General features: G+C 34.1%; 1 protein-coding gene across 3 annotated transcripts; it reads right to left on the reverse strand.

Moving 5' to 3' along the window:
• Nucleotides 1-2,463: 2,463 nt before the first annotated feature.
• Nucleotides 2,464-119,491, reverse strand: MDFIC (MyoD family inhibitor domain containing). Of its 3 annotated transcripts, none has more exons than XM_074193865.1 (5): nucleotides 119,390-119,491; nucleotides 118,809-118,967; nucleotides 96,522-96,644; nucleotides 53,619-53,894; nucleotides 2,464-7,581 (listed from the first exon to the last, which is right to left on the reverse strand). In XM_074193865.1, the coding sequence occupies exons 2-5, from the start codon at nucleotides 118,900-118,902 to the stop codon at nucleotides 7,334-7,336; spliced, it is 741 nt and encodes a 246-aa protein (XP_074049966.1). In that variant the 5' UTR covers nucleotides 118,903-118,967; nucleotides 119,390-119,491; the 3' UTR covers nucleotides 2,464-7,333. The 3 variants fall into 3 exon arrangements, with proteins under 3 accessions (XP_074049966.1, XP_074049967.1, XP_074049968.1); XM_074193866.1 differs by lacking the exon at nucleotides 119,390-119,491 and adding an exon at nucleotides 119,164-119,253; XM_074193867.1 differs by lacking the exon at nucleotides 119,390-119,491 and adding an exon at nucleotides 119,073-119,143.
• Nucleotides 119,492-144,179: the final 24,688 nt, after the last annotated feature.

A 144,179-nucleotide genomic window follows, 5' to 3' on the forward strand; every position in this document is an offset into this window, starting at 1 on the left:
GTTCTTTCTGCATAATAAGGACTTACTGCTTTTTTCATTCATTTATTTATATTTAGGATATACTTTCCCCATATTCTACACATCACCTTTTAAAGTTATTACTTTTGCTATCATGATCCCATGGTCTGAGCTCTTCAAGAAGAATTAAGATAGGAGTGGTGGTATACAATAGTGGATGGAAAGCAAGAAGCAAAGTCAGGAAGAGCTAATTTCCAATCTTGCCTCTGACACCAAATGTGCGATCAAAATACTATTTCTCTGACCCTCAGTTTCTTCAACTCTAAAATGGGGATAATGATTGCTATAGGTACCTACACCTCACGGGGCTGTCTCAAAGATCAAATGATGCAATGTGTGTGAAGTACTTTATAAACATTAAAATGCTATATAAATGTCAGTTATTAATAATATAATATAATAATAATAATAATAATAATAATAATAATAATAATAACAATCATACCTCTGGCTCTGATTCCTGAATGAGACACTTGGCTTTTCCACTTGGGCCTCTGTATTTACACAGCACTCACAAAGAACTATAAAAGTGCTCCAGATACAACTCCATAGTATTATTAGTTGAATTAGTGTATGGACAACAATGCAGGTGGTACTTTTAAAGTATTCATTATTCAGATCTCCAGATAAACGCCAAAGAGCACAAGAAAAGGATACTTGTCCTTGAATGATGAAAACATTCACTGAAAATGTACCCACAAGTGAAGGGTGGTTTGAAAAGACATGAAAGATTTATAAAAATGTTTTGATAAACAACATAACTTACAAAAGGCTTATTCTAACCAGCCTTACTTATACACACGAAACCATTTTAAAATCATTTGGATGTATTCTGAGTCACTTGTAAAGAAAAATTAAGCAAGGACAGTCTGATTTTTAGTAAATATTTATAGAGCAAAACAATATGAAGCATATATAATAATCAGAATTCTAGTGAAAATGTGTGCAAGTAGGTTTATTTTGAAAGGAAAATTCCTACTCCCAGTGTCATACCCAATTAAATTCTCCAGGTAATGACCCCATTTGCATAGCGAGCTGAACCCACAAGTGGGAATTTTAATGGGCACACCACCTGAGTACGTTAATTGAGAGTGACACTACTTGAACTAGTTTTGTGCTTACCCCACTGAAAATTCTACTCATATTATTTTTAATGTCAAGCTACAAGTCAAATTTCAAGATGATGGATTTGTTCTTTTTTAAGCACTGAGTTTGAATAAAAGAAATGCTTTAATTCTGTTATGCATTGCATATCTTTGCTTTAACTAATCTATAGTCCTGATTCTTACCCTTGCCTCATTTTTCCAGTGATTGGAATTTAATTTTCTTCATTAATTTGTGAATAATTAGATAAAAAGTCTTCAGCAGTTAAATTGCTTTTGGATTGCTGTTTAATGTAATATTACAAGAATATTATAGTTAAGCTGGCCTAATAGTTTACTAAAATGTAATTGTGTAAATATGCCCAATTATTCTTTTTGAGGATCTAATAAGATTTAACATAATATGCATCCATAGATATCTTTCTTCTCTGTAAATCCACTGCCAATAAAGTCAATTGCTGCAGAGGGGATAACAGATGCAGCATCATCTGAGTTTGCTACTTTTAGAGGTTATTTTTCTCATCTCTGAGGTACTCTTAGGGACCTTGAAAGTATTTTGCATTATAATTTAGGGATTCTCCTTTGAGGTCCACATTAAATGATGCCACAATGTAGTCTTTACAACTTGGAAAATCAGGCACATGGTGAACAATGATTTCTAGGCTTCTAAATAGAACATTTAACTCTTCTTTTGTTTCACCACTACACAGCTGGTTACATTAACTATTTGTAGGTCTTTGAAACCACACTTCAACATCTGTAATTGGTACAGGATCAAGCTGATTGGCTCCATCTTTACACTGCTACCTACCAAGTTAAGAAATGGATTGGTTCAATATAAAACAGCAGGCCTGTTTTTAGAAATAGTTACTAGTGCCCAGTCTTCAGTATGGTTTGGCTTCCTCCTATAATGAGATCTTTTCGTTCCTTGCTCAACAGGACTTTATTCTTTCTGCAAAAGGCTATGAACTGTGTCAAATGGATCAGGAGCTTTTATGCACCCTCTTTCTTGGTCTTGGAGCTTAATTCCTTTGCCTCTAACCCCTTTATACAGCAGCACTTAGGGATCTTTTCAATTTTTAAAGCAAAACTTAGAAAGCATTTGTTCAAATTTGCTTTTCTGTTCCCAATTTTGTTAATAATTCTACCCTAATGTGCCTCATGCGGCACTTTGGTTTGTATGACTATATATTTGTAATGGGTTTTGTTTTTCTAACCTTTTCAATAGGTTGGGAAGAAAAAAGAAAAAAGAAAATTGAGAACTAAAAATAACTTAAAATTGAGTTATTTAGGAAAATAATTTTAAGCATTGTCATACAAATTAAAATTTTATAATTATATCCTTGTTTGAAAATGATGCAGGAAGTATTTATCAGTAATTTAGAGAATTACATTAGGTTTTTCAATATTGGAATTCTCACTGAGAATAAGGTATTAAGGAGAGATATCAAAATTACTCCCAAATTATATTTACAATTCATAATTTTTCACATGAATGGAAAGTAATAGTAGTATAAAAATGATGTTTAAAGTTTGCTTCTAAGACAAAAGAGGGATGGGGAGAGCAGGATGCACAATCTAGTTAAATGTTGAACTAAATCTACTGGTGCTGGTTTTTTGGCTATAATTGACAGATATTGCTATGTGTTTTCAAGCTAAGGCCCCAATGAAGAGAAATCAGAAAGTAACTCCTGCCTTTCTTTGTAGAAGAGAGGGCCAACGGTGTAGAATACTGCATGTCATACAGTTATTTTATAAGTTGGTTAATTTTTCTGAACTGATTTGTTAAATAATATTTGTTATAAAGGATGATGGTGGTGTAAGTTCTAAAATGGCTTAGAAAAAAATAGTTTCTTCAGGAATGAGCTGACTCATTTTATGATTTGGTAGCAACCATTTATTTAGAATTTAAGAAGAAAACCATACAATTTCTAGACTTCTACATAAATTTTTTGATTGTTAATCATTTGATTTATACAAAATTAAAACTTAATAATAGCTAGCTAGTATTTAGCTTTAAGGTTTGCAATTTTAAATTTTAAGAGAAGTGAATATTTTTATTAATAACCAATTATTGAATTAAATCAATCCCCATAGGTTATCCAGTCAACCTTTGAAGGGAAGACTGATGATAAGATGAAATATTAGGTAAAATGCACCTACTGGTGAAACTGAGAAAATTCAGATATGATCTGAAATTCTAGTCTAGGGGAATTGATGAGTTCCAGTCCATTGTGTTTTAGTCAGATAGATCTGAGGGAAAGTGGATTCCCCCTTTTGCCTCTAGGCCTCTAGTCTGCCTCTAGACCAAGTTGAATGGGTATAGATAAATGTTTTTGACCAACACTGCAAGATCAGTCGCATCTCTCAGGCTCATTAGAATAAGCCCACCTCTCATTATAATATTCATTATATCATTACTTGTTAATCAATCAGCTTCATTAGTTTCTTTGATGGTCATATCACACCATTGATTTATACTGACTTGAAAGTCCCTTAAAACTAATCCTATGTTTTTGAACTACTAACTAGCCAGGTCTCCCCATCTTGTATTTATGAGTTGTCTGAACTCAAGTTTTAAAAAGGAATCAAAATATCAAAAAAAGGAAGCATAGAATTTGGAATGAGAGGGCCTAGTTTCAAATTCTAAATCTGCCACTTAATTCCCAAGTGACTTTAAGCAAGTTATTTCATTTCCTTCTGCCTCAGCTTCCTTCTCTTTTTTTTAAAAAAAGAAAAGAGCAGCACTATATTAGATGACCTATAACCTCTAATAAATTATCATAATCAATTATTTGTGCTTATTAAATTCCATTTCAATAGCTTCATCCTTAAGTTTTAGCATATTAGTGGGGTTTTTTGCATCATGACTGTCATCAAATATGTTAACTATTTCTCCTAACTTTGTTTCACCTCCTAATTTGATAAGCATTTCATTTCTGGTTTCATGCAAGCCCCTTAGTAAAAATGTTAAATAGTAGGGGACCAAGCATAGATTCCCCAGGGGCACTCCATGAAAAATCTCCTGAAAATTTGGAATCATTCAATTAGCTGCCAACATCTAGTCTGGAGGAAAGTACTAAGGTGAAGCAAAAGCCTACTGCAGGTTAATAGTTAGTTTATCCATAATAATATAACAAACATCAAAATTATTATGCTCCAAGATATAGTCAAGGGTTTCCTAAATTAGTGAGCTTGATCATTTGCTTAATCAAACACCAACTATCCTAATATATTAAGTTAAATATTACTTATGCAATGTGAAGGAGAATTCTTTAGAATAATTTGAACATTTCTGATGATTTTCATTCTCATGAGATCTATTAAATCTAAAACTCCTGGTGTACTACTTGTGAATGATCAGTATGTTTAATCATACAGTAAAAGTTAGCTTTTTAATAAGTTAAAGGTGAACATTTTAAAGTTGATCATGGGAGAATTTGCCAACTCAAATTCAATTTATATAAATTTATGAACAATTTTTAATAAAGCAAAACTCTGATGTCAGAGTATATTATGACTATTTGTCATTTATGTCCATGTATCACATTTGAATGATACAACTAGCAAAGTCAGTCTTCAGGAAAAAAAAGTAACAGTCTTAAAACATAGAAAAAAGCATTGAAAGAGGAAAAAAATCAATGAAAGAGCTTGACATAAAAATATACCAATGATTCGACATTAAGTTACTATTTCTTTAATTTCAAAATAGTTCTTTAAGATAATACAAGATCCAGTTAATATAAAATTCAAAGATTGAATAACCAATTTTTTTAAAAGGGGGTTAGAAATCTGCCCCCCCCCAATTTTAACTGTAAACTATAGAACTTATCACAATTTCCATGATATTTTGTACATAGAAATTCTGAAACAGGTGCTCCAAAGTACAAGTTCACATTTATCTATTTTATTTCTGCTTTGGTTTTATTAAGCAAGGTGCTTACAAAATGATTGTCTGAAGTAGGCAAAAAAGAATTTTGAGAATATAAAAATCAAATCCCATTATCTAACTAAGGTTCTCTGCTACAGAGACATATATTACAAAAGTGCTGATATTTCTATAGAAAATAGCAGAATACATTTAAATATCAGACATCACTCAGTAAAAAATTATTTTCAGGAAAAAAAATGAAACAATCTATTAATTCCAGGTCATTAGGAGACTGTATACGTCTATACAGATGATACTCATAATCTGTAATGTTTCAAATATCTAGTGAGTATATGAATATTAGGCTTGGGTACATATAAATATTGAGATTCTGGTTATGCTAAAATACAATACAGCTCTTATATTTGGTTTAACAAATAGAAGGCATTCTTTAGGAAGAAGGGGAAAAGATGTTCATTAGCACTCTATTTTAAATTCAATAGCTCAAAAGTCCTCAGTTTATAAAATGCACCACAAACAGGAGTAAAGAAAATTTGTTGTTGCTGTTTTACTTTTTATGTTCTGCAATACATGAAATAAAGGAGTTGGTGGCTCAGTGGACAGAGCGCCGGACTTTGAGAACTCAGAAAGACCTGAGTTCAAATTCACCTTCAGACACTAGCTGTGTGACTCTAGGCAAATCACTTAACCTCTGTTTAGCTTAATTCATTGAAAAAAGAAATGGCAAACCACCCCAGAATCTTTGCCTAGACAAACTCATGGACAGTATAGTCCATTGGGTCAGCAAGTACTGGATAGCATTGAACAACATAGGGAATAACTATTAACTTATGTTTCATGAAAGGGATATGGTAACAGATGGCACTTCTGTCCTTGGAGTCTGTGGTTATGCATTTCCAAGACCAATGTAGCAATGCCTTTTTAAAAGGCTATCTAAGCTAAAAGGTGGTTGGAAAGAGTCTAGTTAATTAATTTGATCAGCCACAGTGGGATACACTGTACATTGACCCCGACATTGTTAAGTCATTTTGGTCCTCTTCAATTGCAACAGACAACAATGGTTAATAGGAATGGGGCAAGCAATAAATTACATAGATACTTAAGAAATATCAATCCAAAAATGTGCTTCTGTAACATCTCTACAATAAACCAAGTTTAACAATCTGGAAAAATCAAGACACAGTAGGAGACACAAAGTAGGAAAACATACTCCTAATTCTAACAGAACTTTAACAAATGTTGCAAGACTCAAATTCGCTTTAACTTTCCTTGTTTTTTTTCCTACTTTCCTAATGCATAAGGTGAATACGTGTTATGTCTAATTGATGACTTGTTCATTTCAGGACTGGAAATCTTGAAATCTAGTCAAGTCATAATTATGGAAATCAGATTTTCATCATATTATTAAGGAATGGTAGGTAATCTGTTGTTTTAAGACTGGTTAAAATCTAAAAGAAACCCAAACAACTCCAAAAATTCAAACACCCACAAAAATAGCAGTTTCAAATTAAACTGCAAATTTACCAATGCTGCTCCTCATGTTGGCACTGGCATTTCTCCATTCTGAATACACTATATCCGGTTCTTAAGTCTTTACCTTTATCAACATAAAACCTCATAATGAAACCAAAAATACAATAATCAGTTAAAAACAATACACATTTTTGTTTTAGTTGACATGTTTTCCCCCCCTCTAAATAGGGTATTTCTTACTGCTTTAAAATTTCTATGTATACTTAATTATTACTGATTAAGAATACAGAGTTTTCATCTTGACCTTTAAAGTTTGGTATGAAACTAAATTCTTCAAGTAACAAATATGGGAAATCTCTGAGACCTGAGTTCCCACAATTTTGTTTTTAAGACAGCTTTGAGTTTGTTCTCTCTAATTTAAACTACAAAAAAAACAGTTCATTTTAAACATCAATAGACAAATAACAAAAATAAAGTTTCTTTTTTAAATACTCATTTAGAAATAAATGTGTTTGGAGCAAGGAAGCTTCCAGGAATGGTTTTCACAAATCTAGCTAAGAAGTAGGAGACAAATAACTATCTTGTGTTTTTCCCCCCCAAAATCTCCCATTTTAGTTAAAGCAACCTATTAAAGAAAAAAAGTAGTTATAATTTCACACATAAAACCATAGACATTTGGTTATGTTATGGAGTTTTCAAAGATTCTTTAAAAAGAGGGAGGCAACAGTGCAAGTAACTGGGTTGTTTCATGAGAATCTTGGGATGCTTTTTTTTCCCAAAATGGGAAAATTTTTTTACAAAACCCCAAAACTCCAGTTTTTAACAAAATAAAATAAGGGATAAATATTTATGATGGGAAACAAATTCCACAGCATTCCATACAGATTTCTAAACAGTCTGATGATTCACAACAGGCATCCATTATTCCACAATCCATGTCACAAGGGCAGTTACAGTCATCTCCTACTTCATCACCACAGCAACAGCAGCAGGCCTCCGATGTACAGATGCCACATGATGCTTGTCCTAATACGATATTGCAGAGGGTCAGGAACTCACAGAACAAGCAGGCCAGGATACAGTGAACACAGCAATCTTCATAATGTTCATTCAATTGTCAAGCATACCACAGAGAGAAAGAAAAAGAGAAAAATAATAATACATGTCAATAGAGTAATAATGACAACAGATTTAAAAAAAATTAATAGCTATCCATGTGCCATTCAAAGGTCCCTTTTTCATATCAAATGCTAAAAAGATCATCCTTATTAATCAAATGGCTCCTGAATGTTATAATTAGAAAATCGAATGAATAGAGGATATAAGGGAAACGATTTATTTAAAAAATAATTTAAGCAATCTAAAAGTGAAATAAGCTATACTTTAATCACCTAGAGACCTAAGTTTCTGATTGAGAAGTCTTTCCCAATTTCTAGCCTAACCCAATCCCTCTCACTACAGTCATTTTGCCATTATTTCATCATATTTGCATACCTTCTCACATCCCTCACCTACATCTACCTGCATTTACTAAGCTTTCTACCACCTGAGAGCAGTGGAAGCAACACTACAATTGCTTAGAAAGGACATATCAAAACACTCTAAAGTAACTCAGAATTTGTTCTCTGAACAAAATACTTAAACATGCTCTTTGAACTTGAATTAGTCCTTTCCCTCAATGAGTTTACATTTTAATAATGAAAACAGCCCATCTAAGAGAGTGGAGGTTAAGAGATTATCTTACTTTTTCTACTTTTTTATTTGGATAGGAAGGAAATCTTCAGGGCTTAGCTGGAAATTCTAAGTGTTTATAAATGCTTTTTTACTCATTCATTTATTCATACTGGGTAGTAGTAGTGAATTTTCTTTTTAGTGAGGGCCTTAAAAAAGGGACCTCATGATTCAGATGGTTAACAGTATATTCAGGTATATGACTAGATGATTTTGGGGGGGATTCCTTCCAACTCTGACATTTTGTGATTACAAACTATGTTTCCAAAACTTATCAGAATTATAATGGGGCAGTGATGGAGTTGGCAGGCATATTTTCAGTTATCACATTTATAACTTATAATTTTTCAGTTATAAATATTATATTATTGTTTTCTTTATGTTACTATATGCTCTAGGTTTAATTTCAAAGTGAGTCTTTTGCTGAATGAACAGATTATTTTACTCTTTAATGAATGCTATGAATATGTAGCATTTTGGGGGGTAACAAACTGTGCTGATATTCAGTTGTTTTCAATTTGTTTGACTATGACCCCATCTCCAGATGAGAAATTGAGGAAAACAAAGTTGAGTGATTTGTCCATGGTCTCACAAGTAGTAAGTGTCTGAGGCTAGATTTGAACTCAGGAAGCTGAGTCTTCCTGACTCCAGGCCTGTACCATCTAGCTGTCCCTTGTAATAAATGAGTAATATTAAATAGACAATAGTTCTTTAGGCAAAAAACCAATACATCAAATATGTAGCATATATTCTGCTCCTTTCAGTGAAACCCTTAGTAATACTTTCCCCAGTATATTTTTCACTATCTTCCTCTGGGTTTACCTTTGCATTAAAATTATAAAATACTGATATACTATTCATTTCCAATTCCATTTGGAACAACTTACATTTCAAGATTTATAGAGGCAGTTCACAAAAAGTCACCTGGAGATGAAGAAACAACTCAACTTTCAAAAAACCCTCAAGAAAACCTAGAGACATTGCTGAGTGTTTGGTAGTTGTTTATTATTGTCATTACTTAACACTCATTGAAAATCCATATGACATTTTTTTAAAGCAACACCTCAGTTGTGGCAGGCTGTTTCTAAAGCTGGGTTTTGCAACAAGCCTATGAGAATGCTGGCTGAATCCCACAGGCACTAAGAGTGGGTGCCAATGCCTTATGTACAGACACTGGTAATATAAAAGTTAATAGAATAGTGAGTTCTTATTCTAACTTGACAGTTCCCAGGCTGGTTTCTAATTAAGCAAGAAATTTTACATGATGTTATGCACTCAGATAAGAATCTGGTTCAACCAGAAAAATCTGATGTGATTTAGTTGTGGAGGGATGAGTAAATATATATTCCCATGTAAATAAAGAACATTAAAACACTACCACAACATGTCAACATTTAAAAGGTCAATTTAGATATACAGTGAAATAGTCCTTGAAATATGTGAAGTGATGGCATAGTTAGTATCTTGTTCTCAGAGAACTTATATGTTAATAATAAGACTAAAATCTATATATAGAAAACTAGCACAAAAATGAAGTCCAAACAATGACTTGGTACCATGAAGTAAAGGAGAGCTCTCTTAGGAAATGGGAAAATCTATGGGTCAAATCAAATTCCATAAAAGCATAACCAATGTGTTAAAAGTTTAAAGTGATATTCAACAGCATAATGATTTACTGACTTGCATTGGTATAAACAAGTTCTGTATGGGGAGTTCTATGTATCAATGAACTCATAAATATGGATTAAAAAGAAAAAATAAAGCTAAGTTAGCAATCTTAAAATATTCACATGCTCTGACACTATTTATTCATCTATAAATTAAGAGGGTTGAATTAGATAACTTTTAAGGTCCTTTTCAGCTTCCAAAAATTCTATGTCTCTACTTATTTGAGTAAGTTACAAATAGTTTAGAGGAGAGAGAAGATTGATTTGAGCATGAAAGTTCTTGTCAAAAAATCTGGAACTTGAATAAGATCCTAAAGGATAAATAGAAAAGGGTCTAGAAATAAAAGTTTAGATTTGATGTTACTTTAAGGATTTTTCTGAAGAGGAGATGGGGCAGATATTGATGAAAGCGTTTAAAGATGATGGGTGTGGAAATCAGTTCGGTTATATATATATATATATATCAGAGGTGTTGAAAAAACTCTCAGAATTCAGTAACCATTTCTGTTTAAAGAGATATTAAAATGCATAGGAATAAATGAATCTTTATTATACAGGTCCGTTCAATAAGATTTTAGTAAAACAAGGATGACAATGTCACCACTACTATAGATATAGTGCTGCTTAGAGAAGAAAACAAGGAAAAGAAAATAATAGAATAAGCATGGATAAAGATACAAAAACTATTACTTTGTATAGGTGATATGATAGTTTTTTTAAAAACCTCAGAGAATCAACTAAAAATTAAGTGAAACAATTTAAAACCTCAGCAAAGTAATGAAGATGAAATTCAACTAAATTATTTGAATTTCTATATATTTCCAATAAGACTTAGTAGAGTTAGAAAAAGAAATTCCATTGAAAATAATTACAGCTTGGTCTATAGAGCACCAACCCTGGAGTCAGGGAGACCTGAGTTCAAATCCCGCTCAGATACTTAATAATTACCTAGCTGTGTGATCTTGGGTAATTCACAAACCTTGCAAAAACCAAAAGAATAAAATAAAAATAATTACAGAATGTGTTTAAAAAACTGAGAATTTACCTACAAAGACACATACAAGTGAAAAACTACAAAACACTATAGAAATTGACAGACTGACTAAATAGAAAAAGCTGAGTCAACAAAATAAAGATGGCAATATTACTTCTATTTATTTATTCAATGTTGTTCCAATCAAACAACCAAAATATTATTTTATAGAATGAGGAGAGGGGAATCTTCTAAAAAAAAAGGTAAAGAATTTCAAAGGAAATAATGGGAGAAAAGGGGGAAAGGAAGATGGTTTAGCAGTACAAGATTTCAAACCATACTACAAAGCAGTAATCATCAAAATGATTTGATGCTGAAATATATTAGGTGCATAGCATCTAAAAGCATATGTATGCAGTAGAATGGTGTTTGGTAAATCTAAAGACCTTAACTACTGGGAGTAAGAATTCAGTAATTGCTGGGAAAGCTGCAAAGCAATCTGGCAGAAATTCAGGTTTGGAGCAACACCATATACTTAATCAAATGACTACATGACTCAGACATAAAAGTTCACATTAGAAACAAACAAGCGAAAAAGTACCTTTTAGAGCTACATATACAGTACATGTTCAAAAAAGGTATAGGGAGAATCATAGAAAATAAACTGGACAGTTTTGATTATATGAAATTAAAAAAGGTTATTTCACAAAAAAAAGCAAAGTGGTTCAAAATAGAAGAGAAACTACTCATTGGGAACAGCTTTATATTAGGTTTCTTTGAAAAGATCTCATTTCCAAAACATGTAAGGAACAGATTCAAATCAGTATGAACAAGAGTAATTCCCCAGAAGATAAAAGGTCAAAGGATATGTTCAGAGGAAGAAAACCAATATTTTTTAAAAATGCTTCAAATCACTAATAATAAGAGAAATTCAAATTAAAGTAACTGATATTCTACCTCATATTCATCAGACTGGCAAAAGATCACAAAAAAGGGAAAATAAAAATTGTTGGAGGAGCTGCAAGAAAATAACCAAACTAAATGTACTTCATTAGTGAAACTGGTTCCACAGGTAGAATTGGTTCAGTTATCTTGTAAAACAATTTGGAACTATACCCCAAAACATCAGTAGTATACTCTGCATGCTCAAAGACCCCACTACTAGGTCTACACCTCAAAGAAAGAGGAATGTTTCTAACTGTGCCTTTGGATATGTATATGTACATTATACATCTGTAGCAAAGAATTGGCAACTGAGGAGGTATATTATTTCACATTAACAAATGACAAAATGGTAGGTTTCAAAGAGGCATGGGAAGACTTTATGAAATGATGCTGAAGGAAGTGGAAAAAATTGCAAGAAAAATTTAAACACCTACTTTAAAAAGAAAGACAATCTTGGGCGGCTAGGCGGCGCAGTGGATAGAGCACCGGCCCTGGAGTCAGGAGTACCTGAGTTCAAATCCGGTCTCAGACACTTTTTTTTTTTTTAGTGTTATCAGTCTCCCAAAATTCATGGTCAAAAAACCATGTTTGTTGTCTTTCTATCTTGTTCCAGATATACTACTCCATCAAGTAAACATACCAATTCTTTTTCTTAAAAATCTATTCCATTCATAGCTTGATTGTAATTTATAATTCCACTTTCTTTATTCAAGTTTTCAGTACTTAAGGACCCAAAACACTTCTTCCATGAAGCCTTCATTCATCCCATCACCTTCATTAAAAGCAATATTAAAGCCTGGAAAAGAAAGAGTAGTCTAATAATGCTTCATATTGGAAAACTAGGATATATAAAGATGGAATTATTTTCCAAGGGTTACACAGCTAATTAATGAAAAATTATGGATTAGAACTTGGGTCTCTCAAGTTTAAATTTAAACTCTTTCCCTATATGAACCTGTAGCTCTTGGCACATTTCTTTTATATTTACCATACTAAGCTTAAATATTCAGAATTTGTGATTTCCATAGGGTGAATATCTCTATCAATGCATGCTGCAACCCATCTTTGACTTAGTAGATGGTTTCAAAAATAGCCATGATCAAAAAAGTTCAGGCTAGTGATGAGTCTTTCTGAAATTTATTAGGCTGGTACTTAGAAGATCAACATTTGCTATCAATAGGTCTTATTTGAAGCCTTTTCAGACAGGCAGGATGTTCTATTTTCCTAAGCTAGTTAATATTTCTTTTATATTTCTACAAGATTCAAAGATGCAAGGGACTTCAGAAATTATCTAGTCCAACTAACTCATTTTTATACCTGTAAAAACAAGATCCTTTAGAGATGAAAATTACAAGGCTAGTTACTAGAAGGGCCAGGATTAGAACTAGTTCTCCTGCTTCTTAGTCCAGTGTCCTTAGAGGAAAATGGAGAACATATCCCTAGAACTGAGAAGTAAGAGTGTCCCACTAAAAACTTTTAGAGACATTCTAATTATAATTCAGAAATGGAATAAGCAAGTGTTTATTTTAAACAGGAAAGGGAGTCTAGCTTCAGCGTAGTGGAAATAATTATTTGTTGTTTTGAAAATGAGGACTTTTTTTTTCATTCTAGGAGCAGGGCCTATTTTCGTCATTCTTTCCATTTGCAGGAGTAAGGTTAAAGCTGTTTCTAGAAATTGGATGATGCATTATAAATGGTGTCCGGGGAGGGAGACTGGATATAAATATAAAAAATTCCTGCTAGTTGACTTGTTGCCCATCTATCTTTTTTAGCCTTTGCTCACTGTCTAAAACTTCAGACCTTGTCCTTTCCCCTTCCAAAGATTTTTCTAAAATTTAATTTTTAGGAAGAGAATTGAGAGCAACTATTAACTCTCAACAAGTAAGTAAAAGTTTAAACAAATGATTTAATACTGTGAGGTGACATCACTCATAAATTTAGATATTAATCTATTTGAAAAATCAAAAACTTTTAATTAAGAAGATATACCGATCTGAAAAAGACAAATGACAATAATGAGAAACCACAGTATTCTTGGCACTACGGGATCTCAACTTTGAACTAACCAGATGGGAACTCTAGGTCCAATGGAGAATTTCAAAAGACTGAGTTCTTGGTAAAGTCTTCATAAAACTTTCTTTGAACAATCACTCTGTTACTGGAAAAAGCAATGCAGGCCCTTTTCTAGAAACAAGAGTTCTATGAATAGATACCGGAAAGAAGTCAGAAACCAGAAGGAACAGATTTTTAAAGATCGAAGTGATAAAGGATTAAAAAAAGTAGATCAAAATTTTACTATAAATAGTTTCATTTTCTCTACTTTACAAGCATAAAGCTTTTAGAAACATGCAGCATGAGCTTTGGTTCTAACTGAAGTGATTTAATCATCTGGGGGGCTTTTTTGGTCTGTCTTTTTCCTAGTAAATAACACCTTCCCTCCATCATTTTTCTGTGATTTGGAACTGTTCTACTGCATAAGTGCATTTGTGACCTCAGGCAAAGAGAAGACTACAAGTAAATATGAGGAAGTAATTGTTTGTAGCTTATTTTTTGCTGTAAGGTAAACAAACAATAGTAGTCATACTATGAGAATTAGTAGATCGGAATTTTGTGGAAATCAGTAAAAAAAATGACAAAGGTACTTCTAGTGCACACTTCTTTCCTAGGAAAGCATTTTAGTAAAATAATGGAGGGGGGGACAAAAACAGATACAAGTAGAAAATACAGACAGAAATACAAATGTTCTCAATTATTGGTTTCTCATAGAAGAGATACTTATCCTTTAAAATGTAGCCATGTGTCTCTTTGTAAGCAAGAAATGTCCTTTTATTTTGCTATAATAATAGAAATACATTCTATGGCTTTATGAAGTGATGGGCATAATCTACCCCCAAAATGTTTGACTTTTAATGAACAGACTGGTTTTCAAGAAAAGATGGTTCTGAGGTCATATAAGCACTTCATAATTCATTATACTAAAAAGCTCAGCAAGAACAAAACTAAAGCCTCCTAATAATTATGATAAACTAAAGAACATATGAATAGCAAAATCGCAAAAAGTATATAATAGGAAATCTTTAGACACATACTAGAAAAGGAAAAAATTGAAAAAATAAAGAAAAGAATTGCAGTGAACAAAAACACAGTTCTTCCTAGTCAACTAAAAAGTATTTGGTTAAGAATGCTGAGTTATTTCTAAAACAAGTAAAAGTAAAAAAGTGCAACTTTTTTAAAAAGAACCCCAACTGTCTATGACAACACTTACAAGTTCTACAAAAGAGAGTTAGGCTTTGCTCTAGATACTTAAAAACAACAACTGATTTATATATATTTTTTTAAATGGCTATTTTAAATGTTCCCAAATTCTCAAAACTGAGGGTCTCAATCAAAACACTTTTGGAAATCTGTGATTATAACACAAGGTAGTGAGGAATGAAAGTTAAGAAACATTCACTCTGTGTAACTCTTTTATCTTTCTTTGGTTTCCTTTTTATAAAAAACTATTTCACAGGATGCCCTGAATATCTGTGAAACTGACAGCAAAATTCGGAGAATAGCTACATTGGGTTAATAAAGATCAGAGTATGAACTTCTTATCTATATATACTAATCTCAACAAAGCTTCTTTTGGTCAAAAATAACTAAAAACTTCCAACTATCCTAGCTCCCTAATTTAAATGTACATTTAACTCATACTACTAAAGAAATTATATTCAATTTTAACAACTATTACACTCAATAAAGTATAATATTATATGTGATACAACACTGTGGCAATGCAATAATTATGTACCACTAATATAAGTTGTAGAAATATGTACACATTATGTATACAACTAAAACATCATATATATATGTGTGTTTGTGTGTGTGTATGTCTGTGTGTATTCATATAATTGTAATGGATTAACAATAGTAACCAAACATTTGTTAATATTTAAGGTTTAAACTATAAATACAAATTACAAAACAAACATAAATAATCCAATCCCTATGGCACTCAATATTCATGTTTTAGTTATTGGTGATTGGTAATTTACGATAGGATTAAACCAGTTAAACCAGTTTTTTCAAGCAAAATCACTAATAATTAATCCAAATTCTTCAGCTCTCTAAAGGTTGCTCTCTAAACAATGAGGATACAACTCTCTGTTAAATAGTATTTACTTTAAAAACTAGCCATAGAAATTGGATCTTAGGTAACAAGACTGAATATGAAAGTTTGCAATTTCTTCATACAAAATTAAAAAGTAGACCAGAAGATTCAGTCATCCTGGATTGTAGCAGACATTGCTAAGTCATTTATCTAGCTTCTGTGAATCCAGCTGTGGGGAATGAGGCCCAGACATCTCTAGGGAACTGTGCTCCTCAAGTGTGTAGGGGTGGGGAAATATTTACTAATAGAGCACAGTAGCTCAGTTTCAAGTGGCTCAGTGTCTCCAAGCCAGAGGTCTTGAAGTGTTTCTGGCCTAGAGCCCTAGACTGACCTACAGCCTGAATAAATTAGCCTGGTGTGCATATATTACAAAGACCCCTGTCCCAAATGACCACATATCATTTTAGTTAGAATACTGCCAAAAAAGAGGAACATTTTCCTACGATAGAGAAGAAAATGTGATAGGTCAAGGAGATTTTCTTTAAAGTGTCAGAAAGACTTTATTAAGGAAAATTATAAGCAAGGAAGGCGGGTGTTCAAGTTCTGTCATGCTATCTGTTCCCTCAGGAACTTAAGAATAGTCTGAAAACATCTTATTAAGCAATACATTGCTCCTTTGAGGCAAGACTCAGGTGGTAACTATTGCTGCTCTCATTTTCTGGAAAAAAGTTAAAAAGAAGTAAACTACCTATTACAGTAAAGAACACTTTATATGCTATCTAATTCTTGTTAGCTCACTAACATGTAGATAATTCAGGTCCATTGCTTTTACCATGCTGCCTTACCTTGGGAGATTGTATTACTGATTATCAGTTCTACCATAAGAATGTTATAAACAGAGGAGCCTTAAAGGTCATCTGGTCCAAGTCAGTGGGATGAGAGAGAAGAAAGACGTGGACAGGAAGAGATGATAAAACCAAAATCTATCATTGGCTAAAATAAACAACACTAAAAATAAACTGGACTGTGCAATATCTGTGGATTTCAGTTAACAAACTTATCATCATCAAGAGTGAACTGTGGCTCTGTTTTAAAGAGATTTGACATTTAGTACTGAGTACTGTTCATCTGAAAATTTCTCAAGTCCATCAGTATTTTATTAAATAACCTACTATTTGCAAATACTGAGCTAATTGCTAAGGCTATAAAGAAATACAAGAATAATCCCTATCATCAAGTAACAATGACACGAAAAACGACAAAGTAGAAAGAAGATACATGCAGGACAAACCGGAAATAATCTCAGAGGCAAAGCTCTAATCTTAAGGAGAAATGGGGAAAATTTCCTTACAAAAATGAGATTTCAGCTGAGATTTGTAGGATGTCTGAGGAGTCAGGAGATGGGGGGGGGGGGGGTGAGGAGAAATGTAGGCATGAGAGACAGCCAGATTTTTATCTGCATCAAGATGGGTGTTGATATTGAAATAGAAGAGGACAGTCAGAGGATTTTTTTTTATATTGAGGGAAGAAAGGCAGAAAATTACTATAAATTTACTACTTTGAAATATATCACATAAATATAACAGTTCTAAGAGTTCTATCTAAAGAAACTTCTAAATGTATCCTTTTATTGTCCAAATCTTTAAAAGGAGGAGATAAAACGGATACAAATGGAGCTTGTGGAAAACTCAACAAGAAACAAATGGGTTTACATTTAAAATAGCAGAGTTTGTGGTTTGAGAGGAAAAAAAAATTTCATAACTGAACCATGGCAGAATTGCCTACCATGTTAAGCTACAGTATATTCATCCTAAGAAATTCTTTAATAAGTCAACCATCTGTCCTGAGAAATTTAGTTATTTATCTGGAGTGGAACTACTTGACTTGTAGCTCTACTGCTATATTTCAAGGATTAGTTATTCATTTTCATGAGAAACTAAAATGTACAAAATAAAAGGAAAATTCTACTTTAGTATAAAAATTTACAATATTACCTATATTAGATGAGTTTTTTGAAAACATGCTCAATAGGAAAGAGTATAGTTAATAATGAAATAACATATACATTAGGGATTTTTAAAAGATTCTCTTAGAATTTTTTTTAATTTGAAATTAAAAACTTTTGGCTTAACAAAATTGAATCTTTTAGATAGTCTTTACAGTCATACATTCATTTTAAGATTTACAGGCTGATTTCACCTTTCCCCATCCATACTTTTAAATTTTCCTTATAGGCAGTGGTGGAGTCAAGATGGTAGAGTAGAGAAAGCACTGGGTTGGGCTCTTCTAATATTCCTCTCAAATATTTTTTTGAATTTTTTTTAAAAAATGCTTAAATTCAAATTCTTGAATAGTGGACTCAACAAAAGGTCAGAGTAAGAACCTTTTTCAATTCATGACACTTTTGCAGGTAAGACAGTCTATAGCACAAGGGAGGAAGTTAACCAGATCATATGACCAAAAACTAATGTTGGTACTAGGTGGTGGAAAAAGAAACAGCTGCAGTTTTGGGAGCTCTATAGCCAGAAATGGTAGGGGGACCTGGCAACTGGTCAGAAAGAGAATGAAGGGTATCTCTGTGCTAGCACTAGAAAAAAGAACCAAATGCTCTTTGGCAGCTCCACTGCCTGTATCCATTTCTGGGTCAAGGCCAGGGAGAAGCACTTTTGGTCAAGAGGCAGTGGAAACCCTGAGGAACAGTGAAGTTTCTGGTCCTCATAGAATAATGGGCCCCAATGAGCAATATTAACTGCAAGGTCTAATGTGAATTAGACACAAGCCTGACAACAATTCCTGGAAGAGCTAAAACATGATTTTGAATATCAAGTAAAACCCTCATTTTTTTTTTTTTTTTAGTTTTTGCAAGGCAAATGGGGTTAAGTGGCTTGCCCAAGGCCACACAGCTAGGTAATTATTAAGTGTCTGAAGCCGAATTTGAACTCAGGTACTCCTGACTCCAGGGCTGGTGCTCTATCTACTGCACCACCTAGCCACCCCAAAACTCTCATTCTTTGCAGATGATATGAGGATATTCTTGGAAAATCCTAGAAAATCATCTAAAAAATCTACTTGAAAAATTAGCAACTTTAGCAAAGTTGCAGGATAAAAAATAAACTCACATAAATCATCAGAATTTCTACATATTATAACAAGACACAGGAGCAAAAGATAGAAAGAGAAATTCCATTTAAAGAAATTGTAGACAACACAAAATACTGGGAGACTACCTACCAAGGCAAACTCAGAAACTATATGAAAACAACTATAAAACACACAAATAAAATCAGTTCTAAATAACTGAAGAAATGTCAATTGTTCATAGATAGGCTGAGCTAATATAGTATGTATGTACATATATATATATATATATATAAAATCTATAATAAAAATAATTTAAAACTAATTTAGAAAATCAAATTACTTATTCAGTGCCTTACTAAAGTTCCAAAAAAATTACTTTATTGAGCTAGAAAAAATAGTACCTAAATTCATATGTAGGAACAAAAGGTCAAGAATATGTAGGGAATTAATGAAAAAAAATGAAAAGGAGAATGGCCTAACCACACCAGAACCAAAATTATATTATAAAGCATCAGTCATCAAAACTGGTACTGGCTAATAAATAAATGCTGGATCAATAGAAAAGATTAGGTGAAAAAATAGTTGTAAATGACTATACAGTATCTACAGTTTGAAAAACCCAAAGATTGCAGCTTCTGGGATAAGAACTCAATCTTTGATTAAAAAAAACTGTTGAGAAAACTAGAAGATAGTATGGCAGAAACCAGACATAGACCAACATCTCACACCCTATTAAGATAAGGTTGAAAAGGATTTAGACATTAAAGGTGATATTATAAACCCATTAGAACAAGAAACAGTTTACCTATCAGATCTATGGAAAGGGTTTATGACAGGTTTATGACCAAAGAAGAGACAGAGTTTAAGAGTTAAGTTTATGACCAAAGAAGAGACAGAGAATATTATAAAATACACAATATAATTTTGATTACATTAAATTGAAAAGTTTTTGTACAAAAAGATTAAAAGGAAGGCAGTAAGTTGGAAAACAATTTTTACAACTGGTGCTTCTGACAAAGGATTAATTTCTAAAATATATAAGAACTGAGTCAAATTTATAAGAATACAAGTAATTCTCCAATTGATAAATGGTCAAAGGATATTAAAAGATAATTCTCAAATGAAGAAATCAGAGCATCTGTAGTCAAATGAGAAAATGCTCTAAATCACTGATTAGAGAAATGCAAATTAAAACAACTCTTGAGATACCACCTCACCCCAATATGACTTAAAAGGAAAATAATCAGTTTTGGAGAAGATTTGGAAAAACTGGGACACTAATGCATTGTTGGTGGAGTTAAGAATTGGTCCAATCTCTCTAGAGAGCAATTTGGAATTATGCCCAAAAGGAAATAAAACTGTGCATACCCTTTGATCCAGCAATACCACTATTAGATCCCAAAGAGAGCACAAAAAAGGGTAAAAAACTCACATGTACAAAAATATTTATAGCAGTTCTTTTCATAGTGGCAAAGAATTGGAAATTGAAGGGATGCCCATCAACTAGGGAGTGGCTGAAGAAATTGTGGTATATGAATAAGATGGAATACTATTATTCTATAAGAAATCATCAAGAATGGGACTTCAGAATAACCTGGAAAGACTTGCATAAATTAATACTGAATGAAGGGAACAGAACCAGAAGATTCTAATACACTAATAACAGCATTGGATGGTGATCATTATGAGGGACTTACTCATTTGAGCAGTACAATAATCAAAATACCATCTATATCCAGAGAAGGAACTGTTCATTTTAAATACAGACCAAAGCTTACTATCTTCAATTTTTAAAAGTTGTCACATGTTATTTTTCTCTCTAATGTTTTTCCCATTTTAATTTGATTCTTCTTTTACAGCATTATTACTATGGATATGTTTAATATAGTTATACATGTACAGATTACGTTAGATTGCTTTCTGGTAAAGGTAGGGAGAAAAAGATAAAACTGTGAAACTCAAAACTTAACAAAAAAGGATTGTTTGAAACTACTGTTGCATGTAGTTGGAAAAATAAAGAAAATCTCAAAGAAAAAAAGAAAAGAAAATCAAATAAGTGTAGTAGAGGAAAAATAGGCAAATAAAAGCAAAAGAAGAAATTATGAAGACAACAAACAAACACACACACTCCAACACTCCAGTTCATTTAACAGTTGAGGAACTGACTGAGAAAAACAAAGTTGAGTAACTTGCCAAGAGTCTTCCTGGTTCCAAGTCCAGTATTTTATCCATTGTGCCTAAAAAAGTTTTGCACAAATAAAAAGAAATGCAACCAAAATTTGAAAACTGTGGGTAAAATTTTCCTGCAAGTTCCTCTGATGAAGGTCTCAATTCTCAATTATATAGTTAACTGAGTCAAATTCATTAGAATAGGAGCTATTCCCCCAATTGATATATGATCAAAGCATATGAAATAAGCAATTTTCAGAAGAAGTTAATAAAACTATCAATAGTCATATGAAACAATTCTCTAAATCACTAATAATTCGAGAAATGCAAATTAAAACTCAAGAAATCACATTATACCTACCAAATTGATTAAAATGACAAAAAAGAAAAATGACAAATGTTGGAAAAATTAGGATCCTAAAGTACTGTTAGTAGAACTGTAAAGTTATTCAACCATTCTGGAGAACAATTTGGAACTATGCCCAAAGGGCTATAAAGCTGTGCAAACCCTGTGATTCAGCAATACCACTACTAGGTCAGTATGTCAAAAAGATTAAAGAAAAGAGAAAAGGATCTATCGGTACAAAAATATATATAGCAGCTCATTTTGTGGCAGCAGTGACAGCAAAAGAACTGGAAATTGAGGAGATGCCCAACAATTGGGGATAGACTGAACAAGCTATGGCATAAGATTATGATGAAATACTATTGTACTGTAAGAAATGATGAGCAGAAACCTAGTAAAACTTATAGGAATGCATGTGAAATGAAGTGAGCAGAACTAACAGAACATTGTACATAGTAACAGCAATATTGTGAGGATGATCAACTGTGAAAGATAGCTTTCCTCAGCATTATAATGATCCAGGGCAATTCCAAAGGATTCATGTTAAATAATGCTATCTACCTCCAGAAAGAAAACTGAAAAACTCTAAATGGAGGTTGAGTCAGAGTCTTTTTTTATTGTTTTATTTTGTTTGTGTTTTTCAACACCATTAATATGGAAATGTTTTGCATGATGTCACTGATATCAGATTGTCTACCTTATCAAAAAGGGGAAAGGGTAGGTGGGAGGGAGAGAATTTTAAACTCAAAATTTTTTTAAATGATTCTTTACAAATTTTATACATAATTGAGAATTAATGAAATAAATAAAAATTATTTTAAAAGTAAAGAAATAAATTATTCTGATAGGTTATATTTAAAAAATATTTCTTATAAGACCTATCACCTCTATGAAAATAAGCCTGGAAAAGATGAAGTGGGGCTTTTGTCAGCTTTTAGTCATTGACATTAGCCTACAATTAATCCACTGGGCTAGTAAGGTCTCCTCCCTATGATAGGAGGTCCTGATGGTATTGTAGCAATAAATAAGGAGGCTCATAAAATGATGACCCTGGTCAGTATTTAGGCTAACTATATTCACAAGCTTCACTTAGTTGCCTCACAGTAAGAATCAGAAAGGGCAAAATCACAATCCAAGTGGTGGCCAAGGTCCCCAGTGGGAGGGGGTGTTCCTTTAGGTCCACAGTGCGGCAGGAACAGCAGTCACAGCAGGTGTTACAGGCTTCATGCAGGCAAAAGGAACTAGGGCCTTGAGAAGGACAGCCATGAACTCCAGAACACTGACAGAAGAGACAGGCCATCACCAAGGAAGCACAGCAGTCTAATACAAATTCAAGGCAAGATGAAGAGGACCAAGCAGAGTCAAAAGTTTAAAAAGAAGCTGGGATACTAAAGCATATTTTCAAAGCAGAAAGTAAATCCTGTTATTTATGGAATTAATTTCCGAATCAATGCTGCCCTTATTATTCTTTCCACACTCCTCCCCTTCCATTCATCCAGGATATCTATTAATAGCAGTGCCCCCAAAATTTTATTTGCTGGATGTTAAGGTTTTTTGCTGTGGTAGTGATAGTTATTTTTTTTTTAATTTTTAAATGCCATTGCAATGTGGCTTCAGCCAAGCAGGACAGCATGATGTGGAATTTTCAAATGCATAAATAGCTCCACTTTAATTTAGTTGTTTTGTTTTGACAGGAAAGAAATTCCAGAGCCCAGGAAATCCATAAAAATGTTCAGAGTGCTCTAAAGTTGATAAAAAGAGATATGCCTAGATTTACCATATAATTAAATAAACAATAGCAGCAAAACACTACTCTACAAATTACTTAAAATAGCAAGCAAAAACCAGGAATAAAATATAACCTTTTACAGCTACTAAAAACCTGTCAACATAATAATAAAGAATATGAGTTGCTCTAAAACTAGGAAATTAACACAACAATGTAAGAACTGGCAGTTAACAATCTTTCTACCTTTTGGTATTAACTTACCATATTGGTTCCTGGGCTGTCTATGCAAACACAAACAATTCATTATTTTTTTTTTCTATGTTGGTCTGTCTAGGAAGACGATGTCAGGGCTCTATAGAGAAAGGTCTCAAAATTTGGAAGGGATTACCGTGCAAAGTGGTAGGTAATCTGTCTAATGTTCATGAAATGAAGAACAAGCAGTTTGAACACCAATGAATAAAAACTTGCATGTGGAATCAGGAAGACCTAAGTTCAAATTTGATTTTAGACACTTACTTGTTTGTCTCAGTTTCCTCATATGCAACATGACCCAGAAAAGCAAATGTTAAACCACTCCAATATCTTTACCAAAAACACCAGATGGGATCAAAAAGAATTATATATGTCTGAAATGACTCAACAACAACAATGTTAGATGGAAAAAATACATGATTCCTCAGCTTAAAAAAAGTTTATAACATCAAATTTATAAACAGATTTCAGAATGCTTAGTTAACTTAAAAAATTAACATTAACTTTTTAAAAAAGTACAACAGATTATGGTACAAAACCATAAAATGTTCCTGTAGAGTGCAAATAATAATGAGGAAGATAACACAGTGAAGAATTCCAGAAGACAATGAATTTAAAGAAAAAGAAAGGGACCAAGAGCATTACAAGAATATACAATACACAATTAACCACAATAATCACAGCCCTAGCTGCATTCCATATTAATGGAGTTATTCTGGGTCAGATTAGGAAAGAAAGAAAGACCCATGGCAATCAATTATTACTCTTAACATTTAGTTCCTTCATCACCTATCCACTTTTTAAATAGAGCTCAGGACCCACAAAATTCATAATTATTTCTGGGTAAAATTAATTTTCAAACCCCAAATCTACAATTCATACCCCCAAAAGGGGGGGGGGGAGTATAGAAGAAGGAATGAAAGAAAAAGGGTCATGGTTTGGACAGAAAATCCCTTATTACATCAGATACACAGTTGGTGTTTAATAAAATACCTGTTATGATTTAAACTTCTTTTTTTTTTTTTGCAGCTTGGAGTAGGGATGATTTTCAGTTTTACTTTAGCAACTCCTGTCAAACACTCCATAGTTGTTGGAAATTTCTTTCTAAAATAACTCCTTTTCTGTCACTCCAAAATGCAATTTCTGTGTCCTTCTCTGAGCATAATTATTAGAAAAAAAATAAACTTCAACTTGCAGTGTCAACTTTAAATTATGTTACGTTATAGGGATATTATTCCCCAAGAGGTCCAGTACCTCCAGTTTGATTTCCCTGGAGAAGTCAGAGTAGAAATTTAGGCAGGTTTAATATGTCTTTGGAAAACTAGTATATTAATCCATTTTGCTCTTTTCTTTCAATTATCTTCACATTCTTCCCTGATCCCTGGATTTTCCGAACTTCTAAAGGACAGCTACCATTTGTTTGTATGTGTTTTTTCCCCTCTAGAAGTGAGGGAGATGGCTAACCTCCCTGGGCTCTGTTTTCTAAGTATTATATTCTATTCTTCTAATTGCCTCCTACATCTACTTTCACAGAACATATACTATCTTCTATTTTTCCTTCCAGAATAAGATTTTTTTTCTTTCTCATTCATTTTGACTTTTTTATGCTTTTTCTAGTCAGCCTCTATTGCTTTCTCAATTTCTAACTAATGCGACCTATGTTCTACTGAGGTTATTGATATCCTAATGGGCAGCACTTTAGAGAAAATGAAGTTAGTGTGTTTCCCCACCCCCCCCACATTCTTCTAAACCTTCTCCTAAACCTTATTAAACCACTGTAAGTTGATTTTAGTCATATTTTAACACAAAAATAAAACCAATTGTTACTTAAATTGTTACTTACTTATTGTTAATTAAAAGGGACTATTTTTATATTTTAAGGTTTATATGTTGATTTTTTCCAACTTTTACCATTTTACTTAATATTTACTGATGAGCTATTTCAGTAAAATGCCTGGGCTCTTCTTGAACAAATTCAATATACCAAAATTATGAATTTACAAAACAGATAAGTTAAGGGATATTAGGTATATAAATACTTGTATGTATGAATGTGTGCACACATGCGTGCATATATTGCCAAGAAAAACCCAGAAGTCATGAAGTGAGATGTGAGTGAACAACAATAAATATATATATATTACCAAAAAATGATTTTAGAATATTTTACCTAGTATTTATTATAATCCAATGTAAAATAAATTTGGTTTACATAGCCTTTTAGAATCACATTTATTCATGTGAATCATAGCTATTCCACTTAATCTTTCTGGACCATATTAGGAATCAAAGGAAGACCCATGGCAATCAATTATTACTCTTAACATTTCCTCATAACTTATCTACTTTTTAAATAGAGCTCAGGACTCACAAAATCCATAATTATATCTTGGAAAAAATTAATATTCAAACCCCAAATCTACAACTCATACCCCCTAAAGGGTGAAGAGTATAGAAGAAGGGATGAAAGGAAGAGGATCATTGTTTGTGCAAGTTATCTAAAAGTTTGACAAAATATTCACAAAATTTAAAAAATCTATCAGCAGTTTTTTAAAGTTAATGATGCTAAAATTCCTGTCATATCCTTTAAGATAATTTCTCTTATTTTAATTATGTACTAGATGCCTTTGATAATTAAATGGACTATTTAGAAGTCAATAAAAACAAATTGGTTAAACATAAATAGCTAGGATTACTCAGGTATGAACTCAATTCAAATATTATTAGATCAAATTAGAAGCCCTAATCATTGCTGAGAGATCATGAAATTTAAAGAGACTCTATTGTTTATTTCATATTATATAACATTGAATTCAGTATTCATTGAAATTAAAAAAAGAAAATAATGTTTATTTTCCAAATTTTATCACATAATCTCTATTTTACTACTATATTAGGAAGAATAGTAGCTTGAAATTGAAGTTCAAATGCTATTTGTGTCACTTTCTGACCTCTAGTAAAACACATCCTTTATGAACATTTTTCATATCTGTAAAATGGGGATAAAAGATCCCATTGCAAAATGGATAGAAAACTGGCTTTTGAGTAAGAAAGATCTGAATTAAATTCTCATCTTTGTCATGTGTTATATGATGCTAGAAAATTGTTTAACCTTTCAATATACCAAACAGGATTCTAAGACTTTAAATTACAACAGATCAAGAGCTAATCTATAATGTCCTCATCAAGAATTTATAGGGGCAGCTAGGTGGTGCAGTAGATAGAACACTGACCCTGGAATCAGAAGGACCTGAGTTCAAATCTATCCTCAGACACTTAATAATTATCTAGCTGTGTGACCTTGGACAAGTTCACTTAACCCCATTGCTTTGAGCCCCCCAAAAAAATTCCATAAACAAATGAAAAGATAATTCCAAATTCTTCCCAAAATGAAGGTAGTTCCACTACTTCTCTGACCTACCATACAGAATTATTGAGAGTGAAAATATTTTGTAAACTGAAAAGAGCTATACAAATATAAAGTGATATTATTTAATTTCAAACTCTTTGTAAACTATAATGAGTCAGACAAATATAAAGTGGTTCTATCATTCAATTCAATAAGCATTTATTTAGTATCTATTGTGTGCCAGAGGTTGAAGTTACAAAGACAAAAACTTAAAAAGTCCTTGCCTTCAAGGAGCTTACATTCTATTAGAATGACATGCCATTTACACAGATAAAAAAGGTAAGAAAAATGAAAATTATTTTGGTTCATTTTAATGTCCAATTTGAGATTATGGAAATTCAAGTGGAGATATGTAGCAGATACACACCCACATATAGGATGGGTCATGAAAGATAATCTGGTAAGGGAAAGCTGAGAAGGCAGTCAGATGGGTAGGAAGAGAATGGCTTGAACAGGACAGCATTACAAGAACCCAAAGAGGAGAGAATATACAGGCCAATGATGATGATAATAGTGATATTTGTCCTTTGTTCTTGAAGAAGACATCAGGGAGGTGATGCCATAACAACAATTGAATTAAATTTGAATGGGGGTACTGTCCTAAGTTACTAGCCCAACTTTCTCCTCTGCAGCCCTCTAAGGAACTGGATGTTAGTCAATCAGGGTTGACTTTCCCAAGTTCATACAGCTAGTAAGTGTCAAGTATCTGGGCTAGATTTGAACTCAGACCCTCCCGACTTCAGGGTTGGTGCTCTATCACTGAACCATCAAATGATACATTAAAATAAAAAAGGAAAGGGCAAAGGATTACTACTACTATTACTATCACAACACCACCACTACTACTACTACTACTATTACCACTAACTACTACTATTACCACTAAATACTACTACTACTACTACTTACTGCATACCACATGTACTACTACATACTGCTACTAATACTACTACCATTATTACTACTACTACTACTACACTACAATTAATATTACTACTAATACTATACTACTATACTACTGTATACTACTACTAATCCCATTACTATGACTTAAATATACTACTACATATTACTATTACACTACTATCACTTATATACTACTATACTATTACTACTAATATTACTACTACATACTACTACCAATATTACTCCTAATATTATTGCTACTACTACTACTACTACACTACTAGTACTACTACTACTACTACCACTACTAGTCCTTCCGGAGAGAAGAGGACCACATTTACCAACCAAGTGATTGGTAGCATATAACGTGAACAATTATACTTATCAAAGTTAGGGGTATTGCTGTGTAAGACATCCTTCTCACTTGCCTTTACCAGAATTGTTCCACCCCATGGCCTGATTGATAAGAAACAGGACTATTGGTGATGATCTGGCTATTGTGAGAGTCTCTTGGCCATGATTTGGTTTTCTTTCCTCCCGTATCAGTGAGGTACTACAGCTTGCCATTAGCACAGAACAAGCACTAAGGTGTGACATCGGGCCACCTTGGAGTATGGAATTAAAACCACTAAGAAAAGGCATTAAGCAATAATGGACTGAAGACTTTAAGGAAACCAATTTCAGTGGAATGTTAAGGACTGAATCCAGAGGACCAAAAAGTTGAAAAGTAAGTAGGAAGTTTTCTAGGAATTTGGCTTTGAAATAGAGGGCTGATATAGAACAACTACTTGAGAGAATATGATTGTTTTTCTTTTCTTATTTGTATCCTCAGTACTTAGGATTTGGCACTTAATATTAAATTGAATTGAAAACTAAGATGAGAAGAGAGATAATCTAAGTGGCAACTTCTCAGAAATATAGGAAGGAATAGGATATATCTATTTGGTTCCCATAGTAGAGAAGATGGATTAATAGCTAGGTGATCTAATGATCAGAACTCTGGCGGGGTTTTTTGTGATAAAGATAAAAACTTCTACCAACCAGTAGGCACAGTTTCACCCACACAGACCCTGTTCCCCACACTACCTCCTCAAGCCCATCTCCCCCTGTTCCACTTATCAAATGTGAATCTCTACTAAGCTGTTATCTGTTTTACTATTTAGTTGTCACACCAAAGTAAACAAAGAAGTGTTTAGGAGAAACTAAATTTGGCACCTAAATATATCAGACCATGACTGAATGAGGTTTCTTAGTCCAGAGCATAATCTATTTTAACTATTAAAAAAAGGACAAGTCAGGAAAACTGAAATATTTTATTATATTATTTTTCCTGTTTCCAACTTGCTTTAACTTTTGTCATTAAGTAAGATGAATTCAACAGTACAACACATTGACATAAAAGGGATAACAAAAAATAAATACACATGAACAACATCTACAAAAGATCTTTAAAGCATTCACAAGAGTTGGGAGGGACATTTTTTTAAAAGTATTCAGAAAAACAGTTAAATTCATCACAGAAATGTTTCAGACCAAACAAACAAAATCAGCTGCCATCTGGATTACCTAAGGTTAAGATTTTCTCCATGTACTGATGGTTCTCTTGATCAGAAGACCAGTAGGAAGGTCAGATGGCATTTGGGCTCTACTATTTAAAAATCTGTAGTCCATTGGCTGTTTTAAACCCATTCATCCCCTAAAATGAAATGGCATAAACCTATCAAAGCCATTCTAATACTTAATGTGCTGAAATTGGAATTAGAATGAATTATAAGTATTATTAAAATAAATGTTTTCATTTATTTTGAGAAATTCAGGTTTATACCATAGTAACCTCAAATCTTTATAAATATTAAATAAGTGTCTACTCTTCATAACTTCCAGAGATTTGAATCATTAACCAATTTCTGTCATAGAATTTATTCTGTATTCTGTGCTTTTCCTTAAAAACCTGGAATCCTATGTATCAAAGCATTAGACAATTTCTAGTGTTAATCCTATGATTATAAAGTTGTTTGTGGAAGAATAAAATTAAGGGGGACATTAAAGGGAATGTTGGAAAGATATAAAATCTTTCCTAATGATAAGCTTCTGATATTTGTAGACTTCAAAATGGTGGCTATTTGTCACATCACAAATTCTTCATTTAGCAATTATTTCCTAAATATCAATTATGTGCAAGTCCCTGTACTATGTACTATAGTGGCTATAAAGAAATATTATTCCTTCATAAGCCAACAAGTAGTAAGTACTTCAGAAGTGGTACAAAGAACTTTAATAGTATGGGGGAAAGGGGGATTATAGAGAAGGTGTCTGGGCCTTTAATGACAGATAGAGATGATAGGCAGAAACAAAAAGGTTCTACATTCTTTTAATAAGCTACACAAAAATTATAATTATAACCATTGTGTTAAAAGGAAGAGGAAGAGGAATGACATGTCCATCTTGAGGATTTTCTAAGTAGACATCATCAGCTTTTAGAAGCACAACTTTTTCAAAACAAAATAGTTTTAGTGATGGACATATAAGAAAATCCAGTGCTAAAAGCCCTATTCTAGGGGACTGTTTTCCTCTCAGACACTCACACACACCATACTTTGAAGTCATGTTCTGAATGTACTCCAGCAAGAGGAAAAGCAGGGATTTATCCATTACTGTAGTGTCTCCCAATGACATTATCAACATCTTTCTCCTGATTGAAGTACAGAGGCATATGCTCATTCTTTTCCATTTTTTTTTCTTCTTTTCCATATCTCCTCTGGGTCAAGTGAGCAAAGTTATTCAAATGATCTCTGGACTGCCTCAAGAAATAGTTCCAAAAGTAAATGAAGATAAAAAGATATATTTTCCATAATACACAATATCTTGGAGGAAAGTATAACATTACTACATTAGTTTCCTAAGGGAAAGAACAAATATCTACCAGTGTTTTCCCTAAATATGGGTCAGTTCCATGCCTCTTTCTTCCCTTCTAGGACAGGGATTAATTTTCCCTAAAAAGAAACACAGTTGTGGAACCAGATTGGCCTCTGCTTCCTGCTGACCCAAGGGCATAAAAAGTCCCATCTCAGTAGAGTCTGGTCTTCTCAGACTTGGTGGGTGCTTGAGAAAGAGAGGGTGAACTCTGTCTGCCAAAAAAAAAAAAAACCCACTAAATCTCCTTGCTGCATATCCTTTCTGTGTTAAGGCACAGTAAAACTCCTTTTAACTCTTCAGTGACTTGTGAATGCTCCATTTCACCCCAAAATCAAACATGAATTTAGAGTGCTGTATTAGGTCTCCTTATCTATAAAACAGAGTGAAAACAATGTTTCCTTACAGAGTTGCTGTGAACATCAAATGGTATAAAATACTCCACATAAATGTTGTTGTTTTTATTATTGTTTCATTTTTTAGTTAACTTTGCTCAGTTGAAGGTAAAATGAAAATAATAACCAAGAAGAAAAAAGTGGACATCTCAAATGGAAAACATTTTGAGGAAGCAGTCCTCTCAGCTTCCAGCATTCTAAATAGCATTGGATCAACCAGTCTACTATGTAGACTGGAAACCAGTAACATGACAGCTTTGGTTAGATCCATGAATACTACAAAGAAGAAACTATTCTGTTCAGTTCATAGACTCCCTGAATTTTTGAAACAAAAGCCTGGAGACCTTCAGAGGTCAAATAATTCATCTGACTATGTTCAAGAATCCAACAAATTTAATTCAACAAATATTTACACAGGACCTACTCTCCACCTGAACTAAAGGGAGAAGGAGGGGGAAATACAAAAATGAGTAAGATATCATCCTAGTCCTCTAAGAGCAATATTCACGATTACCTCTAGAGAAGATTCACAACTCTTAAAAAAAAAAAAAAAAAACTAACCTGTTGTTTTTTAAAAATAGTGATAATTCCATAGCTCCATAAATATATATATCTGTGTATACATCTATATGAGGGTGTGGGTGTATGCATATGTGTCCAAATACACCCATGTATGATAATTCTTACCTGATGTGACAAGACTATGGGTGGGAAAGGCCAAGTTTGTTTTTAAATCAATCTGCCTTATGTTCTTTTAACTATATTAAACCAATTAAATCATTTTGACATTTCTTCTTCAGTTGCTTCAACTATAAATAGGGGCAATGCTATAACATCACCTAAGACAAGGTGATGTTATATAATTAATTAAAGAGGAAGTTCCTCTCAGACCTGGCTGCACTACTTTGGGACTTCTCTTTTTCACCAACTCAATCCTATTTGGAAAAAACTGTTCCTGAAAGATCTCCTTAACTTGGGGTAGCTAGGTGGTGTAGTGGATAGAGCATTGGCCCTAGAGTCAGGAGGGCCTGAGCTCAAATCTGACCACAGATAATTAATACTTATTTAGCTGTGTAACCTTGGGCGAGTCACTTAAATCCACTGCCTTGCAAAAAAAAAAAAGTGATCCCCCTTACAACTTAATATTTTATTTTATTACCACACTGTTTCTCTGTTTGGGGCGGGGGGAGGAAGGATGACTTGAGTTCAAATCTAACCTCAGATACTTTCTAGCTGGGTGATTTAAAACCCCGTTTGTCTCAGTTTCCTCATCTATAAAATGAACTGAAGAAGGAAATGGAAAACTACTTGTATCTTTGCCAAGAAAAGCCCAAATGGGATTAACAAGGAATTGGTCATGACTGAATAACAAAGTGCTACTTCACTGATAGAAGGAATTCCAGGACAATTTATTAGCTGTATGTATCATTTAACCTATTTGTCTCAGTTTCCTCTACTGTTAATTGTGGATAATAATCCCCTACCAGGTTATTGTGAGTATCGGATGAGATAATACTTGTAAAACCATTAAGTAGAAGTTATACCATAAAATAGGAGCAATATAAATGCTTATTGCCCCTCCTTTTTTCTGGATGACAAAACTATCTAAAACTAAAGTCCTCAGCTGTCTGAGGAGTGTGTTGATTTGTCTAGTGTTACATAGTATCTAATAGATGAGAGATAGGACCAGGACCTTTTGAGACCAAGACTGATCATTTTGTAATACTGCCAAAGGAGGACAAAACTGAACACAGTATTCATTTGAGGGCTTTATTCCTCAAACATTAACCAATGGGTTGGGGTGGAGTTCTCAAAGTCCAATTGTTAAATAAATTTGGTGTCTGGAGAGCAGAATGTCTCCTCCAATCTTTAAACTGAAACAAACAAATAATCTTGTCCAGTCCTGGTAATCCTTCACTCCCGATTTCCTCCTTCTTCCACTCCTTCATTGGAGGTTGGAGGAGGGAAAGGAGTATCCTCCAGAAAAAGTCACCTAATTGACTTGTTTTCTTTGAGGCAATAAATGGGCTTAGTTGGTTGGCGGGGTGGGGTGGAGGGGGAAAGGGCAGGGTGAGAATAGGGACAGGAAGGATGAGGGAGGGGAGTAGGAGGAGTGAGAGGATCCAGAGAAGGTGGGGACAGGAAACTATGTTCCTCACTCACTGCAGGGATACCTCTAACAAGTGGGTGACAAACTACAGCCTTCCAGCAGCTGCAGTCTCTGTCTGTCTGTCTGTCTGTCTGTCTGTCTGTCTGTCTGTCTGTCTGTCTCTCTCTCTCTCTGTCTCTCTGTCTCTCTCCGTCTCTCTCTCTCTCTGTCTCTCTCTCTCTCTCTCTGTCTCTGTCTGTCTCTCTCTGTCTCTGTCTGTCTGTCTCTCTCTGTCTCTCTCCGTCTCTCTCTCTGTCTCTCTCCGTCTCTCTCTGTCTGTCTGTCTGTCTCTCTGTCTCTGTCTGTCTGTCTGTCTCTCTCTCTCTGTCTCTCTGTCTCTGTCTATCTGTCTGTCTCTCTCTCCTTAAGAAACTTTGTTGGTATCCACAGATATTTAAAAACAGGATGGCTGTAACTTACAGAGTAGCTGTAGAGTGATTGGGAGAGTTGCCTTGGGAATTTCTAAAAAAGTATGCATTATTTTGAGTTGTTTATAATAACAATCTGCAGTCAGTGGTCCCTGTGATCTAATAAGCAATAACAACAATAACAGTGCGTGTAACGTAGCAATAGAATCATTCTTTCATTCGTGAAGTTGAAAAACAATTTTCTACCAGCCTAATAAGCTAGCCGAAGTTAGAATGATAGGTTATCATAGGATTCTAACTTTCAAGTTGGAAAAAAACATCTTTCAGTCACATCTAATCCTTTGTGACCCCATTTGGTGTTTTCTTGGCAATGATACCAGAGTGGTTTGCCATTTCCGTTCCCAACTTATTTTACAAGTCAGGAAACTGAGGCAAATAGGGATATGTGACTTACCTAGGGTCACACAATAAGTGTCTGAGACCAAATTTGAACTCTGTCTTCTTGACTTCAGTCAAGTATTCTATCCACTAAGCCACGGAGCTGCCCAAAAGGGTCCTTAGAGGCCAACTACTCCAAGCCCTTCATTTTACAAAGCAAGACCCAGGGAGTGTGTCACTTGGCTAACTATCAGAAGTGGATTTGAATCTAGTGATTTCAGTACTTTTCCCAGTTGTACTCAGACCCTTAAAAGATGTCAGAAAATTTAAAAATTAGAGAAAAAGTAAAAAAGAAGAGAAAACATGTTTCACCAGGAATATTTAATAATGTTCAAATGTGCTCCAGTGTAAACATTCATCAGGGGCAAAGGAATATGTTCACACTGCTCAGATACCAAGTTGGCTTGTAGCTCCTGAATCTTACAGGATATGACATAGTATACTTCTGACCTCATTCTCACATGAATCAGAGAGTTTTACATGACAACAATGGCAAATGATTCATGAAAGTTCACCCCAAAGCTCTTGGGGAAAGTAGTAAGAAACAGATGATTTTTTTCCCTGTTATCCTCAATCAAAGCACAAGGTGGGAATAGTGGCTATTACTACCCAAACCACATAACCAATGTCTCTTCATTCTTGTCCCTGGTATCATTACTTATACCTCTGCTAAATTTGCTGCATACATAAAAAGAAGCATAGGTGAAAGAACTACTCCAATAAAAATTAGTTTTTTGTTTGTTTGCTTTTCCCCCTACAAAGAAAATATACTTCAAATCATTTGGAGGAAAAATTAAATGGAACCTTGACTATATTATTGCTGATGAGTTGTTTCAATCGTTTTTGACTTTCTATGTGATTCTTCATGGGTTTTCCTGGCAAAGATACAGGAGTAGTTTGCTATTTCCTTCTTCAGATCATTTTACAGATGAAGAAATGAGACAAATAGGGTTAAAGGACTTGCCCAGGATCACATAGCAAGTAACTGAAGCCAGACTTGAATTTAGGTACTCCTGACTTTAGGGCCAATACTCTCTTCAGTAACTATCCCTTTGATTATGTTACTTCCCTTCTTCCCTACTTAATAAATGCCAGGAGGTCCATAATTGCCTCAATAAACTCTTCTTTTTGTCTTTTAAAGTCCTTCACAACCCACCCCAACCTCCCTTTTCAGCTTTTCTTTTCCCACACATATCAGACCAGGAAAATTATCTTTCTTGATGTTACTCATATATAAAACTACAAATCTTATCTCTATGCATTTTTGCTGTCCAACCATCATGGTTGGAATGCATTATTGACTCCCTTCTTTTTCTCAAGAAGCTTCCTTCTTCAAGACTTAATTTAAAGCTACCTTTTATACCAAGGGGGTTGCGGGGGGGGGGGGGGGGGGGGGTCCTGCCCTCAGATCATATACAGTTTGAAAAATCATTTGCTCTGGCACTGCCACAGCAATAGCAGGCAAAATTCAAAATTCAATAAATAAGGGAGCTTTTTAAGGGCGAATTAATTAAATGTTTAATCAAATGTAGCAAGCTAATTTCTAAGTTCATAATTTTGTATGGCCTCTGAATGATGTTATAAATATTCAAATACCTTTTGGCATAAAAAAGGTTCCCCATCCCTGTTCTATACCATGCTGTTCTCTAGTTGCTAGAGCCTTTCCCCTTCCCATCACCCTACATCTTTTTTGCACAAAACTCTATTTGTAGCTATCTCCTTTGTCTAAACTGTAAAACTCATATAACAGGGACTGTTTCATTTATATCTTTGTGTCCTTGGCACCACACAAGATACCTTGCATGCAGCAGGGCTCTTAATAAATGGTTGTTGAATGACATAATGAAATCAGTTCTATTTGTTTTGATTATTTGACTATTTTATATGAAAAATTCAGAGAGATCTTATGTTTTCTGTAGCAGCTGGTAGGTTTAAAAGGTGATTTCATCAAAACAACTCTTATTAGGTAGGCAGTATGGGTATTATTTAGGAAGCTAGGTGGGACAGTGGAAGGAATGCTGGGTCTGGAGCATCTTCCTCAGCTCAAATTTGACCTCAGACAGATACTAGCTTTGTGACCCTGGGCAGGTCACTTAACCCTCTTTGTCTCAGTTTCCTCATCTATAAAATAAACTGGTGAAGCAAACACTCTAGTATCTTTGCCAAGAAAATCCCAAAGATGGTCACAAAGAGTTGGACATAACTGAAAGTTATGAAAACATTATATCTATTTTACAGCTGTGTCCATTCACCAGATTAGTGAAGGGGGTGAAGGTCATAGGGTTTGTTAGCACTAGTTTGTATACCCAGGTCTCTGGACTCCAAGTCCTATGATTTTAGCATTGTATTCCATTATACTATTTAGTAAGAGTGTCTTTTATATATTGGTAAACCTTACGAGATATTTCTTGATGAGACCAAACTGGATGTTGTTTTTATTTAAGGCTCTCCAGAACTGAATTAGTCTCACTAAAAAATTTTCCATGATGTGAGACACTAGTTACTCCCTCACCACCCTGGAAAAATACAAAACCAAAAAGCTATTATACACTAGATAATAATAACTACTAGTTAAGTAAGTACTAGTCCAACACTAGAATGTCCTTGGAAACAGTCCCAGTGAATATTAATGTAACTTTAAAAGAGGTAATATTTTTATGTTAGAAAACAACACTTTTAATGAAATTTTAAAATAAAATGGTTAGTCTCATTGACAATATGAATTCCATTCCATAAAAGCAGAGTTTTATAAGAAACAAACCACATCATATCAATATGAATCAAATATATCCACCACTTATTGGGAAGCATATGTTTATACTTAAATTAATCATAGTACAACACGTGTAAGTATTTCTTTTAAAAAAGGACAGTAGCCACTCATAATTCCAATCCCACTAGGAATCACCTAAGAAGATTTGTTTCCAAACCAAATTGGTTTGAGACCTCTTTAGGCAACTTTATGGTCTCTTTCTTCAACAGGTGCTAGCTAAGAACTCCTGATCTAAAACAGTCCACCATAATTAGCCTCCCAGATGTCAGGGATTAAAGGTATACATCATGCCTGGTCTAGATGCAATTTTTTTAAAAAATCCTCTATTTTTCCTATTATGTTGCATTCTATTCTTATCAAAGGGCAATTAAATGGCATAGTGTACAGAGCACTGGACCTGGGGTCATTTAAATCTGTTTGCCTTGGTTTCCTCATCTATAAACTGAGATGGAGAAGGAAATGGCAAAATACTCCAGTATAATACTTGACAAGGATATCCCAAATGGGATCACAAAGAGTTAACCACAACTGAAATGACTGAACAACAAATTCTTAATGTATTCTTGCCTTTTTAAAATTGTAGATGACAGACACTGAACTTTATACCAATTATAACTCTAAAGGGATCAAACATTTAGATACCTCATTTGAGTCCCATACAAGCATTTCTGTGAAAAATAATGAAGTCAAAAATTAAAGGGTTTTTTTTTTCCTTCTTTGGATAACTTAAATGGATTTTTTTTTAAAGAACTGACCTCAAGGAAGTAATAACTTCATTTCTACGGCAGTTGTTTTTCCTTCTCTGTAAACTCATTCCCCAGAATTTATAAAGGTCATGATGGATAGAAAAGGAGAAATATGTTGACATAAGTATCAGAAATAATAGAAGAAGCAAGCACAGGGATTTCAAATGTTTTCTAGGCATACCATTAAAATAATTGGAAGCCTATGTAAAACAATATTATTTAAAAATAAAGGAGAGGAGGAAAATTATAATGAGACATGATAGAAAGGAATACAAAAGATGAAACAAAATTTAATTATTTAAAATTTAAAAACCTTTAAACAAATAAAATCAATGCAGCAAAAACAAGAATGAAAGGTATAGATGGGTGGGGTTATATGATCATAAATTTAAAGTTAGAAGGAAACATAGAACATATAATTCTCAATCACCTCATTTTACAGATGAAGAAACTAAAGAAGACCAAAAAGACTAAATGATTTGTACAAGATCACACAAGTCTTAAATAGCAAATGATAAGGTTTAAACTATTCTCTGCTGACTTGAAATAAAGTACTCTTTCCATTGAACCACACTCACCTTTTCTCTGCTGACATCCAAAATCTCTAGGGACTTGACATTTAAATAAGGATTACCTTATTTAACCCACATGCAAAAGTTTCATATATATATATATATATATATATATATATATATATATATATATACCCATACAATATCATATATAAGAACCATTGATCTCTAGAGGGGTGATCCCTAGAGAGGGTAGAAGCAATTTTCAAAAGAATAAATCATAACTAATAACTGTCCAAAAATGTTCAAAACCACAAATAATGAGAGAATATGCAAATTAAAACTCTGAATTACCATCTCACACTCACACTTAGAGGGGGCTATGGGAAGAAAGGCACATTAATTCACAGCTAGTAGAGCTGCAAATTGCTTCAATGGCTCAAAAGTTTTTAGTATTATGAGTGGTAATATCAATAACAATGATTTATTTTACATGTATATAACCTTTAGGCTTACAAGGTACTTATAATACAAGACTGTTATAAATTATAATATAACAGCTGTGTATAAAAATATAACATATACATATATAAACATAGATTAATACATATTTTTATACCTGTTAAACAAGCAGAGATCTATGGAGTATTTACATATCCCATATTTACGATCACTTGAATATTTCTTTTTTTCCTAAGTGTCTGGAATGGGCTAACTTGCATGAACTGAACTTTTAGAAAGTAGACCAGAACATGAGTCACAACTGGCTCTGCCACTTATTTGTCTTGTGATTTTGGATTAACCTTCTTCTTTTTAAATCTGCTTCTTCATCTTAAAAACTACAATAATTATACTTGTACTATCTACTTCAATATATTATAAGAAAGAAAGCACTTTACAAATTGCAAAATATAATATACTATTATTAGTAGATAGTTTTAGTAGTAGTAATAGTAGATTACTAATAGATAATAGATATTATTAGTAGATTAGTAGTAATGTATAAATGGAAAAAATGCATTTATTCAACATTTATCATCTACCAAAAAAGATACTAAGTACTGGAGAAACAAATGCAAAACAAAGACCACCTTTTCCCTTATGAAGCTTACAATCTCCTCTTGTGCCATAACAAATGATAAAGGGGATACTTTCAGAGAAACCTAGGAAGACTTTTATGAACAAATATATAATGTAGTGAACTGAACCAAGAAAGTATTTTCCACAATGACAACAAGATTGTAAAGACAAACAACTCTGAAAGAGTTAAGAACTATTGGCATAATGGTCAACCTTGATTCCAGAGAATTCAGTAAAATATCTGCTACCATACTTCCTGACAGAGAGGATGAACTTAAGAAACCACAGAAAGACATATGCTTCTTGGATGTGATCAATGCAGAAAACTGTTTTGCTTAACTACATGTGTTTGTAATATGAATTATATTTTTCTTTTTGTATTTCTTTCTCATTTGGTGAAGGGGAAAGTCAGTGGGAGAGAGAGAGAGAGAAGGTAGATTTTTACTGATTAAAAAAAGTTATAGTGGTGATAATAGAGGATTGACCTGATATTACCTTTCCAAAAGGAATGACAGAGCTGATTTAATCATGGTTCCTGAAATGTAAAGTATATGAAAGAAGTGGAGGTGTGGAGAGGGAGAAGGACTATTTTCTGTTTTGTCATCATTATGATGAGGAGGATGAATCAGATGAACTCTCAAGCTAGGGAGCACTGTGGATAGAACACTGACCCTGGAGTCAAGAAGACCTGATTTCAAATCATGATTCCTACCTGTAACCCTAGTAACCTATATGCCTCAGGTTTTAATCTGTAAAATGAGTTGGAGAAGGAAATGGTAAACCATTTCAATATTTTTGCCAAGGAAACCCCAAATGGGGTCACAGAGAGACCTGACTGAAAGAATTTACCATCCATAACAGGTTCCTTGCATCTCTGCAAATTTATAAATCATTGTTCCTTCCTCCACAGACTCCTTCCCAACAACCTCTTAATTTGGTCCTATTTATCTAGCTTCTTTCTACATTAGAGCCTATCAAGATGTTTTTTTATCTCCCTGGGGAAATCCTTCCCTCTCTTTCAGGATCAGCCCCACAGTCCTACTATTGTTCTGTTTCCTCCACACCCATGAGATTTTTAATCTAGTTAGAGCTTTCATTTACAAAATGTGCCTCCATAAGATAGAGTTCACCCATAGACCACTCCCTCAAATGTACAACTGTTGGTTGATTTGAGAGGGTAAGGGATTGTGGTGCAAAAGAAAGAGTAACCATTATCTACCACAATCTCAAAAAATGAATTGAAAAGGATGGAAAACTTTCTAGGATTTGGCACTCTTCTAATTTCCAGTGGTTTTACAATAAAATCTCTGTGGAGAATTTATTTCAAATCACATATAAAAGTTTAAGTCATGGACATAAAAAAAATTAAGTAAACTAAAATTATAATATCATATCTAGCATTAGCAAACATTAGAAAAACAAAATTCTTTTGTACTTCATTTAACACACTATTTCAAAATTATAGAGCAATAGATGGCAAGAATTAAGTAATTAAATTAAGTAAATTAAGTAATTAAAGGCTCTATAGTTGGTTGTACTTTTATTTACACTCCATCAAAGTCTATTTAAAGTCTTTTCTCTGTAAATTTATAACTTTTACTTTAATGGGTTTATGCTACTGTAGAAAATGTAATTATCACAAAGTAGTTGAAAATTCTCATTTTTAAAATGAATACTTTCCCTTTCTATCTAATGTGGATAAGTTCTTGATATTCTGTACTCTTTAGAAATAATTTCCAGGCAGTAAAATGTTTCTGTTCCATTTAGTGTGTTGGCAGTAGAATGAAATTTATTAAAATACTGTTTTCCAAAGATCTGACATATATTACTTCAGAAAGCAATATTACAAGATCTTTCTCCCATATCAGTTTAGTGACACAGAATGAAAGGCCCTGGGAAAAAACAAAACAAGATAGCATCCAAAAAAAAAAAAAAAAACCAAAGTATGTGCAGCAATTCAGAGTCATTTCCTGTAGAATCATAGGAAATCTGTTTCTGGAAGTTGTGATTATAACTCCAGATTATGCCATACTTTTATCTTCCATGGATAATAATATTCCATTCTCTTCCATAAAGAATAACCAAAAGTGTAGGTTAAATGAAAATTCAGAGCTCTACAATAGCAATATTAATTCTGTATTTTGATTATTTTACTTGGTTTTATAATCTGCCTTATTCTGGAAATAGTGTAATTAAGAGAAAGCACCTGGGGTTAGGAACCAAAAATATAGTTTCATTGATTTCAAGTGAAAATTTAGATGTTTTCTAAGCACTCTCAATTTAAAGATGTAGAAACTGAGTCTTAGAGAAGTTAAATGGCACACTAAAATTTACTTGCAGACTAAGAGTTAGAAACAAGATTTGAGTTCCAGTTCTCTTTTAACTCCAAATCCAGTCATCATTTATATTGTGCTTACTTATTTCCATTTTATAGATGAAGAAACTGGGGCAGAGGTTTAAGTGACTGCCCAAGGATATGCAACTAGGTAAGTATCTGAGACTGGATTTAAACTCAGATTTTCCTAACTCCAAGTCCAGTGTTCTATCTGTTGCCCTACCTAGCTGCCTTACTAACACTTTGCACTTATATCCATCGCCATGCCATTCCTTTACCCTAGAATATTCTACCCCATGCCCCTCATCTCATAGTCATTCAGTGTCCAACTCAAAAAATATGAAAGCTTCTTTGATCATCCTACAAAAAATTTCTCTCTCTTATCTGGACTTGGATTTTATTCCAACACTAATTTATTACTTATCATGAACTGCCTCATATTTGAAAGATACAATGGGGGGCAGCTAGGTGGTGCAGTGCATAGAGCACAGCCCTGGAGTCAGAAGTACCTGGGTTCAAATCCAGTCTCAAATGCTTAATAATTACCTAGCTGTGTGGCCTTGGGCAAGCCACTTAACCCCATTGGCCTAGCAAAAACCTTAAAAAAAAAGATATAATGGGAAGTGATAACCAGGGAAGGATACTTTGGTTTGAAAAGCTATAGAGGTGGTGAGTGGAGCCATATCAATAGAGACCAATACATCCTTGCCACTACTAATGTAAATATTTCTATAATTACAGTTAAAGATGGGACAGTAAAACAAGGGCAAGGAGGATATGTTCAAAAGATGGATTTCGAATAAAGTGGAGCATAGCTGAAACCAGTAAGCATATACTGAGAAACATGGGGCATTTTTCCAGTCATCAAGATCACTGGAGACTCTAAGGTGGGAATCCCATAACTCTCTCTCCTTTCTTTTAATCCTTGATTATGAAGTCCCTGAAAGAAGGGATAATGGGGGGAGGGGGCAGAGCCAAGATGGCAGCCGGAGAAGAGCCTCTCCTAGGTGCTTTCTGCAAAATATTTCAAAAACCTTAAAATTATGACTCTAACTAAATTTTTGAGAGACAGAACCCAAAGAAAGATCCAGTGAGGCAATTCTCCAGCCCAAAGCAACTTGGAAAATAGTGGAAAAATTCTGTTCCATGGGATTAGAGGGGGCAGCCCCCTCAGAGTGAAGAAACTTCAGCATCCCAGGAACAACCACAGGGCGCCTGGGAGTTATGACTCCTAGCAGCAGAAGCAGTTTCCAGACCTGCACCCCAGGGAGAACCAATCATAACTTGAAAGATCAGCAGGGAGACCACTGCCAGAGCAAGTGCAAAGCCCAGGCTCTGAGCAAGGGGACGGCACTTAGCACAGCCAACAGCCCAGATCCAGGAAAACGTAGCCGGCAAGCAGGAGCCTCTAGGCAGCTGAGTGCTCAGCCCACTGAAGGTAAGGGAGAGGAGGGAGACTTCTGAGTTCTGTCCTCTGTCCCTGGAACAGTACTCTGGGGCTGTTCAGATCCTGATCATAGTCTAGGACCCCGACCCCGTAGAACAGGCACTCCCCCCCGCCCAAACCTGTGGCAGAAGGGTGTGCTTGTGGTCATTCACAGACCAGGAGAGCAATCAGAGCCTCACACACTGAGGTCCTTGTGGGGATGTCCCAATAAAACTCAAAAGCTCAGGAAGCACCCTAAAACCAGGCACAGGCTAGGAAAATGAGTAAGCAGGGAAAAAAAGTAACCTGGCCATTAACAAATACTTTGTCTATGATCCCAAGGAGATTCAAAATAATCAATCTGAAGATGCGGAAATACAAGCTTCTACAACTAAAGACTCCAAGAAAAATGGAAGCTGGGCTTAGGTTATGACAGAACTCAAAAAAGATTTTGAAAGGGAGATAGAAGAGGAGACAGGGAGATAGAAGAAAAATTGGGAAAAAGAAATGAGAGAGATAGAGAAAAACATGAAAACAAAGTCAACAGCTTAGTCAAGGAGATCCAAAAAAATGCTGAAGAAAATAACATGTTAAAAACCAGCTTAGGTCAAATGGATAAAACAGTTCAAAAAGTTATTGAGGGGGGTGGCTAGCTGGTGCAGTGGATAGAGTACTGGCCCTGGAGTCAGGAGTACCTGAGTTCAAATGTGGCCTCAGACACTTAATAATTACCTAGCTGTGTGGTCTTGGGCAAGCCACTTAACCCCACTCCCTTGCAAAAACCTAAAAAAAACAAAGAAAAAAAAATTATTGAGGAGAAGAATGCTTTGAAAAGCAGAATTGGCCAGATGGAAAAGGAGATAAAGCTCTCTGAGGAAAATAAATCCTTCAGATGTAGAATGGAGCTAAAGGAAGCTGATGACTTTATGTGAAATCAAGACATAATAGTTCAACAATTAGAAGAAAATATGAAACATCATATTTTAAAAAAAGACTGTTCTGGAAAACATATTCAGAAAAGATAATTTAAAAATTATTGGGATACCTGAAAGTCATGATCAGGAAAAGAGCTTTGACCTCATTGTTAAAGAATTCCTACAGGAAAATTGCCATGATATCCTAGAAGCAGAGGGCAAAATAGAAATTGAGAGAATCCACTGATCTCCCCCAGAAAGAGATACAAAATAAACAACCCCCAGAAATATTATAGCCAAGTTCCACTCCCAAGTCAAAGAGAAAATATTACAAGCAGCCAGAAGGACATGATTCAAATATCATGGAGCTGCAGTCAGAATCACACAGGACTTAGCAGCATCTACATTAAGGGCTTGGAATATACTATTCCTGAAGGCAAAAGAGCTTGGAATGCAACCGAGAATCAACTACCCAGAAAAAATGAACATCCTTTTCCAGGGATAAAGATGGATTTTCAATGAACCAGGGGAATTTCAATTGTTCCTGTTGAAACAACCAGAGCTGAACAGAAAGTTTGATCTTCAAATACAGGACTCCAGGTGAAGTATAGAGAATGAAGAAGGGTAAAATATGAGGAACTTGATGATGAACTGCATGTATTCCTGCATAGAAATATGATACTGATAATGCTCATAAGAAACTTCTCATTTAATAGAGCAGGTAGAAGGAGCTTTTTTTAGATGAAGCACAGGAAAGAGCTGAATTTGAAGATATAATGGATATAATGAATTTGAAGATATAATGTAAAAATGGAGTCACTGGCTAAAAGAGAAAGTACTGGGACTCAGAGAAAGGAGAGGTAGAACAGGCTATTTCATATAAAAGGGTTTTTTTTTTTGCAATGATATGGGGGGGAAGGTGAGGGGGGAATGAGGGAAACTTCACTCATCAGAAATGGCTCAGAGAGGAAACAGCATACATACTCAGTAGGGTATAAATATCTAGAATAAAAAGGAGAGAAGGGGGATGGGGGAAGGGAGGGGATATGGGTGATAGAGGAGAGAGTAAATCATAGGAGAGAATAGTCAGATATAACACATTTTCTTTTTCACTTTTTGCAAGGTAGGTGGCCTACCCAGGACCACAGGGCCAGGTGGTTGCTGGGTCTCTGGGGTAATATGTGGGCTTGGGACCTCTTGGCCCCAGGGCTGGTGCTCTGTCCACTGTACTATTCAGCTACCTACAACACATTTTAGAAGAGGGACAGAGTGAAAGGAGAGAGAAAATATAATATATGGTAGTGGGAAGGAATAGATGGAGGGAATTACAATCAGCAACAGCAACTGTGGAAAAATATGGAAGTAACTTCTGTGATGGACATATGATAAAGAATGTGACCCACCCAAGACAGAGCTGATGGTATCAGAACATAGACTGTAACACATTTTTTCTCTCTTTCTTTTACTTTATTTCTCATGAGGTTCTATATTTTTGTGGGGGAGGAAATATTATGTTTACTCTTAAACAAGAATATTTTTGTAATGTATAAAGTTATATTAACCAAAAAAAAAGAAATCAGGAGGGATGGGAATTCAGGGAAGCATGGAAGGATTTGCATGAACTGATGCTAAGTGAGATGAGCAGAACCAGAAAAGCATTGTACACCCTAACAGTACCAGGGGGGTGATCATTATCCTTGCTGGACTTGCTCATTACATCAGTGCAACAATCAGGGACAATTTGGGGCTCTCTGAGATGGAGAATACCATCTGTATTCAGAGAAAGGATTTTGGAGTTTGAACAAAGACCAAAGACTATTACCTTCAATTTAGGAAAAAAAACTATTATGTAATTTTGCTATCTCTTATACGTTATTTTTCTTCCTTAAGGATGTGATTTCTCTCTCATCACATTCAGCTTAGATCAATGCACACCATGGAAACAATGTAAAGAATAACAGACTGCCTTCTGTGGGGGGGGGAGCAAGAATAGGGGTAAATTTGTAAAACTCAAAATAAATAAAATCTTTCATTGGGGAAAAAATGAATAATTGTTCCTTTTCTTACCTCTTTTAAAAAAAAAGAAGGGATAATGTCTCATACATGAACTTCCTCTGGACACACTAGGATAAACTGATAGAAAAACAGGATACCTAAATGATACAGCTAACTGCTGCTATCAAATACAACCCATTCTGATGTAATTCAGAACTTTATAAAGAGAATTCTGAAAGAGTGTAAATACTAAAAAAGTTTAAGATATAACAAATGCGAATACTTGCCAGAGCAGTTTTCCCCTCAGATATATGCGGCATTCCCGTGACTGACAATTATTTGAAAAGAGTTGGATTCTATTTAAATGGTGGAAAATAATGTATAAATTCCATATAAAAAAGAGGAGTTCTCTCACTATGTCATACTTACACTTTGGTGCCAAAATAGCCAGGAGGTGTCTAGAGTATTTCCTAACTGACAGAACTCATCCCTAAAGAATCAGGGCCCTTCCAGGTACATGACTGCAGAGTCAATAAGGTTTCTTCAATATTTGCCTAATTTTACAGAGAGAATTTTGGTGCTAACAGAAGTGTAACTAAGTTACTGATAACTATATAATAATGTTTCTCAAAGAGCATTGAGAAGGATATGACTGAGTTAATATGGGATTGCTGAACCAATCAACCAGCCAGCATTTATTAATAGCCCACCATGTGTTAGACACTGGGAATACAAGGACAAAAAAATGAAACCATCTCAACTTTCAAGAACCTTACTTTATAAAAATGAGATATTTTTTAAATAAGCTTCAAAATTATTCATGAATTTTTATACTTATAGAACAAGAAAGATCATTGTTACTTCTATATATTGCTGCAGTCATCATCCTATTTCTGAAATTGTATCCAGTGAGCTATTTAGATAGGGTGTATATATGTTCATAAATGTTCAACCTATAACATCAAATATAAGCTGATTTTATAATGTCATTCAGAGATAAAATAACTACTGAGAATAACTTTGTTGAAACTTAGTTTTACAAAAAAATCGTTGATGGTAATTGGTCAGCCTAAAAAAAATTTGGATTTATCACTGTTCTGTTTGGCCCCCTTTGACTGAAATGAAAACCCTTGGCAATTTGAATACTACAGCATACTAGATTATTATACTATAATTACTTAAAAGGTCAAGAGTCTTAAACATTTAGTCTTAAAACTCTCCACCTGAGTGATGCAATCAGAAAAGTAAAGTATGTATGAAAATATTTAATTATACAAAACAATGAGAAATATGATAATTTAATAACCTTTAAATAAATCATACAATGTTTTCCAACATAGGTACCTATCCCCAACCAATTCCATTAAAGGCACTTAACAAAAAAAAAAAAGCACTTTTTAATGTGTGTGAGCATACATTTATTTCCTACTAGAGGTTTTTAAAGAAAATTGGAAGGAACATTTTGGGATCTAATGGTTTATGCTGCTTACCTATCTCAACAGGAGGTACAATTGATTAAAGTCATTTTGAAAATGAAAATTCATGAAATACATCTACCCTTATAAGATAAAGAAATCATTAAGAATTTTAAAAGAAAATGAAATAATTTTAATAAGAAATATTTCCGAGAGATACATTTCTATAAAATATACATGAAAGTGATTAACACCGATGGAAGTAGATATTGAATTCATGTCACCAAAGACTTATTCAGTCTTAAAACAAATAAAATACAAGTTCTTTTGTATTTATTTACATACATGTTTCCACTCCAACAAATCTAAGCTGCCAAAAGGTAAGAACCATTTCATTTTTTTCATTATATCAATGTTTAGAAAGTGTTTGATAAACACTTTTTGAAAGAATAACTATATGAATCAAAAAGTGTTTGTTCTATTGTCAATTTAATTTTCCAATTAGATTTATATTAATAAATTTATTTAGATTGATAATCAGGTTCTACTGTTCCCCTATAGAGTTAGGAGATTTTTATGGTCCGTCTCCACTTATAGTAACATAACCTATGACTTCAAGCTTTTGCTCTTTCACTTAGAACTATGTGATCTCTGGACAAGGCAAGAGCTTCTGTTTTCCTGTCTGTAAAATAAGGATAATAATACCTCCTTACAGTGTTGTTATGTAAGTCAAATGAAATAATGCACACACATGTTTTAGAAACTATAATGTACTATGCAAATATCAATTGTAATTATTAAACAATTTTAAAAAAAATTATTTCTTAAAACAATGGGCAGCTAGATGACCCAATAAATAAGGGTGCTAGTCCAGGAGTCAGGAAGACTCATCTTCATTAGTCCAAATCTAGCCTGAGATGCTTACTAGCTGTATGACTGAGGGCAAGTCCCTTAATGCTTTTTGGCTCAATTCATCTATAAAATGAACTGGAGAAGCAAATGTCAAACTACTTCAGTATCTTTTCCAAAAAAACCTCAAAATGGGCTCATGAACAATCAGACAAAAGAAAACACCTTAGATACAAGAAAGCTATAGACAGGATAAATTGGAGATTTACCGACTATCAGAAGGAAAGTACTAAAATTAAGGGAGACTGGAAAGGAAGATGGGATTTTAGCTGGGATTTGAAAGAAATCAGGAAAACCAGGAATCTGAGAAAAAGAAGAGAATCCAGACATGAGGGACAACCAGTGAAAATACCAAGAGTTAGGAAATATGACACAGAAAGAGAGCCAGTGTCCCTGGGTTGTGGAGTATGTGGGTAAGAAGTATAGGATATTGGAAGCCTAGAAAGGCAAAAGAAGATTCTGAATATCAAAGATAGGATTTTATGTTTGATCTTAGAGGTGATAAGAATTCAGTGAATTCATGGAATGCGTGGTGATAGGGACAGACCTGTATTTTAGAAAGATTGATTTGAAAGTTGAAAAGAGGATGGGAATGAAGATAGACTTGACACAGACAGAACAACCATCAGACTATTGTACTAGTCCAGAAGGAGGTGAATAGGGCTTGTGCCAAGTTAGTAGCAGTGTCAGAGGAAAGAAGGGGGAAGTGTACAAGAGATGTTAAAAAGGTAAAATTGACACATCTTGGCCAGGTTGCACTTTGTTAGGTAAGCTTGGAGACATATTATAGATACCCTACTGGCATAGCCTCAGAACTCCTAAGCTCAAGAGATCTACCAATTATACATCTCTCATAGAAGGATTTACAGGCACGTACAGACCTTGTAAATAATTTTCTGATGCTATGAATTATTCAGTTAGGTGGTACAGTGGATAGTAAGTACCCTGAGCCTAAAGTTTAGGAAGACCTGAGTTCAAATTCAGACTCAGAAATTCACCAGCTTTGTGACCTTGGGTAAGTCACTTAACTCTGTTTGTCCTAGTTTCCTCATCTGTTGGTTTGAAGGAGAAGTTGGAGAAGGAAATGACAAGCCAGTCCAATATCTTAGCCAAGACAACCCTAAATGGGGTTACAAAGAGTTGGCCAAGGCTAAACAATAATAACATGAACAATGATTCATCAGTTTCCCTCCAACTTCTTCATATCCTATCTGACCAAAATCTGGTAATTAAGCTCCTTTGTTCGGAATTCTCCAGGGATTTCCTGTTGGTTACATAGTAAAATTCACACTTCTTTGCCTGATATTCATGGTCTTCCATAATCTGGTTCCACAATTTATCTTTAATTCTTTGCCTAGTTCAAAATATCCCCTCCTGAAGTTCTACTCAAAGAAGACTGATCTCTAATCCCTTATCACTTCCCCTGCTTCTGAGTGGACTTTTATGCTTTTACTTAAATACTTTCATATGTTCAGAATATTCTCTTCTTCTGTTTTTACTTACTGAGGTAATAGTCATTTTTTAAGGTCCAACACAAATGTCACATCTTCTGGGAAGGCCTTCCCCAATCCTCATTGATCATAATCATTCCCCATGGGAACCTCACCTAAAATTTTGTTTTATACTCACCTCTCTAAAGAAATTAATAAATATTATTTTGTATCTGATACTGTGCCATCTCCTTACCATACTGTAATCCTCAATGCCTTAGTAGAAAATATCTACAAATTTTTTGAATTTAATTGGTATTATTAATGCTCATAACATTTTATCATGATTTATGTTTTAGAACATTATTTGAAATCATTCCTTATTCAATCCTCAAAATAACCCAATAAAGATAATAGAAGCATTATTATTATTCCCAAATACAGATGCAGAAAGTGAAGTCTGGGTTGGGAAGCGGCTGGCCCAAGATCAAACAGCAGGGAAATAGAATAACTGATACTTCGACCAAGATTACTTAAGTTCCTTGTGCTTTATCAAAGCTACCTCCTTTGTCTAACTCACAATATATAATTTAATTCATGTAAAGTGAGTGTATAAGCTTTTAATGGGGGGGAATAATAATAATAAGGAAATTTAATTTCAGAAGAAACTGTGAATGCTGTTTTTATTTTTAATCTAGTTATATTTCATATTGAAATGACATAATATTAAGTCTTCTGGTAACTAGTGAAACTTAAAGGCCTGAATTACTTTCCTTTGATGTCCATTTTTCTCATTTTTAAAAAAAAGAAGGTCCCATTTCTGATACTATTTTATTTTCACATTACCATTTGAAAAAAAGAAAATCTGAATATTTATGTTTTAGGAATATGTTTAACAGTGAAAATTAATTTCTTCATCTTTCAAAGACCAATCATTTTGAACTGTGAAGATTGCTATCTTTTTAAATGGTACACTTGCTGCATGTAATACGTGTTCTTCAATTTTAGCAAACTGTTTCCAAAACTGATTATTTGCAAAATGGAAATTTTCCTCAGGATAGTAACCATATATATACAATTTATCCATGGACATTTCACAGGCCCTCACAGAAATAGGTAAAAAGAAAATTTTTTTGGAAGAGCAAATGGTCTAAATTATATACTTCTGAAATCCTTGACTTTGACAAAGTCTAATTTACTTTTGTCAAATTGATTTAGAGTTTGTAAAATGTAAGCTATCAGGTCTGAGAGTAAAATTAATTCTAGACTATGGTAGCAATCGACAGTATTTATATATTAGCCTTGCTTATTCCTCACTAAATATAATGGATGGCCTTCTGAGAAATGGAAAGATATTTCCTTTCCACATTTTGAGGTTCAATTGTACTACCTATTCAGGATTAAGCCTTTCTAAAGAGAAAGGTAAAAATGGCAGTTGGAGTTGCCAAAGAACCAGCAAGAGCTAAATTACTTCAAACCAAGAATCAAATCACGGATTACCTTAGTTGAAATCCACCCATCAAGAACAATGTTTCCTCAGTTTCATTTTCTCACCATACCACTCTGTCAGGAACAGAGTGAGGGTACTTATCTCCTCCCAATGTGGGCAGAATTTTATTTGCTTTTTTAAATGTAATGAATTCATTTTTATTTTTATTCTAATAGTCTATTTGATGTCTTTAATCAATCAACAGACTTTATTAGGTACTATTTATAATCCTATCTATTATGGGTTGTAAATACTTAAAATAGTAATTTTAAGTATCTTGCATTTTCATAAAGATTAAGCTGTCATAAAAAGTAAATCAATTAAAGAAAAATGTTAAAAAGTAACTAGATTAAAAGGGAAAAGACAAAATGAAATGATAGATGTGTTAAATAACACACACATATAGTACTTCTCTTTGACATAGCATTATTTCACCTGATCACCTAGATGCTGAGGTCTTCTAAATAAAATTGCATTGCATTCTCAAGCCCTCAGAGAGTCAGTTTAGTTAACAGCCTACCTGTGCTTCAGACTTGACCATACATCTTACATGTCAAACTCATTTTAAAGTGCCAATCATGTCCCTTCCAATCTAATTAGTTTGGGAAGTAATGTCAGTGACCTAGAACTATGCAGACGGCTTATTATCATATCATTTGATCAACCTAACATTTTAACTCAGTTGAATTTAGAACACCAGTAAGCAAAGTGTAATACAGTTTCTTCCAATTCATTACCGATAATTCTCAACACAATTTCCTATTTGTGAGAAAAATCCATCTTGACAAATGAAGAATGCTCAGCTTTATACAGGCATCATACAGGAAGTAATTATTTAGGTTTTAATAGAAGTAGAAAAAGAAAGTTAGAGGAAATAAGTAGATAGTCAATGTAATTTGATATAGACACTAAACTAAAAAAACAAACAAACAAACAAGCAGAACAGGAGGAGAAAGGCCTAGAAAATAAAGGTATGTCAAGAGTAAAAATTCACATGGGAATCTAGCCCAAAAAAATGACTTTTGTAGGTAAAACAACAACAACAATTTCAAAAGTAGCTATTCTAGTAAGAGGGAATAAGTATATTATTTATGAATCATCAAGGATTTTAAATTAAATTCTAGTGTTAAATCTATAGAATCTCAGAGTTGGAAGGGATGTAAGAATCAATCTAATATAATTTTTACCTGTAAAGGATATTATCCATTTTATGTCATTTCCAACAAACAACTAGATAGCTCTTCAAGACCTCTTATGATGGGGAATCTTTTGTGGCAGCCCCTTCTATTTCTGGACAATTCCAACTGCTATAAAATTTTCCCTTATAGTCAATCTAAATCAGTCTGTTTGCCAATGTGTCCTCATTTCTTGGAGTTCTCTCTGAGGCCAAAAAAAGACAGTCTAATTTTCTTCCATAGAGCAGATTTTGAAATACTTGAAGATAGCTATCATATCCCCAGGTCTTCTCCAGGTAACTGTTCCCAGTACTTTCAGCTAGGAAGTTTTAGACCTTGTTACAAGGCTGGAGTAAGCATAGTTGCAACAAGAAGTCAGTTGGCAGAAATGAACAAGTATTAGAGTTAGCTGAACTCAACAGATGATAATAAAGTTCATTACTCATAGCAATGGAAATGAAAGATTCAGGGAAGAGTTGAAAATTATAACACATCTGAGATGGAATAACAAGAGCTATTCTAGAAGACAATATAGAATTAGTGCAATTTAGAGTTGATTGTATAGTAGTCATAAATATAGACATAGATGTAACTGAGGGTAGTGAAAAGAGAGCCAACTTCAAAGTCAGCAAGACTAAGGTTTGAGCACCCTACTGACTGTGTAACCCCAGGAAATCACTTAACCAATCGGTTATCTAGCTAATTGTCCAAGACTCTAAATTGTAGAGAAGAGACTGACTGACCTGTTTTAATAAAGAAAAGTGATCCCTTCCTATACTGGAAAAATTGCAAGTCTAGTTTCTGTTTCTATTCTGTATATGTGTGTGTATTAATGACAGTGAGTAATAAGAGTAATAAGAATCATTTATATCAGGTGTATTAAAACTTAGTAGTTTTAAGTTTTAATAGCCTAAAATTACACTAAGATTTTAAGTTTTAGGTTATTAAAGTTTTAGGCTGTGGAGTAACTTTTTTGCTCTTCCTGAGTACTTTACTAGAAGAATAAAATTTACCTCTAGAGAAGATGAACATGTCAAATTTGAATTGTCAAAAGTCAATTGTCACTTTGTTAAAAATAGTTAATGATTTCCTATGGGGGATGCTGATTTGTATTTTGTCCCAATTTCTATTTTTTTATGAAATACAAATAAAATTAGAGGAGAATCAGAAAATTTGGGGTTTGGCTCCAGCTTTGAAACTAACTTCTGTACTTCATTTTAGGTGAAAAAAAATTAACTAGACCAGATCATCTTTAAACTTTTTCCTGCAAGAATCCTATGATGACTTTAGTTATATTTAATTGATCTTGCTGCTATTAGCAAAAATGATTTGAAATTAATATCAAAATTAAAAAGCCTTAACTTACCTTCAGGTGATGAGCCTGGTTTTTGAGAAAAGACAGCGCTTACTTTACTTTTCTTGCTCATATCACTGTTGACAGACAAGCTGGACTGAATTTTTTTATGCATTTTTTGTGAAACGGGTGCAGAAAGTTTTCTGTTATCTATTGAAACATGTCTAACCCCATTGTGGATTCCATTTCCATTTCTCAGATTTGAATGACTATTCTTTATCTTGCTCATTTCTTCTTCATTTTGTGCCTGTGCTGAAGTTTGGAGCTCAGGCAAGCGTTGAGGTTGTGCTAAAATGAAGAAAAAAAGAAAATTTTAATGTGGAAGATATATCATGTAGGGAAACAAAGTTTTCTAATATCTAAATTTCCAATGATGGAAGAGAAAAATTATTGAAAAGGATTGGCAAAATCCACAAAGACATACTTGAAAAGTAGGTACTTAACAAATAACTGTTGATTATTGATTGATAGGGTTGCCAAAGAGTACCTTCAGGACAGAACTAATTGTAATGGCTAAGGGGCAGCTAGGTGGCGTAGTGGATAAAGCACCAGCCCTGGAGTCAGGAGTACCTGGGTTCAAATCCAGTCTTAAGACACTTAATAATTACCTAGCTGTGTGGCCTTGGGCAAGCCACTTAACCCTGTTTGCCTTGCAAAAATAAATAAATAAATAAATAAATAATAAATCATATTGAAGCTGAACTTTTTAGAATGGGAAGTAGTCAGTATTTCAAGGTAAGTCATGAAGGAAATAATCTATACCATAAAAATGGGATGATAGACAAACTGAGAAAAAATTGTGCACTGGACCTAAGGAATAAAAGAGATCATCTTATAAATATTTTCTCTCTTCTGTTTTCATGCTAATAACCAAGGATGATACAATAAAATAAAAACTCTATAGCAACTAAGTGGTACTATGAATATGAATAGAATATCTCAGACACTAGCTGTGTGATCCTGGGCAAGTGGGCTTAACCCTCTTTGCCTTGACTTCCTCATCTATAAAATAAGATAGAAAAGGAAATGATCAACCATTTCAGTATCTTTATCAAGAAAATCCCAAATGGTGTCACAATGAGTCAGACATAACTGAAGCGATTACAACAAGGTCTATTTAAGTCTCATTGAATTGAATTTAGTTGAGGGAGCACATGAGAGCTAAATTTGGAACCAGGTTCATATCTGCTTGCTATTTATAATGTCATGTGTAATTATATTATATAAATACTGCTATATTATATTTTGATTTGTAAAATAATTAACCTTCAGCTTCCTTATCTGTAAATACCTACTAAGTAATATGAAAGGTCTCTTCTAGTTATAACTCTATAATTTCCTTAGAATATACAAATTGGATCACGATCTTTTTAAAATTTGGACAATCGATTATTATTAGACTCTTCATGATATTAGGGGCCATGCCTTACTTAAATTTTCTATCTTCATTTCTACATAATATAGTGTTTTATACCCAGGAAAAGCTTAACAAATGTTTGTTGAACTGAAAAATGTAGAAATCTTCATTTTTAAAAATAGTATAATATGAAATGCATTTAACACAGTAATTCACAAAAGAATAATAGAAATTGTAAGGATTTAGCAGAACTATTTTCATTCTTTTAAAAAAAAATTATTTTTTTAAAGCAATGGGGTTATGTGACTTGCCCAAGATCACACAGCTAGACAATTATTAAGTATCTGAGACTGGATTTGAACTCAGATCCTCCCGACTCCAGGGCCGGTGCTCCATCCACTGCGCCACCCAGCTATCCCACTTTTTTCAATTCCTTAAGAGTATCTATGATTTCACTGACATAAATATTCTCTCTACCAATACAGACTATAATCCTATGGTCAAAATCTTTCAAAGTTTGTTGCCATTTTGTTATTTTTCAGTCATGTACATCTCTTCATGACTTCATTTGAGGTTTTCTTGACAAAGATACTGAGTAGTTTGTCATTTCCTTCTCCAGCTCATTTTATAGATAAGGAACTGAGGCAAACAGTTAAGTGACTTGCCCAGGGTCACACTGCTAATACATGTCAGAGAGAAGATTTGAACCTAGGAAAACATCTTCCTGACTCCAGGCCTGGATCTCAATCTACTGTATCACCCAGACATTGCTATAGACAAAAAAATCAATCATCTTGTAGTTAACCTGGAAAAAAAGCAACAAAACAAAACTTTAGCAGAGAATGAACTAAAACATAATAAATATCATAGACAGAGAGGGTCTAATTTTAATTGAAGGAAGAATTCTATAATACCATCATTTGATTCAATTTCTGTATATATATATATATATATATATATATATATATATATATATATATATACACTAAGTTATCCCTGAATATAAATGTTTTAACTATATAAAAAGTTTATTTGCACAACATAATTCCAAGGAAGTTATGCCTCATAATTTTTTCATTTGGCAAAAGATGATACACAGAAGTTTTTTCAGACCATTTTTATTAGCATCAATGACCAACTGGTCTCTACAGCAAGGAATTCAATTATCTAAAAAACTTGTTCACTTTATCCATACTATACAGTATCAGTAGTAGAAAAGTTTTACAACTCTTTATTTTTGTTCTGATAATGTCTCACATTTTTAAAAATGACTTGTTCTGACAATTTTACATGCCCTCTTAAAGCCATAAAGTACAATCAAGGTTTCTGTATAAGGAGTTCTGTTTCCTATGAGTGTGCAGTGATTTGTTGATTAATTTGCTGCTCATATAACTTCTTGTATCAACTAGAATAAGATTCTAGTGACTACTACAGAGCCTAAAACTAGGAACACACACATACACACACACACACACACACACACACACACACACACACACACACATTCATTGAAAAAATGCTAGAGACAGTTAAAATGCTAGAGAGAGTTCTAATTTGGACTCAAGGCAAATATAATATTTTGGCACCAGTAATAGCAATTCATAGAAGAGACTCTGTTAAGAATGCACATTAGTTTAATTAATCAAATCATCATAGTATTAAGCTCTAATCCATGCCTATGTCTTAAACCAACAAAAATACTTTGAATCATATTTAAATCTTCAAAATCATCTAAAATACCTAAACCATACTTATAATTTTATGATAGTATTTATTTCTATTGGTGAGTCTATAAATGGGCAACCTCAAAAAAAGAGTCTTAATTCTTTCTTGTTTCACATTCAATTTATTATGATTTTGTTGCATTTTATTATTAGTATCTAATCCCTAAATATTAAAAAAAATATTTCTTTCCAAAATTTTAATATTAAAATACAAATTTTTGGCTGAATGATTTTTCTAGTCACACAAGGAATATGGGTTGAATGAAAACCGGATGACTCCCCAAATGTGTTACTCATATCCATTTAATTTACTTTAGCTTTATTGATAATTTTTCACAGGGGAGAACTGAATTATATGGTCAAATTATACTTCAAACCAATTAGGAAACATGACTGTTTTCCAGTATCAAAATTAGAAAATTAAGCCAAGATCATTTGGTCAAAAAAACAGAATTTTTTTTTTTACCTTATTGTATAAAGGTTGTGTATGGCTTTAAAAAAAAAAGGTAATATGGGAAACGACACAATGCTTCTTAAAACACAAGTGATGCCTAGGGACCCTCACTCTCCCTTTAATGATCCACTGCTCTCATTCAGCTGTCTTTCTTTTTTCAAATCTTTACATATGTGACAGCTCTCAAAAGTAGACCATAGACCATCTGGCATTTTCAGAGGTGTAACTTGTGCAAATTCAGCTCTACTGGGAGCACAATGCTATCTTCTGCCTGCGTAATAAAAGGTACAATAGAATGTAGAACTTATGAGTTGTTTTGAATTATTCATTTTTTTTGCCTGTATATTCAAGAAATTTTACAAACTCTGCATTTTGTACTACATAATCACATGCGTTAAAGGTACAAAGAAACTTTTTGACACCTCTTTTCTACAGAAAGCTGGCATTTTGTTTGATATGTGAACATTCAGCATCTGTTATATCATTCTAAACAGACCGTATGCTTCTACAAAAGACCCCATTTTAAACTCTCTCTGTATGAGGAAAAAAATGTATTCTTGATATTCAGTAACGAACGCAATACACATCAAAATTTCAAATACAAGTTATATGAACATTCAGCATCTTCAAACCTGGATAGCATTGGTCACCCGCTTACCATATGTTTAAAGATTTTTTTTAATCACTCCTCACACTACACACAGCCTGATTGTAATTTTAATATCCATGATGAATACTTACAAATGTCTTAGGAAATACTGTGCTTTCTAAGTTCAAATGTTTTCAATCTAGGGAGAAACCAATAGATTTAGGTCTAGTGATTTTCAATAAGAATGATAAATATTAGAGTAATGATTCAATAGCATGAACCTCTTTTGATAAAAAAAAGGAGATAGTGTAGCTAGTAATAACTATACATGAATCTGCTGCTTCTGAAGTAGCAATAAAAAAGCAATATATTGCTATTGCATATAATCTATTAGCATGTACCTATGATGTTCAGTCACTGGTCTCTTTACAAAAGTAAGACTTAATAAAATTACAAAAATTTTGCAGGCTCCTTGGCCAATTTCAAAGTTATTTAATTGTATACATGTGCAGTGTCATAAAATTAAATGGCTGTAGATTTAAATTTTACAATAAAGAAGATACGTGCACATTGAAAAATATAAGAGAAAGCATGGAAATTAAAGACTTAAAACAATCAGCAAATATATGATAAGAATATATTAGTTCAGCACTTTGTTTTTATGGTCAATATGGGAAAAGGTTATAGGGAATAAATACCACCAAAAGGAGGAAGTCAATACATACCAATATAATGAATTTTTCTGCTTAGTATAAAATTACATAATTTAGTGTCTGGGCTATTGCAAACCTGGAGGTACCTACACCTTTACAAATGTGATTAATTTAAGTACCTTACCTGTGGCAAACCTCTTTCATTTTTTAACTCAATTGAGCATAATCTCTCAAGGACAAGTATGGTAGTTACCAAGGGTAGTTGTTCCAATCAATTTTTTTGTATTGTTTTGGGTAAAAACTCTTATCATATCCTGATGAGCTCTGACTTGGAACTTTCAGATCAATACCAACTTGGTGGGGCACCCAGTGTTCTATTTCACCCAAAGTGCAAAGGACAAATCATTGGAAGGGCTGATATATCAGAGCAATTATGATTTTTTTAATATAAATTTTAGTATAAAACTTTTCCTTTTCTTGAAGGGGGTGAATAAATTACAATTTTAATCACTACCTCCATACTTCAAGATACTTAATTTCTAAAGACCATCCCAAACTTGGGCATTTGTTGCTTGCTATTAATTTTGCTTCTTTTTCCTTGTTTCTTGGAACTACTGTGCCCAAGAGAGATGAAGATGAAGATGCCATCCAGTTACATGCTAGCCATCATTTAGCTCCCATGAGTTTTTAAATTCATCTTTCCTAAGTGTGCCTATCCTTTTTTTTTGTATGTGTTTCCCAACATTGTCATGCCATCTATTTCCTTAGTTCTTTTACGTAGTCTTTTGATCATCTTCCTTATGCGACTATTCTTCTGACTTTTTTTTCATCATTCATTGCTCTATTTTTAAGACAAAAATTAATCTCTTAGAAAGATATCCATCTTACTTTTCATACCAAATTAATTCTGTAAGCACAAGTAGGGTAAAAAGTCAAAAGGAAGGATACTTTCATGATTTTAAAAAAATTACAAAGAAAATAAAATGACACCAAATAGTAAATTTTTTCATAACTTTTGACCCAAAGATTCCACTACTGGAGCTATATCTCAGAGATATTATCAAAAGGAAAAGATGCACAAATATGTTCACTGGAGCATTATTTGAGATTTTTAAAAAAGCAACAAACAAAATTGGCACCCAATAATTGGGAAATGGATGAAGAAATTATGAGACAAAAAAAAAATGAAATATTAGTGGACTCTAAGGAACTGAGAATGCAAGAAATTTTGAGAAATATAAAAATACATATGAACTAATACAGAGTAAAGATAAAAGTCAAAACAATTCACATTACAAATACAAAAACATTAATAAAGGGGCGGCTAGGTGGCACAGTGGATAAAGCACTGGCCATGGAGTCAGGAGTACCTGGGTTCAAATCTGGTCTCAGACACTTAATAATTACCTAGCTGTGTGGCCTTAGGCCAGCCATTTAACCTCATTTGCCTTGCAAAACAAAAACAAAAAAATTAATAAAGTCAACATAGGGAGTAGAACTGGAATTATGATTTTACTGGAATATGAAAATTCCCAGTAAGGAGGAAATTCCTTCTAACAATATAGATAAATATTATCTCTTCAACTTACAGTTTTAAAGATCTGTATAGAGTATTAAGAGATGAAAAGTTTTGGCCACAGTTTTATAATCAATTAAGTATCACTAATGAGATTTGAATCTGAGTCATCCTGATTTTAAAATTATGGTCAAATACATAGGTCAATGTTAATATCATAATTTCTATGTTAAAAGATATACTCAGTTGTAGACTAGGAAATGTTTAACAAATAGCTTCTGGGGAAAATCATATACATGGCACATATAAATCTAATATTCACTGATAACATGTTCTCAATAATTTTCATAAGTCTAGATGCTCACACTGAAAATGTAACAAGCTGCTTCAAGTTGGTCCCACCCCCATGGCCTTGGAAGCATCTCTCCTTTTATTAAACAAAAGATAAACTGTTTTATTTTGTGTTTATTGAGAACTATTTGCTGTATCAAAATAAATTTTATCAAATATTCAAAGAAAAAAACAAATATAGAATGCAGAGGACAAAACTAAATAAGCTGGTGCAATGACAAAGGTTTTCCAAAATATTTGGAAGACTCATCCCATATCTTCACATCTTCAAAACTACTTTAAAATACTTGGAATACAGAGAATTAAAATTTTATTTTTTTTTTAGAAAATGAGATCTTTAAAAAGACATTAAAGACTTTTTTTGCTAAAGCTTATTTGTAATAAATATATATAAAAATTCACCAAGCCAAAATAATTATTTTTGTGTCTTATAAAAATTTATTAAATGTTTATTATGAGGCAGGCACTGGGATAAACATTAAGACTTTATAAAAAAAAGAGGTAAAAAAACCCCAAAACAATAACACCCAAACCAATCTAAAAATAAGTATTGAGGATTTACAATAAGATTACATAATATTTTTTAGAAAAATCACTAGTCCTAGCACCTTATTGTTAATTGATCACTTATCTTCTCATTTATTTTAAGTGGAGATTGAATGAATAAGTCAATCTTTTTTTCCTTATACTAATCATCAAGATATTAAAAAAGAATCAGAGGGGGAAAAAAAGTAGCAAAAAAAAATTTTTCCCCATAAGCCTAAGATCTCATCCTCACAAATACACAAATCACTAATGAACACATTCAGGAAATATTTATGAAATTAACTTCCTCATTTTTCAGATAAAAGGATAGAAATTTGGACTTCACCAAAGTCACATGAGTAAGGAATTAAAAGGGTGACTGCTGAAACACAGACCCTCTGATTTTGACCCAATGTTAACTGCTAAGTCACTGGAAGAAATATAAAAAGACTTAATATGAACTAATACAGAGTAAAGATAAAAGTCAAAACAACAACTCGCATAACAAATATAAAACATTAATAAAGTCAACATATGGGGGAGGCTAGTTAGCACAGTGGATAAAGCACCGGCCTTGGAGTCAGGAGTACCTGGGTTCAAATCCGGTCTCAGACACTTAATAATTACCTAGCTGTGTGGCCTTGGGCAAGCCACTTAACCCCGTTTGCCTTGCAAAAACCTAAAAAAAAACCCACACTCATAAAGTCAACATACGGACTTGATTAAGATAGTATTACATAATAATTAACATAGTATTACAAAATCCTAACAACACAATATTCTCTAAAACTATTGAGAAGCCATCTTCCACTTCTATAAAAATGTCTCCTACTTTGCCAAGTACAGTCTTCTGACTACTGTTGAAGTATGAAAATAAATTGTATATATTGTTCTAGGGAAGCTGTCTCAGTGTATTGACATTTTTTATATAAAAAAAGGAAATTATTACTTGGTAGATGAAAAAAGAAGCTTTAAGGATTTTTGAAGGCTGGCAATTTATATATTTTCCAAAATTAACATATTAAAGTGTGAGAAAATAAACAATAAATAACAAAATCCTCATACATCTTACTACACACATTTTTCTTAAAACATTTTTTAATCTCAAACTCTGATCATATATTTGACCTTATTTTAAGTAAACTAAAGTACATCAATTCAAACCAACTTATTTAGATGATATAAGCACTCAGGCACTTAACCAGAAAAGTATTTGGATTTAAGTTAGGTCCCATTACAAAAATGGATTGTTTTTCTGTATAAATTACTACATCGTTGTTTAAAAAATGACAAATTTGAAAACTACTCTGGAAATGCATCTCATACATAACAAATTCCTTTTAAGTGGAGAGCCTATTCTTCTTGTCTTGGCAATGTTTTAGAGATTTAAGTCAGACATGAAAAGGCCAAATTTTTATAACATCGAACCCTTTAAGAAAAGGTATATTCAGTGGTTATGAAGGTTTCTCTTTCTTCCTTTTTTAAAAAAAAAATGAAAATCTTCACTGAACTCCATGAGAATCTTCAAAATACATCAATAGGTACTTCTGCATAACTATCCACAATATTAACATTCATATTACAAGATGTACCTCTGTAAAGTGGCTTTTGTCAGCAATTATTTTTGAATATTTTGTAAGAAATAAATAGCATATACTGTATCTTCTATAACCCAGAAAGCATAAATTAACTAAATAACAGGGTCCCATCAAGGCACAATCAATCTTGCAAAATCAATTTTTCATCCTGAATTTTTTATGCTATTCAGACTTAATAAGGAAAACCTAGGATCAACCAACACCTACAACTTCTTTAAAAACACCTCTGTATTTTATGAGGCATTTTTGGTACAAATATATGCCCTTTTAGTACTACCAAATGTCTGAATATTTATAAAAATTTTCTAATTTTCAAGCAGAAATTTTAAAGAGCTACTTTGATGATTCAATGAATATTTCAACAGATTTTCAAAACTACTATATATACCAAAGAAACTATTTAGTTGATTCACATACATATAAGCATTTCAGTTAAAAAGTTATTAAATCACCCTCATCCCATTCTACTCACATTATACACGTTAAATTTATAGGAAAAGTCAGGGAGAAGAAAAATAATCCATTTACAAAGTTATTTCTGAAAAAAAAGCAATGCTATTTTTATTATTATTAACTAGGACATATCAGGAAAAATCTATTCTATGAGTTATTTCAGAAAACTTCTGGTTAAATATAATACCCAAGAAACTAAACAAATGATCCAAAAACATTACAATGAAGTATTGCAAGTCAAGGAAATCTACAACTGACAAATTTAAGGATCTATTCTCAAAAACTGTGGCAGATGTAGTATGAAACACTGTGATGTAATGATGCTAAACAACCAGAGTCAAATGGTCTAAAGCAAGTCTGGAGTGTTCTTACCTGCCTTTACAGAAAAGACAGTATAATTATTGTTACTGAAATATAGGTGACCCTGGCTTCTTTGATATTTCTTGCATAAGATATTTCTTCTGCCTACTATGGGAATCTTCACTAATCTGTCACTATGTCTGAAGTTCTCACCTTCCTTATCTTTGCTTCTTTTCTTCCTTCAAGTCCCAGATAAAATTCTACCTTCCACAGGAAGCCTATGGAATTTCCCCCATAAGGGGCCTGAATTCAAATACTGTCTCAGATGCTTATCAGTTGGGTGACCAAATCAACTTTCCTTAAGCACAGGTGTATGTATGTATGAGTCTTGTGCCTCAGCACAGCATCCCCTCACTCAAATCCAATTCATGTGCTTTTCCTAGTATCACCTCCCTGATGTCATGGTCTTTTTTGAGAATGAAGGACACACATTGATAATCATCATCATCATCATCACTTACTCCATAAAATGAAGAACACTTACTATACTATACAATAAAATACAAACTTCTTTTGTTTGGTATTTTCAAGGTCCTTTACAACCTGGAACCAATTTACCTTTATTATATATTACTCCTTTCCTATTCTCTAAAGTCCAGTCTTTCTAATCACCATGCATAACATCTAGTCTTTACTCATGCTTTTAAACTGACTGGTCCCATTCTAATGAATTTCCTTCTCTCACCTCAAAGAATACCCCTTTCCTTTCAGGATTCAGATCAGATGAGATAATATTTTAGGAAACAAAAAAGCAACACAGTGCCTGATACACAGTAGGAATTATATAATTTCTTATTCCTTTTTATTAAGCAGAAAATGATCACACAGATTGTGTGAGATGCCGTCAAACACCTAGAAACACCCAAATAGTTTCAAAATTGTGGTATAAAAAGTCATGTTATTTTGTTTTTGAACTACCTACTGCAGTAATGACATGTGAGGTATAAAAAGTATGAGAGACATAATTTCTGAGTAATTAGTCATTTTTATTAATTATTGCTAGTAGATCATTAATAAAAGGGTCATTTGACTGTCTCTCCTAAACCAAAGATGGATCATGGTGTCTTCATGATGCTTAAATGCCCTTGGAAGAGTGGGTGTTGTCAACGGGCAGTTCTCAACTCTGACTGGTTAATAGAAACAAGAAGAATGAAGAATAGAAACAAGAAGAATTGAGAGGAGGGGCTGTGGACATGATTTTGATTGTCACTTTTACTCCCAAGACTACCCCAAGATCTGCCCCAACCCAATCCTGAATAGAATACAATGGGTTTCCTCATTTGGGTAGGGTTTGAACAAAACTGAGGAGGTTAATCCAGTCTCCATAACAGCCATGTCCTTCAGATGCTGGCTTAATTATATACAAAGGACTGTTTTCTGAATGAGGAAATAGGAAGGTAAAAAATCTTAATCCTAATTCAATAACTGATTATTAAGATAGGAAAGAAATAATCATTTATTTCAGTCATTATTTACTGAATTTCCAAATTTCCAAATTTCTAATATAATATTCTATGACTCTGACATGATCCATTTTGGAAACCAGTTTGTGAACATATATTTCCCTCCAAATGGCCAAAAGGGGCTTAACTCAAATGTGAAAAAAAAATACAATCATTCAAAAATATTAGCAAACTTCAAAGATAGCTATAAATAATCCAGATCCCAGATTAGATATGATTTGAAATAAATAGAAACAACAAAACAATGAATCTATTATAAATCACTGATGGGACATTCATACTTTAAATTTTGCTGTGAAGACTCGAAAAGGCAGAGAGAATGTCAGCAAAAAAATAGATCCTTGTTGCACAAGTATTTGTTAATTCTGTTTAATGGAAGCCAGAGCTAATAATATCAAATGTGGTCTCTGAATTTAGAAATGAATCTTACATAGAATAGACCTTTAATAAATGCCTAATTGAATCCAGAGAAGATACCATTCTGGACCTTTGCAATCTAGTACATTCAACCAAAAGCAGGTTATTTTCTGCAGACTTTAACAAAACTTATTTACATTTTGCCCAGACATTATTTTGTTAGTGTAACAAGCTCCTTGTAAAGGGAAAGTAAGAAGATCTTAACTTGGATGCCCATGAAATCCAAGGATAGAATTCAAGAGGTCCATGAACATGGAAGAAAATAAAATCCTATTTTTATTTTCACTAATCTCTTAGTGCAGTGATAGAATCGGGAGGACCTGAGTTTAAAACTTGTCTGACACTTACTAGCAGTGTGACCTTGGGTAATGGTATATCGGGTATATGACTTCCTCATATACAGGGCCAGCTTTAGTCATCCTGATTCCTATCTGGTCACTGAACCCAAATGACTCTGGAAAAGAAAGTGAGGCTAGTGACCTAGCACAGCATCCCCCTTTCAAATCCAGTTCATTTGCTCATTAGGACATCACCTCACTGATGTCCCTGAAGGAGAAACATCAACTAAAATTTAGCATTACCTTTCATTGTGAATGTAAGGAGAAAAAAAATTATTCTGAGAAGGGTTGATGCAGAGATCCAGGAAACACAAAAAGGGACAAAGTGTCACAGTCAGAATAAATCACCTCTCCATCTATGATACCAAGTTACCACATTAATACTATAACCAACCAAAAAAAAAAAAAGCAAAAATGTTGGAGCAATATATTTTTCTGATCTGTTCATTTAAATCTAATTTTCATAGTCCTATTGATAATGTGTCTCTTTATGTAGGCCAAGTTAAAAGTTCTTTAATGTGGTCCATTTTTCCACTCAAGACTGGTTTGTCTTTCTTTAGGTGGCAAATATTCCCTCTGTTTTTTTGGGAAGGGGCTGGAGGAAGGTATTACTATACTGGTGGAACTTAGAGAGAATAGGTTAATGGGCTCAGGGCTCCTGAACTTAGGTGATCAAATACCCTGAGTCTTTATAGCAACAAAGACAACAAGCAGGATCCACTAGGCCTGGCTATTGTCAGAGTTAAAAACCCATTCTGCCTTTCACTTGTCTACAATAGCAAACTATCAAAAAAAATCCCACAATTTGCTAACCAAAATAAATGGGAGGGAAGACACAAATTTGCTGCCATAAGAGATAAAGCACCAAGACTCATCCTATACCTAAGAGGGCATTTTAGCTACCACAACAGAAAAAGATTTAACAAAGAGAGGAAGGAAATACATACCATTCAAGGAAATTAGAATCAAAATTACACTAAAATGACTAAATTGTGGGAATTTTCGATTTCATTATTTTAAAAATGTTAAAGTACAGAATTTTAGAGTCTACTATGCTTTCCAAAGTTTTAATAGTTATGTATAGAAAGTTGCAAATTACATAAAGAGAATTGGGTCTTTTGTACTCGCTTGTATAACTTTTCTGTTATACACACCCTTAAAGCCTGCTTTCCTACTCAACCTGAAACCCATTTCATTCTAAAAGTTTTTCTTGAGATCATTTGAAACGGGCAGCTCTAATTTTGCCTCCATTTCACAGCCTGCCTATTTCACATCCTAATGTATATTTTGTTATATAGTTTTATACACATATCTTAGCCAAGCTACACACACACACACACACACACACACACAGTGTCCCAAGCCTTAGTGCAGTTTTAAGCTTTAATAACTCAGAAATACACTGAGACTTTTGGAACATCCTGCTTATGGGAGGTGAGAAAGCCAGTGCCACCTTAGAGAAAGATGATCTCAAAGTCCAGAATATCAGGGCTCAAGTCCCAGTTTAAACAGATACTGGACTTCTGACCCAAAGCAATCACTTAACAACTCTCTAAAGAGGAATTCTTAACCTTTTGGGAGACTATGAACTCCTTTGATAATCTGATGAAGCCCATGAACCCCATGCTCAGAATCATATTTTAAAACTTCATTAAATAAAATTAAAAGGATTACAAAGGAAGCCTATTAAAATAAAATGCAGTTTTCAAAATGCTGAAAAATAAAAATTCACAAATCACTCACTGCTCTAAGAATAGAAGGTTCTAAACTATTAAAAGCTATCTAGAGGCTTCTAGATGTCACAGGGGACTGAAGTTAAATTCAAATTTAGCCTCAGACCTTTACTGTTGGGTGACTCTGAACAAGACATTTAAATCTCCATTTGTCTGTTTCTTCAACTGTAAAATGGGAATAATAATAATAATAGCACCTACCTCCCAGAGTTGTTTTGAAGATCAGATATGTGTAAATTTCTTAATAAATGCTTATTCCATACCATTTCATTAGTAGAGGAAGTGTCTCATTAATAAAATCACATAATAGGTGCTATCTTGTCTTTGTCTTAGGCCTATCCAGTTCTATCCACTCTATGAACACATATACTGTCATGTACCCAGTGGTCACTAAATAAAAGTTAAATGAACATGAATTATACTTCCTCTGAGCCATATATGAAATCAGAATGTAACAACTTCTTAGTTGACATCATAAAACACAATCAATCTTCCCAAGCTTGGGGAGGAGCAACATAAGTAAAATGTAGGGAGGATTTTGAGGTGCTAAAAAGGGGTCAAAAACAGTTCTCCAAGTAACACAAAAGGAATGAAGGTGCAATCATGCAAGAACTAACATTTTTCACTTTGTACCTGCTACTTGTGGGAAAATAAAATTTAAAATACAGTAAAAATATTTTCTCTTTATATAGAATATGCAAAATCAGTGCCAAAATTTATCACAGCAATTTGAATTTTTTTAGGAATAAATGTATATCTTGAATACAGGGAATGATATTTAAATCAAACTGATAACTCACTTACAAGTACTGAAAATGTAAATAAAATGTCAGAGATAACAAATGTATAATTTAGTTTGTTAAATGTAAGTTTACAAAGTAAATTTAGTTTGACTAACATCTCAGAGATATAAAAAAATCAAAAGTAAGATGATTTTGTTATTATTAATTAAATCCCATATATTTAATACTTTCAAAAATAATCAATATGATATATAAAATCTAAGATTTTTATTAACTGAAATATCTGATCAAATTGTTCCATTCCTCAATTATATTATATGACAAAGTTACTTCAAATAATATTATTCTAAATTTAGGGTGTTTTTTCCAAATTATAACAAAACATTCAAAAATCTGATCTTTTCTTATATTTTGTTTTTTATTTTTACCCTAAAAATCATGGTAAAACCCTCAGAAAGTAAAATATGAAAGCAAAATTCATAAATTCTAAAATTTATTTTATTTCTAAAATTCGCTGCTAAAAATTAAATGGAATTTGCAGGGGGGGGGTGAATGAGTGTTATTTGTAGAAGACTTAAATATTAAAGATCATTATCAGGACTGGTCATAGGTTCTTAAACTACTAAACTTGGAAAACCCTAAAGGCAATATCTTTTATTTGGCCTGAAATTAATAAATTTACTATATAGAATATAAAAAAGAGTAAAACTTCAAATGATCTGAATACTAAAAAAATGGAGTGCCTTTTGTTGGCATTTCTATACTAATAACAAAAAACTATCATTTCTACCAAAGACAGTTTGTTCAAGCTGCTTAAAATACCTCTTCAGTTAAGAAGAAAAGTCAAGTCAAAAGTCATTTGATAAATGTTGCTTTGTGCTAGACACTGCAAGTTCTGTGGTACAAAGAAAGGTCAGAAAGAATCTCTGCCCTCAAGGAACTCACATTTTAATTGGGGCAGATAACATGCCATATATATATATATATATATATATATATATATATATATATATATATATATATATATATGTATGTATGTATATGTGTGTGTGCGTGTGTGTGTGTATAATAAAAAGTGCAATAATGCTATGTCAAGTCTATCTTTTCTTCAAGCTGTTTAAAAAACCTCTTCAGTTAAGAAGAAAAGTCAAGTCAAATGTCATTTCATAAGTGCTAGACACTCTAAGTTCTGTATACAAAGAAAGATCAGAAAGAATCCCTACCCTCAAGGAGCTCATATCTCTAATGGGCCAGATAACATGCAATATATATCATATATATTATATATGATATATATTCATATATACATAAAATAAAAAGTGCAATAATGGTATGGTCTATCCATTCTTTTCCCATTCTGCCTTATGGGATTATAACATGGCAGATAGGACAACCCCTTCTCTCTAGGATCTTACTCCAGCCTGTGAAAGGAATGACTTTCAATTTTAGAAATGTGCAGATAGGACAAAGACAATTTTCCTGGTTCCAGGGTTAAACTGCCAATCCAAACACAAGAATTTGGGATAAACAACATAGGAAAAAAGTTGGTTAGAGAACTCCCCAGGTAAGATTGTTAATACAATGCTGAACTACCATTTCACATAACTAAAATAACAGCCAGATCATACCAACACTGAAACATCTCATTAATTCCTCCTGCTCCAAGGCACCTCCCTCCCTCTAACTGAAAAGATTAAAGGGTGGACAATTAAGAGGTCCTCCTAAATGTGGTAGAGGCTATTGGACCTATGATAATATTAGATAATTGAAAATTTAAAATTCTATGGTGAATGAATAAAACATTTATTAAGTGCTTAACACATCATATACAATTGAAGTAAAAATAGAAAAGACAGATGCTGCTCTCAAGGACCCTACACTCTAATAGAGGACAATAACACAGATGGAAGGTTTTAGTTGCTGCTGATTTTTTTATATATATGGTGAAAATAGTGAAAAACCATTTGTTGATGCGCACTAAAGAAAAATACTCTAAAAAAATCCCCCATGGGTAAGTGATTGATCATGATAGGATGATGCTATATATGGACAGGCTTATTTTTAGTAAAAAATCAGAGTAAGCCCAGTGAGAGATTCTTCTCCAACTTTATAAGGTCCAATATTAATCCCTAGGAAATCACCATGCTCAAGTAATTTCAATATAGCAAAGACCTTTGGCATTTACAAATCCTTAGCTTTCAGTAATAGCAGATAATATTGTCTAACAATATGAGCACTCAAGTAGTTTGGCTATGAAATGATTAAAATAAAGAACATATTCCCCAATTTAAAAAAAAAATTGTTTCCCCATTAATCGGAAAATCTTATTTTAACTGTATAACTGACAGATTATTAAATAGTTATTAAAACATCTGAAATTTGCCAATATTTCTCAGAGTATATTTCAAATAAGACCCAAGAATTCTAAAGATCTGAATACATTAGGATAGTACAATATTTTCAGGGTGTTTATAGAAGGATAATAAACTGATCCATTAAGAAGAACTTAGCAATTTTTAAAGAAAGCATTCCATTTTTACAGTGACAAATTATAAACAATGTATTGACCAAGAAAGATGCTAAAGATGAAAGGAAAGGAAAGGACAGGAAAAAAGGAGGGGGATGGGAAGTAATACAACCAAATCAAGAAAAATATTATGAAAGACAGGATACAAAGGAAACTACATGTAATAACTGAAAAAGTACTGAATCATAACTAAACTTTGTCTCTGATACTTAGGCAATCCTTAGATTCTCTGAGCCACTATTTCCTCAACTATTAAGGAGTTAAATTAGATTATCTCTTAAATTCCTTCCTAATCTCAACTCATCTATAACTATATGACAGAGAATATCTGGAAGAAAAAAGTATAATCACTGTCTAATTCTCAGTCCCTCCCATTATCTTTTGCCAAAGTGACTTTATTAATACAAGCATATAATATTTATTATATAAGCATAATTAAGAAATGACACATTCTATCAGGAAGACCTAAGTCCAAATTCTGTCTCAAGAATGTTCTAGCTGTGTGACCTTGAGCAAGTCACTTAACCCCATTTGCTTCAGTTTCCTCATCTGGAAGAAGAAAATGAGAAAGAGATGGCAAACCAATCCAGGAAATTTGCCAAGAAAACCCCAAATGGAAACACAAGAGTCAAATATTATTGAAATGAATGAATAACAATAAAAAATAATTAAGGAAGGTTCTCTAACTTTAAAAAAATTCCTCAAATACTTTAATTTTCTGTTAAGAAAACAAGAAAATATTCTATAGGCTGACTAAGCAAGATTTCATCAATTCCTTTAAACCATCACAGTGGCTAGAGAATATGAACACTCTAGTGCCAGCTGGATAAAGATGAAGAGTTATTTACCCAAGGCTGAAGAAGGCAGCTTGCTGCTACTCCTTGGATCTGTTGCAGGTTGTCAGGATGTAACCTCAGATAGGTGTTGAATATTTCCAAGGCTGAACGCTGTTCTACTGAAAGATATCTGCATGAAGAACTGCTTCACAAAGATTCAAGTTTCTAAGTCAGTGTAGATTAAGAGGAAGCACAGAGAGACTTGACTGAAAAGACTTTGGCAAGATTAATAGAGGATGAGTTAGGGAGAGGAGGATTCACTGAGTGTATATGGAGAGTGGAGCATCTAGGTGATGGATAGAGCACTGACCTTGGAGTCAGGAGGAGAGGAGTTCAAATTCAGCTTCAGATACTTGACACTTACTAGCTGGTGTGACCTTGGACCAACCACTTAACTCTGCCTCCCATCCAGGACTATAGTCAGTTGTCTTGATTCATATCTAGTCACTGGCCCCAGATGGCTCTGGAGGAGAAAGTGAGGCTGATGACTTAGCATAGCATCCCCTCACTCAAACACAATTAATGTGCTTGTCATGGCATCACCTCCCCTGATGTAATATGGTCTTCTTTAGGAATGAACGACAAACATCATCATGGAGAGAGTGACCATCATGGCAAGCAGAGTTCTATACATGCACAGAGCACTGATCCTAAAAGGACTCACAAGAGGAATAAGAATCCTACTTGCCAGCCTACAAAGAATGCATATCAATGGACTTATTCATTTCAGCATTACAATAATTGAAGACAATTCTAAAAGACTTATGATAGAAAATACAATCTATATCCAGAATAGGAACTGTGGAGTTTAAATGCAGACCAGAGCTTACTATTTTCCATTTTTAAAAGCTATCTTGGGTATCATATTTCTCCCCCTCTCTAATATTTTTTTCCTTTTGATTTGATTCTTCTTTCACAGCATGATTAATATAGATCTATGTTTAGCATAGTTATACATCTATAGCCTTTATTAGATGTTTTCTATTGGGGGAGGGGAAGAAAGGGAGGGAGAGAGAAAAATATAAAACAAAACCTAGCAGAAAAATGATTGTTGAAAACTACTTTTGCATATAGTTGGAAAATATTTTTGAATATTTTTGAAAAATAATTTTTTTAAAAGACTACATAGGGGCAGCTAGGTGGCCCAGTGCATAAAGCACCAGCCCTGGAGTCAGGAGTACCTAGGTTCAAATCCAGTCTCAGACACATAATAATTACCTAGCTGTGTGGCCTTGGGCAAGTCACTTAACCCTATTTGCCTTGCAAAAAAACTTTAAAAAAAAGACTATATAGCAGCAGTAGAGTAGCAATGAATGGTCATTGGTCAAATGGAATATGGGAAACTGTGCTGTAACAAGGAACACAGACCTGGAACTCATAGAACCTGAGTTCCTTGGAGTCTGGGTTTTGTTTCTTGTTGTTCTTATTACTCTTCAAGACCACATAAACTTTTTGTCCATGGTTTTCTTGGTAAAAATGCTGAAATAATTAACCATTTCCTTCTCCAGTTGTTCCTATTTTACTAATGAGGGATTGAAACCCTTGTCTGGGGTTACATAGCCAATAAGTGTCTGAGACTGGATTTGAACTGAGATCTTCCTAACTCTAAGCCTGGTACTCTATCCACTGAACCATCTTGCTGCCTAGATAGTACTTGGGACTTAGTAAAAAACTTTAAGAAATGTTTTTGACTGACCAGCTGGTTCTGCCAAAGTAACCTTAAGCAAATCAATTAACCACAATGAACATCAGTTCTTATATATCTTTAAAATGAAGAGGTAAAGAGGCAGCTGGGTGGTGCAGTGGATAGAGCACCAGCCCTAGAGTCAAGAGGACCTGAGTTCAAATTCAATCTTAGACACTTAATAATTACCTAGCTGTGTGGCCTTGGGCAAGCCACTTAACCCCACTGCCTTGCAAAAAACCTAAAAAAAAAAAAAAAATGAGGTCAACTTAGACCACCTCTAAGGTCACCTCAGGTGACTGTCAGGGCTGTGATGACTCAGGAAGAGAGTGAGGCTGTTGATTTTATACAACTCTACCTCATTTAAATTCATTTCATGAGCGAGCAAAGATATAACCCGATATCACTGGTCCTCTTCAAAAACAAAGGATAATAACAAGAAGCTCTAAATCTCTGATCTCGTACTATGAATTGGATGGTTTCTGAAAATCTTTAATTTGAAAGGGAAAAATACTAGGTGGCAAGAAAGAGTTCAAAATATACAAAGCAGCTTTATTGTACAATACTCATTCTCAATGACCTTCAATATAATGGATTTCAAAATACTTAATGATTTCCAAGATGATTCACACTTTACACCAGTATTTCATCTATCTTTTGCATCCATCTTTTCCTGTTGAAAAACATGGCAAAAGGCAACTGTGTTCCAGTCACTATAGACTTGTCCCAAATTGTTCAAAGCTTCAGAAATCAATTCTTCAAGCTTCATAAGCAATTAAAATGAAAAAGCATAATTAAAAGAGATCTTTCAACTTTTAAAAATTACTCAAATATTTTAGCTGTTGATTTTTTCCCCCAGAAAAACCAAATAACATAAAGGGGGATTTTTAAACTGATATCCATAAACTTGGTTTTTAAAAAATGTTTTAATAATTTTATTTCAATATTATTGTTTCCTTTTGTTACCCTATGTGAGTTTTTTTTTGCCATTAAAAATATTTTTCTGAGAAGGGTTCCACTGACTTTACCAGACTACAAAAGAGATTTAAGGCGCAAAAGGTTAAGAAATCCAATTTTTAAGGTTAGAAGGGAACTGGGCGGCTAGGTGGCATAGTGGATAGAGCACCGGCCTTGGAGTCAGGAGTACCTAGGTTCAAATCCGGTCTCAGACACTTTAATAATTCCTAGCTGTGTGGCCTTGGGCAAGTCACTTAACCCTATTTGCCTTGCAAAAAAACTAAAAAAGAAGAAGAAGAAGTAGTAGTAAGGGAACTTCCACTATGTTTTATTCTTACTTTTTATTGGGGTATGGGACATGACTCCACATCCTTTATTCTATGTCAATGAAACACAGACTTTGATAAATCCTACCAAGCCAAGAAAGCTTCTGCTATGGCCCTGAATACATACTGTCTCTTTTAATACCAATCTAACCAATTGTAGAAAATCTTATCACTAGACTGACCATGAGGAAAGAATTTTTTGACCACAAAAAAAAGCCTATTAATGTGTAGAGGAGATAATATCCTCAGGATGGAAGTACCTACAACAGCAAAGTGAAAATAAAAGACAATCAGATACCAACACAACAGCCTACAAAAGAGAAAAACCTATAGATTAAGTTGTCAGAAGTTCTTCCAAAATCCTTGGGTATGATAATTGTTTAATCATGTCATCCACAAACATAACTATATTAGTCATTAAATGTAGCAACCAATGTAAGACTTAGTCTCATGAAACACAAGCAAGTCCTTACCAATGCCAGCTTTGAAGGAAGGGGAGTTAAAAGGAAATGGATCAGAAATCTAGCAATGAGACAAAGTGGTTAAAATTTCAAGGCTTAGAAGTTAACCTGAGGAAAGAGAATTTTTAAGATCCAGTTTTAACATAATCACTCTACCAATTCTGATTGACAATAAAGTAACCTAAAGGAAAGTACAAATAATTCAATTCCTCAGGGGAAAAAATAAGGTATATAATGGAGATAAATTCAAATTTTAAAATATAATTAGGACTCATCATCTGTCATTAAATTATATAAGCTCCTTCTGGGGAAGGACTGTCTTTTTCTTTAATTGTGTCCCCAAAGCGCAATATCTAACACTTAATAAATGTATATTGTACTGAAAAGTATAAGCATAACTATGACATTTATAGAATGGGTATGGGATGGGATGGTATAGTATTATACTGTATTGTAAAAGAGTTACCTATGTAGTCATCATATGCAATGTTACTTCAATTTAATTCACTATAGTATTAATATAGGTAACAAGTTTAAATTTTTTCTTTACTTCATAACAATTACTCTAAAAACAATTAAAGATAGAAATCTATCTTTTCATGTCGCATTATCAGATTCATTTACAATTAGCTGTATGTCAAGAAATAGGAGATGAAGATCATAAATATGCTATTGAAGTTCATAAAACACTCTAAATGTTGTAACTGAACTAGCAGAAAGACCTGAACAGTTAAAGTGTGGTTCAAAATGCTTGATATTTCAAATTTACATTTCCTTTGACTTGTGTTCTCTCTCTCTCTCTCTCAACCCCACCCCGCCACTAAATACTTACTGCATGATTCCAAGAGAAAGAAGTAACACACATTTGAAAAATCATAGAATGTGGTTTCTAAAACTCTTACTGGTAGCACCTTTCTGAGCATTTTGCTCCTTTCCCACATATGCCATTATCCTAATAAATTATTCACTTATAAGGTTACTTTTCATTTAAGTGACAGAGTTAAATTAAATTATCAAAATATCAAGATATCACAAATAAAAGGGTTCTTGGAAAGCTAAGCAAAGGAAAACAACTATTTGAACTTAATGCAACTAAATTCTAGAATTTTGTGGAACCTATTTAGTCTAACTCTATCCTATAATTACAAAAAACAAAACATATTCACTTCTCTATTTGGCTTTTGAGTTTGAAAGAATAAAACGAGTCTTATGTAATTAGATAATGGAATAAATGTGAGCACATTTATTAGAACTATGAGACCACTACTATTGATTTTGTATTTATCTTCTTGATCTAGATATATTTCAGCTCCTGAAGGGGAAGGGTTGAAAAAGAGCCCTTACCTATCAAAAATTTTCATAGATTTTTCTAGTATTTGTCCATTTATATGGAGAGTACAGTTACAAGGGTAGATTTTAACAGGAAGCTTGATCATTAGCTGAGAGTAAATTTAGCAAGGGGACACACTAGTCACTGAATGATTCCTCTGGGCAAACCAGGAAATTTATTTTGATTAACAAAGAGAGCTAAATCCAGTTTTGCTGGAGCCATCTTGAGCTAACTAGAACTGATTGTGAAACTTTCACTATCAACATTTACATCTTAGAAATGAACAAATGCAACAAATCAGGATCTGATTTATTGTTCTGTTGAATATCTACACTTTAAAAAGTGATGGAGAAAATGTTAATAATACAGATTATACTTACAAATATGTTGCGCATGCTTTTCTCCTTCTGGTGAGCTGGTTATTCAACATTAACTAAACTAACCACTAACCAAATCCCATACTGCAGTTCCATTGATTCTCTTAGAATCACAGTATTTAGAGCTAAAAGGAACCTCAGAGATTATCTAGTCTAATTCCTTTATTTTAAATACAAGGAAAGTTAGGTTTAGAATGGCTAAATTAATAGCCTGAGGTCATGCAGGAAGCAAATCAAGCAGAGTTAGAATTTGAACCCAAAATCAGTATTCTGTTGGCTCAGTTTAGAACCTCAAGACTTACCTGCTCTGGAAATAAACCATGGAGAAAGTGGAGAGATGTCTCTACCAATTGATAAACTGAACTTTCTGCTTTTGCAAAAGAAAATCAAAAAAGGAAATAAACTGAATTTCCTTCTTTAATCCAATGCCCCAATTCACAAGCTTTGTCACAGTATGCTTACTTTTTAAAGTCTCAGAAATATGGAAGTTAGACTAACTGGATTGACTTCCTAATTTGTCAGAAGTATGTATATCTTTCTAGCCATCAGTGATCTCACCAATCCTTCACTAGTCTCCTCATATAATCATTAACAGCTCTTGAGATTTCAACAGTCAGTTCCCAAAGCACTCTAAGAGGCAGGTTTCATCAGACCCAGTAGATTGGAAACTCTATAGTTCAAAGCAACTCTTGTGAGAATTTATAAGAATTAATTAAAATCTCTGTACGGTGAAACTTCTTTATGGCATTTTCCAAGGGACTAAGTTTTAATGTTATATGCAAAAATCCATAGAGAGACACTAAGATACACACCAAAATGGCCTTTACTGAAATACATAGTATTTATAGATCTATTCAAGTACTTGTTTTCAAGAACTGAAGTAAAATCTACACTCTCAATCAGTTAAGAAAAAAACAAAAATGCCAAATTGGCTCAACCACATCCCCTCCCCTTCAACCCAGGAAATACTATTCTAGGCTTCCAAACTGTACACTATCTTTCAATTCATTGTAATTTTGTGTCTCAAATGCTTAAAATATTCACTGCAATCTATCATTATTACCAAACAAGCTGAAATTCACTGCTGTACTTTCTGACTTTTGGAACTTAGCTATATAATTTTATATTTAATACCTAACTAGTAATGATTGGGAGTAGGAGGTTTTGTTGTTGTTGTTTTCTTTTTTCCATTTTAGGGGAAGAAATAAGATTTACTAAAATGAAAAATTGCTCCCACCTCACTTTTTGCATATGATTAAACCCTATGATTCATACCAATAACATGTTTATACTTCATATGCTGCAGATATCATCAAAAAATAAGTGAATGTACTACTTCTTTCAAGAATATGCCAGTGGTATGGTTAGGAGTAAGAACTTAGAATTAAGGAGAGTTCAAATACTACATTAATACTTGCTATGTGTAAATCATTGTCTGCCTCAATTTTCTCCTCTGTAAAGTAGGATTAATAACAACTATCTCCCAAGATTTTTGTGATGATAAAATGATATCAAAAAGCATTCTACAGATCATAATTCATTATATAAAGTCTAGCTAATAATAATAAGCTACAACATTGTGACTTCTGGCTAGATAGTAAGTCTGAAAAATTTACTTTCTCAGGATTTATCTGGTCCTGGGCTAGGATAAGGTATCACTCCTTGACAAGCAAAGTTTTAAATAATCATGAGATCAGGGTAATTGATTATTCCATTTTTAGGGTACATAGTTTTCTTCCAATAAACTATAAGAGTAACAACATTATAAAAATAAACAACTTTAAAATATGTAAGAATTCTGTTCGATGGACTGAGCAACCACAAATCTAGAAAACTAATGAAGAAGCATTACCCATCTGTTAAAGAGGCAATGGAGATGAGAGTTAAACATACATTCTTTTGGACATGGCCAAAGGAGGAATTTGATTTTCTTGACTGTGAGAGATAGCTAGGTGGCACAGTTTCCTGACCTGCAGTCAGGAAAATCTGAATTCAGATCTAGCCTCAAACATAAGCTGTTTGATCCTGGGCATTTACCTTTTTTTGTGTCTTAGTTTTAACATCTATTAAAATGGGCATTATAATACCCCCTAACTTCCAGGTTTTCTTAACAGGGTAAAATGAGATAATATTTTGTAGGCTGCTTTGCAAACCAAAAATGTTGGTGGTGATGATGATAATGAGGAGGAGGAGGAGGAGGATGTTGATAGAGATGGTGATGATGATGTTAAATGAATTTTGAATTGAATAAAATAAATGCTTGTTAAATGAAAAAAGTTTAATAATAATACTCCCTGTAAGAGGAAAAAGATGAAAACATCTTATGTTCATGTCCAGGGAGACCTTTAGAAGGTAATAAATTGTCCTTTTTTGAGTATTGTGCATGAAAAACAATCTTGTATGTTATCATATGTCTTTCTAATCCTGTTCTCATTGGACATATATTGACTGTACGATGAAGGTGCAAGTAGCCCTTTAGCAGAAATGTAATTTGAACAAAATCAGGACCAGAAAATGGGCAAGAAAATTTGAACTGGATTATTTTACAAAATTCCTTTCATCTGATGTATACTCCTCTGTTCACCATTAGAATTTTTAAAATCTTCTTTTCCATCAATTTTATTTCCACATTTTAACACTCAGAACAGTCAGGTATATTGAATGAGGGTAAAAGGTAGCCAAACTAGAAAGACCATCGACTAGTACTTTTCTCTGGCACCATAACGATTTCCTAGAAAGAAGCAATTTTATTACTTTCCTTTATACATTCTGTCACCTTACCACAATTCTTACATTCCCCATCTAGTCAGAATATGTTTCATTTTAACAGTCTAAACTTTATTATACATATGATGTACTTGGAACAGACTAATTTTTCAATGCTTTGTGAAAGAATAAACATTAGTCCATTTCTGAGTAGCTAAATAACAAAGACTATCTTTAGCATTTTTAATATATTTAAGAATTGTTTAGAATGTTCTGGTATAGGCAGATAATTAGTCTATGTTTATTGGCCACCAACAATGTATTAGATGTTATACAGAACAGATGTTTGCCCAATAAGCTTAGAAATATTTGCTACTCTTCTCCATTTAAGTAACTTTTACTAAATTAGCAAAGTCTGAACTTTTATAGAGGAGGAATGGTTGAAAAGTGCCCCTAATAAATCTTCACAGTCTCTTAACTATATTCCAATAGAATTGAAAGAAATGGCTGATATTGCACAGTTTCAAAAAAACACTATTCTCCTAAGTAGATGCTTTATCAGCAATTTATTTTAACTCTCACATCTCCTTCCCATAGGAAATTGAAATTAATTATGCATTGTCCCAACTGCCCAGATACCAATGAGATACTATACAGACACTTATACTGCTAAAACTTTTGATATTGTTTTTCTTATTAATGCCATTCTTAGATAAATTACATACATCTATATTACACAAGATAGTGTTTTATTCTGATAATTTTAGAGTAGTTGCCAATGTATAGTATATATTTATGTATATAGATACATACATGTGAACATATATATATAACTAAAAACATAAAATATCTACACATGACTAATGTATATTTCATTGAAGTGCTTTAGCAATGAACTACTTAAAAATACTAAGTGCAAGAAGTCTCAAGGTCAAATTATCAATTTTAGCAACAAAATTATAGAAAGCAAGCATAAATTTTAAATACTTTAGAAATATAAAAGAGAGAGCCTTTGTCCTTTAAAATAGATTTTATATATTTGAAGCCCATTGTTTCCTGTTCAGCATATGTTCTATTTTAAGATTATTGTCTTCCCTATAACTCTGGCACTATGCTAGTTAGAGGGATTCCAAAGAAAATAAAATAGGTTTGAGAAGCTTACATTCTCTCATGAAAGGCAACATGTACTCTGTGTGTATACATACATATACATACACATATATATGCTTACTATATTTATGTAGCATATTATATAAGAATATATAAACACATAAAAACTAATTACAATGTAATTCATACAATTACTCTTATTATATTTCCATAGAATAGTATAAGTATATATAAACCATCCAAATCAATTACAACATAATTAACACATATATAAATCTATACTTACTCTCTTTCCATAGAACATAGCCTGAGAACATATAAAATATACAAATTAATTACAATGTAAGCATATATAAACATAATCAAATTAAGCACAATGTAATCTTAGAGGATGAAAACAGGTGCTAACAGGAGGAAGAGAATCACAATCTCAAGTAGTAGTGTTGGAGATGGTGTTTGAGTTGAGCTTTAAAGTAAGCCAAATGATGCCACCGTACTTATTTCAATGCTTTATAATTTTTCAAAGTAATTTCACAAACATTATTCCATGTACAGAATCCAAATAAAAAACAACTAATAATATTCTTTCTTTTTTTTTAATGCCAAAGAATTCCAGTGCTCAAAGTACATGAGGGCATGAAAGTCATACAAAGTGAACAGTGCCTAGCACAGTGTTCTGTATATAGCAGGCAATCAATTATAAATGTGTTAAATGAATCAAATGAAATGAATGAATAATCTAGCAAAGCAAGGCAGTAAAGCCAGGAAACCAATAACTGCTCTGTCAAAAAGATTACATTTTAATAACCAGTTTATATGAATCATTTATAATAATAATCATAATAGTTGACATTTATATAGCGCTTTACCAATCACTTCCAGTATACTATTGAATAAGTCATATTCTATAAGTTCATTACATTTTCTTCAATAACTCAACAGTAGAGCTTGAATGAGGAAGGAAGAAAGGGGGGGAGGGAGCAAGGAAGGAGAGAGGGAAGAAAGGGAGGGAAGAAGGGAAGAAGGCAAGGAGGGAAAAAGTAATCTACATTCTCACCCTATACTTCATTATCCACTTACTCCTCAGTGCTTTCAGTTAATACTTTTAAACCCACTTTTCTACCAAAATTGCTTTCTCCCAGTTCTTAATGGTCAAACTCCATAACCTTTCCCTAATACTTATCCTCCTTAATCTTTCCATATTGTATAACATCATTCATTCTTTTTTGAATACTCTCTCTTCTCTTGGATTCCAGGCAATTTATTTCTTCTGGTTCTTCTCTTATCTGTCCCAATTAATCCTTTTCATTCACTTTACCTGACCATTCTTTCTCCACCAGCTCTTACTGCTCCCCAAAAGCTCAGCCCTCTTCTCTCTCATTCTGCAGAACTTCAAACTTGACTCATCATCTGCAGACTATCAAACTGCCCCTGCCACCAATTTCTATACTTTTAACTAATAGAATCCTTCCATCATCATCCATGCTCAAAAACCTGAGCCATCTCTGACTTTCCCCCTTCCCCATTACCTCTCTCCCCATCCAATTAGCTGATAAACCCCAATGTAATTCTCACATCTGCCCCTTCCTCTCAATTAGTACTATCATACACTCAGACCTTTTTTCAGGTCTTCATTACCATCACTTGGTCTATAATAACTTTCCACTTGGTCTCTCGGCATCCAGCTCTTATATAGCTTTCAAAGGAATCTTCCTAACATGAAAGGTATAATGGACTGGCAGGAAATGAAGAATAAAATCATGCAACATTTGGTAAGAGATTCAATTTTACTGGAACACAGGATTCATTAAAAAAAATAGAGTAAGATGAATAAGAAAAAATAAACAGGAGTCAGATTATTAAGTGTTTTGAATTCCAGGCTTATTTGTACTTTAATCTAAGAAGAACCAGTTGAGGCATCACAAATTGGGAAAGAAAGGATCAACCTCCATATCAGAAAATGCTGAGTTTAGCTCTTGCCTCTGTCACATTCCAGTTGTGTGACCACAAGAAAGTCATCTGAACTCTTGGGGTTTCAAGCAGCTCTCTTAAGACCATGAGATATAACTAATTTATCCATATGCATTCATCCCTTAAAAGAGTTTTCACAATAGGAGTTCCCTATAAATTAAGTCACAGGTCCAGATATAAAAGGAAAAATGCATGTCACTGAACTCAAAAACTTTATGAACACTACCCATCCTGTTTCTGCCTTTCTCATAAAATATGAACTTTAGCCTTACATCCTTACATCTTCATTTCATTTTCTTCTTATATTTAGATCCTTTATGCCATTCAAGCTAGTCTACTTATTATTATTATTATTATTATTATTACCTGATTTTATCTCTCTATTGTCTATTCTCTCTCTCTCTCTCTCTCTCTCTCTCTCTCACACACACACACACACACACACACACACACACAATTCAGAAGTGAATGGAAGCCATCTACATGCTCTGTCATTTGTTCCTCACAATAATTTGCACCAGAGGGGTTATTATCCTCATTTTACAGAGGAAGAAACTGAAGTGTCTGGGTTCAGTGATTTGCACAGGGTCACACAGTAAGTTTTGAAGACAGATTGTCCCTGGTTCTAAATTCAGTGCTTTTGCATTGTATCATGCTCTCTGATGTTCAATGCTTATACTCAAGCTTCTAAAAGAAGAGTTCTCATGACATTCTCTAGCCCTGGTATATAGTGTAATCAACTACTTAAGAGAGGCTGCTAGTGAAGTAACACTGGAACCCAAAGCAGACATTTTGTGAGGAGTATACAGAGTATAGATCTAACTATGCTGCTTATGCAACAAGTTTTCCTCACTTATAAAGTGGAAATCATAACTGTCTTGCTTACAAAAAAAATAAAGTGAGACAGCAGTTGGGAAAATACTTTGTAAGCAATATGCAAGACAAGTGTAAGACTATAATTAATAAATTGTTTTCTAGATACTGAACATAAACTTCATCCGAAGAAGCTGTCTTCTAGCTTACTAGAAGCAAAAAATAGTACCACACATTTTTGTAATGCATTACTTGAGACTGCAAAAACATCCAATTAAAAGGTGGTAAAGATCATAAAATGAAATAATAATCATAAGGATATGGGCTAAAGTTAGTATTTTATGAGAAAGGTAGAAATAGGAAGGAAGTGTATGTACAACTATTTTGCTCCTTGTGTGGCCCACTCTTGGAAATGTACTGAACCTGTTATTTCACTGATATAGGAAACTTCCTGATAAAGAAACCAAATGCAGTAGAGCACCTCTCAAAACCTTAGACCCCTGGGTTTCCCACATAGTATATGCCAAAAGTAGAACCTGAACCCAGGCTTTTCTAACTCTAATACCTGCTCTATATCTACTTTCATTTATAAAAAAATCCAACAGATAATTCTGGAGTTTACCACTCATTGATAGGATTTGAGAAATTCATTCACTCTCTCCTTTCAAACAATTAACTTCAGTCTGTGGCCAGATAATCAGAAGGACTGCAGCAGTGCTCTCTTCACATTTCAAATGTGCTTCAAAGAAATTTAGACTTCAAGATAGGCATTCTTAATCTTTTTTTCTGCCATGGTCCCTTTTGGCAATCTGGTAAAGCCAAATGAAACACTTGAAATTATGTTTTTAAACAATCAAATAAAATTCTTCAGATAATAAGGGAAATAAATTATATTGAAATATTTATTAAAATTGTTTAGTTTTTTTCCTTTCTTTCTCATGGTCCCCCCCCCGGTTCTAATTCTTCTTTTCACAATGTGTCTAATATGGAAATATGCCAAACATGCCAAAGTACAACCTATATCAGGCAAGGGAGGGTAGTAGAAAAATTAGTAACTTAAAAACTTACAAAAGCATGAATATGGAAAATATCTTTGCATGTAATTAGAAAAAATAAAAATAAAGAAAAAGAAAAAATACGTGTGTGTGTTTTTTTTTGTGTGTATGTGTGTGTGTGTGTGTGTATTTTAAAAACCAAGCTTAAAGACCCAGTTTAAGAACTCCAGTTTTAAGGAAAAGAATAGTATTGTTCAACTTCCTCAAGCTTGAAATTTAGGAGTCAATCTGGATTCTGTATTATTTCTCACCCCAACAGCCCCATCCCCTATATCCATCTTTCTAACCTTCTCTCCAATGTCTTTTTCTCTCTACTGACACTGCCACCCACAATTCTGGTGCAGGCCATTATCAACTGATGATCTGATTGCTGCAATAGCATGCTGGTAGAATTGCCTATCTCAAATCTTTCCCCACTCCAGTCCAGTCTCCATTCAGCTACTAACATGATTTCCCTAAAACTCAGGTCTGATTATGTCATCACACACATTCACACACCCCATTCAATAAACTCCAGTAGATTCCTATGACCTCCAGCAGCATTTGTCATTTGTCATTCAATGTCCTTCATAATATAGTCTCCTCCTACCTTTTTCTTTTCTTACACCTTATTCCCCCAACATGTACTCTTCAATACAATACGAACATCCTGGATATTCCATGAACAAGACATTTCATCTCTGGGCTAGTCTTTTTCTCTGGATGTTCTCTACACCTGGAACATTCTCCCTGCCTCCCTCTAGGTAGCAATTAAAATCCCAACTTCTACAGCAGGGATGTGAAACATTTTTTCCTGCCAAGAGCCATTTGGATATTTAAAATACCACTCACAAGTCAAAAAAATTATCAACTTAAAAATTAGCTTGCAATATTTGGTCAAAAAATTAATTGATTCACCCCTAAAAAGTGATATTGCCAGACCAAATGATTTAGTGGGCCAGACATTCCTGCCTCTGTTCTATAGGAATCATTCCTTCCTTATCCTCTCTTCCTTACAGTATTCCCCCTCTTTTAATTATTTTCTGTTTTTCCTTTACATAGCTTTATTTGTATCTATTTGTTTTTATATATTCTCCCTTATTAGACTGTAAGCTCCTTGAGGGCACAGATATCTTCTTCTTCCTCTTCTTATAACTCCAGCATTTAGCATAGTGCTTTATACATAATAGGCCCTTAACAAATGCTTACTGAAAATTAAATTGAATTCTTTATCCTTCACTCTATGATATTGTTCCAGGGAAGAATATATTGTGATTATGAGAACAGTAGGAACTATGTAAAATATGTATTGGAGAATTGTCCCTTTAAGAAATTACATACTTAGAAGTTTGGCTATTTGCTTTTTTAAGTAAAAAAAAAAATTTGTCTAAAACTAGCAAATTTTTTTAAAATCAGTTTTATAAAAAAAATTTATTTGAAATGTGGAAAGAGTGCTGAGGAGGCAGCCAGGTGGTGCAGTGGATAGAGCACCAGCCCTGGAGTCAGGAGGACCTGAGTTCAAATTTGACCTCAGACACAATAATTACCTAGCTGTGTGACCTTGGGTAAATCACTTAATCCCATTTTGAAAAAAGAAAAAAAATTTAAAAAGAGTACTGAGCCTGGAACCAAAGAACCTGGGTGAAAATGCCAGCTTTACCACCTGTGCAATTTCAAGTAACTCAATGAACTTCTTTAGATCCTTGTTTCTTCATCTGTAAAATGAGGAGTTTGAACTAGTTGGCCTCTTCATGTTCATGTTCCTATGAAAACTCAATGCTAAAAAAAATTTAGTCAAAATGAAAAAGCTCTCAATACAGCCTATTTTAGTCAATCCCACATGGCTTGTATTCCTAAAGTTCTGGGTTCAAATTCTGTCTGATTATGTACTGGCTGTCTCTTTGGGTAACTCAATCTTCTAGTGTCCCTAGGAACTCTCTAAGACTTTAAATTGCAGAGAAAGTCCCAATATGCATTGATGCAGGGGGGTTTACATCAAAAATCCCCAACAAAAATCACTGGGTCAATTCCCTTTCATTCTCATAATACAGTTCAGGTCCATATAAAGTTATCTATGTGTAGTTAAATACTAGAAAATGAAATAAATTATTGTAGGAAAAGGGTGATAGCAAGAATTCAATTTGATCAATGAACTTTAGGAAGCTAAGCAGATGACAATAAGTACTCAAAAATAAAAAAAAAAATGTTTCATGAGGCAACCATTTTGGTTGTTCTCTGGGATACTTAAAGGGACATGAGAAAAAATGGAGAAAAAATTAAGCTTTTAATCCCCAAAGAAGGACCCCTACATAGATGTTACTTTATGAAAGGGAGCAATATTAAAGATAGGGAATGATGGACAGCAACAAATGCTTGAAAGCACAGACGTCATTTAATCTTATTATGATTGCATTGATATTAATCAATTATTTATGACAATTTGAATCTGTGGGAATCTTACTTTGTTTCTTAAATTTCACAATGCCAAGGTCTCAAAGTACCAGAGAAAATGTATTTAATTAAATAATGTTCCAAAACAGAGAGAATTTTTCCACCCACTTATTTCCTGGGCACATTCTATGACACACTTAAAGCAATTTTCACCCTCTAATACCAGAATCTGAAAGTATTCTTAAGAGATTCCCCAGAAGGATCAACACAGAAAACTTTTGGGAGTCAATTTTTAAATGTATATTGACAATATTATACTGAAAAACTCACTATATTAAATGTTCTACAAACTTTTATCTGAATTCAAAGTGTGCAGCATCTGGGACTAAAGTTCTGAGAACCTTTAAAGATTAGAGCAGTCATTTCCAAGATTTCAATTGAGATCTACCAATCTATCATGAATTCTTACCTGGTTGATCTCCAAATCAGCTTCCCTGACTTATCTATCTTGCCTGTGGCTCAAGGGTATCAGAACAATCCCTTATAAGTTCTGATACCTCTCTCCCTGGTTGGCAACATGAAGAACAGGAAGGTAAAGGGAGTCAAAATCTTCCTATTTCTCCTGTACCATCCTCTTCAAAAAATACCATCAGCCTTCCTTTGTCACTGGTTATATAACACTAGTTCATCATCAAGATTAGGTTGCAAATCTCTGGGTTAGGAAAAGATTAAGATACTAATTCAGACTGGATGGTGGCTGTGGCAACAGTAGTTGGTAGTGGTGGCCCTTTATTTTTGGAGAGAACCAATTACATGGATGATGTCTTGATTTGCCCATGAATTGAATTTAAGTGAGACAGAATTGCTCAAAGTTAGTCTCATTCTCTCTTCCTGCGTCATCAAACATGACAGTTGAAAGCTATGACTGTGTGTGTTTAAGGAAGATGAGAAAAGAAAAGATACATGAGGCATAAATGCTTCAAAACTCAACTCAGTGCTACCTTTTCCATGAAGTTTTCTAATAGCCTTCCAAACTAGAAATATTTTTTCTTTCTTGAACTCTGAAATCCACTGTATATCTTATGAATTTTTCATATTCTATTTTCCATTATATCTTAATTTGTGTTATTCATGTATTTATACCTATTACTTTGTCAGCTCCTTGACAGAAAGGATCATGTCTGTCTTCCTTCCTTTCTTCCTTTCTTTCATCTTTCTTTCTTTCTTTTTCTTCTTTTCTTTCCTAATCCAGGGTACTCCCTCCAGTAAATATGGAAACAGTTCTATGTTTCATGAATCAACACATCCAAAAGCCTTATCATCTAATGGCCTGACTTCTGCTAATAAACCTTTTCCACTTTGAACTAGACCAAGTCATTCTTGGATAATAGACACATAAGCTTGTCAAAACATGAAACTTCATAGTTTGCTAAACCCTACTAAAGCTTGACTTCTGGATCAATCTTTCAAAATTCAGATAACTTCAATAATGTATAGAAATTACAACAAAACAAATTAAACTAAACACTGTAATTATGAAAATTAATCTTGGCCCTGAATGAAAAAGAAAAAATGAACCTTTTTATTCACTTTGTAGAGGTAGGGGACTATGTATAATAATGCATATATTATTAACTAGGGTTTTATGCTTGTTTTCATCAATTGCTTTTTCTTCCTATTTAAAAAATATTTCTAACAAGGTATGACTCACTAGATATAAGGGAGGATATATTGAGAAATTATAGGCATATAAAAACAAGAGATAAAAAAGAATTTATTTTTTTAAAAAAGAAATGAGGTATCAGAGTAGAATTTCAATGAATTATTTGCATAGAATAGTTGTCAGCAAATATACACTGAATTGAACTAAAAACAGTTATAATTAAATTTGGTAGTTAATTGGGACACTATGGAAGCATTATAGAAGAGGATTTTTTTTTAAAACAGGATGTCATGAGGAGATGAAAATGAGGCATGTGACCTGAAAGCATATTCCTCTTTAGTGCAATCTGAACCACTACTTTTTGCCAGGTTAGTTTGTATACAGCTTACCATTTCACAACCCCATTACATTCCTGAGGCAAAGTCAAGTTTACAAATCCAGACAAGCAAAGTTAAATATTGGAACAAACTAATTACTAAAAAGAATCTCCAAAATCATAATGAATTTCATCTCCCAAACAGTTCCTATGGAACTGAACAACAATTTTAAATAGACACATGGTAAGATTCCAAGAAGGGGAAAGAAAGGGGGGTACAGTCAGGAAAGGAAGGGAGAAAGCAGAGAAAGGAGGTGTTGGAAAATTAACAGCTGGAAACACTTAAGGAAAAAACCCAGATGATCATCCTTACAAAAAGGAGCAGTGGGTGGGCAAACAAAAAAGGGGGAAAAATAAATCAATTAGGAGAGTGGTAAATACAAGCATTTGTAGAGTACTTTGTTTAACATGAATAAAAAAATAAAGATGTGATCAGGAGCACTATAAAAATTTACACCATTATATTTGTATTCCCTAAAGCCTAGTATAAAAAGTTTTAAATAAAATGTTTTTGAATTTATCAAAAAACTTTGACAGCACACTAAAACATTCACACTTTCTCACTAAAGTAGCAGGTGGCTCAAGTACTTCCTAACAAATTCCAAAACAAAGTTTCTCTTTTTAGTATTAACACAATACCTTAACATAATTAGTAATAATCAGGTAACATTTTTCTCTATATAGACACACAAAGACATATAACACACACCCTTTAATTTCAAGATTAAAAAAAAAGAACTTGTCTACTTACAGGATAAATTAGAATTTTCCCACATATGTTGAATTAATTAACTATTAGGGGTGGGTGACAAGGAAGGGATGTTTAAGTAGGAAAGGGAGGGTAGAAAAGGAGTAAACTTTAAGACCTGTATTGCTTCTATTTTGGCAAAAATCAATCACTCAGGGTGAGTGAGGCATGGCAAAATATTTTTCTTCTCCACCTTCTTTTCCCAACCCTCATCCTTCCATCATCATCATCTTTTTTTTTTTACATTTTGGAAAAACAACTATATAGGAAAGCATTACTCAAATGCATTTTGTGGTAAAGATAGAAAAAAATGGTATAATTATTCATGAAATTATTCATGAAAACTAAATAACTTGTCTATACAATTTGATGAAGAGATCTCACTGCTAGTCCTGTGTCCCAAAAGAAATCAACAAACAAAAAACAAAGATCCAATACACCAAAATATTCATGACATTCTATGTGGTATAACTTCAAACAAGGTAGATACCCATTGATTGAGGAATGCTTGGAAAAAACTACAGAGGTAATAAAATATTGCATATTAAGAAATAACACATAAAGAATTTAGCGGGATGTGGGAAGATCCATATGAAAACTGATAGAGTAAAACAAGCAGATCCAAGATAATATACATAATTATTCCAGTTATTTACAGGAAAAGATCATTGAAATGAAGTCAAATTCTGAGAAATAGAAAAATCAGTGAAAGTACCAGGAATCTGGTATCAAACTCAAATAGAAAGGGACACAAGTTGGACACTTCTTTCCTAAACTAATATCTAGTAAAATAAATATTGTCTCCCACAGCAAAGAGGCAGAAGACTACTAAGGCAAACTCCAGTATTTTGTAGCTTGGTTGATGAGTTGAGATTTTTGTTTAATTATTTTTCTTTGTCAAAAAGGAAGGAGTAAAATAATTGAAGACAAAAAATTTCAATAATTCTGAAAACTGGGATGGCTAGGTGGCAAAATGAATAGAGCACCAGCCCTGGAGTCAGGAGTACCTGAGATCAAATCTGGCTTCAGACACTTAATTACCTAGCTGTATGGCCTTGGGCAAGCCACTTAACCCCATTGCCTTGCATAAATCTAAAAAAAATGTAATGCTGAAAATTCCAGCCCAGTTTCTTTATAATAATTTCCAGCACTATAATCATACATATGCTTAGCAAAAGTAGGAACCTGCCTTACTCATGTGGCTTTACATAAAGCAGTTGCTCCACAAAGTTTTGACATTAGTTTCATTACAGAGAGATCCAATGATCAGATGATAAGGGAGGATGAAAAAGATAATAGATATTCCAATTAATAAAGCAATGCTAACTACAAAGATTCCTTAAGAGGAAACAAGAAATGCCATGAGAAAAGCATCATGTGGTTCAGTAATTAAAAAAAAATTCCATAATACAACAGGTTCCTAAAGTTGGGACAATTCTAAATTGGTCTCCTATTGGAAATTAATTGCCTTAGCTAAAATAGCAAAACTTCATCAAAAATGGGGGAAAAAGTTAAAGTAGGATAGAGATTACAGTCCTAGTATAGCACTTTAACATTCTTAACTTTAGAAATGAGAATCCTTGTAAAATTATAAAAGAAAGAACTATTTGAATTAAACAGTTGAACCTTAGGAGAATTCCAACAGGACAAAATCTAAAGAAGCATTCTGGAGATAAGGGAAATAAGCTAACATTTACAAGTCATTTGTATAAAGGAAATATCCAAAGATAAAGTAACCAGTTAAAAATTTTCATAAAAGATTAGAACTTGAGACACTTTAATAATGGAGAAAAAATTATAAGTATCTACATAAAGGGGAAAATTGTTAGGATGGGAAAATTTGACCGAAGAGCCACAATGGTGTAGACTGCAGAGGGGATTGGCCTTAAAGGCAGGAAGACTTGGGTCAAAGAGCTGCCAGAAACACATAATAGCTACAAGCAAGTCACTTAATATTTCAAAATCCCCTAATAGTAATACTTGTTATCCTCCCTCTCCAACCATAATAGGAGTCTGTAACCACTGAAATCACAAACCTGTACAAGAAAAAAAAAAATGACCCAAATGCAAAAGACAAGTGTATACATTAAAGTGTACATAAGGTTTCATGTGTGTCAAGTTATTTTTGCTTTTGTTCTGTTATCCTACGATGAAAATTCATAACTTTACAAAACCTCAGAAGTGAAACACCAGTTTCTGAACTTAAGCACAAATAAAAATGTTCCTAACAATAGCATGCACTGAAATGATCAGCACTAAAAGAGGGTTATAATATACTTCTCAACAAAAACTCAACAACATTTTTTAATTCTTCCCTAATTTGATAAGGAGATATTTCCCAACTTCAGTGGGTAGACTCATTTTTTCAACATAAATTATACTACTTAGTTGAAACTTTTCCACATATTTTATTACTTCATGGGGTACCTAATTCTGTTCTAAGATACCCCAGAGGTATGCATCTCTATGGATCTCGATGAACCAATCATGACCCACGAGTGGGTGGTCCATATGGGTCAAGATAGAGTTGACAACAATTTGGAAAAGGCTCAGCCTATACAGGCTCAGAGGTACACCCTTTAATTAGAGAACAATTTCCAAAGCGACCACTCCCTTGACTTTCCAGGGCTCAGTTCTCAGAAAACTAAATCAAAAACAACCCCAGCACATGAGACTAGCAGTCCGTTATATAAATTATCTCCTAAAGGAGTCTAAGAAGAAGGGCAGCCAGCTTCTGGGGGAATGGAGAGGTAAACTGCCAACCCTAGCTACCCACCCCTCAAAGGAAAGAGGAGAAAGTTCTGTCAACCAGAGGGAAAGAACTCCTCCTGGCTCTGCAGCTGTCTGTACTGATTCCATGGAAGCAAGGAAAATAGAGTGGGTAGTTCATTTGAAAATGTTCCCACACTCTTGCCTGTTGATTTTTTCTGATGGCCCCACCATCCAGCACCGTGGCGGGAGCACTAGAACCAATTCTGTGAGAGCCAGCTGTCCGCCTCTTCTCCTTTACTCGGGCAGCCACCACAAGGCTCCCGTAAACTAGAGCCAACTCCATCTTGACTCACCACAGATGTTACTCCCTGCTCCCTCCTCCTCTCCTGGAGCAGCAACTGAGCCAGAGCCCTCTTTCCAGAATCTATTATCATTGTAAAAGATTTATTGAGTCTTTTCATCGTGCTAGATGCTAGAAGGGAAAGGGAAATGCATGGTCCCTAACTGCTCTGTTGAGAGAGATGTTATATTCAGGGCCAGCCAACAATTCTGGATTCTAAAGTCCAAAAGAAGGGAAAGCAATTTTAAGCAACCATTTCTTTGGAATAATGGACAAAAGATGCATTCTAGTTTCAGGATGTAAGAAAAAAAAAGGAGAACCAACCAGCAATGTCATATTTGTAAAAAATACTCTGATTTGTGTGTTTATCTTAAAAATAATTGTTTTATCGTAATATGCTAGATTGCTATGTGGAAATAGAACATACATATTAAACAATAAAGATAAAAAGGAGCAATGGTTGGTTTAAAGATATTTGAAGAAAGCTTTTAGTTTTTTTTAAATATTTGCTGTAATTCAGAGAGCACTATTCTAACTTTCTGGTCAGTTTTCTTCATGTAGCTAACTCAAGGAGTCAACATCCAATTAAGCACCTATTAGGTATCAAGCATTGGATTAAGTTCTGGTGATACTCCTGATCTCAAAAACCTCACAAGTCTAAGAGAGGAGAGTAAACATGCCAAAAATTATGCACACACAAGATACAGCCAGGATAACTTCTGTTGTTAACTCAAATTTTTCCACAAAACATATGAGAGATGGGAACTATAAATCTATCTATGCATGCCTAGCAGTGATATCACTATAAAACAAGGCAAATGTTATAAATCCTTTATTATAAACAGACCAGACTCTATTGTTTACTCAAAAGAGAAGAAAAAATTTATGTAACAATAACACCCATATAAATACACACACACACACACACACACACACACACACACACATATATATATAATGTAATGCTGACAAAGCACTTTCCACTCACACTCTCCCTGTCAAATGAGAAGGACCTTTCTGTACCACTTTATACTTAAGTCAAGTGTTTTGCCCTTGATCACACTGCTAGTAAAGTATATCAGCACAAATGGCTCTAGATGTCTGAGTTTCCTATCTGGAAGAATGAAGGAAGTAATAACCACTTGATTTTACAATTGGTGGAAAGTACTGCCATATGCATTCACTCTAAGACCTAGAGAATACACCAAGTGAGCATGTAATCAGGAATGAAGAAAAAAGACTTCAGCAGCTTAAAATTTCCAAAATCTCCTGACCTACAGGAGGAATAGGACTTCTCTAACAGTGGCAAAAGGATATTTTTATGGGGCTATGTAATAGTTATTATTCATAAATTCTATGACTTAGAAGAGACTTTGGAATCTATTCCTTGAACTTTCCTCCAAAGACTATGTGGAATTAACCCTTTCAGAGCAAAAGACTAAAAGGCCATAAGAAGTTTGCCCAAATACATTATGTGTATATACCCTTCAGATTTGGTGAATGTCCCAAAACCTCCCAAATCATCATTATCTGTCAAACAACCACATTTCCAAGATGGAACTCTACTGTATTGTGACTGAATAGACTTGATATTCTAACCTTCTGTTACTTGTTCAATGATCTATTTTATCCCAGTATTGAACCTAAAGTAGAAAGTTGAAGTCAATCCTGACCCTAAAAAATGTTACACCAAATAGGAATCTATATTAATCCCAGTTATTGACTTTCATCCTCAGCACCATCATTTTAGCGCTTCCTGTTTTTATTTCAGACAGTCATAAATGAGCAGAATTATAGAAAATCAGGGGCAAAATATATTTGTGGTATCATTTGTCATAAAAGTATCATTTTTCTTAGTATATATGATCCAACTATTTTTTAAGAGTATATCATTGGACTAACCTAAATTAGTATTGGAGGGAAGTTAGGTGGCATAGTCCATAGAGTTCTCATCTTGCTAAGTTCAAATTCTGGCCTAAGGCACTAGCTGTGTGACCCTGGTGAAGTCACTTAATCCCGTCTGCTTCAGTTTCTCCTCTGTAAAATGAACTGGATAAGGAAATGACATATTACTCCAGTATCTTGCCAAGAAAACTCTTAATGGGGTCATGAAGAGTCAGACATAATTGAAATGACTGAACAACAAATTAGTATTGACTGCCTCTTTGATTCAGAAGTGCTTAATTTTTGAGTGAACTAAAAAGACTACTAAATCCAAATCTGCTTGTTTTCTAAATAGAAATCTGCAAAATACATACTTCAAACTTTAGTCAAGTGTTGTAAGTAACAAAATCTAACTCTAGTTGTTCAACTGTCTTAAAGAAACAGAACAAAATACTATGGAAATTTATATTCCATTGAATATGGACTATTTTAGAGAACATGATTTAATAAGAGGCAGAAAAACATAATGAATAGAGAAAAAGACTCAGTGCCAAAAAAGACTTTTAGTTCAAGTCCTGTTTATGACACATGCTAGTTATGTGACCAAGGGCAAGTCAATTGACAGCTCTGTGACTCAGTCTCCTCAACTGTAAAATGATGGGATGGGAATTGCAAGTCCTCTAACTTTTGCTCTAAATTTGTGATCCTATGAATTAAATTCTGAGTTTCCCAAACATCTCTCTCAATCTATAAAGCTTCAGAAGAGTTGCTGATATGCATCTGGTAGTAAGAGTTGCTATACTAGGAGTTCCCTACACCAATGGGAGTACTTTAAGATATTTCAAGAGATAATTAAAATATTCTAGATTGATGCAGTCAAGGACTGAGAAATACAATATTTTACAATCCTGGACTAAAATCTCGATTTGGATCAAAACAGAAAAAATACAACAAATAAAATTTAAATATTATTACTCTTAAAGCCTTCAGAACTAAATAATTTTAATTTGTTACCACTGCATACAACTAGAAAAGTGGAATATGCTACTTAGATCTTGACTGTTACAGAATCTGAATAGTGCTTCAGGGTAAGTGCAATTAATCAAGTGAAAAATATATTAGTTATGATTCATTTTAGCAAATCAAATCACAAAACATACTGATATTCATTTCCCTCTTGGAGTTCTAAGAGATCTAAAATCTCAGTACTCTCAATGACTGGTCTTATGCAGTGAGTATTGCTGTCAAACACCTCCTTCCTTTTCCTAGAAAATCAGTTGGCCACCATTGAAGTCACAAATCCACCAGTGTGGTGGCCAAGAAAAATCTGTTTGCTTTTCGATTTTGAAATTTAAGATCCAGACCACGATCAAAAATAGCAGCGATTCTCACTTTTAGGCTGTAATACTCCAGAATATTTCTAATTACCTCATAAGATAACTTTATTTTCTCTCAAAAAATCTCCAAGAGAGGGGTGGCTAGGTGGTGCAGTGGATAGAGCACTGGCCCTGGAGTCAGGAGTACCTGAGTTCAAATCCGTCCTCAGACACTTAATTACCTAGCTGTGCGGCTTTGGGCAAGTCACTTAACCCCATTGCCTTGAAAAAAAAAATCTCCAAGAGAAAATTAGTTTAATTCCGCTGAGTTTTAGAATCATGCTATTTGTTATCAAGAATAACCCAGGATATGCTGGCTTAGTCATTTCCCACATTAAAGGCAATATTATATTAAGGAGTTGTTGTATAAACTACATAGGACTTTTAAGAATGATAAGATACCCAAGATGATAGAATATCAAGTCTCAAAGTCTAGAAGTCACTGATACTTTGGAAAAATCACTTATACTTCCTGGGCCTTAGTTTACTCATCTGTAAAATGAAGGGACTGGACTAGATGGACTCTGAGATTCACTTTTACCTTTAGATCTATGATTTTCATGGAATTCTATATAAATGAACCAAAAAGACTTATGGTAAGATCACAGTTTGAAAGCTCTTTAAACATTATCCTTCCATGGCCTTCACCCCTGCAAATCACACACCTAAAAGGGTTTAAATTCTGGGAACAGGGAGGACAGCCAAGCAATCTTTCCATTTAGGCAAAGGCTGGGATTCTCCCCAAAGTCTTCCAGTAACCTTTGGCTGGCTATCCAATGCTGGATTGTGAACTCACCGGCTCCATTACTGTGGGAAGGGTGGGAATTGGCCCTGCTTATATATTTGTTTCTGATCTGTATTTATAATCAAGATTAGGAACCATTTCAAGGAATAACACTGTTGACACGTTTCAAGAAATAACATTAACACAATTACATATGACACATATTTAACTGAGTCAATAATTTTTATTTTTTTCTTGCCAGCAAAGCAAAACTAAAGCATTACAATTTACTTACTTCTGATGAGATCTCCATCTGAATGACTTCCCCAGATGGACTGGTCTTGATTCTCTCCATGCATAAAAAGACTACTGGTGGGTGGTGTGATAGCTCTCTCTGTATTATCTTGGTCACATTTTTCTAAATAGGAAAAAAAGACAATTTTACTTTTTGCCACCAGATTTTCTTGTTTGGTTTTCATTTAATTCATTTGTATCGCCAGAAACTGGTACACAATAGGAACTTAATAAATGCTTTTGATTGATAATGTTCCTTTTTCAAGAATTATCGGTTTAGAGAGAAAAGAAGTAATTTACTCCAACCCCTCCAATTTTACAGATGAGGAAACTGAGATTCAGAAATGTTAATTTTTTTGCCCAAGGTCACCATGCAGATAGTAAAAATCACATGAAGAAAATTGAATACATTCAATTTATTGATTTTCTAGATGCTTAAAGATGTTATGAGAACTAAAAAGCAGATAGAGTTTCATCTCTGACTCACATTATCCATGAGACCCTAGATAGAGGGGTCTAGAGAATCAAGACTTTTAAGTTAAAAAAAATGACAGCTTACTTTAATAAAGAGAACTTCTGCTACCAGTAAAATCACAACGCTTGTCCTGGTCCCTATGATTAAAAATCTGCTACTTTAGGAAAGTGGAAGAGACTATCTTTTCTAAGTACTGTTTCCAAGTGGTGTTGTTATCTCTAAAACTTCTTTAGAAAATTCTATATTTTGTATAATGTTCTAATGTACCTTTTAAAATATTTCTTAGCTATTAGTTTAGTATGTGATTCCAATTTTACTAAGATAAATCTCTCTTCAAAATCATAATGTTTCAAATAAAGCAAAACCAACTGAATTAATTGGAATACTTGGGTTTTCTGCCCGTGTGGATATTGTGTATCTCATGGGTAAATCACTTACTCTATGGTAATTTCAGAAAGACTGAGGAGTTCTGCCAAAAATCTGTTTTGTATTTTTTATGATTCATCACATGAAAATAGAGAGATACCACATGAAATTAAGAGGAGTGGGTATATAAGAAAAGAGGACCTTCACTTCTATTATTATTATTATGAAAAAACCAAGAAATATTTAAAAATAGTAACAAATATAAATTTAAAGAATACTTAAAACTTTTCAGCTCTGTAAAACATTTATTCAACATTATTACAAACAGAATATAGAATGAGCTTTATGATGTCATGGAATTTATTTTTTTTAATGTTAGTTTTAGAATCTTCTCTCTTCCAAATTACTATAAGCTATTTTACCAAATAGTCAAAGATAAAATTATTACCATTATCATAAATTTTAATCAATAATTAAAGAATCTGTGATTTCATCAATAGGAACTTTGTATCTATCTTCAAGATTCAGTGTTCAGTTTCTATTTAAAAGAAAAAAAGGAAAGAAGAAGAGAGGGAAAAGAAAAAAAGAAAATTAAATTTAAGAAGGATAATTTTAAAGTTTTGCACCTGAACTCAAAAATCAACTGCACAAGAACAGGATTGGGGAAACTGGTTAGAGAAGGGGTCATGTGAAGAAGACCTATAGGTTTTAATGAACTCCAAGATCAAAGAGTCAACAAATACAAGTTTAAAAAAAACTAATTTAACCTTAGGCTATAACAATAGAATTGTGGTGTTTAAAAAGAATAACTGATAGTCCCACAGTTCTCTGATCTGGTCAAATCACAGTGAGAGTTTTGTGAACTCAGGTGTTTGTGCTACATTTTGAGGATCTGTGACAAAAATTAAATAAGTCATGGAGAGGAAGTAACCAGGTTGGTACAAAAGCCCTATGGTGCTGTTTAACCTAGTGAAGAGAAGACTTAGGAGAAATAGGATAACTGTCTTCCAGCATTTGAAGGGCCATTATATAATAATAATTATTATTATTATTAATAACAATAACTGTATATAATGCTTCAAGGTTTGTAAAATGCTTTAAAATTATCTCAATTTATTCTCATGATACCATGAGAGGTAGATGCTATTTTTACAGAAGAAGAAAGAGAGGCAAAAGAGGTTTAAGTGACTTGCCTAGGGTCAAACAGGTATTAAGTTTAAGTTTTTCTAAGGCAGGACTAAAATTCATGCTGTCCCATTCCTTATCCATTAAACCACGTGTTTGTGGAAAAGATTTGGGACTTAAGTCAACCTGACTCTGCAGAACAGAACCAAGAACAATGGAAAGAAGTTAAAAGCATTGATTAGACTTAATGTTAAAACTTCCTGACAAATAATGCTGCCCCAAAGCAGGATAAGTTGCTTCTATAAGCAGTGGATTGAAGGTCTTTGACAAAGGCCTTTATTAAGAAAACTTCAGTTAAATTAACATTTTTAACTGTTATGTGACATCAATGATTCTTTGATGTTGTAGGCCATTTAAGCCTACAGATCTTCTTCATGTGACTCATCTAACCTTATTTCAATCCAATCTTGTACTTGTAGAATTGATTTACTAAATCAAGATGATGAAAGCCTTCTAAAGGTGAAGGCATCAGATGAATTAGGTGACTTCTCCTGTCTGAGAGCACATGTTTCTGTGAAGATACAAGCTCTAATAAAGTAATAGAAAGGGGCAAAGTTTCCTATTACTTTTATATGCTAATAATCTGGGGAGGGCAGCTAGGTACTGTGGTGGATAGAGTGCCAGGTCTGGAGTCAGGAAAACTCATCTTTCTAAATTCAAATCTGGCCTTAGACACCTACCAGCTGTGACTCTGGACAAGTCACTTGACCTTGTTTGCCTCAGTTTCCTCATTTGTAAAATGAGTCATAGAGGGAAATGGCAAACTACTCCATTATCTTTGCCAAGAAAATCTCAAAAGTAGTAACAAAGAGTTAGCCATGATTGAAAAATGACTAACAACAACAAACAAATCACATTTCATAATCCTGGAAGGACTATCATACATCATTTTACTTGATCTTCCAAACCACCCCTCCCCAAGAGAGTTAGAGAGGGTAGGCTCTATTATTCCCATTTTACAGAGATTGAAACTAAGCCTCAGAGACATCCAAGTTATTAAACCCATGATTCCAGGATTTCTATCTGGTAGGGCTAGATCAGAAAGCCCCAGCATACTGTTTTTACTATTTTTTTTACTAGAAAATAGTACTTCCACATCAAGTCTAGTGTTAGAAGCGTAATAAGAACTGATTAAATACTATGATTTGAATTTCTCTGACTCTTCACTTAAATGAACTGGATAATCTGTGTTGATTAATTGTTTCATGATTTGCTACTATCTATCATTTTATATGATACACATCTCCTTCAATATTCATTTCCATAATACACTTATGAGGAGCATACCACTATTTTAAACACCACAGTGGAGATAATAGACTCAATTCCAAAGCTGAGAATCCTATGAAGCTTAATTTTATAGAAGTGAACATAATTGACAGAGATGAACTCAGTAAGATGTATAACCATAGAACCAGACAGTCTGGTAGCACATTTCAGTCAGTCAATAAAGTTCTGGGCATTAAGACAAATATAAAATCAGTCTCTATTTCCAAACTATCACTGATTATAAAACAATGTTTATTAATAATGGGAATTTGTAATTGGCAAATATTTTGGCAGTGCTGGATATTCAGAATACAGAGACATGTTCTAAAATAACTGAAATACAGGGTATCCCATTTGTCTTATTAAGGCATTGCTCTAAGACTTTAGGGACAACATATATATCATGGCACTGAAAGACCGACTCCCAAAACAGGAGATCCATATGGAACCATGTCATCAAACATTTTGTGCGTTTCTATCATATATATATATATATATATATATATATATATATATATATATATGCCTTTAGTTGCTTTATTCTACAGAATTGCAATTTTTCCTTTAAGGAGAATGTCAATAGCAATGAAATGGATCTGATAGACTTCCTAAGCTCTTCTCCTCATATAATGTAATTGGAACATAATGTTATACAATTATTTTTTTAAATTGAGAGCTTACTGAATGTTGAAATAGAGCACATACTACTCATCACCAAGTGTCACAGTATTCTGAATAATCATAGAATATTATCTAATCATCTAATTAATATAAAGGTATATTTTTTCTGCCAACATGTCAAAGACAGTTTAAGAGAAGAGAAAAAAGAACACATATATAATTCTATTAACAGACAAGTTGAAAGAAACAGTGTGATGTAGAAGTTAAAATACTGACAGAAAATCTGGATTCCAGTTTAGGCAACAAGGTGGAATGACAGATAAAGTTCTGGCCCTGGAGTCAGTCAGCCTGAGTTCAAATTTAGCCGTATTTTAGCTGAATGACCTGAAGCAAGGTACGATCCCATTTTCCTCAACTCTAAAATGGGTATAATAATTGCACCCACCTCTTGGGATGATTGTGAGGATCAATTGAGATAATACTTATAAATCACATGCTACAATGTCTGGCACATGATAGACCTTAACACAATGCAAGCTATTAATATTATTGTTATTATTATTATTATTAATCCTGATTCTGCCAATAAATAGCTCTATACGCAATATCAAGTCACTTAATCTTTTTCTATTTTAATTTCTTTACCTGTAAGATAAGGATAATAAACCCTGCCTACATCATAAGTAAGGAAATCATGGGTCATAAATGTAGAGAAAAAGAGGATCTTAGAAGTCATGGAGTCTAAGCATTTTGCAGATGAAAAACTTGAGACACAAGAGAGAAAAATGTAATTTGCCCAGAGTCTCAAAACTGTCCCAGGTGGATGAATTTCAGTCCAATATCTGTGAAAGCATCTTTCAAAGTACTATATAAATGTGAAGGATTAATTTGTGGATAAAAACAAGAACAACAACAACAAAAAAAGAAAATGCAAAGATTTTAAAAGCAACACTGGACCAAAGTAAAGGATTTTTTTGTCAGTTTTTTTAAACAAATAGTTCACATTGAAAAATATCTTATCCTTTATTATTCTGTCATATTTCCAATTCTTTCACTGAGATTATATTAACAATTCTGCCATTCATACGTGTGCTCCTTCCCAGGGGTCACACCTGCAAAGTTTGAACTCCCTTGCCTTCCCTATCGTAAGTCTTTGGTGAATTAGCAAAACATTGAGGTCCCTGGCACATTATACTATTAGTCATCATGCCTCACTAAGTCAAAAGCTCTTATTACTCCCAGCATTTGCAAACCTTGATTCTTATTCACATGCTGATGAAAGGAGTTGGAGGATGTCAGAAAACCCTGCTGACTGAGTCCACTATAGCTGCATGTTACATAATCTTAACCAGGTCTTTCCTGCAGCAAGGCAATCTTTTTACATCATCCTAATCAATTTTATCTCCTACTCACCACAATGGATATTCAAAACATTTCCACTCTTCAAGTTTCTCATAGAACCTACTCTCTTCATCCTTTGTAAATTCACTAGAAAAATTGTTCAGTGAAAGTTCCCTCTTCTCCCCTCCACATTATCTCACATTATTCACATGCCTTTTTCCACTATTTCCTCCTTCACCACTGTCTCACATGAAGAAGTGTCCTTGATCAACTACATCCACTATCTATAGTCCTCCAGCTCTTCTTCCTTTTGTGGCTATTGCCTTCAGAAAACCATCTACTACTGGTGCCTTCACTTCATCTATTTCCACTCTTTTCTAAACCCTATGGCTTCCAACTTCATCATTCAAATGAAACTGTTCTCTCAAAAGTTATTTGTGATTTTAATTGCTAAATCTAATGGACCTTTCTCATCATCTCTTACTTCACCCCCTCAATACTTAGTCCAGACAAATTGCCCTTTCCTTTTCTCATACAAAGAACTTCATTCCACCCTAAACCCTGCCCCACCCACAGACATCATCCTCCAAGCCTTTGCACTGGCCCTCTCTAAATCCTGGAACACATTTTTCACTTTTCAAGTCATCTTCAGCATAAAACCTTTCCTTATCCTTCTCCCTCCCACCCTCAATCAATACTGTACTGCCTTACTACCTTTTATTTAACTACCTTGCATGCAATTTAGCATTTATTCTATATGTGTGTGCTTGGTACCATACACACACACACACACACACAGACACACACACACACATATATGTGTGTGTGTGTGTGTTTGCTCTTTCCCAATGAAATGCAGCTTTCTTGAGAATAGGGACTATTAATTTTTTTTAATTCAGAACCTTACACATAATTTAATAGATGCCTGCTGATTGAATCAAATGATAGAGGGGGAGGGAAGGAGAAATAAAAGAGATTTGACATTTCCAGATTTTACATTAGTAAACATGGTATGACATAATAAAATAAAAGTTGTCAAGTGGAGAAGAACAAATAAGCAAAACTCAGAAGAAAATGTTTGTAGCAATATTCACAATGTTGACAACATCAGTCCAGAGAAGGAATAAAGCAAAGGACAAAGGATGGTGTAACAAAACCATTATCTTGAGTTTCAACTGCTGTTTAAAGATGTCTTCATTGATACAATTACATGCAACACTTGCATCTATTTATTTTTGTCCTGTTTCATTAACTCTGCATCACTTCATAAAAGTCTCTTCACCTTCTTTGAATCTTTATAATTATTTTTGTCTCTGACACTTATTGGTTGTATGACACTAGACAAAGTCACTTGACTTCTTAGAGAGCTAGGCAACTTTCTGAGACTGTAAATGTTGAAAAAGTGACTACTTGTACCACAAGAATTTTCTTATGTAGAGTTCCCATCCCTACCTCTTTTTACATCACCCTACATCACCTTTCCTTATAAGACAGTAATATTTCATCAATCCCAAATACTATACATTTGCTCAATCATTAAGCAGTTTATTTTTAAATTTAAATTGCTATAATCCCTTTATACAGATAAGTCTTCCTTGTTCTCAGTAAACTCCTTGATATACCAACTCCTCAAAAAAAAAAAAGAGATGGATGCTGGGTCAAAGCAAACTTTTCTTACATGACTCCAAACTAATTTCCAAAATGATTGGATCTCATTAAAATGTAAGGTCATATGTACTATGAATTATAATTATACCCACAAATGTTATAATACATACCCACAAAATGCAATTTAAGAGAATTTGCTCATAACTAAAGGATCACATATTTAGAGTGGTAAGAGACCTTAAATTGTCAAGTTCATTCACCCCAGGAAACAGTCAGTCAGCAATCATTTAATAGGGCCTTACTATCTTCCAGGCACTGGCTTAAGAATTGAAGAAGAGCAAAAAAAACAAATAATTTGTAATCTCTTCCCTTCAAAGAAATCACATTCTAATGGGGAATAGAGTATGCAGTTATTTAAAATAAACTGTTCATATGAGACAGAGATAGAAAGAAATGAGAGACAGATACTACATAAACAGATTGGAAGTGAAAGGTAATCTCAGAGGGAATACCTCCTTTTTCAGAAGAGACTGAAAGAGGATTCATGATTTACTCAAGATTATGCATGTGAAACATGTTGAAGCAGTTGAACCCAGGTTCTCTAATTGCAAAGTTTGAATTCTTGTCACTGTACTCCTTTCCAATGACTGTTTCACCTGGAGCCCTCCCCATAAGGTAGAAAAAACAGTTCACTATGGGAATTTGGAGTCCCTTGGGACATCCCCAAGGAAGTTTCCCATACTTTACAGGTTCCAGAACCTTGCTTTATTCCTGTCCTAGTCTGTTTTATTGGCAACATTCTTAAACAACTAGGAAAGTTTTCACTATTCTTTTTCCCCCTCTCATATTTACCCTTTCCTTCCTGAATTCCCATAGGCCACTACCCTAATTCAATAATAGCTATTGCTATGTTTTTTAATAGATTCTTATGGCTTACACAGAAACTTTTCTCAGAACTCTATACAGTGAATAATGAAGATAGTGATTTTATTGATGAGCAAGAAGAGGATCAAGGAGGTCAGATTTGTCGTCCAAGGTCATACATAAAATTATCAGTGTGATAGAGCTAGAACTCAATCCAGGTCCTCCCATTCCAAAAATCAATGTTTATTTTTTACACATACCCACATGCATCTACACAGCCACATGTTTGTATAGATAGATAGATAGATAGATAGATAGATAGATATAGAGATATAGATATATAGATAGATAGATATAGATATAGATGATATAGATGTAGATGTAGATGTAGATGTAGATATAGATATAGATAGATATAGATATAGATATAGATATAGATATAGATATAGATGTAGATATAGATATAGATATAGATATAGATATAGATATAGATATAGATATAGATATAGATATAGATATAGATATAGATAATCTGTATAAATAGATATATTATATATACACATTGCTTTCTATACTACTCTATACTGTTTCTCCTTCTCATCAGGTAGCTAGGTAGCACAGTTAACAGAAAGCTCAGCTTGAAGCGAGGAAGAATTGAGTTCAAATTCTGACTCAGATACCAGCTATGTGACTCTTAACAAGTCACATAACTTTTCGTAGCCTCAGTTTCCTCCTCTATAAAATGGAGGTATAATAGTTCTATTTTACAGATTGTTATGAGAATCAAAAGTGCTCTACTAACCTTAAAGTACTTTATAAATGTTAACTATTGTTGACTGACTGTTGTCTGGGATGAATGAATGTGACAACTTAAGATCTTTTATACTCTATGTCTTATTAACCATTATTGTTATCATCTAAAACCTCTGAATGTTATCAGTTAAAAGGATGAAATTAAAGATCAGAGAATTTAAGTGACTTGACCAAGACCACACCATTGATAAATGGCAGCTGGTATATAAACTCAGGTCTTCTAATTAGCAATCTCATACATATCTCTTCCATTATGTTATTCCTCAACCTGAGTAACTGTTATCTGTATCCCGTTCTATAAGGTTCCCCTGCTTCCAGTCTCATGCCCATCATGCACAGTACAGACAAAAATCATTCCTAAAATGTGATTTTGATCAAAAGCCTTCAAATCCTCTTAGTTACTTAGATTATGAATCTAGTTTAAACTGGAATTCAAGGATCTCCACAATCTGACCCAAGCTACTTTTTCACAGCTGCTCATCAGATCCTATCTCTAGTGCTTAATTCTAAATTATCTAAATCAGCAACCTGGAAACTCTATAACCCCCAAAGCAGTGTTACAACTTGATGACCTAAGTAGAAGATGGACCAGAACTAGCCAGAAATGACTAGTTTCCTCCTCTGAACTCTTAGGGCATGGGAGGTCAATATGTGATCAGTGACTAACTATATCATTCATTCTGTAACCTCGGTTGCAGTGTGACATCTCTCCTAATAGGCTCATAAATCCATTTAAATCTTATATAACACTGACTTTATCTTCATTGCCTTTGTTGTTGGTTTGTTCGAGGGATGCCTCAAACTATACTGCAAACTTGTTGAAGAAAGCAAATTGATCATATTTTTTCTGAATTCTTCAGGGTGCCTACCATGGTGCTTTACACCCAGGAGGTGCTTGATAAACATTTGCTGATTTGATTTTCCCTTTTGACATTCCGATGATAAAAAATGATTCAGATTGCAAATGTTAGCTTCAGATTAATAGTCAAAGAAGGAGTAAAGGCACATGCATATGAATCATCTTGTTAGGAATATGTGGGTGTGAATATGAAAACAGAAGTGAGAATACATCCAGAAACTCAAAAGTTGAGTATAGACTAAAAAAAAACTATCTTCTCAATACAGCCTACTTTGGACTAGAAAATGGTATTAATATCCATAAAACAAATCTGTTTCTAAAAGGTAAAAATTGAAGACAGCCCTGCTTAAGGATATTTCTGTTGAGTTAAAATTGCATTCACTGCTTCCCCCTAAAAAAGTCATATACAAAATACAAATTGCTTAAATATAAAGAGTAATGATTAAGAGAACAGAAAGCAACAGTTTTAATCTGCATCAATGTAATATTGAAGTGAAACTACTCCCGAACTTAGTCTAATCTTCTGATTTTTCAGAAAATCAGAAGAGAAATTTAAAAATCAATCTACTGCTTCCAAGTACTGGCACCAGAAAGATGGAGTTGTACATTTTCCACACTTTGTATTTCAACAAATTGGTCAAGGATGATAGGTATAACTTTCTGATTCTGCTTCCATTTCTTCCAGAATGTATACTTCAAAAAGACAATGCTAACTTGTACATTGTGGCTGGGCTCTTTTTAAAAGGAAATTACTTATCTAGACCCAGGAAATGTGGTTAAAGAAAATGAGGAAAATGCCAACCCATGCAAAATTTCTTGACTTCCTAATAATCATATTAATATAGCCCCCATCAAAAAGGAATCTCCCCGTTTTGGAGTTTTCTATCCAAAAAAAAATCATTGGTTCAGTCTCTTTTCCTTTCAATATTTTCTTGGCTCTGAGTTCTCATAGAAGCTAAGTTGTTATTTTTGCTGTTGTAGTCCTTCATTCTCAAAGAAACCATGACATCAAGTAAATGATGAATGCACATGATTTGAGTTAAGGTGAGAGGGTGTTGTGTAATGGCACAATTCTCACTATCTCTTCCACAGAACCACATGAACCCAGTGATCTGATATAGTAAGAACAGGATGACTGGTGTCAGTCTGGATATAATGGGAGACCTTGGCTTTTTAGATGTAGGTCTTTCCCATATCACCAAGGCACTATTTATCTTTGAATCACCAGCACCTAGAACCATGCTATAACAAAGGTATACAAAGGGTATTTAATAAATTCTTGTCTTATTTGCTACCCAAATGCCTCTACCTCCTTCCTCTGGGACTATTTTATTGTGGCTAGCAGGCATTACCCATATTTGAGTCCAAAATGTGCAAGTTAGTCAGCTAGCAACTCATTCAAATGAGTCATTCAGACAAGGTCTTTGCTCTTTGGAAATATCAAAGTATGACTGAGCACATTTTCAGAACAAAAGAATAAGGCCTCAACAGCTAAAGGAAACCTAAGTTTGATGCCAGAGAGAAGACAAACTACTTAGAAACCAGAATTTAAAGGTTATTTATGCCGTGTCTCTCTTCAAAAACGTCTAATTTCTGACAGTCCCTACATAGAGTTGGTAAGTGGTAGGCAGATAGGTCCTTCTATCCACCCAAAGACCTTTACCTCTTAGAACTAATGACTAATCATTACCTGAATCTTTACTCCCTAATTCCTTGCTTTGTTTCCCTCATTTTATTTGGTGTCCTCACTGAGGAAGAACCTAGTCATGTCACTTGATGACACCAATTTGACCTCTACCGATTTCCTCCTCCTTCTCCATCTCTTCTCCAATAAGCACATAAAGTAATAACATTGCCTTCCTTTATTTCTACTTTTCATCAGACAAAACTCAAGTCAATTCTACCTTAGGTTCTCTTCTTCCCTTTCTATGTTTTGGCTCACACTGCCTCTATTCCTTGGAGTGTACTCTGCATCACTCCTCCATATCCATCTGCAGATGGATTTCTTAAAGATCCAAACTCTCCATAAAGCCTTCTTTTACCCATAAAATTGAAAGTGATCTTATCTAAAATTTTCTTTGTCCCTATCTCTTCTTCATCCTGGGCACAATCTCTCTAATATCACACAATTATTAGTGAATGTGTTGAATTTTACCTAATATATTAAATGTCCCTTGAAGTCAGAGATGAATTAATTTTTAATATTTGTATCCAAACTACAGTATCTTTCACAAAATAGACACTGAATAGTTATTCCTTGAATTGAACTGGCAAGGACATACCCGTTTTCACTCCCTTATTCCTTCTAACATGTCATCTCTATCCAGTTATATCAGAAAAAACTTTTCCTATTTCATATTGCTCATGAAGGCTGATGTACATCACAGGTTTCAGGAGAAAACATTTCAATGAGTTGAAAGAAAGATAGATAGGATCCCTTGACCAGTAACTCTACAAGTAAAATCAGCCCCAGAGTTTAGTATACTTTAGTTTTTTGGTTTGTTTTTGTTTTTGTTTTTTATAAGGCAATGGGATTAAGTGACTTGCTCAATTATTAAGCTAATTATTAAGGGTCCAAGGCTGTATTTAAACTCAGGTCCTCCTGACTCCAGGGCAGATGCTCTATCCATTGCACATCATCTGGCTGCCCTGGTATAGTATATTTTAAAGGAAAAAAAAAATCCTAACAACAAAGAATTTGAATGAGGAAGAAAAAGTTCCTCTACTTAGTCAATAACTATTTATTAAAAACCTATTAAGTGCCAGGAATTATAGAAAATGACACAGATATATTCATTAGTCAATTTAGATTTGATAAAACATGTGCAATAAATGGAGATATGGGCAGGTAAACAGGGAATCTATACAATAAAGAATAATTTAGTTTTACCAGAACAGAGAACACTTATAATAAAGTACTTAATGAGGTGGGGCTGAGCATGTAGTCAAAAAAGCAATAAAATGGTCATCTATTCCAATGCTCTTTATTTTTGGCCTGATGTCTAAGATATGTGATTGTCCAAGGTCGGTACATAATTGGAATCTGAATCCAGATCCTCTCACCAGAAATCCTGTTGTTCTTTTTTCCATAACATTTGATGCTGCTCAAATTGGATAGTAGGATAATAATAGAGAAAATGAATTCTTATTTTTTCTCCTGTTACTCTTTTTTAGGAGTAATAATCTATAGATTGAGAAGTTAAAAAATGAATAATGGAAAACTGAAAATCAAGAAATGGAAGAAGAGGGTGAGCACTTAACTTCTCTTAATTAGTTTAAGTCATCATATCTGACCTTACTGTATCTGATTATTTTTAAAAAGTCAGTTTTCATTGCTGTTGCCATAAGCAATCTCTAAAAAATCAAATAGGAAAATTACCAAGGGGTTAGATGTGAGAAAATGTCCCAATTTTGAACAAAAGTGGGGGGAGGCGGTTAAGAACAAGAACATTTTCAAACCTAGATGGTGAAATTTTAATGCTTGGCAAAATTCTAGAATTTCAAACCTCCAGATAATTTTGGAATTTTAAGATTCCAGAAAATTAAAGGGATGATTTATGAATACTTATAAAGGAAATGGTGATCACTAAGAGCCAGCATGTATATATCAAGAATAACTCTGCTAGACCAAAAGTATTTCCTTTTTTTGTTAACAGGATTCCTAGAGAAGTGATTAATTCCTTTTCTAAAGTCCTAACTAAGAGACTTAGTTTGTCAAAGCTTTGGTAGGTAGTACTAAATTGAAAATGCTTGTGAATCCAGGGATAGATTCATGTCTTTTCTCTACTGAGATTAGCAAAGTTAAGCTCAAAGGACTTAAAAACATTTGCAGAGTAATGTTTGTCAATCATTTTGAAGAAGACCACATCATCACAGAGATGATGCCAAGACAAGCACATGAATTGGATTTGCATGATGGGGGGGCTGTGCTAAGTCACCAGCCTCATTTTCTCCCCAGATAGGAATCAGGACAACTGGAGATGGCCCTGAATTTGAGGCAACCAGAGTTAAATGACTTGACCAAGGTCACACAGCTAGTAAGCGTCAAGTGTCTAAGGTTATATTCAAACTCCCATCTTCCTGACTCCAAGGTCAGTGCTTTACTCACTGACCCACAGGGTAATGAATATTTTGTCCATAGAAACTGTAAAAAAGATTATTTACTAAATCATATTAGATTTGTAATCAACATCAGGAACAGATATGTATGTCAGATGTAAAAAGAGATTTCAACATCACACTGAGGAAATCACCAATCACTGAAGCATTATAAAGTATAATCAAGCTAGAGCCATGGAATACCAAAGGCATAGTATACTCTAGTTAGATAAGGTATTGGGCAAGGTTTCTCATAATATCTTTGTAGATAAAATTAGGGTCAATTAGGTGGGACAGTGAATGGAGTACAGTACCTGGAGAGGAAGACTCAACTTCCTGAGTTCAAATCTAGCCTCAGATATCTATTTATTTGTGTGACCCTGGGCAAGTCATTTGCCCTGTTTGCCTCACTTTCCTCATCTTTAAAATGAGCCAGAGAAGAAAATGGCCAACTACTGCAGTATTTTTACTAAGAAAACCCTAAATAGGGTCATGAAGAGTTGAACACAACCAAAAACACCTCAACCACAGTCAAAATAACCCAAGCACTCCCTACCTCACCTGGCAGTTATGAAGAAAGTGCTTTATGAACTGAGGTGCCATATAAATGAGTTATTGTCATTGAGGCAGCAGGGTACACTGTAAATAGAATTCTGTGCCTGGACCCAGGAAGACCTGGGTTCAAATCCAGTATCAGACTTACATGCTCTGTGACCCAGATCATGTATTTAACCTTCTAGTTGCCTCAGTTTCTTCAACAAATAAGACAGGATGATAATCTCACCCACTTCACAGGGCTATGTGAAGGTCAAACGAAAAACTGTTTAACACAGTGCCTAGAACATATTCCCTTCTCTTCTTCCCATTGAAAAACTGAACAATACACAGGAAAAAAAAGTGATCAGAAGAATGAAGGACTATTGACCATGTAACACAAGGATTGTAAAAAGGAACTAGGAAAGTTCAGTAAGAAAAAAAAGTGAAGTATAATCTCCTTGAAGGCACAGATAACTTCAGTCTTTTTCAGTTGTGTCTGACTGACTCTTCATGATCCTATTTGGGAGTTTTCTTGACAATGATACTGGAATAGTTTGCTGTTTCCTTCTCCATCTCATTTTACAAATGAGGAAATTGAGACAAACATGTTTGAGTGACTTACTCAGGGTCAGCACAGTGGTCTAAATACAGGAGCCACCTAATAATATTTGTTGAATAACACTGATATGATAATTCTCAGAGGACTTTTGAAGGGCTATCAGTTAGAAGATGGATTATACTTTTATGCTTATCTCTGGAAGTCACAATTAATTTTAACATCCTGAATGAAGCTCAATTTAAGTTAAATCTAACAATTAGAGCAACCCTAAAAGTTGAATGAGCGGCCTCAGGAGGTAAGAAGGTTAGATATCACTAGATATCTGCACACAGAAGCTTGATGATCAGGGATTATTGATGAATTCGATGACCTATGAGGTCCCTATTGACTAGAGATTCAGAGATTCTGCATTAATTTGTGATCCAAAAATCAATGCTAATGCTGGCTGATCATAAAATAACAATAAAAATAAAATCAACAGTTTTGAAATGAAGCAAAAAAGGAAACATCTGTTAAATAGTTCTTGAAATTGCTATGAATGGATGGATGCATGGATGGATGGATGGATTGAAGGATGGATGGATGAATGGATAGACAAAGAGAGATAATCAGTCAAACAGATAGCAAGTAAGACTGTCAGTCAGACAAGGGATGGATGGATGGATGGATGGATGACAGATAGATGATAGATGATAGACAAACAGACAGGTAGACAGACAGTGAAAGAGAGATAGATAGTTAGGAAAAGATAGACTGTCAGATAAACGAAGATAGATTGAAAGTCCAATAGATAACAGGCAGTCAGAAAGACAGATGGACAGCAGATAGAATTAGACACAGAGAGACAGACAGACAGACAGACGGACGGACAGAGATCTATATCTGGGGACAAACAGAGACAGTGACTCAGAGCCTGAAAGATCTGAATTCAATTTCAATTCTAATCCATAGGGAGCCTGGGCAAGGCACTCTTGCCTCTTAATGTACCAAATAACTCTCTAATATTATAAGATATCACAAAAGGTAACAATCTGAAATGGTATAAGGAACCCCACACTAGGAGTTCTAGATACCAATAAAATTTCAAATATAGGCCAAAATAAATAAGGTAGGAAAGGAAAGAAGAAAGACAAGATGAGAGACTGGTTTCCTCTTCTAATTAAATTTGTTTTCTCTTCCTATTAAACTTTTATTCAAGTAATGGCATTAAGATAAGGTCTTTAAACCATTGGGTTTTGCTATTTTTTAATTACTAGTACTGAAAAATATTGTAATATTAATTTTATATCAAAATATATAGTATATTTTAGGACAGTCTTTTATAAAGTAATTACAGTTCACATTTAACTATGTTTAAAACTGTTCTTATCAATGAAAAGTATTTTTTAAGCACCTACTCTGTGCCAAACATTCAGGTACTAGAAATACAAAAATAAAAAAAATAAAATAAGCCCTAGTCAGAAGGTGCTTACCTGTTAACTGAGGTGAGGCATAATTAAGTGCATAATACATAAATGGAAAGTTGATAAACACAAATATATGCAAAGTAGTTAAAAGCTAGGGAGTCTGGGAAAGAAGTATATAAAACATAAGAAGTGCAAGTTTTGTCATAACCAGTTAATAAAAGACAAAACTGAGTCTTGAAGAGCTTAAGTATTATGTTTATTTTCATAAGACTAGTTAAGTCCAGATATTTTAAGTTCAGGTGTGTTTTTGTTTCCTAGGACATAATGGTTTCTCTAGAAACCATTAGAATCTCTCACAGAATCAGAATTTTTAGAAGAAAAATAACAATATTGTTTGTAAGGGGAAATTAATCCTAAAATTCCAATGACAAATTTACAACAAATTTTTGGAATTCAACCCAGTTTTTTCATATCAAGTACTTAATTTACTATGTATATTGTCCTCAGTCATGTGGATTGACTTGGGCTCTGAAGTCAGAAGCAATAGGAAAGAAAGTTACTGATCTCCTTTGCAAGGTTTTAGATCTAATATCCTTTGTAAAGATCAAAACTAATTCTGCATGAGTCTTTGACGTCTATGGAGAAATGGTGCTTTAGAAATCAAAAGGATGAATGTATGCATGTTTATACACACATGCATGTGATATGAATATATGCACATATATATTATGATCTGATATAGATATATAAATGTGTGTATATAGTGATCAGAATCATTCTCTCCGAAGGAAGTCTCATTAGTTATTTAAAAGTCTTGGACATCTAAACTACACATCTAAAATAAAGCATTTTTTTTCTCTGTAATTCCAATTTGAAAACCTGCTCCCTAGCTTCTATTTCAGATTATTTTTAATTAACTTCATTGGCATTTTGCATCCTGCTATGAAAAGTCCGCCTAATAGTCTCAGAGGATCCTCCCAAGAGAAAAGAATGCATTAAATCACACATTATCACATTATCGTTTATTTCAGTACTTAGAGTCCACATATTAAAGGCTTGGCAAAAGCATCAGGAAAAAAAATGAATAAGTTTGACAGACTTAAAAAATATTCAGATGGTATTATCCTTAATATAATAGTACTGAAAAGTTAGAACATTTATTTCCTGTTTGTCCACATCTATCCCAGTAAACATGCAGGGTGACTTGAAAATTCTACTCCTATCACCTTTTCCTAATATTAACTAGCTCTGGGACCTTGAGAAAATCTTTTGACTTCTCTGGGTTTCAGTGTAGGAATGGTGAATTTGGACTCGGGAAATATGGTTTAAAATTCCAGCAATAAGACTCACTAGCTCTATAGCCATAGGCAAGTTATTAACATCTCTGGGCTCCAGTTTGCTCATCTGTGAAATGGGGATGATAAGAATTACTCCCAGGTTGTTCTGAGGAAGACACTCTGTAAGTGTAAGTATAAGTATAGAAATGTAAATCTGCAATTTTCACTATTAAGAAGAATCCTAAGTTTATTTCCAAAACATCTGCTTTATAAATGAAGACACTAGACTTACATGATTTTCAGAAGCACAGATTCATCACAAGCTAACATCAAATCACCTTTTGTTTATTTTTCCTTGGTAATGTTTAATTTTGTCCAAAAAAGTCAAAATTATATTTCTGTAAAAGCCTGCTTCCTTTAGAGAGTACTCAGTCTTCATATCGGTCACCTTGCTAGTTTAGTAAGAAATTAAGACTCCTGGTTATCTCCCAAAATGTTAATTACAAACTCAAGAGGACAAAGATCAAGATGCTGGGAGACTTGTCCAGTCAGGAAAAGACAACAAGAGATCAGATAGTATCTTACCAGGCTGCAATCTTCATGGTCAGACCACAAAAGAGGTTAATAATTTTCCTTATTCTCTATTTTTGCCTAAAAGTTCCACTCTTTGCCAGTCGAATATGGTCAATGTCTTGATGGCCATTGATGACCTATAGCTTAGATATATTTAGAAAACAAAACTTTAAAATGCCTAATCTATAATTTCTTTCATTTTATTTTAATCTTATCTTTTTTAAGGTTTTTACAGTTTTAGGGTTCACAATTCAAAAATATTTAAATCAAAAAAGTAAAGATTATTAGAGCAGTCCCTGAATAGGATATGTTTCTGTCTATGTGCAAATAGATAAATTCAAGTTTTCTTCAAATATAAAAGAACCATCTACAAATATCATAGTACCACCATTCTTCCAGTCAAAACATAAGAGTCAACTTTGGGTCTTGCCTCCCTTATGCCCCAGATCCCATCCATTGGGAAGTCCTCTAGATTCTACATCTCTTACATTCATCCTTTTCTGTGAATTCACAACACTATTATCCTACTTCAGAACCTCATCCTGGACTGCTGGAATCTGCCTCCTTATTGGTCTCCTTGCCTCCAGGCTTCTCCCTCTGATCCAGATTCATCCTTCCTTCACACGCTACCAAAACAATCATGCTAGAGCACTAATCTTGTGTCACTCTCCTACTAAAAAAAAAAAAAAAAAAAAAACTTCCATAGCTCCCACTTGTTCCTAAGATAAAATGTAAATTCCTAGTCTTAGAAAGTCTCATTACAAGAGCAGCTAGCTAGGAGATCCAATAGATAGAACATAGGCCCTGGAGTCAGAAGGACCTAGGTTCAAATAAAGGCTCAGATACTTACTAGCTTATGACCCTGGGGCCAAGTCACTTAATAACACCCCTTGGCCTCCAACAACAAAAAAAAAGCCTCATTATATATTACACTCTAATTGTTTTCCAAAATTTTTATGACTCTTGCCTCTATGAATTTGCACAGGCATTTAAATCCCCCAAGTGGAATGATTTCTCTTTCCATTGATTCAATTTAATTTGACTGACATTGTGCAAGGCACTAGGTTTACAAAGGCATAAATGAAAAAAAGTCCCTGTTCTCAAGGAGCTTATATTCTAACAAAGGTTAAAACATGTAAACTGAAGCAATATCAGAAAGGCAAAGGTGAGAATGGTATACACTTCAGGCATGTTAGGACAACCCTTGAAGAGTCATTAAAGTCTGAGATGACATGTTAGGTTCAGCCAACAGTCAACTAAACCATCTGGACTGAAACATAGAATGCATTAAGGGGGATAATGAGAAATCAGTTTGGAAAGGCAAACTTGGACACAGATTCTAATCAGTTTAAATGCCTAGCTTGAGAAGTCTGAATTTTATCACAGAGGAAATCAGGAGCCACTAAAGAATTTTAAGCAAAAAAGTAACTTGGTCGATTTTTGCTTTCAGAAGTTTATTTTGATAGTTTTGTAGAAGATGGATTGAAGAAGGGAAAGATTAAAAGCAGAAATACCAACTGGGTCTACTGATATTGTTCAGGCTTGAAGGGATGAAGATCTCAACTACAGTGGTGCTATGTGAATGGAGGGAAGAGACTGGATCTAAAGACTGTGAAGGCAGGATTCACAGCCTCTGGCAGCTAATAAGAAGGCAAAAGAGAAGGAAGAATTACACCAAGACTGCAAAATTGAGTGATGGAAAAATGGTGGTGTCCTCAACAGAAATTGGAGTGTGTTTGGGAGGAAGAAAATGAATTGAATGAGACATGAGTTTGAGATGCCCACAAAAAATCCAAGTGGAAAAATCAAGCACACAACTGGAGAAATAAAAAGAGAATTGAACAGGATGATTTGTGTTCCATTTAAACCCCACTCCTCTGTGAAGCCTTTCCTGGTTCTCTCAGCTCAAGGTTTTTTCTGCCGTTTCAAATACTCCTAGAATCTTTTCATAGAAATGTTCAGTTTGAATGAAAAGCATTAACAATTTCAAAGTTACAGCAATAGTATACAGTATGAAACTTCGCCATAGGTTCTGTAGTACCATGAGGACAGTTAGTCCAATGAATAAAACACTGAGCTTGGAGTCAGGAAGATTCAACATCATGAGTTCAAATCCTGTCTCAGACATTTACTAATTATGTGACCCTTTGCAAACCACTTAACCTTTCTCAATGCCTTATCTGTAAAATGAACTGGAGAAGGAAATGGCAAAACGCTTCAGTATCTTTACCAAGAAAACCCCCAATGTGATCACTTAGAGTGGGACATGACTGAAATGATACAGCAACCAACAGGTGGCATGCTGCACAATATGGAAATATGGAAAGAGATTTTGTGAATATCTAAATATAGATTTCCCTTTTGTAAAGTATAGACTTGATCTAAATGATTTTTCTTTAATGTTGATTTTATGAGTTACATTTTAGGTAGGCCATGTATTTGCCATTATTTAAGAAAGAAGTCACTAGTAGTATTTTAGTAGAAAGAGCATTAGACTTGAGATCAGGAAGACATGACTGCAAATCCAGTCTCAGACATTGACAGGGTAACACTGAGCAAGTCACTTACTCTGTTTCAGCCTCAATTCTTCATCTGCAGAATGAGGATAATAATAATAATAACACATAATTCCCAGAGTTTTTAAGGACTAAACAAGATAATATACTTAAAGTACTTTTCATATTTTAAAATGCTAAATAATTATAAACTAATATTATTTCTAAGATTATTTTTGCAAGGTAAAGAAAACTTCAGTTAACTTCAGTTATTACCTATCACAAATTCATCAATCTGTACTGTAGGGAGAATTGGTCTAAGGAAATGACAATAAGAGGCCATATGAAGCATGTAGTAGAAAATTCTTTTTTCAGCTATTCTCTGCCTAGAAATGCAATCAAAGTTAATCTTCAATTAAAATCAAAATCAAGTTCACACACTAAATAAGTGAGTTTTAAACAATTTACTCTCAAACTTTCTACAATAATTACAACATTGATTCTTATGACCCTATGACACTCACAATGATCCAATAACGATTCATTGACCGACATCATCTACAGGTGAAAGAATTTGCTATTTCATGCTATAAGAGCATGAGGATCATTAAAAAGTAAAAATAAGAACACACTATTAAAATAAGAATTAATAATCTACAAGGTAATTTTAAAAAATAACAGTTTTTCAAAAGTTCCAAATTGGTTTTATGACACAAGCATTGTTTAGAGTGATAAATGGTCTATGTCTGAGTATAAACAGCTTGTTGATTAGTTGAAATGAGTATAAAGGTCTTGCCTAATGACAAGAAAATGATTCTGTTGACAATAATATGTGTAGAACAAAGATGGTTTCTGGAAAAACACCTGTTCATCATTCCAGTTCTCTGTGTGTGATTTTTTGGTAGCTAATTCATTTTTATTTTCTCTGTTCAGAAATTATGAGTCACATTTTAGGACAGAAAAATAATGATAACTATAATTCAATTTTACAGCCCTCCATGCCAGAACATTTTTTTCTTTAACCATGGCTATTTTCTGGATGCATCTGTTCAGACTTTGATTTATATCCTATCTTTCATTTTCTTCTATATCCTTAAAAAACAACTTCCCCAAAAAGCCTACAATGTTATTTTAAGCTGAAAATTCAAAATACTATATTAGATGTTTTGAACTCTTAAAAAGTATATTGACTTTGATATGTTATTAGAGGTCTTTGAACCAGAACTGTCAGTGGGATTAAAAAAAATTATATCAGCAAGCATAGGTCATAACTATGAATGGAAAACAAAGGAAAACTAGGAGTATTATCTTCAGAAGAAGGAAGCTATTGTTTGACTTTTTATAAGGCTGCTTTGGAAGTTATTCAAATACAAAATTATCTTCTTTCACAAACAGTACAGGACATGAGTTAATTCATTCTTATGAAGTGTTCCTTTTAAGGCAGGTATATATCAAAACAAATTACTAAGTGAAAATGTATGCATGGGCCATTTCAAAGAAGTGGGTCACTGGAACCAGGATTAGGAAAAGGGCTTCCAGGCAACCTCCAGGACCAACAGATCAAAGTTGGAGCACAGAAATGTTCACAGAACAGAGTTGAAGAGAGAAGAACTGGAGAAGCATTTCTGAGCACTGCTTCCAAATAGTTTCTCCTCAACTGTAAAATGAGGGAGTTGGATTAGATGACCTTCCAGCTTGAGAACTATGATATCCGATCCTTAGATCCTTGCCCTCAAAATGAAGTTCATTAATTCGGTTTCTCCCCAGCATGGAGAAAGGAATGGAGGTCCTGGTAGTTGATACTTATCTTGGTAACAATTTTAAATCCTTCCATGCAAAAGGTCACTGCTACAGAGGTTAAAACAGGTCCACACAATCCTTAACTATACCAGCCAAATTAATTTTTTTAAAAAAGGCAACAGTTACAAAACAAGCAACTTACCCCCAGGGAGTGAGATCAAAAAGCTGCTTTCAGACTCAGCTCCAAGCTTTGGCCCTTCAGGACCAGGAGGAAGAGGTTCTGCCACTTGGGACATCTGCCACAGCCCTCTCACCAAGAAATCTAGAGCTTACACCCTTCTGACACAGCTAACAGGCGACCCTAAAGGAACAAACAAATGAAATTACTTTTTATGTGTTGTATTCGGGAAACTTACCGCAGCTGACGGGGGGAAATAACATTTTAACAGAAAAGCACACCACCCACTAGGAATGTTTCCTCTCCTAGCTCCCCTCTTCAAGCCCCACCCCTTGGGAAGTTTTGATTTGAAAAAGAGAAGAAGTAGGCAAATTATTACACAGCCACTCGACGGCCAAAGTAAAGTTTCTGCTAGTCTTGGGGGTGGGGAGGAGAGAAAGTCTGAAGGGTTGGAAGTGTGGGTGCTGGGGAGGGGGGCGGGAGGGGCGAGAGGGGGCTCCGCGGGAGGAGGAGGAGTTAGCAGAGGCATGAAAGCCCCTCCTCTCGCGGAGAGGTGGGGGGACGAGGAGCCCACTCCACGGAGCTCGCAAACTTCCCTGGCGTACCTCGGCATCCCTGCCTCCGGCCCGCGCACTGTCCTCTGGCTCCTCTCCTGCAGCGGGAAGTCAGCGAGGCTCCGGGAGCCGCAGCATCTCCCGACCCGCGGCCCTGGCCGTGGCCTTGGCCTTCGCTTTGGCCGCCGCCGCCGCCGCCGCCGCCGCTCCCGGGACTAGGCTGGACTGCGCTGGGCGGGCTCCGCGCCCCCGCCCCTTCCCCGCGGCCCCGAGCACCCAGCGCTGGGGACCTCTAGCCCCGGACCGCCCCTCCCCTCGCCTCCTACCACACTTCAGAAACACTTTTCTTTCTTTCTTTCTTTTTTCATCATTTCCGGATCATGAAAGCATCTAACTCTTGGCGGGTGGCCACAGCCACTGAGACTGAAGGGAGGTGCAGCCCGGGGTCCTGCTGCCCGCCTGCCTCCTCCTCCTCCTCCCCACCCCCTGGTCCGTGTCTGGGTCAGGAGGCCAGGAGGCTACGCAGTCCCCTGGCCAGGAGTTTTAGAGCTCCAACTTGGTCTTCCTAAAGGGCCTCTGGAAAAGTGGGTGGGAAGCTGCTGTCGTGCACCCCACCCCCAACACACACACACACACACACACACACACACAAACACACACACCCTTCTAAATGTAGTTTTCCTCCACTTTCCAATTCTGCCCCAGGCGAAGTTGCAATCTTGAGAATACCCTGAGGGAAAAATGAAATCTGGTCCGGTGTCCAAACTCCTGGTTTGAGGAGAGAGAGAGAGAGAGAGAGAGAGAGAGAGAGAGAGAGAGAGAGAGAGAGAGAGAGAGAGAGAGAGAAACCACTGAAATCAGGTAGAACTAGCTGGCATAGGGCGACAGGAAGCGGTTTGGACCAGCAAACTTCAGCTACTAAACTTGGGACAGATTCCCTGGCCCGGATCTCAAATGATCATTCCCAAGGAAGATGAAATGCATCAATGGGACAAACATTCCATGTATTAAGTAGAGATGTTTTGGGAAAAGATGCCAAGGAGCTGGTAAAAACTAATGTCATAAATTACACACTTTGCAATGTAGTTTAATGAGCTAAAGTGAATAACAATTGTACTATGTTCTGTTTGGTCCTATCAATATTAAAATACTAAATTAACTTTTTTTAACTCTAAAATAGTCAAGACTGAGTTAGGCAAAAGAGGGAAAATCATGATATGAGTTATCAAACTTGAAAGAAAATGTAAATGAAGTTAAAACATCACTACTGATGTCTTGCTCATTTCTTTCTTAAAAGAATTACCCAGAATTGTTACTTACTAAGTTTTCCCATATCTTACCGTTTGGTAATCAAGTCATTAAAAGTCCCTAAAAATGACTAGTTTCCCTGATCAGTTTTTAAAGTCAGTTGCTGGTTGAATTTGACTCTCCCACGATATATATATATGTGTATATATATATATATATATATATATATATATATATATATATAGCCACTTGATGAGATAAAACTCCTGCCCTTCTTAAATCATACTTACATAAGCACTTTATGTGTAGTGTTTTTCCCTAATTTTAATATGAATATAAATTTTGTCTTCCTCAAAAGATGGCAGATTGGCTGTTATACTGAAGTGCCTGGTGCTTAATACTTGGAGATTGACATATAGATCATTGTATATCAAATACAATGCATGTAGCAAATGATAAGTCAATATTTGTTGTTGAGAACAAAGACATCTTGTTCCCCTTTCAAATCCACCTTCTGATGTGTATTATCTTTATTTCTTTAGGCAAGTCATTTAACCTTCCTGGACCTCACTTTCCTCATCTGCAAAATGAGGTTCCATAATTTTGTAATTTTATGGAAATGTTAATGTAACATCCCCTGAGGAATATGCCCCCAATTTCCACAAGTGCTCACCTATTGGATCCCCAGAAGACAGCTACCATCCCCAGATTCAAATCACAGATAGAAAACATTTCCTCCAAAACATGGAGGTATATTTTCCCACATATATGCATAGCATCCAGAGGAAGAGTAGGCTCAAATTTAGCATATTATGATAATGAGGCACATGTGTAGGATGCATGTCTTCCAAAGACAAGTGAAACTCCTACTTCTGTAAATTCTAGAATTAGCTCCTTTCATTATAGAATCTTCATGATGGGTTCCCAGGGTCAGCTCCTTTCCATAATCTGATTCTTAAATGTCACAAACTTCATGAAACTCCTTCCTTTTTCTAGTGACAATCTCTCAATAAGTATATCTGTCAGAGTGTGTGTGTGTCTCTCTACTACCCACTGGATGCACTGGTCCAGTGGCTCTCTTCAAAACTATATTACCATGGTCTTGGGCAAGCCACTTAACCCCATTGCCTTGCAAAAACCTAAAAACAAACAAAAAAAAAACCCTATATTACCAATGTGGAAAATGGGAAGGAAGAAATTCATTCCTCTTTCTCATTGGCAGTTCCAAGCTTCTAAAGTCTCTTGAATTTTATCTACTAAAATCTAGCCAGGGATAATCTGTTTTTAAAGCCCCCAGAGGCATGGTCAATCCCTTTGCTCAGACAATCACTGAGACAATTGTTTGATCCAATCATAGATTTGTTCCCTTTTCATAAAAATGATCAAATCATAGATCAATCCTCTAAAAAATAACATTAACACTGTGAGATCACACTTTGTGTTGTTTAGTATTAGAGCAACTAAAGTGGGGAGGGGAGCTCTCTTTTTTTATTAGAAAACAGGTTTCAGCTGTAAGACACTAGGGAAATTAAATGTATATGTATACATATAGATATATCACGAACACATTAAGAGACTTTGAATATATTGTACCTGTTGAACACTTAATAATTTGACCAAAAAAGAAATTATATTTTAACATATAGAACATGATTGATTACTGTAAGTCATTTTCAAATCAGCAATGTATACACTTAGTAACATGTTAAATATCAGAGTCCATACCAAATTAGAAATCAGAATCAAAAGGAGTTGTAACATACATATATATAGATAGATACATAGATACATAGATATATATAGGTATGTAAGGCAATTCTAACATGGCATATATATAAGAAAATGTTGAATAGATAGTGAACTGACTCTTAATGATAAGAAAGAGGAAAATAAGCCTACTGCCTTGGGAAAACTCTCCTGTGGATTAATGATCTCAAATGTCTTCCTGAAACAAAGCCTCATTTTCAAACAGCAATATTCTTCCACTAGTGGTGTGTGCCTATGAATCATGGAATACCAAAATCTCTGCAGAACTAAAGTTGAAGGTCACTCAGAGGACAAGTGGACATGAAGGCTAAAACTATGAAGGATGCTGCAGCAGAAGGCGCTTACAGTATATTGTCAGAAAGCTATATGATCCCAAAAGGACCAACAAAATTGTTCATATAGAAAGTGTAAAAGACGACTAGTAGAAAACCTTGTTTTCTTGTTAATACCCACACATTATCAAGACAATCAGAGGAAGACTTAGTCTACTAGGTGAACCCTGTGAAGAATCTTTGGAAGGACCATAGACAAGATGGGATGTTGCAGATAGATAGTGATTTATTTAAAAGAAATATAGTTCAACTATTAAAGCATAGGGTCATTGTGTAATGATGGCATAAGAACATTGCTGACCACTTCTTCATTTACCCTACCACCTAATGGTGAATGGTCTAAAGACTAAAGCAGGGATTCTTTTCTTTTTCCTTTTTTTTTTTTAAGGTTTTTGCAAGGCAATGGGGTTAAGTGGCTTGCCCAAGGCCACACAGCTAGGTAATTATTAAATGTTTGAGGCCAGATTTGAACTCAGGTACTCCTGACTCCAGGGCCAGTCCTCTATCCACTATGCCAACTAGCCGCCCCATTCCCAGATTTTTCAATCTGACCTGATATACTATTTGTTGTCAATGGCCCTGATGAATGACACTGAAAACTCATCTTCCTTCAGGATAATGTTCTCATATCTCATACCCATATTTATAGTGGTTAACTTGTAGAAAGAATACAAATAGACTGTAAAATAAGGGAGTTCAGGTAGTTTATGAGATGAGAACCACAAGGAATTTGATGTACAATAAAGAATGATTTTTGCCACTTAAATACCTCCCAACTCTAATTCTAGATGATTTTTTCAGGTTGTGGCAGGTCAAGATGGGAGCCAAGGTAAATTGACTTTAGAAATCACTGAATCTCTCTCCTGGTTTTGTTGTCTAGCAAAATGTCTTGGATTATTACATCAAATAAGGTTGAAGTACTGTCAAGAGCAGAAAATCTGGGAATGAAAAAACTGGCAATATCTCCCAAACCTACGGAATTACTTCATATCTTTTGCCAGTATGGAAACTCTCAGCTACAGGATATTTTCTATATCAAGTAAATACACAATACCCTCCATCAAAAGGCAATCATCCTTTGATCACCTTCCCATATCCTGAAGAGACTATTAAATTTCTTGCAGGAATTTGTTGAATATCACTATCCCTGCATACTTTCTGGATCAAAGTGTCCTACCCTGGCTACCATATGTCATGTCTTTCCTAAATAGAATGTGAGCTCCTTGTGGGTAGGGATCATTTTGATTTTCCTTTTTGTATTCCCACAGTCCATGGCACTTAATACTTTGTCATTCATCCATTCATATATCATACCTTCTGTCTCATTTGCAGCCCCTACTTTTCTACTGGCTTTCTCCTTGATCATTCCTGCAAATATATGTAAGTCTTAAGGAGTCCCTGTCCTGATCCATAAGAATATCTATCCATCTGGAAATAGTGTTTCAAAAGCATTCCACCACCTCAATTGAGCTGGAAGGAAGTAAGTAAGGAAGGAAGGAAGGAAGGAAGGAAGGAGGGAGAGAAAGGAAGGAAGGAGAGAAAAAAAAAAAGGAAATTTTATCTCTGGGCCTATAGCTGAATGTGACTCCAAGCAATGCTCTGAGTCCTACACAATAAATGGAATGCTATACTACCCAACAGATTTACTCATAATACAGCCCATTTCACTTTTTGTACAGCTTTGATCCTTAGGAGAGTTTTCCTTAACTCAGGCTAAAATCTACATCTTTATAGTTTCTTTTGCTTCAGTCTTTGTCCTCTGAAACAAATAAATAAGCAACAAAAATTCATGTACATAAAAAAATCCATCTGAAGAGAGCAAAAATGTTTGTTCCCTACCCTCCACATGAGTTTTTCAAGTTAAAATAAAATCTCCATTTCTTTCTACCAGTCCTCATGACAGTCTCCATTCCCATTCACCATTCTTCAGTCTATCAATGTACTTACAAAAATCTGCTGCTGAACTAAATACAATTTTCCAGATGAATTCTAAAGGCTGAGTACAATGGAACTACTGTCTGCCTTACTTTGGACATCTTGGCTATTAATTCAGCTACTCGGAATTCAGGGCCTACAAAGGACCTAAGTTTAAAACTCACTTTGAATTCTTACTGCCTGTAAATCACCTAGCCTTCCTCCCTAGGCCTCAGTTTCTTCAAATTAAAAAACTAAAAAGGTGAATTAAATGTCTGAGGGTCCTTCCAACACAAGATCTATGAATGCTACAAGTCAAGTAAAATTATTTGAGTTTCATGTCACTCTTTGGTCATAGTAGTAAGTTATATTGCAGATTACCTGTTGTTTAGTCACACTTTCCCCATCATATCTTTGTAGAGATGTTTTTTTAACCAAATTTTTAGACAGGATATCTATCCCTATTAAATTTCACCTTAGTCACAAAACACCTAAGTTTTTCTTCATCATCATTCTGGATAATTTGTCAAGTTAAATGATGAATTCTCTACCTAAGGCAACATCCTCCAAATGTGCCTGGTTTTAAATTACTAGACTATGGCTGCATTAAGCACCAAGACAGATTATAGAATTTCCTTTTGAGTTCCATAACCAGTCAAAAGAGTTTGGTCTATCCAAATTAAATGGGTAAAGAATAGTTATTGTCCAGAATATAGCAGGCAATTATGTGAATAACCTGTAGAGAACTTCTCTATATTTAATATATATATATATATATATACATATATATATATATATGTGTGTGTATATATATATACATACACACACACACACACACACATATATATATATATATATATATATATATATATATACACACACATATATGTTAAGGGTCAGAGTTGCTCTGACTGATCTATTGCCTTAGGTCTGAGATTGGAAAAATGAAACACAACAGATCCAGCTAATCTCTTAAGAAAATAAAACTGACTTATGACTACCATGGCATAGAAGGGCATTCAAAGAACAAAAAGAATATTCATTGAGAATATAATTGATTCAACTGAATACTACTTTCCTATCCCATTATTGCTCATGTTGTTGATCTTCCAAACAAAGCTTAAGGACTGATATGCTATGTGTCAATATCTTCCCCTTTAGAAAACTTCCCTTTTATCTTCCTTATCAGAATTGAGGTTTGTTTGGGGTGTTTTTTTGCCAGTTGTTAGAATATGATTTTGGAGAGTTTCTCCTCCCTTCTGAGCTGCTAATACTTTAGGCCACGAGATTGTACCTGTCCTTTTTCCTGAACTCATTGAAATTTGTTCTCCCAAAATTTCAAGTGTGAATTAGGCTATAACCAATTTTCTTTTCATTTTCTATTAAGAATTCTCTGAAGTATTTTTTTTCCTAAAGTTCCCTCTTCTAGATTAGCAATGATGCTTTCCTTTTTAATCAAAATCAAATCCAGGATAGCACTTCTCTAAATCTTTGAAGGTGAAGTTTCCCATCTTTTGAAGAACTTCCTCATCTTTTGAATAAAGAACTTTTTATTGAGCTAACATAAGACTTTATCAGTATTTTTAATACTGTTAACATAGATTCCCCAAAAGTCATCTGGAGTGTGTACATCTCTCATTGTCACTGACTCATTTCTCTAGATTACTTTTTCATCTGTTCTTCAAATTCATCATTCATTTTTTCATGATCCTGGTAGGTAGAATATAGAATATATTCCAAACATAACTGTCTTCTTTTTCTCTCTCCCATTGATCCTTATGGTTTCTGAAAGCACTTTTCCATATAATTTCCCTTGGTGATGTTATCTACTCCCATGAGTTCAATTATTTCTATACAAATAGCTCCAAATTTTATATCCAGCCCCAATCTTTCCCTTGATTTCCAATCCTTGTCTTTCTTGTTGCCTTCTGGACTTCTTCCCACTAACATCTCAAATTTGGCATGTACAAACTGAACTTCATTATTCCTTCAGCTAACCCTCTCCTTCCCATTCTCTATTTCTGGTTAATGCCAAATTTATCTTTTCAGTCACCCAGATTTGAAACGTTGGGGTAATCTTTGACTCTTATCTTTCCTTGAATGTTCACATTTAATCAATTTCTAATTCCATGCTGTTTCTTAAATTCTTCCTTCCCCTCCTTTACACTTTATATGTCCAAAGCCCTATTTCAGACCCTCATTATTCCTCACCCCAGTCTATTTGTAAGCATAATCCTAACTCACTTTCTCTTTTCTAGGTTCTTACTTTTTTTACAAAACAAGGATGCCAGATTAGTCAAGCCATTACTACACCCCAAACTCCCACTTCTCCTTAAACTCAAGAGTCTAAGATCTCCCCAAATTGAAGTTTCTCCAGACTGTAGGCTCAGCTTCCCATCTGACCCTCACAGTCATCCCAGAGAGGAGCATCCTAGAGGAGCAGGGGACAGCCAGCACCAACACCAACCTCTAATTACTTGTCAGTGATGAGCCAGCAAGCCTGAGAATAGAAATGCCCCAATACCCCTGGCCCTACTTCCTGACCAACCCTACCCTTCTCTCAATTGTCATCAAGGGAAGCAACCCTTGTAGAGAGAAACTTGGAAACTTTCTTTGCATCCTGCCTCCTCAGCAGTGCCAGTTAAAGACCCAATGTCCTTGGCATTGTCAAATGACTAAATATTCTAGTTTTGCTATAGAGATGATATATACTTTATTGCTGGGATTATTGGGTCTTTCTGGCAACTGAAACTCCCTTGTATGAGTTGTCTTCTTCTATTAAAATGTGAACTTCTTGAGAGCTGAGACTCTCCCCAATGTTTATTACTATACTTTTCAATTTTTTATCCTTCATATAGTTATTGAAGTAATTTTCCTAATTCATAAGTTTGACTACATATATTACTTAAAATATTTGAATGGCTTTCTGTTACCTTTAAAGGACAAAATGCAAGTAGCTTCAACTTACTTTTTGGTGTTGTTATTTTTTTTTCACTTTATTCTCCTTCACATTCTACATTCTAGCCAAACTGAACTATAATCTGTTTCTCAATTCATTCTGTCATATACTATCTGGATGTAGGCTATATAGTTCCTGCTTGGAATAAACTCCCTCCTTATCTCTACTTATTGAAATCCTCTTTCTCCCATGCTCATACCAAGTGTCACATTCAAATTGAAATCCTTTTGTGCTCCCATCTGAAAGAATTTTCACCCCCAATTCTCCTAAAAATTATATCTGAATATCAATTTTCCTATTCTCATAGTCTATCTGTATTCTATCTATTATATGCTTATCTATTAGATTTTCCCTTAGTAAAATGTAAATTCCTAACAGGAAAGACTGAGGATTTTTTTATCTTTGCATCCTTGGTGTTTTGCTTATAGTACTTACTTAATGCTTATTAAGTTGAATTGACTTGAAATCCAAAGAAGAGGTTGCTTCCCATATTATTAATAACTTTTCCATAGCACTTACATTATGCTAGGTATTAGACTAAGCACTTTCACAAAACTTTGGGAGGTGAATACTATTATTTTATAGATAAAGAAACTGTGAGTAAAAGAGGTTGTGACTCTCCCAGGGTCACACAGGTAGTATCTGAACTCAGATCTGACTGACTCCAAGCCCAGAACTCTTAGTCACTGTGCCACTTAACTGCTCCCAACATGAGAGGTGGCAGATCAGTGAGGGGCTTGAACCATCAGATGGCATATGACTATGAATACCTATAGGGAATTTTGAGAGGTAGATTTCCTGAAATTTCTTCTACTAGTCCAGTAAAGAATGTGATGATTCACTGAGCTGCTTAGCCCCACAAGAAAGAGGAGTAAAGACACCTAGACCAAAAATGGCCAGCGTGCCAGATATATTCATTGACGTATTCACTGAGTATCAAAGAAATTATTCTAAAATGTGTAGAAAAATCAAAGGGAAAATATTCACCCAGGTGATACAAGCTGGCCCATGTCTTTAATATTTACTATTTTTGTTTTGATACCCATAAACTATGACTAGCTTATTTCTCTGAGAGAAAAAGATATCTTTTCACTTCCTTAAATCCCAAAATCAGCTGGTACAAACAAGAGAGTTCACCAGAGTTAACCAATACAGAGAACTATGGAGGAGTCATGACATTGGAGCAGTGATCAAAGCAAAAAGATTCAATGAAATAGCAAAAAATATTGGATAATGAGCATTTGTCTCACAAAGTCTCTATCTGGGACAACATAGAACTCCAAACCTGGAGTCAGAAAATCTAACCTCAAATAAGCCAGGTGACTCTGGACAAGTAATTTAATCTTTGTCTGCTTCACTTTCCTTAGTTATAATATAGGGATAATAATATCTCCCTCCCAAGGTTGTTGTGAGGATTATATGAAATCTAATTGGCATACTGCCTGGCCACTTAATAATATTTTTCCTTTCCTTCCCTTTTCCCCTCCTTCTTTCCTATTCTTCCTTTTTTTCCTCCTTCCTTCTTTTGCCCCCTTGTCCCTCCCTTCTTCCTTCCTTCTTTCCTCCCCTCCTTCCTTTCTTTTTTCCCTTCCTTTTCTTCCTTCCTTAAACCTTCCTTCCTTTCTTTCTTCCTTTCTTACTTCCTCCCCTCATTTCTTCCTTTTCTTCCTTCCTTAATCCTTCCTTCTCCCTCCCTCCCTTCCTTTCTTGCTTCCTTTCTTTATCCCTTCTTTCCTTCCTTAAACTTTCCTTCCTTTCTTCCTTTCGTACTTCCTCCCCTCCTTCTTTCCTATTCTTCCTTCTTCCCTCCCTTCCTTCCATTTTTGCTTTCTTTCTTTATCCCTTCCTTCCTTCCCTTTCTTCCTTCCTTCCTTCTTTTTTCCCCTTCCTTCCTTTCTTTTTTTTTTTTGGTTTTTTTTTAGGTCTTTGCAAGGCAAATGGGGTTAAGTGGCTTGTCCAAGGCCACACAGCTAGGTAATTAAGTGTCTGAGACTGGATTTGAACTCAGGTACTCCTGACTCCAGGGTCAGTGCTCTATCCACTGAACCACTTAGCTGTTCTTTTCCCTTCCTTTCTTAATCCCTCCTTCCCTTTCTTCCTCCTTCTCACCCTCCGTTTCTTTCTTTTTTCTTCCTTCCTTCCTTCCTTCCTTCCTTCCTTCCTTTCTTTCTTTCTGCTTGTTTTTCTTTTCTTCCTTCCTTTCTTCCGAAGGCAATAAGCCAGCTTATGGTTTTAACTAATTCAATTATATGATATTGAAACCCAGTTACACAACTAGTAAAGAGCTGAGTGAAGCCTAGAAGAACCCAGGAGGATTGATGGATAATTAAGTCTCCTAACTTACTGGAACCTGTGTCAAACACATCACTTATTATTGGTATTAAAAATGTTATTGTTGTTGCTATATTTTTTTTTGTTCACTCTTGAAATTTTATGAGTATAGAAAGCACACAGTAGGAAGCTTCATCTATCAATTCAAATCAACAACTTATCTACACTTTATAATTTTGAGGAATTTTCCAGAAACACTGAGGACTTCAGTGACTTGTCCCGGATGTGACAGAAATGCAACTTAAACCTAAAACTTCTTGATACTTATTAACTCAGTTCCCTAACTACTATCCCATACTACTTCTTATTGTTACAAAGGATCTCTAACTGGTTACTCTAGTAACTAGTTAACCAGAGAATTTAGAGCATGTTCCTTTTTTTATTAAATTACCTTGACTTAATTTAACACATTAATTAGTGTACAATTGGTATATCCTATTTCAGCTCATTCAAGGGTCATCTAATGACATTTCTTTTGGGGTCAATTGTTCTTTCTAGATAGTATTTAGAAAGTGGGGTAACATGTGACATACCATGGGAGATGGCATTACAAAAATGAATACCAAGTGAAAACTCCTAAATGAAAGCAAGGATGTTGTAGGTATTTGGTAATAAGTAGGTTTGCTTGGTAAAGACAAAGAGGATAAATGTAGGTATGCCAAGAGGTTAGGTGGTAAGGAGGGCCAATTAGTAGATGGCCTTGAAACAGATAGATGAAAAAAGTAGATTTACTAAAGAGTCAATTGGGATTCATTATAGAATTTTGAGCCAGGAAGTGACATAGTCAAAGCAATTAATAAAGAAGATAATTCTCACTGAGTATGAACCCTCCACTCCTTTTGACAGATAAGTTATACAGAAGCTCATTTTAGTCTGATTTTTTTTTTTACAATAACATTTTTAACTCATCTCCATTTTTCTCCAAATTTTGCATTAGGGAATAAAAGCCATGTCAGAAATTCAACATAACTAAGGCTATAGTTAACATATAACACATACTAGGCTGGCCCTGGGCAAAATCTTAAAGTAGGTGAAGTTTGCCTTTGGCACCCTTCTAACTCCCCTTTATCATTTCCCCCTTTATTCTTCTCTTTCCCACCTCCTGATGTCCCTGTTTCCCAGGCATCTGGAGCCTTCAGACTTCTTTCTGACTACTAAAAGCCTGGTCTGTGGCCTTAGTGTCCTGATTTCTCCAAGTGGTTGATGGAAAGTATCTGATTAAAATAATTCACAGAAAGAGATGGCTAACACCTTTCTTAACTTTCTCAGGAGTATTTTTTTAAAAGAAGATTGATCAGTATCTCAAATAAACTTTTAATTGATGGAATATCAGTGCGATAAAATGAAGGTAAGTATTTATGGCAACTTATTCCATAGTTAAAGAAAATATTTTGAAGGGCTCTTTTTTAATCTTTTAAATTTCATTCCAAATAGGTGTTTATTTATCCTATCTACTTATAAGGCCGGGACATGACATCCCACTCATTAACATGTTTCATGAATCACAAGTAAATGAAAGAGAAAATTTACTGTAGTCAGAGGCAGTGTGATATAGAAGATAGAGAGCTGGCTTCAAAGTTATCTAACCTATGATATATACTGTGTGACCTTAGTTACGTCACTTAACTTCTTAGTACATTAGGGTGTTTTCTAAGATTATAAATTGTAGCAAAAGTGATAACTTGAAATGGTATAAGGGGTTTTCTATGCCAATGAAAGAACAACTCCATGATTCTACCACTAGGCCTTTATCTCAAAGAAAGAAGAAAAGAACTCATTAGAAAAACATATTTATTAAAGTTAAATAAATATTAAAATAGCAAAGAAGTGAAAACTAAGCCTATCATTTGGAGAATGACAGAAGAAATTATGGTATTTGAATTCAAAGGAATACTATTATTCCCTAAGAAATAATAAAAGAGACAGTTCCAGTGACTGTGTGAATCACAAAAAATATGGCAAATCCTCAAAGAGTCTCAGAGGGTGGAACCTATATGTGGGCCAAGAAGTAAAATTTAGAACCAGATATAGAGCAGGTTGTTTCCAACCTGATTGTTTTCAGGTTGGAAAAGTAGTATGACAAGGTTACATATTCTCACTTTATTTATTTAACTTATATGCATATTCAATCATGTAAAATGCATGATTAACATTAACATATTCTCACTTTATTTATTTAACTTATATGCACATTAAATCATGCAAAATGAATCAAAAGCCAGAATTAAAGTTGCTGGGGAAAATATCAACAATATCAGATAGGCAGAAGATACTATTTTGATGGCAGAAAATGGAGAGGACTTAAAAAGCCTCTTAATGAGAGTGAAAGAGGAGAATATAAAAGCTGGCTTGAAATTTAACATCAAAAAAGCCAAGATCTTGACAATTGGTCTCATTACTTCCTGGCAAATAGAGGAAGAAAAATAGAAACAGTGTCAGATTTTAAATCCTTAGGTTCAAAGATCATTACAGACCATGAATGCAGCCGTGAAATTAAAAGGGGCTCGCTCCCTTGAAAGGAAAGCTACTAAAAAGCAGAGACATCAACTTGCTGACAAAGTTCCATATAGTCAAAGCTATGGTTTTTCCAGTAGCAATGTGAGTTGGACTCGAAGGAAAGTTGAACTCCGTGGAATTGATGTTTTCAAACTGCGATTCTGGAGAAAACTTTTGAGAGTTCCACAAAACAGTCAATATTTAAAGAATTTGACTCAGGTTAGTCACTGGAAGGTCAAATATTGAAGCTGAAGTTTAAATACTTGACCACATAATGAGAGTATGGAACATGTTGGGAAAATACCCTGATGATGCGCAAAAGGAAAAGGGACCACAGAGGATGAGATATATAGATGGCATCATGGAATCAATGAATATGAACTTGGACAGACTTGAGAGATAGTAGAGGATAGAAAGGTCTAGTATGTTATGATCAATGGGATCACAAAGAATCAGACACAACTGAATAGCTGAACAATTTCCCATGAAATCTTGGGAAGACATATGAACTTATGCAGAGTGAACTAAAACAAAGAAAACATTTCACATTCTAACAAAAGCACTGTAAAAACAGCTTTGAAAGACTTAAGAGAAACTGAGAAACCCAGTGACTAACCCTGATTTAAGAGAGAGGTGATGAACTCAGGGATCAGAATGAACCAAATATAATTTTAACATGGTCACTTCAGGAATTTGTTTTCCTTCATTATACATATTTTTGGAAGGTTTTTTCCCCCTTGTTTTCCACTAGTGGTGAAGTTAGTAGTGTAAAGGAAAGAATAAAATTGGTTTTTGTTCATTGAAAAAAAAAAGTTAAACATAGGACCATGTTCTTGTCCCTAGTTAATTTATTCCAGCATAAAATGTCTATGCAGAAGGGGAAGTTATCATACTTAAGACTGAAAATAATTAATAAACCATAATGTTGTTTAATTTCTGTCTCTACTAGGCTGCTCAGCTGCCATCTTGCAATCTTTCCAGATTTTGCAACACCTACATTAACTAGTGACTATGGTACCAGCTCACAGTGGATTCTGTTACTTACTGACTCTGGTTACCATTAGCACTTTTGAGGGGACCTCAGTAAATCTGAAATTCATATAGTTATGTGGGTATTCCCATTTTTGTAAAACTTTTTTAATATAGAATCAGGAAATGGCAATACAAAACAAAAAAACAAAAAAAGAACAAAAAGAAATCAGAAGTGTAATGTTTTCACAGACACACAATAATGAGAAGGGAGATGGGGTAGTTGTCTACTTCTACAGCTCAGAGCAGTCCTCTTCGCTCACAGCTTTCAAAAAACAATGTGAGAGATGGGCAGGTCACACTTTTTCTATTTATAGTCAGTCCTGGCTTAACATCTTCTGAATCATCAGTTCTTCCAGTTCTGAATCCAATTAGATGACTTTTTATCATGGGCACAGTGCCAATTCCTGAATCACTAGTGACCAGAAACAAGCTTCCAAAGTTCAACATGTTAGATGAAACCAAACAGGATGTGTTTGTGTATCTATTCTGTAGAACTCAGCAAAAAGATTTAATCCAAGTAGGCTCCAACTTTCAATATAAAATTTAGGATTTCAGCATTCTGAATTGGAAGATCAAGCTCCTGGTTTCTGTTTAAAGTTTCTGGCTCTTCCTATAACTGACATCTTTGTTCTTTCCCCAAGGCTATTAACTATCATGGGTCTCAATTGCCATGTTTATAAAATTAGATGGTATTGGATTAAGTGGTCTCTAAGGTCACTTCCAACTCTAACATTTTATGTGGCTGTGTGCTGAAATTGGACTTGAAAAAGTCTGACTTCAAATCTTGCCTTAAAATTGTCAATTAGCTCCTCTGTACCTCAGTTTCTATATCTGTAACATTAGAAGATTGGACTCTTTGATTTTTAAGGTTCCATTCACTCTAAATTTATGATCCAATGAACTCTTATAGAAATTTGACCCTTTTTTACAAATTTCTTTTTCCAGGCAAACATACTTTGAACCATAATCTATTCATTCTTAACCACAACTTCTTTAAACTTACCTATGCCAAAATAAAGGAATATTGTTACTATCTTACAGGAGCCTTTGATTTGTTTAGGATTCATAGGTTGTTTTATACTCACCTAAGATTTACAAAAGCAACATGGTTCACTGACAGGAGCATCAGACCTCTTAGAATCAGAAAACATGAGTTCAAACACCAGTTTCTCAAAATATTATCTACATCACTTTGGGAAAGTCATAAATTATTTTAATCTCAGATTTCTCATTTGACAAATTTCTCATCTAATATTATTTCAGCTGTCTTCCCTGTGTTTCAGGATATACCAAATTATATCATGTATGCAAAATAGTTTATACCTACAAGAAGGATAGAAATGAGAGTTATTACTGAATAAATTTCTTATCCAAATTTCTGCCATAATATAAAGTTAGACCACATAGAATCAAATCATCACAGACACAAAACAGCTTGAGAGTTTGTTATTTCTGGAACTACATATGTGTTTTTCAATTGTGTTCTATTATTTCTAGCAGAGTCTTGTTCTTACAAAATGTTGAGTAATGATGGTGATAGGTCAACATTTTTGTTGCTGAGACTTCTAAAAAATAAAAAATTTAAAAAAAAGAACTTAGCAACAAATTTTGAACATGTGAACCCTTTAGAGAAAGCAATCTCAAGGTGAAGGTCTGGAATGTTCCCAGAATCCATTTTCAAAATAGTGTTTTTTTTAATTGAGTGCTATTCCCAAAGTGAACATTACCATCTCACAAAAGAGGCTACTGAGTATTGTGAAACATCCCAAATTATAGATTCAGATTTTTATTTCAGCATAAGGGACATCGATCACTCTCTCATTTCACTTCTGTGGAAGCCTTCCTTTCCCAAGAGTCAGTAGTTTCCAAATCAAGAAACCAAGGTGTCCTCCCCCCATTCATGAAAGAAAATGGGTGGGGCTTAAGGGGATGAGGTAGGGATGCTTGATTAATCAGAGAATTCCAACTCTTAACCCAAGAGAAAGCTGAAATATCCTAGAAAAACAATTGGTACTTTGAAGTGTGGTTAGGAGGTTTTAATGGCTCTCCCTTTTTTCCATATGCCTCCCTGGTGCCCTTCGGCCCCAGGCAATAGATACATAAAAACCTGCACACTCCAAATGAGATGAAATGAAGAAAATTCATTCCTAAATCCCTAGTGACCTTATACCATTCCTGTAGTTGGTGAAAACTCCTCAACAGTGATAGCCTATCTACTTAAATGAATCTTACTTTCATATTTGTGGATGATAATGAAGTTCAATTAATTAGAATTTCTGTAGAAGTGTTTTCCTTTCTGCCTGGCTATGGTTTATTGTTTTCAGCAGAAGCTCCAAGTAGATTGGATAGAAATTTAAAACATTGGTTAAAAGATATTTGGTTCCTCGTACAAGTTAAAAATATAGCCAAACTATTTGTCTTTCCCTTGTCATGTTTATGTGTATATTTATCATTTGAGAGTTCTAGTGCATAAATAAAGAAAAAAAGAAAAAATAAACAGATTCTTTAAAGGCAAGTTTATTATTAGGGGGTTTTTTTTGATGGCTTTGACTGTTTTCTCATGGAAATTTCTAAGCAGTAGGTAATCATTTGCAAAGACAATCAATTTAAAAATGGAATAGATCAAATACTAAATCATGCAAACTACTGTGTTACAACACACAAAAAAAATTTGGCTTGTAATTCATATTTCTGCAAACATGCCAGTCAACTAAGTGACTTGAGTTAAAATAATTAACTTATTTAGACCAGATTCCCTTTAGTATTCAACTTTACAAATTGTAATGCAAATTTAATAACTTTTATAACCTTAGGGGATTACTTTGTTCCTCTGTCAGTCAATATTTATATTACATGCATACAACTATCATCTCTATAAAAATATTCTTACAGATTATGCAAAACTTTCTCAACACTATCGTGTCAATTCTCTAATTTTACTAAACAAAAAAACTCAATTCCATTGAATGGAGGAAATGTGATTTTCCATAAAAATAGTACTTTACACTTTGCAACTCCAACACCCCATGAGGTTCACAAGAGTCATTTAGTTCTCTATCTTCTTTCTAGTTCCACAGGGTACAATAACATCCATTCAGGACTGTAGAAGTGAATAAAAGGGAAAGTTAGCAAAATTTCAACCTTGGCAAATCCCCATAGTACCAGCCCACCAGACACACCTTCCAGGATCTGCAGATCTCTGCTATTCCTTTACTTATCAAAATCCAATAAACACAGTATTTTTATGCAGGCCAAGAGGCAAATGCCTGATTATCCCTGCTATAATCTGACCTGCTCTTTAGTGCCTGTGGGGCTAGCAAATGAATTCCTCTGCTCCCATAAACCTTCAAATTTCTCTCTATAGGTTTATGATAACCTAGCTTCCAACCTGCAGAGAAGCAGGATAAGTATGGAGCTATGGACGTATGCAAATACTATACTTACATATAGTAAAAGATGGAGTTTTATTTTTTATTACACAGAAAATGGGATTGTACTAAATTATATTTTATTTTCCTGGTTGTTTTTTATTTACTCAATAGGCAAGCAGAATTATTCTATATTTGAATATGAAACTTGGAAATGAGCAAATGAACATGTCTCTAATATTCCTAATTATTTTAGTCAGTCCCAGTTCATTTCTGCCTACAGTTCAATGCCACTACATAGTGGCTGCTTCGTTTCATTACATGGAATTCTGATGAACCTAGATATCTTTTATTAGTTTGACAAATAATACATAATTTCATGAAGAAATTTTTTAGAAGTCAGGTTTCCTTTAACGTCTCTGAGGAGAAAATGTATAAATATACATTTAGACAATTTAGACAATAAAGATAAAATGATAAAAAAAAATTGGGACAATTACTTGGTGGTAATTGGTGGTAGGGATGAGAAAGATCTTTATACAAAGGTAATCAAAGGTAATCAGGTGTCCTAGGGCATCTAGGTGGTGTGTCCTAGGACAGCTAGCTAGGATAGAACACTGGGTTTGGAATCAGGAAGACTTCCCTTTCCTGGATTCAAATCTGCCCTCAGACATTTACTAGTTGTGTGACTCTGGGCAGGTCACTTTTTCCTATTTCCCTCAGTTTCTTCATCTATAAAGTGAGCTGGAGAAGTAAATGGCAAACCACTCTACATTTGCAATTCCAACACCCTATGAGGTTCACAAAGAGTCAGACGCAATTGGAACAATTGAACAACAAAGACCAGATGTCCTAAGAGCTCTGGATTGAGTATGTCAACCTATCTAATTTTATCTTTGCTGAATACTTGTAAGACAGTTGCTGGGGGTCCCTACTTCTACTGGCCTGAATTATATTATTCATTCATCTAATTAACCCTATACAGTGATATCTCCTGAATTAGCACATTAGATGAACAACGTCTTTCATCCTCACTTAAAGATTTTCTTTTTTTTTGCATGGCGGTGGGGGTTAAGTGACTTGCCCAAGGTCACACAACTAGGTAATTATTACGTGTCTGAGGCTGGATTTGAACTCGGGTACTTCTGACTCCAGGGCCAGTTCGACACCTAGCTGCCCCTACTTAATGATTTTCTTAAAGCTTATAAATTCCTTTGCTCAGTGAGTATGAATTCTATTTGTCTTCTGGAGTTGTTCTTAATTATGACTATCATTATAAAATAACAATCAACATTTATATAGAGCTTTAAGATTTGAAAAAGACTATACACATATATCATACCTAACATTTACATAGTGATTACTGTGTTTTAGGTATTATGAATACATAGTGCTTTACAATTATTATTTCTTTTGACACTCACAACAATTCCCATTTTATTGATGAGAAAACTGAACCTCAGAGAAATTAAGTGATTTGCCCACAAAGGCTCACATAGCTAGTGTCTGAGGGCAGAACTGAACTCAAATCTTTCTGATTCCAAGACTGATGCTCTTTTCCCTTATACCATAAAATTGCCTTGTCTACAAGAACTTCACAAATTTTATAGCATTTTTTTTCCCATGGCATCTCTGGAGGTAGGTATTATTATTAGCAAATAATGCTTAATTTTCATTATTTTAATTATGAAATTGATATCTCTTCCAATATGACTAGAAATCAATTTATGGGTTTGATTTAAATGAACAGTTAATTTATATGTATGTATATATATATATATATATTCACATACAAACATATGCATATAAACACCCCCACACACACACACACCCACACACACACACATGCACATAGAATTACTAAAATAATGAAAGTGGGAAAATATTTTTTATATTGACCTTCAATCAAGTCCTGAAGTATAGCTATTCACCATGTAAAATATATTTTCAACTACTAGAAGTAACATGGGGGGGGGGGAGGGAAATCACCTTACAATTCAGAAAAATCTAGATTCTCCTTTCTAATCTGCTATTGAATTTCTGTGCAATCTTGGGCAAGTCTTAACTCATCTGACTTTCTGTTTTATCATCTGGAAAGTGAACAGGTTGAGCAAGATTGCTTCAAGTTCTAAGATTCCATACATTTTTATTTACAAAATGAGACAAAAAAATGGATCTATCTTCCAATAATCCACAAATTCTCAAGCCATTCCTACCTTCCCATTCTGTGTGTCTTCTCCATGAGGCCTAACCAGCATGATGGGACACTTCCTCAAGTCCTGCAAAAGCTCCAGAATACATTGATTATCTTTTTTTCTAATTCAGTTAGCCCATCTTTTTTGGTAATATCCTTTACAGCACTTACTAACAACAATTTGTTGGCATATTCCTTTGTTTTTAATGTGTTGATACTTGCTCATACCCACCAAAGGTCTCTCCCTTATCCTTTTGATATAATACTCAACTATCTTCCCTTCTTCAGACACTGTAGTGATCTGACCTGAAGCCATATAACATCAATGGAAAATATTAATAGTTTAAAAATGGATCTTTAAGGACAGTTAGTTTGCACAGTGGATAGAGTAACAAGTCTGAAGTCAGGAAGATCCATTTTCATGCATTCAAATCTGGTCTCAGACACTTATTAGCTGTGTGACCCTGGGCAAGTCACTTAACGTTGCTTGCCTCAATTTCCTCATTTGCAAAATGAGCTGGAGAAGGAAATGGCAAGCATTTCAATATCTCTGCCAAGAAGATTCAGAAAGGGGCGGCTAGGTGGCGCAGTTGATAGAGCACCAGCCTTGGAGTCAGGAGTACCTGGGTTCAAATCTGACCTCAGACACTTAATAATTACCTAGCTGTGTGGCCTTGGGCAAGCCACTTAACCCCATTGCCTTGAAAAATCTAAAAAAAAAAAAAAAAAGAAGATTCAGAAACAACTAAAAACAACTATACAACCACAAATTTGCTTATTCATCAGGATGTTGATATATTGATAAACTATGGGTTCTTAAAACTTGAGATCATCTTTTCCTGATGAAAAATCTATAATTTTCCATTTGACATCTGTAGTTTTAGAGGCAGTATAGTACTAGTTAGAGAGAGAGCCTCAGAACCAGGGTAACTTGATTTTAAGTCTGGCCCCTAGAAGATACTGGACCTATGAGTCAGACAATTTGTTTTTTCTTCAGAACCCTAAATCCTTCTCTAAGACCATAAATAGCAGAAAAAGGGCTGAACCCCATATTGATGGAGATTTCCTCATCAGGGTTCCCCCACAACAATGAAATGATAAATATTGTCCCTATTTGCTACCTATGCATTAAGCTTTTTTTTTTCTGGTTGTTCAGTCTTTTTCAGTTGTGTCCAATTCTTTGTGATCCTGTTTTGGGGTTTTCCTGGCAACATTTTATAAATGATTTGCCAGGATCACACAGCTACACTTTGAGTCAGATGTGATGAGTCTTCCTGATTCCAAGCCCAACCCCGTCCTGAACTTTAACATGGGGATAAGTATATAGTTATGCAACATATATCTCTGTGAGATTCTTTGGCACTAATTTTAGCACCTACAGTGTGACTCTAAGATTTTTAAGGTATGAGAATAAGCAAAAATATAATCATCTATTCCAATTGTCTTTTTAATTTTCACATAATTAAAATAGCACATACATCTCCATTACCAATTATCTCTTATAATCATAGAATAAATAATGTACTATAACAAAATGTTCTTCTCTATATATTCAACTAGTTTGATAATGTACTCCTAGATGTTTGCTCTGATTTTTATCTCTTAACATAGATTTGGAAGTTATACAGTAATGTTACTTTTTGTTAGTTACTTTGATATATTTTGTGAATGAGTTTTAACCAACTAATACATTCTACATTTTCAACTCTTAAAATACAATGAATCCAGTTACACAGTACAGATTATTCTTAATATGTATTCAGAACATATTTATAAGAGCTCCTTTGGAACCATTATCCATGTATGTAATGAATGTGTATTAACTGGAGAATACATTTGCATATTTTGAGTTCATCATATTGAATGCATAGTAAAATCTTTGTAAAATGTAGTTATGATACTCAGGTACTGCTCACTTATATCTCTTTCCTAAAGTTTTGCCATTTGTTAAGGATTATTTTTCAAATTTCTTCAAATACAATTAGTGGGAAACACTCATGTGCCTAGTTCTAATGCTACATTATCAACTACTTTTTTAAAAAATAAAACCTGCCTTTTATCATCTAAAATAACAATGTATATAGTCAGAATTAGTAAATTCGGGTAAGATGTTCTATTATGTTCCTTTTGGGAGTGTTTATTTTCATTATTCAAACTCATAAAATATCCTTTTATAAATATTAAGAAGGTTCTGATAACCTTGTGCTAATAACCGAGTTCATTAACTTGAAAATGAAATTGAAACTACAGCTGTTTCACTTATAAATGAATCTTAAAGTTATCAAGTGGTTGGTAACTACAGGTTTGATTCTTTGGTTTAAAATTTCTCCATGAAAATATCTCTCTAAGAGGTACCATCCTACCCAACATCTTTAGCTTTCTGAGAAATCTGTTAGAATTCTGTAGTGTACAACTGGCATTGCTGGTTAGTTGGGAGCAAAAACATACATGCATTTCTGAATGATTTTAAACACCCTTGTGCTATTATAAGGCCATAGGTTGAAGTCTGAGTGACTTGAAGCAGTAAAGATATGAAATAATTCTCTTGAACTACAAAGCTTGTTACGTCTCATTGCTACTCTGAAATGAAATTTCAACATAGTACAAAAGGAAACTGAGATTTCTGCATTCAAGGAAGCATCATTTCAAGTATTATGGCTTAGATGTCACAGAAATCAGAAGGTTCCAGTTCTACAATGTTCTAAAATCATTTGCCAATCGAGATAATATTGCATCAGAGACAGGAGTCATTGTTCAATAGTAAATTCATGTAATTAATAGAGAACATCAAGTGTCAAGTGTTTATAACTCCATAAGCAAGTAGAATAATATACCAAGGGCAAAATAAAATGTCACATCAGGAGTGAAAAAAGCCTCCTCATTCACCTTTTGCTGGGACCCATGTCAGCACAATGATTAGATAACTTTCATTACAGGTTGACAATCTAGGGAATCATTTAATTGAATGGAAAATGAATATATAAATCTGGAATGTTTCAGTGCCTTCACTTTCTGTTACAGTGACTATGTGAGTCCTACTAATTTATTGTCTTCATAGTTTTAATAAGTTATTAATTGTAAATCCTTTTAAACTTCTGTATCTAAGTACAATTTCATCTAGTGTCATTTAGTCAAAACTATAAATATGTATATATATATGTATATATATATAGCAATAATGCACATGCCAATAACAAAACTGAATAGTAAAGATGAAAAACATTTTAAAGATTAAGACAGTATGTTTATGGTATAACAGGAATAACATTGGACCAAGTGAAGTTGGGAGATCCTAATGCTCATTCTAAACTTATCCCTAACTAGCTGTATGACCTTAAGGAACTAAAACACATAACTCCGGAAGAAAGAAAAGACCATTTTTTTTTGCTCTGGATCTGTGATTTGCTTCAGTGATTTCAACCCCCATGATTGAAACCTCTTCCATTATACAGACATTCAGATCTATTTACCCATGATTCAAGTGTCAGAGCAGGATTTCTTGATTTAAAGGCAAGCTTTCCATCCCTTATGCTACACTGATGTAAATATCATCTGTTCACCTGGATTTGCATAATTTTTATTTCAAATAGAAAAAGTAAAACAAAAATTTGCATAATTTTTATTTCAAATAGAAAAAGTAAAACAAATACAAAAAAGTAAAACAAAAATAATAACAGATCTAGGCCTGAAAGGGACCTTAGAGGTCATTCAGCTCAGTCTTCTTCTTTAATAACTGAAGAAACTTTGGCCATGAGAGGGCAACTGACTTGGTCAGGTTCTCTAATTCCAAAGCTACTACTCTTTCTATTATTCCTTTTTGCCAATATCATCTAATTCGCTAAGCATAAATTCATGAGGACTTAACTAAACTTCGAATTTCCTGTAATGTTTACCACAGTACACCACATATTAGGTCTTTTGTAAATGTTTGATGAATTAATGAATTCCTGCAAATAGAATAGTTAAATAAATAGTTAATATCATATAATAATAATATAGATATAATAGAAATAGAATAGTTAAATGAAGAATAGTTAAAAAGAAAAAAAAAAACAAAAATAACCAAATTGGGATAAGGAGAATTTGGGAAGTTGGGAAAGGACAGATTTGGGGCATTTAAAAGATTAGCATCTCAAAGACAGAGACTACATATCTTTATATAATTCTTTCATATCACCTACTGCCTAGCAATATATTAAGACTAAGGGAGGTATTCAGTAAATACTTATTGACTCGATTCATGCAACATTGGATAAAAAATTTTGTGACTAGATTAGGTCATAAATTAGACACACATCTATCATGTAGAATTGCATTTTACAAAACTGTCATTCATTTATTCATTCAAAAATATTAATTGAATTAATACTACGAGGAAATCATTCTGGTAGGTAGACACCATAGGTGAATAAAAAGATAAATATTATTCCTATCTCAGGAAATTTTTAATCCAAAAGGGAAAGTATATGTCTTGTAGGTTTCTCAAACTCATAATGTCCAAAACTTCATTTATCATCTTTCTTATAAACTCACCCTTCCTCTAATTTCCTTGTTCTGTCAAGGGCACCACCATTCTTCCAATCACATCCTCTATTCTTCTCTCTTAATTACACACACATCTATAACCAGTTGTTAAGACCTATGAGTTTTGCTTCTACAAGGTCTCTCATACATGCCTTCTATCAAACTAGGACCACTTTATTTCCTGGACAATTGCTATAGCTTCCTAAATGGTCTCTACATTTAACCTTTTCTCCTTGTCTTATTGTGAAAAGACTTAACAGTGAAAAGACTTGGAGTTGATTTTTAATCTGGATTTGAACATTGGCTTTGGTTCTTACTATCTATTTCCAGTAAAGTCTTGGTAAATGTTTAGCAACTGAATGTCTGGAAAAAGGATGTGTATGACATTTTTTTTAAGTTTGATCTTCATTGATAATAATAATAGCTAATATTTATTATATCCTCTTATTTTCCATGTCCCATACTAAGTACTTTATAATTTTTATTTCATTTGATCCTCTTAAGAACTCTGAGGGTAGAGGTTATTATTATTATTATTATCATTATTCCCATTTTAGAATTGAAGAAACTGAGACAAATAGGTTTAATGACTTGTTCAGCATGCCAGATCTAGTAAATATTGGAGGCTGAACTCAAATCTTTCAGACTTCAGGCCTAGCGTTCTATTCATTGTGGA

The sequence above is a fragment of the Macrotis lagotis genome, chromosome 7 (genome assembly GCF_037893015.1).
Source record: "Macrotis lagotis isolate mMagLag1 chromosome 7, bilby.v1.9.chrom.fasta, whole genome shotgun sequence".
NCBI lineage: Eukaryota > Metazoa > Chordata > Mammalia > Peramelemorphia > Peramelidae > Macrotis > Macrotis lagotis.

Bases quoted from the DNA above. Each gene is read 5' to 3' on its own strand.
- MDFIC (XM_074193865.1), bottom strand. From the start codon at position 118,902: ATGTCCCAAGTGGCAGAACCTCTTCCTCCTGGTCCTGAAGGGCCAAAG. The intron at 96,645-118,808 runs GTAAGTTGCTTG...TTTCCTATTTAG, and splicing joins TTTGATCTCACTCCCTGGGG to AAAAATGTGACCAAGATAAT. The intron at 53,895-96,521 runs GTAAGTAAATTG...TCTTCATTTTAG, and splicing joins AGATGGAGATCTCATCAGAA to CACAACCTCAACGCTTGCCT.